General features: G+C 33.3%; 2 protein-coding genes and 1 non-coding gene across 4 annotated transcripts; 2 read left to right on the forward strand and 1 right to left on the reverse strand.

Annotated features, from left to right (window-relative positions):
* Positions 1 to 12,424: 12,424 nt before the first annotated feature.
* LOC145279931 (tyrosine--tRNA ligase, mitochondrial-like) lies at positions 12,425 to 104,838 on the reverse strand. 2 transcript variants are annotated; one of them, XR_013868489.1, is made up of 14 exons: positions 104,733 to 104,838; positions 72,059 to 72,175; positions 68,660 to 68,810; positions 63,174 to 63,352; positions 57,132 to 57,233; positions 55,289 to 55,403; positions 47,086 to 47,164; positions 37,619 to 37,728; positions 33,997 to 34,095; positions 28,040 to 28,106; positions 23,672 to 23,860; positions 20,339 to 20,464; positions 12,964 to 13,332; positions 12,425 to 12,809 (listed from the first exon to the last, which is right to left on the reverse strand). XR_013868489.1 is itself a non-coding variant. In XM_080131505.1 (13 exons), exons 1-13 carry the CDS (start codon positions 104,795 to 104,797, stop codon positions 13,295 to 13,297), a joined length of 1,437 nt encoding a protein of 478 aa, XP_079987631.1. In that variant the 5' UTR covers positions 104,798 to 104,838; the 3' UTR covers positions 12,425 to 13,294. The 2 variants fall into 2 exon arrangements, 1 of the variants encoding a protein (XP_079987631.1); XM_080131505.1 differs by having other exon boundaries at positions 12,425 to 13,332.
* LOC145280653 (U6 spliceosomal RNA) lies at positions 20,577 to 20,682 on the forward strand. The gene has a single exon (XR_013868611.1). It is a non-coding gene; the product is annotated as a U6 spliceosomal RNA (small nuclear RNA).
* Positions 104,839 to 118,897: 14,059 nt separating the features above from the next.
* On the forward strand, positions 118,898 to 125,196 carry LOC145279932 (tRNA (adenine(58)-N(1))-methyltransferase non-catalytic subunit TRM6-like). The gene has a single exon (XM_080131506.1). The coding sequence runs from the start codon at positions 119,038 to 119,040 to the stop codon at positions 120,595 to 120,597; it is 1,560 nt and encodes a 519-aa protein (XP_079987632.1). The 5' UTR covers positions 118,898 to 119,037; the 3' UTR covers positions 120,598 to 125,196.
* Positions 125,197 to 144,179: the final 18,983 nt, after the last annotated feature.

Below are 144,179 nucleotides of genomic sequence, written 5' to 3' on the forward strand. Positions count from 1 at the left end.
TGTTGAGATGGCTTGTCCCTTGTTGACTGTGCATTTCCAGGAGGTTCACCCTCCCAGGAATCATCTTCTCACACTTTGAGACGGGAGATAATTCATTGCTAATCGCCTAGGGGTGCCCCTGTAACATAGTCTTTAATTGATATTTAGAGACGCAACACGTTATAGACTTAACAACATAAGAAAGACAGAAAATAAATTCAACTCGTTGTTTCAGGTTTTAACAAAAAGACCTTAATTCCTCCTTCTCCGGACACGCGTGACTTCTCGTTTCGGCCGTAACGTCATCCACGTATCTCTAATATGATCATCAGTCTACACACACGTTCTTCTTTTTTTCCTTTCTTCATTGCCGTGACGTCACCTCCCACATGGCCCGGTCATTTGCATACATCTGCCATACATGCATCCGCGCTCTGTTACACTCCTACTGGGAAATGCCAACGTGGTTACCCAAGCAACCCGAATGCCCTTTCTCTATGGTGATGGTTTCTCAAATCCTACTTTCTGGCCCTTGTGTCACATCGTCTCGGTCGTTGGAGGGAAATAAATAATGGAATCTGTAAAATAGATTTTTTCAGATGGAAAGCGGAATGTCTTACGTCAGGAACAGTTTCTCATACGGATGAGACATCTTGAATACAGATCCTAAGTTTCCCTTATTTGTTTCTATATTGCTCTCATTTGCAACATCTCTTTCTCATAAACCAACTCCCGATTGAACACATTACCACTGGATTGCTTCCCTATGTGGTTGTCTTCAACTTCAATGTCAGCAAATACTTTTATTATCTATTTTTATTATTTTAATCATTTTTACTGCCCTCAATCACTGAAGCCTAAGGGGTTATTGTGATAGAAGCCGTATTTAAGGAGAACCTTAGGGGAGTTGGGTAGCAAGACGTTTGTCCATATTAGACTTGAAAGTATTGGATGTTTATGCAGAGAAGGTGTCATGCTATTTTTTTAAGAGTATTTTCGGTACTTATTAAAATAGAGTTGGCAGATCGATTTTTTAAATCTGTGGTTTTACCAAAAGACAACGGTACTTACTTGTCATGTCGAAAATAGTAATATTACAGAAATTCATCAAGTAGAACAACTGCTTTTGGGTTTTAAGTAAAAAAATAAAAAAGAGTCTATCGCTATGGTCTGAAGCAATAACCATTAACGTGGCGAAAAGGGCGATAAGTATGTCCCCTGTATTCGCAATCTTCAAGATGTTCACATCTAGGGACAATGCAATTTCCACCATTTTTCTGTAAAAATGGCTTTTAAGTATAAATAATTTTCTACTCAATGAATTTTGATAAAAAATTCTGGTTGCGTCACAAGGGGGTCAAAAAAGGGTCAACATGACCAAAAATAGCACTTTCCAGAACTTAGAATCTTTTCCGGCCATTAGATTTTGCTGAAAATTACCCAAAAGCAAGATCACATGAATGTACATCTGAAAACGTAATATTTGACCCAGGGAAAATTCTGGGGCTTAAGCCCCAGCGTGTTTTAGGTGTTAAAAACACACCTTTTCAGGATAATTTTTGATTTTTACCCTAAAATTCAAGGCCTCAGTCGCGGGACTATATAGTTTTTGGCTTGTTATTATACAGGGGAGAACGGTAAAGTTGTTGCCCTAAAGAAAACAACACTACAGCTTTATTTTAAAACTTTTATTGAAAAACATCAATTCAGATGACTTGATTATGTAGTAGAGTTGACATATATTTAATGTAGCCACCTTCAGCCTCAATCATCGCCTCGATAGGGATCCGGAACTGGGAGCATGTCTTTTCTACAAGTGCCGGCAGGAGCTCGGCTAATGGTGGCAATCAGGCTGGCTTTGGTGTCGTGGGAGGTCATGTAGGTGATTTTATCAACGTATGACCAAACAAAGTAGTCCAGCTGGTTCAGGTCAGGAAAGGAGGTGGGACCAGTGAGAAAAGGGTTCATTTCTTCTGAAGCCAAGCCTGGATCTCTTTGGACTTGTGGATCGGCTTGGAGTCCTGCTGCCACATCTTGGGTCTGCCAGTGGCCACCTGATTGCACCAAGGGATCACCACACTCTTCAGCACATCCAGGTACATTTTGGTGCTGATTTTCAAGCCAACTTCAAAGAAGGGAGATGGCATGATGTTGCCCTCGCTTAAAACGACACCAAAGACCATAACCGTGATCAGAAACTTTATTTTCATCACCTTGGGCGCGTCCCTGTTATTTGTGGCGATCCAGCAATTCATTTTGAGGGTGCTGGCAATGGTCCTGTTGTCATAACTTGGATCAGTAAAGAACATGAGTTGTACAGCGGAGCGTCTCAGATCTCGCTCGTTGAACATTGTGTCACTTTTAGACATGATAGAAGGCTCCTATCGCTCTTAGGATTTGTGCACAACTGGCCAACTAGTAGATGGTCTTCAACAAAAAAAGAAAAACAGTTTTCATCAAACAGAAATGGAATCATGTCGTCTTTTCTAGGACAATAATTTTATCATTCCACCGTGTATGTGATTGTTTATTAATTCAATGATAGTTTGGATTTTAATATAACAAATAGTTCTGTTGCAAAAAACTGGTTTATTGACTACTAGATGATGTACCTGGCGTTGCCCGGTATTAAACGTAATGTTAAATTCCTTTTAAAAAAAATGAAGCAAAAAAAACGGAAAGAAACTGAGACGTGCATGCGAGTATTATGTTTTTTTTTTCTAAACAGTTCACTTTTTGTAAGAAAAAAAAAATACTCAGGCTGAGATCGAAACGAAAACTTTAAGACAGTGAGTCAAGTATAATAACCACTAGGCCAGTTTGATATGATCTTTAAAATATGTTTTCAAATCTACTCATTCTTAACATAATATGAATGATTCACGCAAACAGAATCGTGAAACAGACGACAAACAGATAAAAATGTGATTACCCACAAGTACCAATTTTTCCCTTTTGACTCCTCAGCAACCCTTTTTTTTTTTCGGATGAAAACCGATTAAAAAGTTTTCCATGTCTGAATACCCTGTATACCAAATTTCAAGTATGTGGATCAAAAATTCGTTGAGTATTTAGGTTGAGAAGTGTCCTCACAAACACACATTCTCACTTTTATATATGTACTAGCAGTTCAGCCCGGTTTTGTTCGGTCCCTATGCACTGTTCATAACTTGCCCAACGTGTGGATACACTTTATGTAAGATTTCAAACGTTTAAACCAAAATTTGTTTGAGTAATTTCGTAGAGACCGCCGAGGTCAATATTTTAAAACTCTGACCCCAATTTTGACCCCTTAACATTTATTATTTTGGTCTCAAATCAAAATACAAAGTTTTACCCATATCCAAGTTACTTACATCTAAAATTTCAAGTCTTTAGACTCAAAATTGGTGGAGGAATTGTGTAGAATCTGCAAAGGTCAACTCTTTCAACTTTGATCAAATTTTCGCCCCAAAACTGATTGAAATGCTTACTGCATGTCTGAATACCCGTTATGTATAAATTTCAAATGTTTAGACACAAAATTGGCTGAGTAGTTTGCTAGACAATGCAAAGGTCAAATCTTTTGAACTTTGACCTCTTGGCAGCTCAAATTTTCGACCTAAACCGATGAAAAATCTTGCCCTATCTCTGAATACCCTTTGTGTAAAATTTCAAATATTTAGACCAGAAATTGGCTGAGTAATTTGGTAGAGACCGCAGAGGTCAACATTTTTTTAACTTTAACCCCAATTTGACCCCTCAGCATATATTTTTGGGGGTTCAAATCAAATTATAAAGTTTGATCCATGGCCAAGTAATCTACATTTAAAATTTCACGTGTTAAGACCCAATATTGGCGGAGGAGTTTGGTAGAGTTTTCAAAGGTCAAATCGTTGAACTTTGACTCCTTGACAGCCAAATTTCTGGCCGAAAATCGATTAAAAAGATTTTCACAAGTCTCAATACTCCTTATGTCAAATTTCGAGTTCCTAGACCGAAAATTGACAGAGTTATTTGGTAGGGAAATGTACACACACACACACATTTTTACTTTTATAGATAGATTTAGCGTTTGTGTTAAAATGTCTCTCTCTTTAAAGGAACCTACTTGATTTTCAACAATCTATTTCTAAATTGCAAGTAAAAATACAAATTAGTTTCTTCTTTTTTTTTTTTTTTGTCTTTACATTTTAAAGATAAATAACTTTGCATCGAAATTTCCAAAAACGTTAATCTATATATCTATAAAAGTGAACATGTCTGTGTGTCTGTGTGTGTACATTTCCCTACGCAATAACTCTGTCAATTTTTAGTCGACAGACTCGAAATTTGATATACAGGGTACTGAGATTTGGGAAAATCTTTGTGAGCGGTTTTCGGCCAGAAATTTGTCTGTTGAGGGGTCAAAGTTCAACGATTTGACCTTTGAGAACTCTACCAAACTCCTCCAACAATTTTGAGTCTAAACACTTGAAATTTTAGATATAGGTTCCTTGGGCATGGATCTAACTTAATAACTTGATTTGATCCCAAAACAATAACAAGGGGTCATAATAGGGGTCAAAGTTTAAAAAAATTGACCGCTCTTTTTTTTTTTTCTTTTTTTTTTTTTTGGTTCAACATACACCTTCAAACACTCGGGCAACGCCGGGCTGAAATGCTAGTATATCTAAATGAGAAAATTTTGTTTCTTGTTTTCAGCAAAGTTATGAATGAAATACTATTTATTTCAAATTAATGTATCCAGCATTTCACGTAGCGAACATTGGAACACATGGATATACATAAAAAGCTCACAACTTTGCCTTCGGGCTAAGATCACAGTGGTTTATATCATATCATTAAATATAGAGACTTTATAAATGAATTTGAACTTTTTACCATACACACACACAGACACACAAAAAAAAATGCATACACAACATACAGATAACTTTTTATAAATTGTAAATATGTTAATTTTATTCCAAACGCTGGGGAATTATTACTTACATTAGGATCCACAGAGTGAATGAGGTATTATGGTAAATGTTGCCAGTCAAGAGTAAGACTCCAAAGTCTACATCATTTAATTTTTTCACTATAGTCACAAAGACTCTGCACCCATCCCCTCCCTAAATTATTATAGGGCTTTGTGCCTAAGTTTGTTGTTGAATTTTTTTAATCTTTTTTCAATTTTTTTTAATTGTAAACTGTAAAATTTGCCGACAATAAACTATATAAATAAGATCACAGTGTAGTATCGGTTTTGATGTTGCACTTCACCTTTTCAGTCCTTGGTCCGTGGAGAAGAAATTCTCTATGACGGAGATAATTTTTATTTTTATTTCTATCCAGAGTGCCCCTTCTTGAGGAACCGGATTTTCCCCACATTAAAAACATCACATCACCCACCCGCGCTTTTAGTTGGCAGAGGCAAAACCAAATGGAATGCTTCAAAACTCACGTACAAGCTCATCACAGTTTCAAACATCAAAATATTTTCATTTATTCGGTGACCATGTAACATAAAGTGGCCGTCTTCCATTCTCTTTTAGGTCATCTTTCAGGGGTCAGAGTTCACAGACATTGTTTTAGCCGACTTCGATTACTATCATTAATCTGAATATTTTTTTTAATTATTTTACTGCGATTTAAAGTAAAAAAAAAAAAATAAATAAAATAAAAACAAAAAAATGAAAAAACTTTTTCATCTGAATTGACATGTAGCAGAGGAATGTTTGATGTGTACTATACCATTATATATATATAATGGTATATATACCATTATATATATATATATATATATATATATAAAATGGTATATATATACCATTATATATACCATTATATATATATATACCATTATATATATACCATTATATATATATATATATATACCATTATATATATATACCATTATATATATATACCATTATATATATATACCATTATATATATATATAATGGTATATATATATACCATTATATATATATATGTATACCATTATATATATGTATACCATTATATATATATATACCATTATATATATACCATTATATATATACCATTATATATATATATACCATTATATATATACCATTATATATATATATATACACCATTATATATATATATACCATTATATATATACACCATTATATATATATATATATACCATTATATATATATATATATATACACCATTATATATATATATATACCATTATATATATATATATATACACCATTATATATATATATATACCATTATATATATATATATATACACCATTATATATATATATATACCATTATATATATATATATATATACACCATTATATATATATATATATATATATATATATACGAGCAAACAGCTAATAAAACATGTTAAAAAACACTTTGAATAAGAGTTAAAAACATATTTAATCTGAAAAGGAAACACTAGATAAGTGGATAGTCCTTAATTCACGGAGTTTCGAAGAAATACTTTCCTTCTCATCAGAGGGTAGAATTAGCAAAATGCGAGATCGGATTTTGCATGCAAAAGTATTTGATGAAACAACAAGTAAGTCAAAGATCTTACTTGAAAACAAAAAAGTGAAGCAGAGGGAATATGGTGAAGAAAAAGGTGATGACACATGAATGGATAGTCTGGTGGAAGATAAATAATCCAGTGACGGTAAAATCCAAATGTATAACTTCAAGAAAGTTAATTGGATTTTACCGTCATTGGATTATTTATCTTCCACCAGACTATCCATTCATATGTCATCACGTTTTTCTTCACCATATTCCCTCTGCTTCACTTTTTTTGTTTTCAAGTAAGATCTTTGACTTACTTGTTGTTTCATCAAATACTTTTGCATGCAAAATCCGATCTCGCATTTTGCTAATTCTACCCTCTGATGAGAAGGAAAGTATTTCTTCGAAACTCCGCAGATTAAGGACTATCCACTTATCTAGTGTTTCCTTTTCAGATTAAATATGTTTTTAACTCATTTCAAAGTGTTTTTTAACATATTTTATTAACTGTTTGCTCGTATTATAAGCTCTATCTCCTATTTGGTTTTATCAAGCTTTTACATCTGGCTGAGATAACTTTATAAATATTAATTATTTAATATTTACCATCTTGGATCATTTTCGTAAATTTAATTGTAATTTTTATTTTATATATATATATATATATATATTTGGAATCCTTTGAGATAAGGCTTCATAATTTATGTATTATTATTCATCGGACTACTGTTCATCTCTTGAGTGTGATTTTCACAACGTTTCGGTCGATATAACCTCCGACCTTCTTCAGGTGTATCTTATCGAACTTGGGAATGTTTCTGTCGAACTCAGGAATTTGAACGGAATTTCCAGCGGAACCCTTTATTTACATCATGGGAGTAGCTTGCTCTTGTTCCATCAGCCATGACTGGATAGAGGTCCTAAGTAATTCGCAATTCATAATTTATGTATTCGTTTTTTTTGCAGACTGTTATCTTCATCTTCATTGTTGCTGTTTCCCCACATTTTGGCCAACTCATCCTCTGATATTATTTATCCATTTATTTATTGCGGACTATTATTCTCATTTTTATAGTTTTTGTTTCACGACGTTTCTGGCCTTTGTCAAGTGGTTAACCACGACGATACAGGAACAACAAATCTCCTAACTGTATCTTCAATAATTACCGCCTTCCATACTTGTGGTCGTCTCACCATGTCTCTGGCCGGCTTTGGGTAGGATTGAAACCGCTATCTTCAGACAATGCTCACCTGGAACCGTAGAGATTCAATGTCTCTATCCACTATGCCACGAACCCCGAAGGGCGATCAAGGTTGGATTTTTGGTCTTTTAAATCCACGTTTACTTGTCATCTGATCTTCCATTGTCGGGTTCGTACCGAATTGTATATTATTTAATTAATTGGAATTCATTATTGAGATGAGTATTATTTTATTTATCCATTTATTTACTGACGAAGGCCAGAGGAATAGTTGGCCGAAACGTCGTGAAACAACAACTAAAAGATGAGGATAAAAGTCCGCAATAAATAAACGGATAAATAATACCAATTACTCATTTCAATTAGAATTCAAATAATCATCCTCTGGTCTTCTTCATAGTGGATAGTGGCATTAAACTGTAGGTTCCAGGTAAGCATTGTTTGAAGATAGCAGTTTTAATCCTACTGAAAGCAGGCCAGAGGATTAGTTGGCCAAAACGTGGTGAGATAACAACAACTATGGAAGGCAGTAATTACTGGGGATGCAGGACTCAGCATTCCTATCCCATTCTGGGTAATCACCCGAAGAAAGCCCGAGGATAAGTTGGCCGAAACGTGGTGAAACAACAACTATGAAGATAAGACTAACAGTCCATAAAAGAATGAAGACTCAATGCCATGATCATAGCGTATTTATCCAGTTTACAACCCAATCTCTGGCAAGCATATTGGCACCTTCTGGCAGCCAGGAGATGTCGATTTGAAAACTGCCAGACAATTCATTCAAAACGCGCACCTTACTCATATTAAGAATGGCTTTCTATTTAAAAAGCCATTCTTAACATGAGGAGGGGGGTCACGTTGACAGAGCATGTTGAAAGTCATTTACGGTTTTAAAAAATTCTATTTGATTTAATCAAGTTAATGCTTTCATTGAAATACTGCCTTCTGACAGTTTATCAGATAATCGTTTCGGCATCCTTCGACAGCAGAATTAACCCCCTTATAATAAAGTTACATCGTGTTACATATAAGTTAATATTATCAATATAACTTTTGTACCATTTAAAAGAAGGGAACAATAAACTAGTAATAATTTTTTTTTAATTTTTTCATCGAACGAAATTAATGAAATTGCGAGACGAAAATCGTGTTTACAAAATTGGCACTTTAAAATAACGTTCCCATGTAGTAGGCATTCCGAACGTGAAAACATTCCCGTGTTTAATAAATCTAGCAAAAGTCAACTAATGGTCAGATTTTCGTGAAATTTTCGCTACTTACCCATTTTAGAATGAAATTACATATAAAATGCAAAATATATGAATGGAAATACTTTTTTAGTACGTGTCCCTCCTCTCATATTTATTTTTTCGAAATTTGAACAAAATATATTTAAATCTATCAAATTTCTATTTATCATGAAACATAATAGTTCAAATAAATAAAAAATATTTAATTTTTTTAAATTTAAATACACATATTGAACAAAAGCTTACCTTGAAGTTGCAATTAAAAAATTGATATAAATTTAATTTTTTTTTTTAATAGCGTTTTTTCTAATTAATATATACTACAATCAGTTGAAATTGCCAAGAAAAAAAAACTTCCTAAAAATTAATTAATTTTTAAAAGATTAAAACGATTAAAATTCCATTATTTCAAAATGTCCTATTACAACGTAGATTTTTAATTAATTGTGTTTAAATTTGTTTTTAAATATTAAGTTTTAATATAAACATGGCTCTTGCCAGCTATTTTATCGCCAGATTAAAACCAATTTGAAAATATTATTGCACAAATATTAAGCATTTTGTAGACCCCCCCCCGCCTCATATTTTTTGTCTCTTTTTATCAAACAAAAGTATGGAAGCCGGTAATTAACACTCGTTCATATTTAATAAAACCGTATTTCATATTTAATATACAAATGTTTATAATATTATTAATGGTTAAACTGTGTAAATCTTAAACCCTAACAAAATTATAACAAAGATTAATTAGTAATTGCAGTTTGAAGATAAACAAAGATTTTTAAAAATCATTAAGTCGCTTCTGCTTTTCCATAGTTCGTATAGTTAACACAAGTCTGACGTCACGAGAACATGCGCTGCATTTTTCACAATCGTTTGGAAGACCCTCACCTTCAAACACTCGCTTGTTGCACTACTCTTTTTCCTTTTTGTTTTTATTTATTTATTTATGTCATCAAAAAATCAGAAGTGATTACAATTCAGTTTAAAATACTTTAATTTAATTGTATAATAGTTAGATATGCAATCGAAGTTATTATTTGGTTACTTTCGAATTTTAATGTTGAGCAACGCTAAAAATTTGGTGATTGTGTAAGGGAAATAACTCAGATATATTCTCAAGAAAATGATTCAATGGGGGATAACTCATGAACTAAGGACAAATATTAGGTTGGTACAAAAATATTTTTTTACTTGAAGTTTAACGTCACAAAAAGACATTATTTTTCCATCAACCTAATAAATAGTTAATTAATGTCCTGCTGATTAGACAGGCTAAAAAAATAGCAACGATTGCATTAATTTATAATTGATTCAAATTAATATTGGAATTTAATTGGGACTTTAAACCTAAACAAATTATTATGCAAGTTGTTTTTTCTTAAATAATATTTATATTAGGTGATGCTGTTTTCTCTTCCCTGCAACCTCTTTCTCACAGAAGAGACGTTGCAAGCTTGTCCCTTTGGCTTATGAACGTATTTCATAAGTGTCTTCTTTCTAAATTTAAATGACGCTTATATCACGGAAAATACAGGGTGGCCACAAAGTCTGGCTACATAATCTAGAGGATGCTTCCACAAAGTCTGGCTACATTATGTAGCCAGATTTATGGACACCCTGTATATATTAGTAATAATAATTAGTAATAATATAGTAATAAATAGTAGCCAGACTTTGTGGAAGCATCCTCTAGATTATGTAGCCAGACTTTGTGGCCACCCTGTTTCTAATGTTAGTTTCACATATTTTTCATTGTGAATAAAAAGTGTTTTTTAAAAAGTTGAACTTTTGACATTGATAAAGACATTGGATCAAAAGTACAGATTCCAAATCTGCAGTTAGTTTGACTTTTAGCTCAATTGTTTAACTGTGTTACCATGACATACAGAATAGATAACTTTCCTTTATATAGTAGCGTCCAAAACTAAGGGACAAATTTTTAAAACCTAATATTTGTTAGAAATAACAACTGTGAAAAGCTGAAATTTTGACAACTGGTAGTCGTTATCATCCATAATAACATACTAAAATTTGAATCATTTACAAAGGATAGAAAAAGAATTATAACAATTGTTTATTTATTTTCAAAATAGGAACGTCCAAAAGTAAGGGACAAAATTGCAAATGATTCAAATTTTAGTATGTTATTATGAATTATAGCGACTACCAGTTGTCAAAATTTCAGTTTTTCACAGTTGTTATTTCTAACAAATATTAGGTTTTAAAGTGTTGTCTCTTAGTTTTAAACGCTATTTTATATATAAATTATGCAAAATTATATAGATCCTCATAATTGGGGAAGTTTTCAACCATTTTAAAGCATGTTTAACACCACAAAATATAAAATAAAAAAAAAAACTTTTCTCAGCTCATAACTTCAGTTGTGTAGTTTCTATTTTCACATACTGTATACCTTAACAATATCTTTGACATTTTCTTTTTTTATCTTTTGAAGTATTTAATAGTATCTAAAATCAGATAAAAAAATTTTTTAAATTCATCTTGTCTAGAATCTTATTTTACTTTTATTTCTCCAGCTTCCGATTAACCGCAATCATATTCAGGAAGAATTATAAACATTTTTTGCTGGCGTTCAATATTCAAGAGTTACGTCCCTTGAACCATATTCAAATTATCCCCCTTGAATTACACTGGTAATAAATGTAAATGACCTCTTCAATTTTCATCTCTTTCTGGATTGTGCTTCATGAAGGGCTTCTACTCTCTTTTTGCCATCTTTTCCTAAAACTAAACTAAATATAGCCTACATTACCCATCTTTACGCCTAGTATCTCTGTTACAAAATTCTGAATGTTTGGTTAATTAGATACAAATATATGAACATATGCACATATTTTAATTTTATATGGAGATAACGAAAACTGCTGCCAGATGCTTTTTTTTATGGTCGATTTGGAAGAGATGATATGCTTGTTGTTCTTTCAATTAACGGTGGAAAACAGAATCCTAAGATTTGATATGATTAATGCGGAAGAATCACAATCAAGCCTTACCAGCAAAATGAGCCTCTCCTTGTAACTAACATTTGTCTCTATATACTTCTGTCATGTCAGTGTGAATTTAAGTAATTTATTTGTTTTCTTCCTCAAATAAGATATATTGCCACTGTAATGTCCAGGGTTACTGTGATAGGAGCCAGATTTATGGAGGAGAGGGGCAGCTTAGATGGAAAGTTGGGTAGCAATACACTGTCAGGGAAACAGAGAATTAAGGGAGAATTCCAAAGGCAAGCAGTCTTAGAAAAGAAGGTATCAAGAGACCTCAACAGTGGAGGAGTGGTTTTTAATTAGGGGTGATTGTGGCTGTTTACACTGAGGGGTCACAAGTGTATAAAGTTTGATAGAGCACATTCCGTAGACGTATTTGTAAAATAAGTCCGGCCATGCATAACAATGTTGGATGGTGTCGTGCATTCAGTAAGTATGATCTTATGAGTAACCCCCACCATAAAAGAAAGAAAATAATTTCTGGTTGTATTTTTAAGAATGTTTTTATGTACAAAAATATACAATTTTGTTGTTTTTATAAATGGTCATTGACAATAAAATATTCAGTTTAGTATCAATGATTTTCTAGTTGCAAAAGAGAGTCACACAAAAAATTAGAAAAAAAAAATGTGGCACGTTGGATCACTCATTGAGCTCGGATTTGATTGTTTTTATAAGCAAAAATTAAATAAATTAAATATTAAAATGACAAAATTCAAAGTTAGTTTCTTTACCTTTCAGCTAAGAGCACCCAACCATATACACAATGACTTGCATATTATTTCTAATTTTTTCGTTTCAAAATCAGGTTGCTGTTAAGATATCCCAGTGTGACATAATGGTGTTCAGGCACAAAATGTGTGTCACATGTACTAGATCATCCAGGGTTGTATCCTGGTCATGGCACAAAAAATAAACTCGATAAACAGTTATTTTATTTACACCCTTTCTTAGAGATTAGACGCAAAGTCATGTGTGAGTTTGATGAACATGCTCCTGTGGAACAAACTGGATTTGAACTTGAACATCTAAGTTTTCAGCCCGTGTTTTTAACCACTAAGCCGCCACCATCATCCCCAAATAATTCAATGAACTGTTATTTATAATGTGGAAGAAACAATCACATGTCATAAACATTCTTATAAACCATTAGATGAGCTTTTTTTTTTTCATCCTTACGAATTGTTTTTCTTAATCAACGTTTCTACATTGAATTCATATCTCTACTAGGTTGACTGATCATGTTGGAACAATCTAGCATATGGATGAACGTCTTATTCAAATGTCTTTAACTCTCTATCAAATTCTGGTTTTCTATTCCACTTCGGACACCACTGTCACATTACAACCAAAGATATTATTTCATCCACTGTACAAGGTAATGGTTCTTTTTCCCTGAAAAAAAAATAATAATATAAATTAAAAAAATCAAATACATTACATAGTATCTGCATTCAAATAAATTAATAATAAATTAATTTCATTCTGCTGAGGGTTTCGCGATTTTGTCATTTTTTTTTAAAACATATATGTATGTATGTATGTATGTTTATTTCCTTATAATATATACCAATCCTTATTTAAGAAGCTCAATGTAATTACAGAGCATATAATGAATGAATGACAAAAGTCTATATTCCAAATTTCATGATGTTGACCATCTTACAATTATGTAAATGTAAATGGCATAATAGAAACATATTATAAGGTATTTACAGCTTCTCTTCCAATTTTCGGATTTTAATCGTGTAAAAACGCACTTTATTTCTCTTGGATGGATTGATTATTGCTATTTCTTCTGATGAGTTAAGGGCAAAATAGATTCACTAGTTGACATAATAATTAAGTGATTGATTTTGTGATACGAAACAGATACTGACAAGAATTGTAAATTATAAGCTCGTTAACCTCATGAACTTTGGAATATAGACTTTTGTCATTCATTCACTATATATATATATATATAACAGAAAAATTTTATTGAAAATCAATTTAAATTCTCAAAAAACATTAAAAACCTGTAATGAAGGTATACAGAATTTTTAATTATTCAATAAGGAGTACAAATAAACTGAAAAAAACTTATTCCACAGAGTTTCAAAAAATGCAATTCTTCTCATCAGAGGAAAGAGGTTTGCAAAATATACAATAAATTTTGCAGATTAGTGCATAAGAAGAAACTACAAACACATACATACAGTGACATGCATAAGTATTGGATACAAGTTATTTTCTGTTATAACTCTAGCTTATGTTTGCCATTTTGCTTGATATTTGCTCAGTAATATCTCGTAAAATTGTTTTAGTTGTACATGGAAAGGAAAATTAATTTTTTTTTCTTTTGTCAAAGTTCAAAATTACCCTCTGTGAACGTATTTGGCACTTTATTCAAAGTTGCAATCAAAACTTTGTATTTTAAAAGACTTTAAATATCCAGATTTTCAATAGTATTGAAATGTTATCTCTGACCAATCAGAGAAACACACAATTGTTTACAAGATGGTTACTGATCATCTAACTTTGTGATATGCATTTTACAATTCAAGGATTATAAATGGTAAAAACTAAAGAATCCTCCAGAGATATGCGAGATAGAATCATTGGATGCCACAAAAGAGGGACATGATTACCGAAAAATTAGCAAAGAAACGAATATAGCAATAAGCAGGATATAGCATCAGAAAATATAAGAAGTAAACCTCCCAAGAAATAGAAAACCAAGAAAAATAAATGAGAATACTTCAAAGTGGATCAGGATAAATGTGCAAAAAAAAAACTTCCATTACTTATACTAAAATCAAAACTGATCTTGAGGGTGCTAGAATTAATGTAAGTAGAGATACCATTAGCTGAGCTCTATATTGTACGAGCTTTCATTCAAGATCACTAAGACTCTGATGAACTACAAGCCCTTGTACACCCTCGACGTAAATACTCCCGTCAAACCTGACAAGCAGCAAAGTACCACCCCTACACAGTAGAAATCTTTAGATGTAAGAAAGCCTTCTACTCTAACAGTTTCTTTCCTAGACGTGCTAGACTTCGGAATTCCCTTCCAGGTTCCTGCTTCCTCAATTGTACTGACATGCAGAAGTCCAAGTGTAATGTGAACAGACATCTTGCTGCTCAACTCCCTACATAGTATCCCTGAAACTTATGTCCCTGATAGTAGCTCCCTAGATCAAAGTGGCACTGTGCTTTGCTTGGGGTTAAAATTTAATTAAAAATAAAAAAAATAAATTACTGAAAGTCAAAACATGTCAAAGACCAATAAAAGTTTGTCAAAAATCAATGAAAAGAAAGATATGCAGTTTTGGAAAATGATAATCTGGTCGGATGAAATGAAACTTGGAACTATTTGGAAGGAACACACCAACAAGTGTTTGGCAAGAAAATGTCACAGCCATCAACAAGCACAATACTATCCCTACAGTTAATTTTGGGAATGGTTCCATTATGATATGAGGATGCTTTTCATCCAAGGTCAAATGGTAGAATGATTGATAGCATTTACAAGGAAATTCTAGAAAAGAATCTTCAGAAATCTGCAACTTTTTTACGACATCAAAATTTTGTGCTTCAACACGACAATGATCCCAAACATACCAAAAAGTTTGAACCATTGCCAGGGATAATAAAAAACAAAATAGAAGTTAAAAAAAAATGTTTATAACACCTTTATATTAAAACGTCTATCTCTCTACCTATCTAAATTGTAGTCTTCATAAATAGAAGGGGGCCTAGTCACTAAAAAATGACATCACATCCTAGGTTGAAGCAAGTCAGACTGTCGATAATGAATGAGAGCTTCTTACAAAGAAACATTAGAAAACTTAAAAACTTGCATTGAAAAAGGAGAATTTGCACGATAAATGAGAATTAGTTGTTTTTGCAAAACAGCATTCTGTTAATAAAGATTTGAATGGATTTTAAAGATTAAAATTTGTGTATTTTTTACTTAAGAAATTGCATTTAAAAACAAGTGAAGCATGCACGGTCCCCCGTGAGTACAAAAGTCCCCAGGGGACGTCAAATCCTGGTGAAAATGAACAAACGGTGCTGTTTAAAGCCTTAACATATGTAAATTGGAGTTCTGCACCATGCAAAAAAAAGAAATGACTAAGTCCATCATTTGCCCTCCACCCATTTAGCCCCAAAAGTCCCTAAGGCCTTAACATATTGAAATTTGAGTTCAACACCATGCAAAACTGCTAAATAGAGATACACAGAAGATTTTGGACAAATATGGTAAAATAGTCCCAAAAATGGAGTGGTTTTATTAGCCCTAAAAGAGCCCCTGGGGTACACCCAAGAGTTAGCGCAAAGCATAGACAAGTAAAATTATATAGAAATCAGTTAGTTACAACTTTTCAGAAAGTTTTATAAAAATACAAGGTATCCATTTTTTTTAATAAGCACAAAAGTGTCAATTTTAATCATTTTAACCTGAAAGGCACCCCCGGAAAATCCGTTCTGTTTCTTTTTTACTCATTATGTTTAATGTTTGTGCAAAATTTCAAAAAATTCCAAGGCATAGTTATTGAAAAAAGTGCAGACAGACAAACGAATGAACAGACAAGGGTGAATTTACAGGTCCACCCTCCTTTTGTCGGGGGACCAATAGAAAATAAAGGAACATAATTTGATTTATATTAAAACTGAACTTTATTCAATATATTAGGTTGGTGCAAAAATAATGTTGTTTTTTATGTGTGTGTGTGTATATATATATCTGATAAAAAAACGACATTATTTTTATGTGTGTGTGTATATATATATATATATATATATTATATATATATATATCTGATAAAAAAAACGACATTATTTTTATGTGTGTGTATATATATATATATATTATATTATATATCTGATAAAAAAACAACATTATTTTTATGTGTGTGTGTGTATATATATATATATATATTATATATCTGATAAAAAAAACATTATTTTTATGCGTGTGTGTATATATATATATATATATATATATATATATATATATCTGATAAAAAAACGACATTATTTTTGCACCAACCTAATAAATTAAAAAGAAAAAACAAGAATTATGTTCAAGGGTTTTTCCAAAAGTAAGTCTGTCTATTTTTTAACTAAAAAAAAAACAAACTAAAACATTAAAGAGCTACAAAATCGGGAGTGGCACCATTTAAGCAGGTGACTTTTTGTGCTCAAGAAATTATCTTTCTACATAATCAACACCATTCTTAATGCACTTTTGCCAGTCTCATTTGATGCCACGGTCATAAAAGTCTGAAGCATACTGATCATTTATATCTCTGTCGGAAATCTTAAATCGATGAACCCATCTCTTAACTGTACTGAAATCAACTTCATCGGCTTTGCAAACGTTCAACAGGTGCTGGTGAATGTTAATCGGTTCAATTTTTTTCTGCATGGATGAATTCAATAATGCAACTCTGCTTCTGATGCAAGACCATGAAATAGGTTGCTTTTTAGATTCTCACAGAGATAAAACTTTCAGGTCATGAATGTATAAGTTCAGTCATCATAATACAATTTATAATACCCTTTGATCCATTCGGACAGATTATAAACTAAACTTTTGGAGTATGTAAAATTACATATGTTTGAAGCATAAGACAATCAGGGCCCGTGGCGCAGTTGATAGAGACGTTGAATCTCTACAGTTCCAGATGAACATTGTCTGAAGATAGCGGTTTCAATCCCACCCAAAGTGTGCCAGAGGTTAATTGGCCAAAATGTGGTGAGACGACAACAACTACGGATGGCAGTGATGGCTGAGAATGCAGTTAGGAGATTCGAAGTTCCTATCCGTCGTGGTTACCACCTGACGAAGGCCAGAGGAATTAGTTGGCCGAAACGTTGTGAATAAACAAACCAATAAAAGATGAAAAACAACAACCAATAAAAATGAGACTAGTAGTTCGAAATAAAAATAAATTAATAAGACAATCAAATACTGCAAAAACTTAATTTGTGAATTTAGGAAATCGAAAATAATTAAATAAATTAAAATCAAACGTTAAATAATTTTAAAAAATGAAAGCAAACAGAATATTTTTGAATGAAAACGAATGATAAATAATTTTTTAAATAAAAATTTCAATTCAAAGAAATTTAAATACAAAATGACTTGTGCAAAAATACATTTTTAAATAAAACTTCTCGAAAAATCTGTTGGATAATTTAGTTAAAAACAGGTTTCTAAATAATAACATTATTTCAGCACAGGCTATATTCTGCATAAATACAAAAAACGAATTAATTAATGGATTTTGTAAGTGTTTTAAAACTTGTTGATACAAAAAATTTTGGGAATAAATATTTAAACAGTTTTAGTTTACAATTTTTTATGGCAATTGTTTATGTTTCTTTATACTTTTGAAGGAGAATAAACATTACTTTATAAAAATATTATTATACAAACAAAAACTTCCTCACTTAATAAATTTGAAACATTCTTTTTATACAAAAAAAGTTTTAATGGAATTTGATAAATGTAAAAGAAAGAAATGAATAAGTTAACATTTTATCGTAAAGTCAGGGTCAAGACTAAATGTTTGCTACGTTTATTGATTCCCGATATTGAAAACTAAAGATATCTTTCAAATATATAAATAATAATGTGAAAAATTTTATTTATTATTAAGAGAACAGATTGGAAAAAATCTCGTGAAAATTAATAGGTTCATAAAATTAATAGATTCATAAACTAAAAAACGAAATTTTAATTTTCAACTTTCTGACCAAAAATTTACTATTTTTTTTAAAGAAAATTACAAGAAAATATACAGTTAAAAAAAAAAAAAATTCAATGTTATGTTTGCTGTATTATCAAGAAAAAGGATTGTAAAGAAATATCTCATCTTAAATTTGAAAACGGGTGCATTTTTAACTTAAACTCAAAATCACATGTGACACAAATATAAACCTTTGCAGTATTTTCTGGGCAAAAATACTCACTTTTAATCTATTTATGACATCCAGTTGCGCATGCGCGCATAAACATAAACCCATAACAACGTAAACAAATAAACACAAATCGCTTCTTTTGCAGATTTTGACTTGTGCACTGAAATATTAACATTATTTTGAAATTATTATTTAACATGGGAAGAGCGGGGGTGTTTTGCAACTATTCTTTATTACAACTATACTGTCGCTATTTTCTTACAACAACTTTAACCCGTTGACAAACATAAGAACAATTGTAGTAAAGCCAAGATTACTACTACTACTACTCTCTACCCGTCCCTTTTCCTTCCTTCTTTTTCTTTACATTTCTAGATACAAAATAGTTGTGTGAGAACGGTGAATTTGTTGACACATTTACTAATCTGTTTCAATATTAGTTTTATTTTATTTTATTTATTTAGGTTTTATTTTTTTGCTTCAGGTTTTATTAATTATTTTTTTTTTAGATTTTAAGTTTCTATAACTTGGTTGAAGGATTCCAATATGGGTTTTTCATTCTTATATTTCTCATCGGTAGGTTCATGTGCATTTTTGCTGTTAAATGACTTTCGTTGGCATTCGATTCGTAGGAAAATCATGTTTAATTTTCAATTTTTGAGCGATTATTCGGAAACATAGGTAACTTTACACGAATAGGAAGGATTTTTTTTTTCATGTTTGAGTAGTCCATCCGTGATTTTTCATTTTAATATACTTTCATAGAAATGTTTCTGTTATGTCAAAAAAAAACTATTTTCTTTACGTCACAAGTGTCATGCTCATACATGAATTCCATAGCTAGCTAACATACTCACCCAACGGGTCACGGGTAGTTTAGTGTAAAATAAATTTTTATCTTTTGAAAAATAAAATACAATCATTTTGGATCAGGTTAATGAATCCTCAGTAATATCTTTAAGAATTGAAACAGAAAATAACCATTAGTTATAATCAGTACTGTAGCTGTTCTTTTCTTTTTTTTTTTTTTTTTTTGTAACATTAGCAGGTCACATGACTTTAATAACATGGCCTTATTTACGAAGGTCACCTCTTAACTTGTCTACCTTTCTCTCTCTCCTTTCCCCATATCCCTCTGCCCCACCCCTTTTTCAACTCTGCCCAATCCATTCCTGGAAACTGCTGAAAAACCATCCCTCTGACAAAACCTGTCCCAGTTGACCTGCAAAGAATGAATAATTTTTCATTTTCAATATAATTCATACACACACACACACAAACAGCTGCTCTTTATATATCATTGCTTAAACAATTATAATCATATATCATTGCTTAAACAATTATAATCGAAAAAATCTTTTCCCAAAACATTTTTTAAGATCTAATTGTTCTTTACTTATTCAAATATAAGCATTAATACCTAAAGAATTTCATCAGAACAAAATGGAAACGAAAGGAAATGAATGACTCAAGGGAGATAGCTCACCAACACGAATTAATGTCAGGTCATTCGGCAGAATGTGCTCTCCTAAAATGAGGACGTATTCAGGCTTAACAACTCGACGATGATTGAAACGTACTCCACCAGCCTTGATTATGCGTTCAGCATCAACTGAGATAAAAATTCAAAGAAAATTAGGGGAAAAAAGACATAAATATTTTGTTTAAATGAAAAAATAATTTTTAGGAAGCATTATCACATTCCATAGCAAAATATCAAAGACTGCATGTACACATGGTACATACTAAAATTGGAACAATATGCAGAATGTTAGCATAGGCTCAGTGCAAGAATGACATACAAGCAATCTTGAAGCAATCCATATTTTTAAGAAACTGCAAAAAATTTCATACTCCCTTCCTCCAAAAAAACACTTAAAGAGATGGCACCAGGCTTAGCTGATCCCACACAAAATAGTCATAAAGAAAGTTGAAAAGACCAAACAGGGAGAGCACTAACCAGACCTCCACTGAAAGGGTGTAGACAATACTGGGATTTTGAGAAGGCTTATTGCCGCCTAAATCCCAGAATAGACTAATGGTTCTTGCGAGCAAGAAATTAATGGAGAGCAGCTGCTGCAATAATGCAAAATCATTAACAATGGTTAACGAAAAAGATGGAGAGTACTGGAAATCTAGGAAGATTCGTTATCACTCAGGCTCTAGGGAATATTATCAATTATTATCAGTGAACAATCACTGATAGTGATGTAAGAACTCAAAGGGAGTAAATAATAATAAAAATTAAATAGAATTATATTGTACGATGGGCATTCCAAAAGTAATGTTTCCTATGTTTTTATTCCGCCCGAATGGATCAGAAGGATAGCAAATTGGGTACTTGTACAGTTTAATCAAGACATTAAAAAATGAAAATATCGAAAAAAGTTTAAACTGTATGTATCGGTTATGGAATGAACTTCTCCGAAAAAAAATTCACTTAATTTCATCAAGTAGTTTTTTTTTTTTTCCAGCGAAAAAACAATTTGTTATGATACCGAGCAAAAGGTTCGATTTTTAGGAAGAAAAGCTAGTATTAAAGATGGGGAGGGAGTGTCGGCGCTTAACATTATCTCCCCATGGCGTTTGTAAACTCCAAACAAAAATTAAGAAAAAAATCCAAGATGTCTGCCTTCAACGTGCTGTCATAAAAACGTGTTTTTCCGCTGTAAAAAAAAAAAAAAACTACTCGATCAAATTAAGTGAAATTTTTTTGGAGATTTTCAGTTCAGAACGGATATGTACAATATAACCCCTTTTCGATATTTTCATTTTTTTAATGCCTTGATTAAACTGTACAAGTACCGCAAATTGCGTCGTTATGATGACTGAACTTATGCATTTATGACTTGAAAGTTTTATCTCTATGTTACAGATGTTGATTGTGAGACTTTAAAAAAAGCAACGCCTGTCATAAACATGCGTTAGAAGCAAAGATGCATCATTGAATGGATCTGTGCAATGTGCCTTGCTAGTTTCATAATAAAGTAAAGTCCATCTGCTTGTCGACTTTGGTCATTGATAATGTTCATCCTACAAAATCAATTTTTGATTCTTGTTTGTTTGTGTGCAATGTTGGTACATGTTCTTAGCAAGAAAAAAATGTAATTTGATTTAATTTGTTTAAAACTTTATTTTATCTGACCAGAATGATTTTTTAAATTATGACCTCTTACGAAAAAATAGATTAGTAGCTCTATATTCATCAAAACGATTACTTCCCTTTCCCTCGCCAACTTTTTACTATTTAATCAAAAGGGAAATAACTCTGTATTCATTAATACAGAGTTGCTTTCCTTAGGATTTTTTTTTTTCACTTTCAAGCACATCATTTTTTTTTTTTTTTTTACATTTCATTCATGTAAATTATGAATGAAAGGAAAAATAATCTCAGGCAACACTGGGTAAGGACAGTTAGTAAATTAAAAACAATATTTCAATAATTTATCAAAGTAACATATAGACGAGAAATACACACACACATATAAAGACACACCATATTTTACCTGATAATTAGTAATTTACAGATGTGAGTGGCCAATTACAAAAGAAAGTGAAATTGAGATGTATTTCTTAACCAGGACAGTCACAGTTCCCACTACCACCACCACATCCACCACCAATTTGCCAACTCTGTATGTGTGGGAGGGGGGGGGTATTCTTTGATAAAAAAGTTTTCTGCCTCACCCTATCCATATTGTGAATCATTTTGAGGTATGAGGCAAACAAAACGTACTAACTTGAGACCAACAGAGAAAGAGAGGAAAAACACAAAAAGAGAAAGAAAGATAAAAGAAAAAAAAAGTAAAACAAACCAAATGATGAAAAAAAGACAAAGCTCTAGAGATTTGGGAAAAATCAGCCTTTCCTTTACCCTGCGTTAGTCCCATGGGGTGTTTTGTCACCCCAATTTTGCTTAAGTGCTTATAATTCCTACTTAGTAACTTATTTCTTTTCCTCCCTCCCAGTACTCTCCTGACTCAGCCAGAGTATAGGACATGTAGTATGGCGCAGTTGTATCTCAGTTTTCCTTGGAGGTAGACATCGCTTTGTTCTCCTAGAATATCCAATCACCCCAACTGACTAACGTAGGTATGATTTTATGATTTATATATTTTTGTATTGTTCCAGTGGGAATGAAAATGTGTAGATATAAGCGCATATTATGTATCATTAGGATACTCTGTAATATTCAAGATGGAATTAATGTGTTTTGGTATTTTCTTTATCATAAGTTTTGATGGGATTATTATTTCATTCATAATTTATTACTCTTTCAGTCTTGTAACCACGAGCTTAGCTAATGTAATGTCTTAATTTTTCCTTAGTTTTACAATTTATTTTATTGTATTTTTTTTATATAAATATCAACAAAATACAAGTGAATCAAACTGTTCAGCAGGGACTGTAGATATATCCTGATCTGACCTAGCAGGGTAACTATATTTTACAAAATAATAAAACTATAAATATTTTTATACTGAGGTGCATAAACAGATATGGATTTAACCATGTTTGGAACACCCAAGTGACTAACACAGGGTTTTAAAAAATATTTTTTTTAGCAATTTGTTTTTTCTAATTTAAAAAAAAAAAAAAAACAGCAGAATTCCACTTTTTCTGATTTAAAAAAAAAAAAAAAAGAAAAAAAAGCGACATTCACACATCCTTGATGCTCAGACGAGTGCACATTTAATTCAGAAATAGCAATATTTTGACCCACTTCACTGCTACTCCAACAACTGCACGGCCTGCACACTAAATATGTTTAATTTAGGATGATGAGCTGGACATTACTAAGGCATCACTATTAACTTACCAGTTCTGCCAAAACATTTTGCTTTCATGCAGGTGTCAAGAATTGTCATTCCAGGCTCCAAGAAAATTTGGGTGGTGGTTGCATTCTGAAACAATTCAGACATTTCTGCCTTGGACAATTCACTGAGGATCGTGGAGTTTCCATTGAACAAAGCCTCTGTCCAACGTTTTGCAATCTTTAGTCCTTCCTCTACAAGAAAAAGAAACAACATTTACGTTTTTTTAATGGAATCATGTGACTGTTGGGTTTTATTATGTGATTAAACGAACTTTACTTAACTAAGATTGCTCAGAAGTTTATTTCCTTTTTTTTTCTTTCACTTTTTCGTTTAACTATGCCAGGTTTTTTTTTTATTTTAGCAAATTTTTTTTTGCTTTATGTTAATTTGTCTGAAATAATAGATTTTTCTCTCCACTTGGCACGATTATAGGCTTGGTCCAAGTGAAGGCTGGTTTTACAGAGATCATTGCCTTTCTTTCGGTTGCTTCCTGGTGACTTTTAATATAAAAGCAAGTTTCATGCAATGTCATCATAGGCCCTCAGCAATTAAAGAAAATAGAGTTGTCAATTTAAAGTTTGCTGCCTCTAAAAATATATATATATATATATATATATATATATATATATATATATATGTAAAATTTAGGGTTGTTATTTTCCAGAGATAATGTAACCAGTGAAGTATAACAAGATTAATACAAGAGAGCTCAATACTGAGGTAGAGCAGGGTATACTTTTAATTTGTTTTTACATAAGCAGTAATGCGTTTCTACACAGTCATGAACATGTTTCAGTCTTCTATTATTTTGTAACTAGAGACCTCTCATTATGAATGTAAGCGTGATTGCCTGAAGAGGTCTCTAGTTACTAAATACTAGAAACATGATCATGACTGAGTAGCAACACATTATTTATGTAAAAAAAACAAATTAAAAGTATATATATATATATATATATATTACGTGCATTTGCACTATTACCAGGAACAAAGCTTCTTTCTTAGAACTGCACGCCTGTGGAACTCCGTTCCGTCTGCCTGCTTCCCACCTGAATACAACTTGGATGTCTTCAAGTCCAATGTTAACAAATTCCTAATGAACCACCCCCTTAAGTACACACTTCATCAAATCTCCACACTAACATAATGTACTTGCAATAACCCTTATCCCTGAGTGGCTTCCGGGCCTTGATAAGTGGTGACCACTGTGTAAAAAAAAAAAAAAAAAAAAAATTCAATGAAGCATCTCTGCTCCTGATGCACATCCATGACAGATGTTGCATTCTTAGTCTCATATCATCAATATTTGCAACAGAAATGAAACTTTCAGATCAAGAATTGTCAAAACCATCTGAGCTGCCATTTCCTCATCTTCCACCCAATTGGAGCAATGCTATAGTACCTTTGGATGTTGTCATTATAGATGAGGTCAGGCCATGTAATTCCAGAAATCCAGCAGAGCATTTTGATTTCCATAACGGCAAATCTGTGCTCTGCTTCCCTCATTGTTGTACTTGGAGCTTTACAAAGCAACAAGTTTCACAGTATTCTGATAAATCTTCAACTTTGGATGGTCGCTGATCTTGCGGTTACAAAGGATATCACATTTCACCCACGTCACATTGATACACGCAGCGACTTTTGTTATATTATGGACTGCCAGGCCAAGTAACCTAGACTATTATTATTATGATTGATCAGAGGTTTTGAATGCTAAAAGTGCAGTAGAGAAATAATACTGATGAAAACAAAATATTTCGATAGGTTTGGAATTTGGGAAAATGGAATGTCAGCTAAAATATGTATCAGGAATTTTAACTTAGTAAAATGGAATTTTAGAAACAAACAGGAATTTTAGTTTTCATAAATAACAAGTAAATATGTGACAAAGATCAGATAACTAATTCTTTTCGTGTTATGTTGTAGATGAAGACATAGTTAGAAAGGAAGAGTTTGATCTATACATGTGGAGTTGTTCAGAGACAAGGGTGGTTAGAGTCAGTTCGAGCCAGAGAAGCAACTAGTCATTTGAGGTCGGCAGTCATGGAAGCATTTGGCTGTGAAGACAGCGGGATGTAATCACCAAAAAAGAAACGGCATACACTCTGAGAACAAAAGAAGTCGCAACCATGAATAAATGTTAAATGCGTGAAATATAATTTGGTTTTCAGAATCTTCAGTGAAGGAAATGGTTTGCATTTTCAGGAGCACGTACAGAACCATACGTCAATGGTTGTGTCTACGAAAAGGTACGTTTATTGGTCCCATAAGGAACTGTTTATAAACTGTTATATGTCCCGCGGAAATTGTATCCATGTATGTAATATATATGTGTTAGCAGTCACACACACAACGAACATAATATACACTAGATAATCACATATATAGACATGTGCATATACTCAACACACAAGAGACGATCACAGGCAAATATAAATATTATGTGGCAAGCTGGCATAATGGTTATCAGACATGACTCACTGCCTTTAGGTTTTAGTTTCAATCTCAGCTCGAGTATTTTTTTTTTCACTTACAAGAAATGAACTGTTTAGAAAAAAACATATGTTGTCACCTTTATTTGGGGCATATTTTTTTGTTATTATTAATTTTATTTATTACACATTAAATATTTTATTCAAGTATTTATTCAAATATTTATTAAATATTTTTTTGTTATCCAAGTCATGAGACTGGATTTGGTTGGTTAGTTGTTTTGTTTTACAGCATATCAATCCTTTTCTACGTTACTTAATGCCAAATCCAGTTATTTTGGAAAAAATATTCATGTTGCATCCAGTTATTTTGTAGAGGTTTTATTCTTCAAGCTTTTTGTATCTTCAATCGCTAGTTTGTAGTGTTTGGTTTGGTTGTTTTGTAGTGGGTTTTATCGTTTTTGTTTCTTGCTCTGCAGAACATGAATGAGTTTTGAAATGGGAGAATAAAGGTTATAGTATTAATGTTTGGTTCATTTTAAGTTAGAAAACCAGTGAGAAAGTCGGGAAGATAGAAAAAGAAAGGGGAAATGGGAAGAAGGAAAAGAAGGAAAAGGTGGGTCGTTGTTTTTAGTTTTGGTTTTGCAGAACATAATTAAGTTTTGTCAGAAAGAAAGTAGAAAAACAAAAAGCATCAGTGTTAAGTGCATTTCATCTCAGGAAGCCAATATCTTCAGACAGCCTAATCTGGTAGCACCAGTCGTGAGACTGGAAGTGAGGCAGATGTCCACAAAGTTCAGAGTGGTCAACATCGTTCAGCCAAAATTCCTGACAATGTTCAGATTTTACAGAAACGACTCGAGGAATCCCCGGAGAATCAACACGCCATCTCTCAGAAGAAACTGGCATTTTGAGAACATCAGTTTTGAGGAACCTCTATTATGGCTCTATTATGGCTTTAATCTCTTAAAAAATTCAGATCTTGCAGAGGCAAACCAATCACAATAAAGCAGAACGAAATGCATTTTGTGAAGATATCAATCAAAGGATTGAAAGTGAACTTGGCTTGTTGAATTTGATTATCTTTATTGCCTCAGCTCAATATCACTTGAGTGAGCGAAATATGCGATTCTGGGCTCAAATTCAGTCCCATGAACATACCGATCACCCTCACCTAGCTAACAGAAAGTGACTGTATGGTGTTAGTTGCCTTGATAGAACATTTTACTCTTGAAGAAAGATCAATAATAAAGTTTCAATTTCAATCATCTCATCATTCAGCTACTGTTTGGTGAAAAAAATTTTTTTTTAATCTTCTCTGTGAAAAATTTAAGATCAAAAGGAAACTTGAACACATTTTTCTGCGCCATATTTAATACTAAAAATAATTTTTAAATATAAAAAAAAATCTTTAAAATTTTTGATTCATCAACATGGCCTCCTTTGGTTGCTTTCACTGCTTCAGATTTTTGGCATCGTTTTTACCAAAAACTGAAGGTGACTGAAAATAGTTCTGCCTCTGCAAGAGTTGCCACAGGTGAGCCACGTTTCTGGGTTGTTTATCTCTGACTTTTTGGTCAAGTTCAGTTCACACTAGTTTATTATCATGCATCATCATCATATTTAGTTTAACGTCCATTTTACTTGCTGACAGACATTGAAGAGCTTTTTAAAAATTGACTTCCAAACTAACCTATCTCTGACCAACTCTTCCTTTCAAATCTATTCCACTTTCTCTCATGATCTCCTTGACCTTGTCTTGTGAATTGCCTCTGCTACCTCAACTGTTCTATATCTATTAACTTAAGAACTCCCATTCATTCTTTTAATTGAATTTAATTCAAGCATTCATCTCATGTAAATAACCGCTAGGGCATTTCTAAGAAATGCATGGTTTAAACTTTACTTAAAAAGTAAAAAAGATCCACAAAAACTCACTCCCATGTACCAAAAGAAGTATTTGTTCAGCAAGAGTTCTCTGCCCATGTCGACTTTCTGGTTGAGCCTGAAATTGAATAAAATAAATTAGAACAGGAGTGGATTTGAATAGCACATACAGCTCTCCTGGGGCAATATTAGCCTAGTATCAACTTCCAGATTTTTGGATAACAAACAACAATTTAAAAATAAAATGAATACTTTTAAAAAATTATTATAAACAAGAGTTTTCCAAGTAGTTAAATTACATATAAACATATCAGCTTTAATTCTGCTTGTACACTTGAGCTGCCTTCAGAATCTTATATAGCCCTTGTTTCAAACAATAAATTCTTAACTTGAATATATTTTTATGTATATTTTTATCCAAAGAATTTAACTTTAATTCTTACATTTTTATTTTGCTCTATTTTTATATATTGAGCTTTATTTTTTTGGTGGGGATTGTCTTTAAAATATTATCTCACTATAATATAATATAGACAATAAATCATTTGATTATCAAATCTGTGATTTAACATATATATATCTTATTTTTTTTTTAACCCAATGTTTTTTAATATCCAAATTCCGGTAATGTTCATCTATAATATAAATCGCACCTGTCTGTTTAAATGTATGTATATATGCCTGCTTAAAACTTTCGACAAAAGCAACGGATTTTCACAAAATCGATTTCGTTTTGAAGCTTGACCCTTTGGACGACAAATATCGAAAAATTGGACAAAAATATTAATTCCTTCACCCTTTACTGGGCACTTTTCTACAGGGAGGGGTCGCTTTTTTTGCCGATATTTTCAAAAGTCATCTTCTCTTTTCGATTGTCTAGCCTTAATTTAAGCCTACATCACTTTCAGTTTGACGATGGGCGCAGCAGCAAAGACGTCACTTTTTTTTTTTTCTTTTTTGCATTCTTTTTCTTTTTCGCGGTACGGGTTCAAGCCTGCATGCCCACTACCACTTTTTTTTATTTGCTTAACACACACCTCCAAACACTCGGGCAACACCGGGCACCCAGGCTAGTATACTAATAAAATCAAAGTCAATATTAATTGATCCAATTAATTAAGCTCCATGATTATCGGTATTAATAATCAAGCATGTGTATAATATTTTTGCAATAATTAAGACAACAAAATATAAAATAAGAACATCATACGGTGTATTTCCTTACGTGTTACAATTGTTTCATAACCATTTGGACAATTTTAAACATTATTTAACGTAAAACAACCACAAAAGAATGTTTCAAAGGAGGAGATATTTTGCTCATTGAAGAATATCAACACACCTTCAGACCGGAAATTTCTGCAGGAATTAATATAGATAATACATTCATTTATTAAAAGCTTAAATCGAAACCGAAATCAAAACTTATGAAAAATTATATGTATATACATATATATATATATATATATATATAATTTGAGTGCCATCAGCTATAATCGGAACCAAAACCAAAACTTATAAAGAATTCTCGGTAAAGTTATTTATTACAAGAAATGGAAGTCCATATCAATCAAATGACAGTCACTCGGAGCTTCAATCTATGGTACCCCCTCGCCAAACTTTCACAAGAAACACTCGTCTAGCTGAAAACACTATCAATAATTCCTCCCACTCTTTATCTGTGTCTAAACCTAAATTCCATGAACAAAGCTTCTTTCTTAGAACTGCACGCCTGTGGAACTGTCTCCCGCTTTCCTGCTTTCCAGCTGATTACAATATGGTTGTCTTCAAGTGCAACATAAACAAGTTCTTGATGAGCCGTTCCACTTGTTAACAAATTTACCGAATTTTCATTACTGACGATTACTATATTGTCCAATTTTCTACTGTACAGGTAAGCATGACACACAATATGAATAACGCGCACGCTATCCTATTAATATATAAATAAAATAATGCAATAATTTCTCACATGTCTTTAACGCATGCACAGATAATGTAGCTGAAGCTTTCTGTTTCATATATTTCAATACTCAACAGGTTGGTTTAAGCTGTGAAACGTTTTCTAAAATAACTTCTACATGTGAAAAAAACAAGGGTGCTAAGTCTGGCCGCCTGCAGAAAATCAAGGGGAATAACTGATGCGTTAATTTTCTTGATAGTAAGAAAGATTAATGTTTGATATTTTATAGTATAACAACTTTTTTGTTTCGTTCATGCCAAATAAAGCCATTTTGGTAAATGATTTTATCATTTTATAATATTCATGAGGATTGCTTTAACTTGTTATTCATGAAATAACTGTGTATACATGAATAATTTGGTTCAATTGTTGAACTCAGGAAAAGAGGAGTTCGTCAATATAGAAAGAGGATGGAGATGATATTACCTTTGACTGTTAATAAACTGAGAGCATTATTGAGAGTTTTAAAGTGATTGACAGAAAAATACTACGAAATTTGTCACTTGGTGAGTTAATTACAAATTACATACTAATTAGAACAATTAAAATTAAAGTTTCCTCAATCACAAAACTGACGAATATTTTAACATACTTTGAGGTGAAAGAAATGCATTAAAGGGAGAAAACTCAGGTCTACTGTAGAAAGTCAGGGGGCATAACTACGAATCAATCTCCATATTTAAAAGTTTTATTTATATTACAAAGTCCTTAATTACTTGCCTCCCCACGAAGGCAGAGTCAAACACAATGTCAGTTTTTAATAGGAGGGTAAATACAGGTCAACAAAAAGAGATACTCTGAAATGGAACGAAAATTAAAATTGACTCAGTTTAGAAGGATTTCTCCTTCTGAGGATTTCTCCTTTTCTGTCCTTAGTCAGATTGACTAAGGACAGAAAAGATGAAGTACAGTATCAAAACAGATACTACACTTTGCTCCTAGCAGTACAAAGACAATTTGATAATACATTAAAGCAGTTACAGTATAACAAGCAAAACTTTAAAAAATAATATAATTTCTCCAAGATTTAAATGTCTTCAGATTTTATGGCTTGTTTTTTTTTTAATTTTATTTTTAATCGGAATCCTATGAGATGAGTAAGTTGTATATTTATTTATTTGCGGACTTATTCTCATCTTTATAGTTGTTTTTTGTACTCCCATTTTCACTCCAAACAAGGCACAGTGCCACTTTGATGTAGGGGGCTATTATCGGGGACATAAGTTGCTGGGATACTATGTAGGGAGTTGAGCATCAAGATGTCTGTTCACATTACACTTGAACTTCTGCATGTCAGTACAGTTGGGAAAGCAGGAACATAGAAGGGAATTCCAAAGTCTAGCAGTTCTGAGGAAGAACCTATTAGAATAGAAGGTTTTCTTACATCTAGGGATCTCTACTATGTAGGGGTGAGATTTTGCTGCTTGTCAGGTTTGTCAAAGGTATTTACGTCGAGGGGGTACAAGGGCTCATAGTTCATCGGAGAAACCACCATTAAAATACTTGTAGAACAGGCAGAGAGGTGCAACATTACTGGAACAGAGACTAAAGCTTAGATGACAGTTCAGGATCTATCAGGTTGGCAACTCTCTTTTGAACCCTGTCCAGGAGTGAGAGACTAGTAGCAGATGCACCAGCCCAAATGTGACAACAATGCTCTTTACATAGGTGAATGGTGGCCTTGTAAAAGTACAGGATAGTTTCAGGCATAAGTAACTTTCTAACGCAATATAGAGCCCACCTTCCTCGCAACAGCCCTGGCAATGCTCTCAATGTATTTATTCCAACTCATGTTCTCTGTGAACGTTAATCCAAGGAGTTTGAAAGAAGTACTTTCAAGTAATGTATCTTTAGCCATAGCTATTCGTGGTTGAGAAGGTTTCTTGTAATTATTGAAGGAAACAAGCTTAGTCTTGGCAGCATTGAATGTGACCATCCATTTTTGTCCCCATTCCACTACAGATTGGAGGTCATCCTCTAGTGTTTCTGCCATTTCCTTAGATACGTGTTCATTTGTTTCCTCTCATGCCTATTATAGAGCGTGGTGTCATCAGTAAATATACCCATCTCAGAGACAATTTTATCAGGGAGGTCATTTATGAATATTACGAATAATAAAAGTTCAAGGATAGACCCCTGAGGTACACCCACATTTATATCATATTATTTAGATGTATAACTGTCGAGGACAACCTGGATTCTTCTGTTATTTAAGAAGTATTTAATTATGTTAAATATTTGTCCAGTGATACTGTATGATCTAATTTTCCTGAGAAGATCATCGTGCCATACCCTGTCAAAAACCTTAGATATATCCAGGGTAACCACTCTACCCTTTCCTGCTTTGTCCAGTGTATGCTATATATGTTCAGAGATTACAGTTAGGATATCTGCTGTAGAACAGGCTTGCCAAAATCCATATTGTTGGTCGGTCAGAAGTTTAGCAGGTGTAAAGTGATGGACTAGAGCTTGGTTAATTATGGACTCAAATATTTTGGCAAAAAGCGGGAGAAGGTTACTAGGACGATAATTTAATGGGTCAGTTCTTTCACCAGAATTTTTGTAAACTGGTACCACAGAAGCAGTTTTCCAGCAGTCAGTAAAGCTAGATTCGTTAAGGCATTTGTTGTAAAGTTTGGAGAGGACTGGAGCAACCTCAGCGGAGCATTTTTTTAATAGCACAGCCGGGATAAGATCATGTCCATATGCTTTTGAGATGTCTAGGTTTTTTTATGATATCATGTACCCGAGAAGGAGTGATCTTCAGATCATCTAGTGTGACGCCTGTCTGCAAAGGAAAATCAGGGAGGGAGTGGTTTGCTGAGTTCAATGTGAAGTTTGAGGCAAACCGACTGGTAAGCATGTTAGTCTTTTCGTTTGCTGTGAAAACAATCTCATGATTGTTGGATAGTGGGGAACTATTCATTGCCCATTATTTACTACACTGTTGTAGATTTTCCAGAAATCATGGTTCCTAATTTCTGTGCTTCAATGCGTTTTCTAGTGGTTTCAGTATATTCTCTCTTAACTGTCACTATTTCTTTCTTACAATTATTTCTAGCTTCTATAAACTTTTGTCTGTTTGTACTGGATTTATGTCGGTTAAATCTGCGGTATGCATGCTGTTTTTGAGCAATGGCAGCTGCACAAGTAGAAGTAAACCATTGGGGAGAGTGGGGTTTGTCTATAAAATTTCCGCGTGGGAACATGTGCTTCAATTGCTGTTTTGAACCAGTCAATGGTCTCATTTGTGCACTGTTCAGTAAGAAAAAAAAAGATATTTCCCCATGGAGCATTTCTGATGTCCAGTCAGCCTTCTTATAATACCTTATCGTTTTAAGCAATGGCTCTTCAGTTTTGGGTCGAGAATTTAGTGATTTCTACCATTATCACAGCATGATCAGCATTTCATGACATTTCAGCGAACTATTGCTCTGGTCTTCATCAGATGGTTAACCATGACAGAATAGAGATTCTGAGTCTCTTAATTGTATCTTCAGTAATTACTGCCTTCCATAGTTGCCATCTTAGCACGTTGGAAAACCAGATAAGAATAAGAAACTTCGATTTATAAGACCAAAAAACATCCAACCTTGATCGGCCTTCCGAGTTCATGGCACAGTGGATAGAAGCATTGAATTTCTATGGTTCCAGATGAGCATTGTCTGAAGATAGCAGTTTCAATCCTACCCAAAGGATTAGTTGGCCAAAAACATGGTAAGACAACAACAACAACCATGGAAGGCAGTAATTACTGAGGATACAGTTAAGAGACTCAGCATTCCTATCCCATCGGCGTTAACCATCTGAAAAAGACCACAGGAATAGTTGGTCGAAACTATTATGAAAATGAGGATAACAGTTCCCAAATAAATAAATAAATTGCTTTTTTGTTTTTTGTTTCTTTTTTCAGTAGAAAACTTAGAATCTTTTGTTGTAAAAACAGAATGTTTTATTCTGTTTTTTTGCTTAAGTTGAAGGAGGAGGAAATTAAAATAACTGCAGTCTAATAAGGAAAAAAATAAACAACTTAATCATTTCTTACCTTCTGCTTGGCCATGGTTTGTACAATTGCCATATTGGGCAGAAATGTGTACAACTTCAGCAAAGATTCAACTTCAGTGTCTGGTATGTTGAGAAAATACTTGAACAAAAATAGAATGTAAGAAAAAATAAATATGAAATTTTTCAAACAAATAAAACAAAACATGATTTTCTTAGCAGAAGATGGAACACATGGAAAAACGGTTTGAAGAAAATGGTCGGCTTGGTTGGTTTTACAGCATTTTTTTTTTTTTTTTTTTTTTTTTACACGGTGGTCACCACTTATCAAGGCCCGGAAGCCACTCAGGGATAAGGGTTATTGCAAGTACAGTACTTTAGTCTGGAGATTTAATGAAGTGTTTACTTAAGAGGGCGGTTCATTAGGAATTTGTTAACGTTGGACTTAAAGACATCCAAGTTGTAGTCAGGTGGGAAGCAGGCAGACGGAACAGAGTTCCACAGGCGTGCAGTTCTAAGAAAGAAGCTTTGTTCATGAAATCTACATTTTGATTTAGGCACAGATAAAGAGTGGGGGAAATTTTTCACAGTGGATTCAGCTAGACGGGTGTTTTTCGTGAAGGATTGGCGAGGGGGGACCAGAGATTGGAGTTCAGACGAGCACCTGCCATGGAAATAACGATAAAACAAGGATATCAACCATTTTGGGGTTATTTCATGCTAAATACGATCATTTTGATAAAAGTTCTTTATATCTTTAAATATTTATTCATAGTGTTTGGTTTGGTTGTTTTGTAGAGGAAAATTGTTTCAGAAATTCAAACAAACCAAATCAAAACTTTAGAAGCGTAAGCATTTATTTTTTGTTTGTCTTTGCAGAATATGATTGGGAAAAGAATGTGTGAAAGGGGCTAGAATAGAACCTACCATTGCCATAGTTAGCTTTTTTTTTTTAAGAAGTAATGAGACAGAGTGATTATTAACTGAAGGATGGGAGTACTGACATGGATCAATGGCATGAACTGTGTTGATTAATTAAACATAAATTATTATTTTTACCTGCAGTTGGAAAAGGGGAACAAGAGTCTGTGATAACACATTAATGCTGAAAACATTATACAATTGTTTTTTTTTTTGGTTTTTTTTACTATTGGGTCATCACTTATCATGACCAAGAGCCACTCAAGAATAAAACTTAATGAGACAGAATGAATATCAGCTGAAAGATGAGGAACACTATGGGAGTACTAACATTGTTGAATGGTATGAAGTGTGTTGATTAATTAAACACAAGTTGCTATTTTACCTGTAGCAGGAAGGAAGGGGGAGTAATACCTTTTCCGATTTTTTTTTTCTTATTTTGTTGAGGATGGGGCATCCTACCGAATTGCAGACATTCACACACAATCTCAGACATTCCAACCAAGAGATTTTTTATTTAAAGATTCTAACCATCTCTTTAAGTACAATACAATGTATATTCATTATCTTTACCATGGTTAAACTGATCAATTATATAAACAGATGATTTTATCTAGAATCATAGAGTATTCAGATTTGCACATTTTAATGACTTGGAGTCACTTATCAGAAATATGAATTTTATCATTTGCGTCTGGATTTCAACTATGAAATTATCAAATGAAGGTTCAATCCACAAGTTCTAGACTTTTCTCTCTTAATTACATTATTTTTTGGTTATAAACTGAGTATGAGACAGCCAAACCAGCTGCCAACATTCATTTGATTTTTATTGATTCTAGCCGAGAGCTTTTTTCAGTATTCTCATTGTCCCTTTAAGTGCAATCGTCTAGATTTTTCTTGCACTTGGTTCACCAGGAATACTAGTTAGATAGGTCTTAAAGTTCTTCTGAATTTAGTTTCATGTCATATCTAAACGATGGGGTGGTTTGTATGTTTTAAAGTATATCAAGCAATTTTTGCATTTATTGCTGAAAACAACATATGATTGGGGTATTTTTTTTACTATTGTTAATGGCAGAATCAAAGAAAATTTGATGCTAAAAGTTTTTCACACGGAAGTATAAAAATTCACAAATTCATTTCAAATTCAATTCAACGTTTTGTCCATTCCTTGTCATATTTGTCAATGCTGAGTGAGGGAGCAGACAAAAACTACCGAACAAAACCCAACTGGACAAAAGAATAAACCCATAAATAAATAAATTAATGATTTAAAAACAACACTTTTTATATTCTATTTTTATTTAATTAGCAATAATTCTTGAGAAAATATTTCTTTAATTTAAACAATTTTTTCAATATATTGTAAATAAACTGGCTTTTTGTAGAGTTTAGCTAGTGAATTGTCGCAAAGTTTCAAGTTTTGTTTTGTTTTATGCAAATAAAAAAAAAATGACATCTTATTGCCCTTTCATTTCATGTTTTATTTATGTTGACATTTTTCATGATTTCTATATGGGCATCAAATTTCACTCGTTCCAGCTAGGATCATCCCTTTTCAGCCACAACCAAAATCTTTTCAATTACTTGCATTTCTGTTGTCATCTTCTTTGCTTTAATTTTTATTACAATCCAAATTGATTTCTGACTAGATACAGAAACATTTTTTCAATGTACCATCTTGGTTCTATTCTAATATGGTAATATTTCACCTATTCCATCTATTATCTTCAGAAGCATTAATTAACATTCTATATCTTATTGGTCCCCCTGACAAAAAGAGGGTGGGCCTGTAAATTCACCCTTGTCCGTTCGTCCGCACTTTTCTCAATAACTACGCCTTGGAATTTTTTGAAATTTTGCACAAACATTAAACATGATATGAGTAAAAAAGTAACAGAACGGATTTTCCGGGAAAACTCTGGTTGCCCCTTAGGGGTGCTTTTCGGGTTAAAATGGCTAAAACTGACACTTTTGTGCTTATTAAAAAAAAATGATGCGTTGGATTTTTATAAAACTTTCTGAAAAGTTGTAAACGGATTTGTATATAATTTTGTTTGTCTATACTTTGCGATAACTCTTGGACGTGCCCCAGGGGCTCTTTTAGGGCTTATATAAAAACACTCCATTTTGGGGACTATTTTACCATATTTGTCCAAAATGTTCTGTGTATGTCTATTTAGCAGTTTTGCATAGTGCTGAACTCAAATTTAAATATGTTAAGAACTTGGAGGCTTTCGGGGCTAAATGGAGGGAGGAGGGGGGGGGTCAAATGATGGACTTAATCATTTCTTTTTTTGCATGGTGCAGAACTCAAATTTACATATGTTAAGGCCTAAAACTGCACCGTTTGTTTCATTTTTACCAGGATTTAACGTCCCCTGGGGACTTTTGGGGTTAAATATGGGGGGGGGGGGGGGGATGCTGAACTTAGTCATTTTTTTTATGTCTCATTCACTATGCATTCACGAGGGACCATGCATGCTTCACTTGTTTTTTATTAAAATCCTATTTGATAATTTCCATATTTTTTATGTACACTAATATTTTCAATTGATAAGCAAGTATATCAATAAGTTTTCCTGATATTTCATATTTTGCATGTATTTTAATATAAATAAGCATGTCAGAATAATAAAAGACAAAAAAAAAAAAAGAAATCACTGATTCAAAAAATTTTTTTTTAATAAATCCATTTTCGGGGCCACATAATGCTCAGCTCATCAGCAAGTTTCACTCACCTGATAAAGTTCAAATGGAGATGTTTTGTCTGCATTAAGCCAGATAGCATTACCAGCGGATTTCCCCAATTTATCACCTGTCGATGATGTGACAAGAGGCGTCGTAAGACCTGAATTGAAAAGAAATTCAAACAAACCAAATCAAAACTTTAGAAGCGTAATCATTTGGTAAATTTTTAAAAATGTTTTGTTTATGACAGAACGACTGTTTTTAGGGGCGAGGTATCTCCTTCCAGAAAAAAAAAATAAATGGAGAAAGTTTTACCCCACATCACCTGCCGGTGAGACATGCTATAATAATAGCCTGTTACGATGAGGGACCAGATTAACGGAGACCGTCACCAGTATTACGAGGGTGAATGTGATAACGTTTTTCAAGTACCTCGACATAAACAAAAACATTAAAAGGAGTCAGAATCAGGATAATGGCGAAAACGAATTTAAAAGTTCATATGATTTTTATTTAACATTAGAAGGAAAAATCAAATCATATTTTGTGTTGTTGTATTTTTATATGCGTGTGCTGATTTAACACGTGGCCGAAAGATTGAATCTTCCACTGTTTAGTGTTCTTGTTGGTTGGTTGGCTGTTTTTGTTTCACGGCATATCAACCCTTTTTAGGTCATTTAATGCTGAAGCCAGTTATTTTGAAGAAAAGTTTTTTAATAAAATTTTTTTTTTTTCAAATCGGTTTCTATTTAACCCATAGTTGAGACCCTAACAGGTACTACCACTCTGGGTCAGAGTGGACCTGGGAGCAATGGCAATTAAGGGGTGGCTCCACACTCCCCAAAGCCCGCAAGTTGGGGCCTCACCATCGGATATAGTTTAAGGTCATATCCAGAACCAAATGTTCTTGTAAAGAGTGTTCTGAAAATAAACGTTAGCATTTTAGAACTATGCATAGTCGCAAGGACTTTATATATTTTTCTCTTAAATAGAGTCTGATAGAATTGGAGTTAAAGAACTGTAGCAAAAAGGAGAAAAGAGAAATCCTTCTTCGACTGAGGCAATTATGTTTTTTTAACAGAGAAACGTTTTTTTCTTTCTTTAAAACCAAAGGAAATAAAAATTTGTTACATTTGTTAGTTCAGTATTGTGATAATTTTGTTCCATAAATGTCTGATGTGACACAAGGTAATTTGGGGGGAAATTAATCCAGTGAGATTTGAGCGTTAATATTAGCTACAGTAAGAAGCAAAAGGGGAAAATATTAATTCTCGTTCGATATGCTACTTCCATGTTGAGAATTTACATGTATGATCCGCGCAATGTTATGTTGGTGGTTTTATGTCGAACGTCGACAGAGTCAGCCGGCGAATTGCTTACTGCATCCTGAACTAAACTGATTTGGGTTTGGCGCGCAGTGTCTTTATACAGGTTTTTGACCGGCTCCAGCGAAGGCTGTCAGGAAAAGATTTTATAAAAGTTGTTTTCTTGGAGCGCCGATTGGACAAAAAATGGACACCCTGTCACATGGTATAGTCTTGAACTACATCCGTGCGAAAAGGTACTGTTTTACTTTTTACTTTGACAGAATTTGCGTAGGTGGATAGGACAAATGTATACATAACTGGAGTGATCTTTATCCATCCATTTCGATGTCTCTGGCGTATCGCTACAAGCACCAATCCAGTTTTGCAAGAATCATCTTTTAAACCAATGTTTCCAAAAGTGGGTGATACCGCCCCACCCCCCATGAAGGCGGTGCTTTGATAACACAAAGGTAAAAACACAAAAAGGGGTGGTTGGGTGGGAGGGGATAACTAAAAAATACACGCACACACACACACATATATATATATAACTACTTCATTTACTCACATAAAATTAATATATGAAAGTATAAATTTATGCATAAACTTTAAGCATTTACTTCAAAAGTGCTCAATACGTAGGTAGAGCTAGTTAGTAAGTTATAAAATATATATGGCAATTAAGCTTAATCGCCATATATATTTTATAACTTTATATATATATATATATATATATATATATATATATATAAAGAGAAAATAAGTAAACAAAAAACTTTGTGTTTAATTTCAAATTTCAAAAATAAGTCACGTGTAAATTATAGATAATTGTAAATACAAAAAAATGGTTAATTAGATTAATTACTTGTTAAAAGCAAATTTTGTGTTTAATATTATTTTCAATCCATATTCCAAAAAATCCTGATTTTTTTTCAATTCCCAACACTAGTGTGTGTGTGTATATATATATATATATATATATATATATAAACAAAAATGAGGAAATTTCAATATACTCTTTTGAGTATCCTATCGAACAATAAATTCATGTAAAATATATTTTTACAGTCTTTAATTTTTTTCTTATATATATGTGCATAATAATAGCACAAAATTTTGTGTTTAGTATTTTTGTTTTCAATTTCAAAAAAGAAAGTTGCATATGTAAATCAAGGGTAATTGTGAAGACAAAAAAAAAATACTTAATTCGATTAATTATTATTTTTGAAAAGCAAATTTTGTGTTTAATATTTTTAATTTGAATTAAAAAAAAAAATGTTTGATGTGATGTCAAGATCAAATAAAATGTTACAAGCCAACAAAGATGAGCTTCTGTTTTATATATCATTGTTTTTAAATACTTATTTTGGTTATAATATTGTTGCTTTCACTTTGAAAAAAAAAAAACTTATGTGTTTATGGGATAGGGGGCGCTAGCACTCTATTTTAGAAACCAAGGGGTGTCAGCCTGAAAAAGTTTGCGAAACCCTTTTTTAAACGAAACGGAATAATGCTAATCTTGCATAACAAGCACCAACAACTTCAGAAGAGGAAGAGAGAAATTGAGAGATGGCAAACAAAAAGAGCCGACCTTTAGATTTTGTCCTTTTATTTATTTTTTTTTTTTTTGTGTTCAACTGGTTTTTATTCAAACAATGTGCCCGAGCTCTTTTCCTGATCTACATTAATGATCTTCCAAATCATATCCTTACATCATTTGTAGACATTTATGCTGACGACACTACCATTTATGGTACCACATCTAAGACAGTAAACGAGCAAGTTCTCTCCAATTCTCTCTCCTCTGATCTTGAGCACGTAGTACAATGGGGAAAGGAGTGGCTGGTTACTTTTAATGCATCTAAAACCAAGCTTCTCTCTTTACATCATCAACATTCTAATCCATATTTGTCATCAATTGAAATGAATGGCTCTCATCTTGAGGAGGCCTCAAGTTTTGACAAGCTTCTGGGCTTGACCATTACTCCTGATCTTAAATGGAACACGTATATCAAATCTGTTGCCAAGGCCGCTGGAAAAATGATGGGATCTTTCTATCGATCCGGTAGATATCTCACTGCTGATGCTATTCTCTATCTATATAAGAGCCAGGTACGTCCAAGGATGGAATACTGTTGCCACATCTAGGCAGGAGCTGCTAGAAAGGACTTGTCCTGCCTTGATAGAGTTCAAAATAGACTTCGTAGCCTCGTAGATGTCCTTTTCTCCTCCTTGCAACCTCTATCTCACAGAAGAGATGTTGCGAGTTTGTCTCTGATGTATCGTTATTTTCATGGAAAGTGTTCAACTGAGCTTCAATCTATGGTCCCCCCTCGCCAAACTTTCACAAGAAACACTCGTCTAGCTGTAAACACTATCAATAATTTCCCCCACTCTTTATCTGTGCCTAAACCTAAACATAGATTCCATGAACAAAGCTTCTTTCTTAGAACTGCACGCCTGTGGAATTGTCTTCCGTTTTCCTGCTTTCTGGCTGACTACAATATGGTTGTCTTCAAGTCTAAAGTAAATAAGTTCTTGATGAGCCGTTCCATATAAGTTATCAAATTTACCAAATTTTCATTACTAATGATTACTATATTGTCCAATTTCTACTGTACACTCTTTAACCCTTATCCTTGAGTGGCCTCTGGGCCTTGATAATGTGGTGATGCCTATGTAAAAAAAAAAAAAAAAGAGCTCTCTCCTCCCCTATCCTCTCTCTCACACTCTTAATGATAACAGTTACAGTTCAAGAAGCAATTGTTATTTCAGTTTACTTGCTTTCCTATGAGAACAGAGTTAGACACAAGATCCATTTTTAATAAAAGCTGGATTGAGACAAAAATAAAAACTGTATCAGTCTAAAAGTGTGAAACAATGAAACTGCACTACTATAACCCTAAGCAGGTTTAACTGGCTTCCTCCGAAGAAGGAAGTTTCATGGGAGTATGAAATTCACAAACAGCCCCCAATTAATTAGGAGAGGTAACTGTTAAGTTTTTTTGCAACTCTTGCATGGAGGTGTCGATGTCTTGCTACACACAGCACTTAGTTATTCCCAAATTGGTCACCCATCTGGCACTGACCAGACTCAACGTTGCTTCTCCACTAACTGAAGATAGAAAAGTTGATGCATAGTATCAGAATAAATATTACACTTTGCACCCAATTAGAAGGTCAGAGAACTCCGTCAGAGTGTGAGAAAAAAATACTAAAGCAAATTTACCACAAGCCAATGCAAAGGAGATAATTAAGATGGCTTTGCGAAATGTCAGGCTAGTTGACCTTCTGATATTAAAACAACGTTTGTCTTTGAAAGGTTAGACAATAAGTAAGACTGAATAGTTATTTGTAAGATCTATATATAGACTAGCCTGGGTACCCGGTGTTTGCAGGTGTGTGTTGAGCAAAAAAAAAAAAAAAGTAGTAATAGGCAGGCAGGCTCGAACCCGTACTACAACGGAGGAAAAGAATGTGAAAAAAAAATGTGACATCTTTGCCGTTGCATCCATCGCCAAACTGCAAGTGGCGAGGGTTAAAATTAAGGCTAGTCAATTAAAAAGAGGTGATGACTTTTGAAAATATCAGCGAAAAAAGCGGCCCCTCCTTGTAGAAAAGTTCCCAGCTGAAGATGAAGGAATTAATGTTTTTAGCCAATTTTTCGATATTTGTCATCCAAAGGGTTGAGCTTCAAAATGATACTAATCTCATGAAAATCCGTCGCCTCTGTCAAAAGTTTTAGGTAGACATACAAACATACATACATACACTTAAACAGACAGATGAGATTTATATTATAGAAGATTTGGATAAGAAGATAGAACATGTACTATGTTATAATCTTCCAGAAGATAATAATTTTCAAATGCAGATCAGAGCCAATATTATAAATATGTATTTCATCAAAGAATGGTTAATAATTTAAGCTAGCATTTGTTGAATCATTTTAGAATAAAAAAGAACAAAAATTAAACTTTTTTTTTTAATACTTTTTTTTTTTTTACTATGTATATCCTTGCTGCTTCATTAGTATGGCTATTATCACCTGATTAATCCTTCTTTGAAATCATCAATTCGTCCTGATGCAAAGAAATGTACTATTTATCTGGTGTTGAAAATTGGGATTTTAGTAAAAACCTTATTCTAAAATAAATTCTCCAAAATTTTACATTCTTAGATTAATGGATAACACTATGCAAAATAGAAATTTTGTATTAATCTCCTAAATTCTATGAAAAATATTTTTGTCAACGACAAATTTTAAGTTAATATTTGCTTGTTGTTAGACAATGCCTATTATTTAACATTTTATTTGTATATTGTTATTATTTTGACAACATTTTAATTGTGGTTATCATTTTAACATAATTATTCATGCTTATTATTTTAACTTTTTAATTGCACATGGCTATTATTTAAACTTTTTTAATTGCATATGACTATTTCAACTTTTTAATTACATATGGCTATTTCAACTTTTAAATTGCATATGGCTATTATTTAAACTTTTTAATTGTATGATTATTATTTCCACTTTTTAATTGCATGATTATTATTTCCACTTTTTAATTGCATATGGCTATTATTTCAACTTTTTAAATGTATATGACTATTTCAACTTTTTAATTGCATATGGCTATTTCAACTTTTTAATTGTATATGACTATTTCAACTTTTTAATTGTATATGACTATTTCAACTTTTTAATTGCATATGGCTATTTCAACTTTTTAATTGTATATGACTATTATTTCAACTTTTTAATTGCATATGACTATTATTTCAACTTTTTAATTGTATATGACTATTATTTATACTTTTTAATTGCATATGACTATTATTTCAACTTTTTAATTGCATATGACTATTATTTCAACTTTTTAATTGCATACGGCTATTATTTAAACTTTTTAATTGCATATGACTATTATTTCAACTTTTTAATTGCATATGACTATTATTTCAACTTTTTAATTGCATATGACTATTATTTCAACTTTTTAATTGCATATGACTATTATTTCAACTTTTTAATTGCATATGACTATTATTTCAACTTTTTAATTGCATATGACTATTATTTCAACTTTTTAATTGCATATGACTATTATTTCAACTTTTTAATTGCATATGGCTATTATTTCAACTTTTTAATTGCATATGGCTATTATTTCAACTTTTTTATTGTATATGACTATTTCAACTTTTTAATTGCATATGGCTATTATTTCAACTTTTTAATTGTATACGACTATTTCAACTTTTTAATTGCATATGGCTATTATTTCTACTTTTTAATTGTATATGACTATTATTTCAACTTTTTAATTGTATATGACTATTATTTCAACTTTTTAATTGCATATGACTATTATTTCAACTTTTTAATTGCATATGACTATTATTTCAACTTTTTAATTGCATATGGCTATTATTTCAACTTTTTAATTGCATATGACTATTATTTCAACTTTTTAATTGCATATGACTATTATTTCAACTTTTTAATTGCATATGACTATTATTTCAACTTTTTAATTGCATATGGCTATTATTTCAACTTTTTAATTGCATATGACTATTATTTCAACTTTTTAATTGCATATGACTATTATTTCAACTTTTTAATTGCATATGACTATTATTTCAACTTTTTAATTGCATATGGCTATTATTTCAACTTTTTTATTGTATATGACTATTTCAACTTTTTAATTGCATATGGCTATTATTTCAACTTTTTAATTGTATACGACTATTTCAACTTTTTAATTGTATATGGCTATTATTTAAACTTTTTAATTGTATATGACTATTATTTCTACTTTTTAATTGTATAAGGCTATTATTTCTACTTTTTAATTGTATATGACTATTATTTCAACTTTTTAATTGTATATGGCTATTATTTAAAATTTTATATTGTATATGGCTATTATTTAAACTTTTTAATTGTATATGGCTATTATTTAAACTTTTTAATTGTATATGACTATTATTTCTACTTTTTAATTGTATATGACTATTATTTAAACTTTTTAATTGTATATGGCTATTATTTAAACTTTTTAATTATGCTATTATTTCAACTTTTTAATTGTATAAGGCTATTATTTAAACTTTTTAATTGTATATTACTATTATTTAAACATTTTAATTGTATACGGCTATTATTTAAACTTTTTAATTGCATAAGGTTAAGCAAACTACAGCTTGTCAAAATGAAAGGACTCAAAGAAAAATTTATGTAATAAATAATTATTTGTTCACTTGTTTATCAATTAAACAATCGTTGACTGACATTTTATGGAAGAGAGTCGATGGATAGAGTTGTGTTGCAGATATTGACGGTATGAGACTAAGAAAGAAATCACTGTCATTAGTAATGGATTTGTTAAGAATTTAAAAAACAATTCAAATGACTTTCTATTTAACAGTTTAAAATGTTTTGAAATACTTTACAAATTTTGGTAGGTCACAAAGTAATTCATTTTTTTTTTTTTCAACTTATTTATGGAGAAACTAAAATACATCTCAGTGGATTTAACTTTGCAACTATTTTTTGAAAGTGTATTTGTGGTGCTTCTACACTATTGGGACGAAATTTCGGAAATCGTAAAACTGAATTTCACATGAAAACAATGGTATCTACATATTCCTTGAATTTTTAAGATGATTATATCCAAAAATTACGAAAATCGATAAGGTAGAAAATTATTTATTAAAGAAAATATAAAATAGAATTTGAAGAAAATGATCGTAAAACACAGGAGAGTTCAAAAGGAAGGTAATTTTTTTGTTTCGATTTAAAAAAAAAAAGACGGCAGCAATTTTTCACCTGCTAACACAATTAAAGTTATTTTTTTTAATAATTCAGCAATATTCAGGTAATTTCGACTGCATAATTTGGAAGCTACCATAGTAATTTATTAGAATTGACAAAAAAATCAGTTGAAATCATTGTTTTTATCTAAAAAACTCCATTTATTGACTACAAAATCTTGTCCCAATAATGTGCAAGCGCTGTATTTTTTTTTTTAATTTAATTTTATGCAATTACATTTTTAATTACAACAAATATTCAAGAAAATAAAAAAAATGATAATTCAATGTGTAATCATCAAAGTTAGAAAAAAACTGCACGCCAGTGGAACTCTCTGCCGCTTGCCTGTTTCCCACCTGACTACAACTTGGACATCTTCAAGTCCAACATAAACAAACTCCTGACAAACTGCCCCCTTAAGTAAGACACTCTATCAAAAAACCCCAATACTAATGATTACTACAATACTATCTCATTGATTACTGTACACGCAATAATCCTTATCTCTGAATGGCCTTCGGGCCTTGATAAGTGGTGACCCCCATGTAAAAAAAAAAAAAAAAAAACGATACAAGAAATACACAGATACATATATACAGACAACATCTACCAACCTAATATTGCTCTGGATTTGTTTTAGCAGCATTTCTATGTTTTATAACTATACAGTTTTCTTGCTAGATTCAGTACTTAAAAAGGAACAATAACTCTTACTAAAAGAATAAAAATTATTCCTCATCTGATTTTTCCTTTTAGGCGTTTATTTAAAATGTCTACATATTACCAAACTGATGAAGGAGAGAATTTTTTTAAATTAACTTGTAGTAAAGTATGTTAATTGCCAGTAATCTGGTACAACAAAAACAATTGAAAATCAGCTAGTACAGATTAAAGTTTGATTTGCTAGCTTAAATGCTATTTAGGTCCAACATAATTTTATATATAAGATAATTTTATTAATTTAGGCTACCTGTATTGACTACTTGCATGGTCAGGGATCTGTTATGTTCAAATTTATCAAGTGTCTAAGCTAATAAAGCAAATAACGAACATTAACGCTTACTAACAGAATAAGATTATTCCTTGTAACCGAGGTGCTTATTTAAGAATGTTATATTAATGAATATGAATATAAGCAAACTGCCAAAGCAGATTAAGCATTATTTTAATGATTTTCTTAGCAAAGTACATTAATTGCCAATAACATGGTAGGTAACATAACAAATAAAAATTGGCTAGTCAGAATCAAATTTTGAACATGGTAACATAATAACAAATAAAAATTGGCTAGTCAGAATCAAAGTTTCATTTTTCAACTTAAATGCTATTTATGTCCATAACAATAATAACTATATATTAAAAACTTTTATTTTTATCTCTTTACCAAAGACTTTAGTTTGGCGGATCCGGCTGATAAGTTCATAGCCTGAGACGATGTTGCCAAGTTGATCATTACCACCAATCTGGAAAGATAGAGAAGGCCAAATGAAGGTATATACTTTGGAAATAGGATTAATCAAATTCTAAAACAAACATTCAGCTTATAAAATTTAAGTCAACATGAAAGTAATGTTTTCAGTATATTTAAGTAAAGTTCTTTACGATATGAAACCTCAAAAAATTTTTTTTAGTTGAAATATAAATAATTACTGAACCTATCTGGTATTGTCTGTGATTTTTAGAATATGACTGACCAAGTTCTAAAATACATTCGATTTATAAAAAATATCATATTAATCAAGTAAATATAAAAATAATATCTCCGGTATATTCAAGTCATCAAGTTCCTTGTAACTTGCTAATTAGGAACCTTCAGATTATAAAAAAATGATTTTAAAAATAAAAATAATTGTACTTCTCCGGCGTTGCCAGGGATTTGTGTAAATTAGTTCAATATGAAAATATTTATAAATTAGTTCAATTATGAAAATATTTATAAATTAGTTCAATTATGAAAATATTTATAAATTAGTTCAATTATGAAAATATTTATAAATTAGTTCAATTATGAAAATATTTATAAATTAGTTCAATTATGAAAATATTTGTAAATTAGTTCAATTATGAAAATATTTGTAAATTAGTTCAATTATGAAAATATTTGTAAATTAGTTCAATTATGAAAATATTTGTAAATTAGTTCAATTATGAAAATATTTGTAAATTAGTTCAATTATGAAAATATTTGTAAATTAGTTCAATTATGAAAATATTTGTAAATTAGTTCAATTATGAAAATATTTGTAAATTAGTTCAATTATGAAAATATTTGTAAATTAGTTCAATTATGAAAATATTTGTAAATTAGTTCAATTATGAAAATATTTATAAATTAGTTCAATTATGAAAATATTTGTAAATTAGTTCAATTATGAAAATATTTATAAATTAGTTCAATTATGAAAATATTTATAAATTAGTTCAATTATGAAAATATTTATAAATTAGTTCAATTATGAAAATATTTGTAAATTAGTTCAATTATGAAAATATTTATAAATTAGTTCAATTATGAAAATATTTATAAATTAGTTCAATTATGAAAATATTTATAAATTATTTCAATTATGAAAATATTTGTAAATTAGTTCAATTATGAAAATATTTATAAATTAGTTCAATTATGAAAATATTTATAAATTAGTTCAATTATGAAAATATTTGTAAATTAGTTCAATTATGAAAATATTTATAAATTAGTTCAATTATGAACATATTTATAAATTAGTTCAATTATGAAAATATTTATAAATTAGTTCAATTATGAAAATATTTGTAAATTAGTTCAATTATGAAAATATTTATAAATTAGTTCAATTATGAAAATATTTGTAAATTAGTTCAATTATGAAAATATTTATAAATTAGTTCAATTATGAAAATATTTATAAATTAGTTCAATTATGAAAATCAAGTGTTTTATAAACAAGTAAGTAGTGAAAATTTGATTGAGTTGCAAAGCTTATCCTATTTTAGAGAGACTCTGACAAAAAAAAAAAATTAAAAACAAATGCTTTTCATTAAAATTTGACCAGTAAAAATGATTTTAACAGTCAAAATTAAACACAAACGTTATTCTAAAACACAATTGCTTGGATTCTGTATGAAAAAAAAATTCTAATATTGATATCTTCAATTTTATTTCTTTCAATGATGCAAGGATTTTTACAATAAAATAATGTTTTGCTATCACATATCCCTATATTTGTCAAAAATCAATTTCCTGTCCCTAATTTTTGCATTATAAATTTTATTTTTGAAAATCGCATTTTCATTTTTCGTATTTTCTTCATTTTTACATTCTTACTTCAGGCCAAAAGTCAATGAGCTCAACACAGGAACTAGACTAAAAGTCCACCCAGACTACAACTTCTTAATTAATGCCATACCAAAGGATCATAAGAACTTTGTTTAAACACTATAATTAATATTTTTAATTTTATACATTTGTCATTCCAAGAGTTTTTCATGCTAAATTTGATATAATTTTAACCGGCAGTTTTGGAGCCTATAAATATTAATAATTATTATTATTATGAAAAAATGTGGCACACTGAGTCATTCATTAAGATTAGGTTAAATATTTTTAATTTCATAAAAATGTATTTGCAAGGCCAGTTTAATATGAATAAAATAAGACAAAATCCAAAATTAGTCTCCTTCTTTACATTATATACCTCTTTTTTTCCTCCTAAGCTATGAGTTCAATAGTATTTCTGGCTGTGTTGGTATCTCCTTTTATTTAGCATAGATTACTCTAGTCTTTTATTCTTTTACTTTTTATAAGTAGATACTTTATAGAATAAAAGTGGGAGAGGGGGAACACAAAGTACAGGGAGACAGAGAATGAAAGTGATAGAGTTAGTAAAATAGATATGAATCGCTGAGTTATTTGCAAATTACAGATAATTAGAAAAACTAAAATGAAAGCATTTTTTGAATATAACTCAATCCCAAAACTGATGAATACTGTATCATGTTTTTGGTGTGATTAAAGTAGGAAAAAAGCCTTAAAGAAACAAACAATGATCAACTTTACTTTAGTATGTAATAGATTATGTGTAGTAGTTGCATCTTTATTTTAGCATTTTTATGCCGTAACAAGTATTCCAAGAGTTCTTCATACTAAATTTTGTGCAATTTTGACCAATACTTTTAGAGGCTCTAAGTGTTTATTATTAGTAGTATATAGTTTACTAGCAGAGCACTCGGCATTGTCCGGTCATAAAATATGCTTAAATATGATATTTTAATTTATGCAGATTTTGTATTTTTTATAGTCAATTCGCTATCAATTATTATATACTAGCAGGACCTGTTAACCGGCGTTGCCCAGTAGTAGCATGAACCCCACTCCACCCCCACCACATAAAAATTTTAAATATGGCTGTTATTTTTGTTTTGGGCCAAACATTAAATTACTAAGGTCTGTACTGCCAAAAATAGCCTAATCAATTGTTTTATTTTTTTAATAAATGTAATGATAATATGTACCTCCAACGTTCACCACAGCTAAACGCCCCCCCCCCGTATGTAACACTATGTAAGTATACTTTAATATTATCATCCTAATTTTTTTACCATTTCAAAGAAGAAGCTTTAAATAAACTGGTACTAATTTTTCCAAATTTTTTACAGCATACAAAAGCAATGTAAATGCGAGACAAAAATCGTGTTTTCAGGTTGAATTCAAGTTTCACGCTAATTTTTTTTTTTTTATATTGACAAAACACCCTTCCCTCCCGAAGGTTAAAATGGTTTTGTAAATAAAAACAGTATTATTTCATCACGGTATCAAAAATACATAAGTACCCAAAATTGTACTTTGTATTGTTCAACCTTTTTGATATAACAAAAAAAAACAAAAACAAAAAATGTACTGATTGTCAAACTTTGGTATTGCTGCAGTTTTAAGTCTGTTTTTTTTTGATGGGCAACACCCATTGAAGCATTGAAGGACGGAAACTGACGGATTATATCGACTGAGCAAAAAGAAAGCGAGCTAACAGATGTTTAAAATAGTAAGAAAAATAAAAGTAAAGGAATGATATTAATAGGAAAAATAAAAGAAGGGGGAGAGTATCATTGTGCCAACATATTATAAACAACCCGAACCTCCCCATGTTAAGAACGGCGTTCTTAATAAACACCCCCCCCCTACCCGGGAAGCTGTTCTTAACACAGGGAGATTGGAGTGTTTATTTCGAAAGTTGTTCTTAACATGGTAAGGTTGGGTGTGTTTATATTACACTGAGGCAGGTCATACGAAAAATACACAAATAACTTTACATACACAAACAAAACAAAACAAAAAAATCAGTCTCACACGTGCAATAATAACGTGATTAATTTCTGCTCATGTAAAGTTAGTAAAACATTTGTAATAGAAAAAACAATTTTATTTCTCAGTCTCTCTCACTCCCACTCTCTGTATTTCTCTATCTGTAACTTTCCCTCCCTTGCTAAAAATTAGAACAGCTTATTTCGCTCTGTCTGTCTCACTCCCACTGTCTGTATGTCTCTATCTGTAACTTTCCCTCCCTCATTAAAAATTAGAACGGCTTATTTCGCTCTATTTGTCTCACTCCCACTGTTTGTATCTCTCTATCTGTAATTCCAAGTGACTGTAAACAGGAGTTGTATCACATAGCTAGTCAAGTTGTGATTCGTCAATCATATATGGTTTTCGAGTGTAATATTTACACAAACTAATAATATTAAGTGCAGTTTCTAAGCAGAACAAATCCGTCAATAATAAATAAAACGTAAGACTATTGTGTACTGAAAATAGCGGCGTGTTTAATAGTTGATAACTGTTTGTTTATTTGGTAGAATAACCAAATGCTGGGATTGTAGAATGAATACTCTCATTCAATCAGCTGCGTCAGATATTTCAAAAGGAGAAATCATTTTTTGTGTCAGGTGTAAGGGGGTAAGAATATGCACATGTGTTAGAAATCTGTACTCAGTTAATGATGGTTAACACCCAGGAGAAGAAACAAAGAGTATAAAAGAACTCTGTGTAGAGTGGTGTCATGAGAGTAAACGGTAACGTGAGGGGGAAATTTTAACTACTTCCTCTTTAGTTTAGGATGATGGTGATCATGCCACTCCTCAGACTAAATGTAATTTTTTCATATAACGAAATAATGTGTATGTAATTGCAGTCCATAGTTATATAACATAATGTGTATGTAATTGCAGTCCATAGTTATATAACATAATGTGTATGTAATTGCAGTCCATAGTTATATAACATAATGTGTATGTAATTGCAGTCCATAGTTATATAACATAATCGCTAATGACATCTTTTTTTATTTTTTTTTATTACATTTTCACCCCAAACAAGGCACATTGCCACTGGTGTAGGGGGCTACTATCAGGGGCAACAACTACTGGGGTACTATGTATGGATTTGGGCAGCAAGATGTCGATTCACGTTACACTTGAACTTCTGCACGTCAGTACTGTTGGGGAAGCAGGGACCTGGAATGGAATTCCAGAGTCTAGCGGTTCTGGGGAAGAAACTATTGGAGTAAAAAGATCTTTTACATCTAGGGATCTCTACAGTGTGGGGGTGGGATTTAGCAGCCTGTCGGGTTTGTCGAGGGTGCTCACGTCGTGGGGGCACAAGTGATTGCAGTTCGTCAGAGCATTCACCACTAAAATACTTGTAGAAAAGGCAGAGGGATGCAACATTTCGTCGATGGGACAGAGGCTGAAGCTTAGATGCCAGTTCAGGGCCTATCAGGTTTGCGACTCTCTTTTGAACCTTGTCAAGGAGCGAGAGACTAGTAGCAGATGCACCAGCCCAGATGTGACAGCAATACTCCATACATGGGCGAATGGTGGCCTTATAGAGGTACAGGATACTTTCGGGTGTTAGTAGTTTTCTAGCACGGTAGAGAGAGCCCACCTTTCTTGCAGTGGCCCTGGCAATGCCTTCAATGTAATTGTTCCAACTCATGTTTCCTGTGAACGTTAGGCCAAGGAGTTTGAAAGATGTACACTCAGATAAAGAGTCGTTGGCCATTGCTATAGGTGGTAGAGAGGGTTTCTTGTAATTATTGAATGAAACTAGTTTAGTCTTGGCAGCATTGAACGCGACTAACCACTTTTGTCCCCATTCCACCACAGATTGGAGGTCTTCTTCTAGTGTTTCTGCCATTTCTTTAGAAATGTGTTCGTCTTCCTGTCGTGCCTGCCATAGAGTGTAGTGTCATCAGCATATATACCCATCTCAGAGGCAATTTTGTCGGGGAGGTCATTTATGAATATCAGGAACAATAGAGGTCCAAGGATAGAACCCTTGGGCACCCCCGCATTTATATCATATTGTTTAGATGTACGACCGTCGAGGACAACCTGGATTTTTTTCTTATCTAAGAAGGATTTAATTATGTTATGTATTCTACCAGTGATACCGTATGATCTAATTTTCCTGAGGAGACCCTCATGCCATACCCTGTCAAAAGCCTTAGATATATCTAGAGCTACCGCTCTGCCCTCCCCCGTTTTGTCCAGTGAATGGCATATACGTTCAGAGATCACAGTTAGGATGTCTGCTGTGGAACGGGCTTGTCTAAATCCATATTGTTTGTCAGTCAGAAGTTTAGCATCTGTAAGATGATGGACTAGAGCATGGTTAATTAAGGTCTCAAATATTTTGGCAAAAAGTGGGAGGAGGCTAATGGGGCGATAATTTGATGGGTCAGTCCTTTCGCCAGAATTCTTGAATACTGGTACAACAGAAGCAGTTTTCCAACAGCCCGGAAAGCAAGCTTCATTAAGGTATTTGTTGTAGAGTTTGGAGAGAACTGGAGCTACTTCGGCTGAGCACTTTTTTAATAGCACAGCTGGGATGAGATCGGGTCCACATGCTTTTGAAGTGTCAAGGTTTTTTATGATAGCATGCACCTGAGCAGGGGTGGTTTTCAGATCGTCTAGCGTGGCATCTGTCCGCATAGGAAAGTCAGGTAGGGGGTGGTTGGAAGGGTCCAGTGTGGAGTTTGAGGCAAACTGACTGGCAAGCATGTTAGCCTTGTTGGTTGCTGAGGAGACAACCTCGTGATTGTTGGTTAGTGGGGGAATTGTTGATTGCCCATTATTTACTACACTGTTGTAGATTTTCCAGAAGTCTTGAGTTCCTAGTTTTTGTGCTTCGATGCGCTTTTTAGTGGTTTCCGTATATTCTCTCTTAGCTGTCGCTATTTCTTTCTTAACATTATTTCTAGCTTCTATATACTTCAGTCTGTTTGAACTGGACTTATGTCGGTTAAACCTACGGTATGCATGCTGCTTTTGAGCAATGGCAGTTGCACAAGTCGACGTAAACCATTGGGGAGAGTGGGGCTTACTATAAAATTTCCGCATGGGAACATGCGCTTCGATTGCAGTTTTGAACCAGTCAGTGGTCTCGTTTGCACATTGTTCAGCAGGGAGAGAAAAAATATTTCTCCATGGGGCATCTCTGATTAGTTCCCTGATGGCTTCCCAGTCAGCCTTTTTATAATATCTCGTTGTTTTGAGCACTGGCTCTTCAGTTTTGGCTCTAGAGTTTAGGGCGATTTCAACCATTATCACTGCATGATCAGCGTTCCCGAGTGGCGAGTGGGCTGTGGGCCTTCGTTATGCAGTCATCGGGAACTGTGGTCAAAAACAGATCTAGAAGTGATGCGTGTTGTTCTTCCTGGTCAGGGAAACAGGTTGAAAACGTAACAATTTGTGATAGGGAGTGAGATATAGTGAAGCTATGAGTTGTGCTGCCTGCTGCATCTGTGTAAGTAGAGAATCCAAGCCAGTTTTTGTGGTGGACATGTGTCACCAGTTGTTGTCAAATTAAGGTAGTTTCGTCTAGAGGGGAAAAATTGCGTCTTTTTTATTATATACAAGATTATATAGTAGTGATTTCAAAAGTAAAAAATATAAGACTTGGGTCCCATCAGCTAGAATCAGAACCAAACCATATAGTGCTCCAACCTTAGTCATTACTGTTTGAGCTATCATCAAATAGATAAGAAATAGTTAAAAATGAACCGACTTTAATGTATAAATATATATATATATACATTTAGTTGAGTTACATCTGCCAAGTTCCAATTTTTTTTTCAATTTTAACCCCTTAGTAACTATTTCTACCAGCTAAAAACTCCTAAACAACAGTTCACAAAAAATGCATTTATTTTACCTGCCTCATGCCACTCTGTGACCTTGCCTCTCGAAGAAGAGGCACTTAAAAAAAAAAATGGAGACTGACAGACATAGTGTGTTTTATAAATTAGATTATATATATATTATATATATATATAGTTTAGTAGTAGTAGTATAATTTTGCTGCCCTATAACATACTTGGCATTCCAAGACTTCATGTAAAATTTGGTATCATTCTGTTCAATAGTTTTGGATCCTAAAATTGTGTAGTAGTAGTAACAGTTTTATAACACACATCTGAAGTGTACTTTAAGCCAAATTTGGTGCAATTCTTTGAAGTAGTTTTGCAGCCTATAAGTGGCAGACACCTGCAAAACAAAAAATGGTCAATTATAATACAGATTAAATAAGTTGATCGTTTCATTAATCTTACCTGGATCAAGCATTTATATTCATCATACAAATGCAACCAGTCGTACGCCTGAAACAGTTGATAAGTAAATTCTGCAAAATTCATTCCTTCGGGACTTTCCAATCGAGTTTTGACACTGAAGATAAAGAAATCATATATTATTGGTTTCATGTTTCACTTTTTAACCTTTATGAGCAGATGCTTTTTAAACTGATATGCTATTACATAGGTCGCACACACGTACACAAGCATTACTCAATTACACACCAGTTATCTGTCCTTGTCGTGAATTCCGATCTGCCCGATAATTGGCGTTCTCTACTTCCTGTTTCATTTTCTTTACCCAACATCCGTTTTCTATCTCTCTCTCTTTGTGGGCAACAAGCCCACCAAAACTACAAATAGCAACTTTTACGCTGTTTCAACCTCCAGTTTTCAACGTTAATATGGAAGAGACCAAGCAACAGTAAGCCAACCGGCACATATTGATTAAGACACCCATGTCACTTCAAAAGCACAGAGTCAAACGGCACATTATCATTTTTTTTTTACTCTCCATGCATGCACACTGAAAAAAAAAAAAAAAAAAAAGAAATAATAAATTGCCATGTGCATCGATATGCATGACTCGTGTTGTCATTTTTGAGATACGAAAGATAAACTGGAACCAATTAATTTTGTCTTCAGGGGTTTCACTGTATATAATACATCAGTTTATTTTATAAATCCTAAGTTTAAGTGATTATTACATCTTAGGCACGGCGCAGCTATTTAATATTTTGTCTAAAAGATGATAGGTTGTGTTGGTAACTAGTGTTACATGATAAGGGCTGTCCCCTTTTCATGTAAGTATAAAAATAGAGAGATTTAGTTAAAATGAAAATGAAATAGCATAGACGAAATTCGAACCTCGTAATTTAGGTTTAGAAATAGATTACGTGTGAGAATTAGAAAATGGAATGTAAAGCAAACGATTGTTTAGAATAGAGATAAAATATTTCAAGAAAAGAATGTGCACTGTCAATTTTGTTATGAAAATTCAATTGAAAGAATGCAGCTACAAGATAATTTAATAAACATGTTTTTAACATATTGGAAATATAGGTTACTGAGTATAGGTTAAAATTCCTTTTGTAAAAAAAGGAAAAGTTTTGGACACGCATGTCCAGAACACGTGAAAGAAGGCACATGTTTTAACATGTGTATGACGTCATGGAAAATAGAAAGTTCTAGAGATAGTTAGAAAAACTTTAGAGTTAAGAAAGGAGAAACTGGGAGAAAGTCAGAGAGAGTCTGAGGTCGACAGACGACAGTCCAACTTGGAATTCGAACGTCTAGAAGCAAGACGGTCACTTTGAAACTTAATATGTGAAGCTTTGAATTCTTGATGAGAAAACCACGGCCGGTCGTGAGAAGAAATAAAACCATCATGTGTTTTTGTAGGCGTCGTCTTTGTGTTGTGATTCCAGCAAAAGGTAAAGTGAATTGTTATTATATGTCTATATGTCTGTGTTATAAAATGTCTTGACATCTACATCTCATGTCTACACAATGTCTGAACAGTGAACACTATCTCCTCACTCTAAGAGCTTCTCATATCAACACTTCTAAGTAAAGAACATTTAATATAAATATGAATCATCATAACAGAAACAACGACATTCGTTATAAACGAACAATCTCTCTCACAACATCCCTCTTAATAAATATCTCTCTTACAACAAACTCTCACTAAGACTAATAAGACTCAAAGACTCTCTCTCTGAATAAGACCCCTATATAACACTAGGAAACTCATCACACAATCCAGGGGTATAATAAAGGTAAAATTCTAGAAATAGAATGGAAAAAGAAATTCTTCAACCTGTGTTTGGCTAACATGTTACCCATGCGGAAATGGCGGCCATAGTCTGACAGGAAATTCACAACATTCATCCCTTCATACCATTTTGCATTATTCAGAATCCTGAAACGAAAAAAGAAGAAATAAGTTGATCATGTTAGTTCTATTTGACAGTCTTCTAAAGGTTGAAGGTTCAATCCTTACCACAGGAGATAATAACTAAGAATAACAAAGTAACTGCATGGTCACGGTCGCTAGAACACAAATAATGTAAAGTAAGGGATAGCTAAAGGGTTTGGATCAAGATTTTGTAAAAGGTTCTCAAATTCGATTGCCAAGTTTGATTGAAAAAAAAATGCAACTGAAGACGGTTGAATATTACACCATCCAAAATATTGTAAAAATAATAAAGACCAGAAAAGTTGTCGAAATCATCCAAATTTAATATAAGTTATCAATCATTATCTCAGCCAATAGAGTTTTGGTCATTTCTGAACTATTTTTCCCATTTTGGCTATGGTATGTTGCTAGTCCTGTGCAGTTCTAGGAGGTCCACCCTACCAGGCTTGAGAAAGGGTTAGTTTATTGTTAATTGCCTCAGGCACTCCTACTGCTGTATGACAGGAGAGCTACTGAGGCTTTTTTTTCTTTACAAGCTCAAGGCACTGGCTATTCAATCCCAATCTCTGACCTTCATATCACATTATTCCTACTGTGGTATGTATATAAATAACTATCAATCATCATCCCAAAAAAACCCAAACAAGTTTATACACATAAATGAATATAGTGGTTTATACTCACGCAATCAGTCTCTGCAAATCCAGGAACAAATAATAATTTCTAAATAATCCAGTCGGAAAAAAAAAAATATATATATATATATATATATATACTAGCAGAAGTACGCGTCATTGACTGGGTTCAAAAACAGCCTACAGAAAATGGACTGTGATTGATGAAAGTATGATAGGTTATGAAAAGGAGGGGGTTGTAAAGAGATAGGTTTTGATACTCAAAAATTTTATCCTAAGCAAAATATGATAAAAGTAAAGATAATTTTCGCAAAAATATATTTTTTTATATCAACTTTGTTTCCATTCGTAGCCAAGAGTGACCAACAAAATGATGCTTCCTTACAAAGAGAAAATGTTATATATATAATAATATAAATATACAAGAAATAAATGTTACCCATAGTCAATAAAAGTTACCTTTATGGTAGAAAAGTTCATTGGTTTGTATTTTTAAGTAGTTTGCAAAAAAAAATTTTTTTTTAATTCACGAACCGGTTTTAAAAAAAATCAAAATGGCAGTGACTTTGAAATGGAGAGCCCCATTTTCAATTTGTAGGAGGGGCACCTGAGCATTCTGTGTTAACAATTTAAGAGAGTTCCGTCAACGTAAGGAATATTTATAAGCATATTTTAATGTTTTCTGTTATTTTGTGCTTGAGGAATATTCGATATGGTGAAGAAAAAGGTGATTTCACGTGAATGGTTCCTTGGATTTTACTTGTGCGAATGGAAATTTAATTAACTTTCTTGGATTTACATTTTTGGATTTTACCGTCATTGGATACTTTACCTTTCACCAAACTATCCATTCACGTGAAATCACCTTTTTCTTCACCATATTCCCTTTGCTTCACTTTTTGTTATCAAGTAAATTCTTTGATTTACTTGCAGTTTCATCAAATACTTTTGTATGCAAAATCCGATCCCGCATTTTTCTAATTCCTACCCTCTGATGAGAAGGAAAGTATTTCTTCGAAACTCCGCAGATTAAGGACTATTCACTTATTAAGTGTTTCCTTTTCAGATTAAATATGTTTTCAACTCTTTTTTTTTTTTTTTTTTACATAGGCGTCACCACTTATCAAGGCCGATAGGCCACTCAAGGATAAGAGTTAAAGAGTGTAGAGTAGTCAAAAGGACAATATAGTAATCGATAGTAATGGAAGTTCAGTAAATTTGTTAACTTAAGTGGAATGGCTCATCAGAAACTTGTTCACGTTGGACTTGAAGACAACCATATTATAGACAGCTGGACAGCAGGAAAACGGAAGACAATTCCACAGGCGTGCAGTTCTAAGAAAGAAGCTTTGATCATGGAATCTATGTTTAGGTTTAGGCACAGATAAAGAGTGTGGAAAATTATTGATAATGTTTTCAGCTAGTCTAGTGTTCCTTGTGAAAGTTTGGTGAGGGGGACCATAGATTGAAGCTCAGTTGAACACTTTCCATGAAAATAACGATAAAGCAGAGACAAACTCGCAACATCTCTTCTGTGAGATAGAGGTTGCAGCGAAGAGAAAAGGACATCTCCCACCAGGCCACGAAGTCTATTTTGAACCCTATCAAGGCAGGACAAGTCTTTTCTAGCAGCTCCTGCCCATATGTGGCAACAGTATTCCATCCTTGGACATATCTGGCTTTAATATAGATAGAGAATTGCATCAGCAGTGAGATATCTACTGGATCGATAGAAGGATCCCATCATTTTTCCAGCGGCCTTGGCAACAGATTCGATGTATGTATTCCATTTTAAGCCTGTCAAAACTTGAGGCCTCCCCAAGACGAGAGCCATTCATTTTAATTGATGCCAGATGGGGATCAGAACGTTGATGATGTAAAGATAGAAGCTTGGTTTTAGATGCATTAAAAGCCCATTGTACAACGTGATCAAGATCAGAGGAGAGAGAATCGGAGAGAACTTGGTCGTTTACTGTCTTAGATGTGCTACCATAGATGGTAGTGTCGTCAGCAAAAATGTCTACGAATGATGTAAGGATGTGATTTGGAAAATCATTAATGTAGATCAGGAATAGAGTTGGGCCCAGGATGGACCCCTGAGGGACTCCAGCATTTATACTGTGAGCTTCTGATTTTTGCCCATCAACTACTACTCTTATGAACCTATCAGAGAGAAATGATTTAATAATTGAGAAGACATTTCCAGCTATACCATAGCTGGAGATCTTGTAAAGTAAACCTTTATGCCATACCCTATCAAAGGCCTTAGATATGTCAAGAGCAATTGCCCTAGAAAGGTTGCCTCCATCGAGAGATTCGCTAATCCTATGAGATATAATTGTAAGCACATCTGCTGTAGATCTAGCAGAACGGAAACCATATTGAGTGTCACTAAGAAGGTTATTTTTGTTTAGATGGTTGATTACTTCTCTATTTAACACAGATTCCAGTAACTTACTCATGACGCACAGGAGACTTATTGGCCTGTACTGAGAGGGAGATGAGCGATCACATGAATTCTTAAATACAGGGCATACTGATGAGATTTTTCAGGGTGATGGGAAGCTATTCTCCTTAAGACAACGTTTAAACAGTTTTGTAAGTATGGGCGTTAGTTCTGGTTGAAGTTTTTTGAGTACTATAATTGGGATGCCGTAGGGCCAGTTGCTTTACTGGAATCAAGGTTTTTGATTAGCTTGGCAACATCACATACAGATATTTGTATATCACACAGTGTTTTCTGATACAGGAGGAAATATTGGGGGTTGGCGGCCTTGGTCGCAAAGGGTAGAATTGGCTGAAAAGTTCTTGGCAAAGAGTTTGGCTTTGTCTGATGCTGACGAGATTAACTCAGGTCCATTGATGATAGTTGGGATAGAGCACACGTTTCTGTTCAGGATTCTGTTTGCAATTTGCCAAAACTGGTGGGAACCAAGCCGCTGCTCAGCTACTTTGGACTTGACGAACTGAGCATACAACTCTCTTGCGTTCTTTATTACTTTCTTACAATGGTTGCTGGCAGTCCTAAAAGCAGCTTTAGTTTCCATACATCTATTACGTTGGAAGCAGTGGAAAAAGTGATTTCTGTGCGCGATAGCAGCAGCACATTCAGGAGAAAACCATGGCTGGCTGTTAGGTTTTTGCTGGAACTTTTTCGAGGGTATGAAATTGTCTATACCTACAATTAACCATTCTGTCAGGTCTGATACTATAGACGACACATCCTTTTTAAATATGGAACGCAGAGGAAGATCCGATATAAATGTACGGAAACTATCCCAGTCAGCCATAGTGTATCGATATACTGTACGATTGAGAGGTACGTCTGAGGACTTATTACATTTCATTTTTATCTTAATTGATACAACTCAGTGGTCGGAAGATCCAAGAGGAGACAGAACGGAAACTGAACATAGTTCAGGGCAAGTTTTTTTCAACGTATTCTATTAGCTATTTGCTCTTATTATAAGCTCTATCTCCTATTTGGTTTTATCGAGCTTTTATATCTGGTTGAGAGTACTTTATAAATATTAATTCTTTAATATTTATAATATACTTTAGTTTTACCATCTTGGATCATTTTGGTAAATTTAATTGTAATTTTTATTATATATATATATACATATATATATATATATATATATATATATATATATATATATATATATATATATATATAGGTAAATAGGGAGTAATAAAAAAAAAGAGTTAAAGGTGCTGCATACTAAATACTAAACTTCTTTACTTAGATTTTATTATATTACAAAAATGAAAAATAACACCTGAAGAAGGTCGTAGGTTGCAGCAACCGAAACGCTGTGCTAATAACACCCAAGATGATAATAATAGCCCGATTAATCAACATAACACAAACAGTTCAAGGAGACGTTAGACGCACCATAATCTTAGCCCTCATTTTTTTTTTCTTACTTACCATTCATCTAAAAAATTCAGAATTGCAAAGAAATCTATATTCTTGATTTTCTATAATTTGATTTAAAAATTGGGGAGTGGATTGCAATCAAAATCACAAACTCAATGTTTTCAGTCTGATACTTTCCCAACTAAACAATTCAAACATTTATTGAATTGACTTTTAAAATAACACACATCAAAAAACTGTGAATATACATATTTGAAGTTTTAAGGAGTTTCTGTCCCTATAGAGGTTGAGGCACATTGATATCTAGCACATGGTAACAGAGATTTGAGACCATTTTCATTGTCTTTCTCAAAGAATTTTATACATAGAATATAAATTTCATTAAAATAAAATATATTTGAAGTTTAAAGAGGGTTAAGCATTTATAGTTTCTTTAAGACTGCACTTAAAGATTTGGAAACACATCCATTGACTACCCAATTAAATTTTACATAAGAATACACTTTCAAATTTTATGTGGATTCTTTAACTTTTCTTTCTATAAGAAATACACAAACACACACATCTAGAAATTGAGTTTTATCGAGAGATATCTATATCTATCTATCTATCTATATATATATATATATATATATATGTATATATATAATATAAAGCTGAACGTCTATGTGTGTCTGGTCATGAATAGGCTCCTATATGGTTGACTATTGTAGAAAACTGATTACATATAATGATAGAAGATGTATCGAGACACAGGAATGGGTATGTTTGATCTGGCATAATGATGATTCATTAAAATTGTGGGGTCTGCGTATGCGCCTGGTCCACAAAGTATGGAAATAAAAAATTAAAAAAAAAAACGTTTACAAGTGTTTTTGATATAGATGTACATAAGAATACTTTGATAAGTATGTTTTAACTTAAATATGGATGGTATAATAAAATTGTGGGGTCTGCGTTCGCGCCTGGCCTCCATAGAATGGAAATAGGCACAAACTTTAATAAAGACTTTTCATATCTATCTGCGTAAGTATACTTTGATAATTATGTTTCAGTTTGAAAAAATATGGTATAATAAAATTATGGGGTGTTCGTTCGCACCTGACCTCTATAGAATGGAAATATGTCACAAAGTTTAACAAGATTTTTTGATATAGATCCACAGAATATTGTGATAAGTGTTTCAGTGTGAACAGGTATGGTATAATAAATTTTGGGGTTTATCTATTTTATTTTTACTTTCAGCATATTTTGCTTTGGTTTTGATACCCCCAAATTCGAAGCTATCTCTTTACAACCCTTCCTTTTCATAACCTATCATACTTTCATAAATCAGAGTCCATTTTCTGTCGGCTGTTTTTGAACCCAGTCAACGACAGGTACTTTTGCTAGTATATATATTTCCTTTTATAACAATTGACTCACCTAAATTCTGGCAGTTTTTTATTTTTGTTTTCCCACAAAAACTGGAAATGGTTTGAGAAGATTCTTTCTAAGCTTTGATGTATACTGTGGCTGTTTTGTTCAATTTGGTCTTTGGTCATTTGTTCACGGTCAGTTGTGCGACCGCTTGGATCACCAACTTTACATGTTGCTCCTCCAATCTGAAAGAAAATTTAAAAGCAAATCAATTTCCATACAAACCAAGATATTAATATTATACGAGATTAATAATCTAATATATAAAAAGTGATATGTCTGTTTGTCTCCATGTTTTCAAAATCTATCTCCTCCAAAACAAAAAGTTGCAGATGATTGGATTTTTTACAGACTGTTCTTTTATAGGTCTCAATAGTTTTTTAAGGGGTCAAAAATGGGTAAAAATTGAAAAAAATCGTTATACATTTTGTACATTCATTTTAGTTTATTGTTAATTTTTAATCATTTCATATGCGTGTCACACTAGTACAGTGGTAACATCGTCAACTTTGAATGCTACAGTTTCGGTTTCGATTCTAGCTGATGGCACCAAATTTTTTTTTTTTTTTTTAGTGTACTCTATAATAATATATACAAAATCTAGACAAATTAAAATATCATATTTAAGTGGATTTTAAGCACATACAGCACCTGGTATTCCTAAATGGTCACTCATTGTAATACTGACCAGGCTCAATGTTGCTTAACTTCAGAGATCTAACACGAACCAGTGTGTCAGTATGCTTATGCCACACAACATATTATATCCTGTTCTCATCAGCCACTAATTAGGGGTTCTAACACCATTTTAGTAACTGACAGTACTGCCACCCTAGGCACTACAAGCAGCTTTGACAATAGGAGAGGATATTATTTGTTTTCATCTTCTATTTTCTGTTGATAAAGCATTCATTTTTTATAGAGTTTCATGGTGATAGTCTCATTTGTATGATGTCACTTTTATTCGAAACCATTCACAATATTTCATAATATTTAATTTCTTTGATTGAAATATCTTTAATCAGATCTGGGTGGAAAACTATTGAGTTACAAACTAAATCTGATGGTTGTATTTAGCAACAAGCCAGTCATTCTTAATAACAATTAAGTGGTTGATTGTTTAATGAAATCACAGCATCTGACCTAGTTTGATAACATTTGACATGGCCAATTTAATTATTCACCAAGTCTTCGGTTCCAATAAATTTTGAGTTTCCTGTCAGCAACCTTGTAACTCTCATTTCCTTTATTCCTCACATTTCATGAGCAATGTTTTTGACAAATAGGAAAGAATTGCTGAGTATATTTTTAGGGTCAAAGGTGTTTTTTATTTAACTCCTTATATCAAGTGGTTTCCTGCCTTGTCTGGAGTAATTTCCATAAAAAAAAAAACAATTCACCTCTCACTCATGTGCCTTGTTACTGTTTTCCTTTTGAGGGATAGTTAACTGCATTATGAGAGCCAAACAACACCATAATGTCGGGGCATTAATTCGTTTGAAAGATGTGAACTAGAAAGTAGAAAAATGTGGAATTGTAATTTTTAAAATAAGCAAATAGACAAAAAAAAAATTATAATCCAATTTTTTTGTTTGTTTGCTTATTTTAAAAATTAGAATTTTAAAAAACTTGCTTTATTTTGCAGCCGACAGCTGTGCACGAAGCTTTTGAAAACTCAGGGTAACTAAACTTTAAGATAACAAAAAAGTAAAATAAAATAGTCTTTTGTAATGCATATAAATTTTGTAATGCATATAAATTTTGTAATGTATATAAATTTTGTAATGCATATAAATTTTGTAATGCATATAAATTTTGTAATGCATATAAATTTTGTAATGCATATAAATTTTGTAATGTATATAAATTTTGTAATATATATAAATTTTGTAATGTATATAAATTTTGTAATGTATATAAATTTTGTAATGCATATAAATTTTGTAATGCATATAAATTTTGTAATGCATATAAATTTTGTAATGTATATAAATTTTGTAATGCATATAAATTTTGTAATGCATATAAATTTCGTAATGCATATAAATTTTGTAATGTATATAAATACTTGTTTCTATTTACTTAGATTCCTTTTTATAAAGATTTCCTATTATGTTTTTTTTTTTTTTTACACATTGGTCACCACTTATCAAGGCTTGGAAGCCACTCAGGGATAAGGATTATTGCAAGTACATTACGTTAGTGTGGAGATTTGATGAAGTGTTTACTTAAGGGGGCAGTTCATTAGGAATTTGTTAACGTTGGACTTGAAGACATCCAAGTTGTAGTCAGGTGGGAAGCAGGCAAACGGAACAGTTCCACAGGTGCGCAGTTCTAAGAAACAAGCTTTGTTCATGGAATCCACATTTTGATTTAGGCACAGATAAAGAGTGGGGGAAATTTTTCACAGTGGATTCAGCTAGACAGGTGTTTTTCGTGAAAGATTGGCGAGGGGGAACCAGAGATTGGAGTTCAGACGAGCACCTGCCATGGAAATAACGATAAAACAAGGACAGGCTCGCAACGGCTCTTCTGTGGAAGAGAGGTTGCAAGGTAGAGAAAAGGGCATCCCCCACTAAGCCACAAAGTCTATTTTGTACTCTGTCAAGGCAGGATAGGCTGTTTTTAGCAGCTCCTGCCCAGATATGGCAGCAGTATTCCATCCTTGGACGCACTTGGCTTTTATATAGATAGAGAATTGCATCAGTAGTGAGATATCTTCTGGAGCGGTAGAAGGATCCCACCATCTTTCCAGCGACCCTGGCAACAGACTTGATGTACGTGTTCCATTTCAGATCAAGAGTAAAGGTCAAGCCCAGAAGCTTGTCAAAACACGGGGCCTCTCCCAGATGAGAGCCATCCATCCCAATTGATGCCAGATGGGGATCAGAGCGTTGATGATGTAAGGATAGGAGTTTGGTTTTAGATGCATTAAAGGTAACCAGCCACGTCTTCCCCCCCTGAACCACGCGCTCAAGATCAGAGAAGAGAGAATCAGAGAGAACTTTGTCATTTACAGCCTTTGACATGTTGCCGTAGATGGTCGTGTCATCAGCATAGATGTCAACGAATGATTTAAGTATGTGTTTAGGGAGGTCATTGATGTAGATCAGGAAGAGAGTTGGGCCCAGGATTGACCCTTGAGGGACTCCAGCATTAATACTGCTGGCCTCTGATTTTTGTCCATCGACCACTACTCTTATGAGCCTATCGGAGAGAAATGATTTAATGATTGAGAAAACATTTCCAGTTATACCATAGCTGGAAATCTTGTGAAGTAGACCCTCATGCCATACCTTGTCGAAGGCTTTTGATATGTCAAGAGCAATTGCCCTAGAAAGGAAACCTTTGTCAAGAGATTCACTAATCCTGTGAGATATAACCGTCAGCACATCTGCGGTAGATCTTGCAGAGCGGAAACCATATTGTGTGTCACTAAGAAGGTTGTTTTTGCTGAGGTGGTTGACTATTTCTCTATTTAATATGGATTCCAGCAACTTACTCATAACACACAGGAGACTTATTGGTCTATACTGAGAGGGAGATGATTTATCACCTGAATTCTTAAATACAGGGCAAACTGATGAGGTCTTCCAGGGAGTCGGAAAGCACTTCTCCTTAAGGCAGCACTTAAACCGTTTTGTAAGTATGGGAGCAAGTTCTGGTTGAAGCTTTTTTAACGCTATAATTGGGATGCCGCCAGGGCCAGTTGCTTTACTGGAATCAAGGTTCTTGATTAGCTTGGTGACCTCATGCACAGATATTTGTATGCTCCCTAGCGTGTTCTTTGTCATAGGAGGAAATATGGGGAGTTGATGGCCTTCGTCGCATAGGGTAGAATTAGCTGCAAAGTTCTTTGCAAATAGTTTGGCCTTGTCTGGTGCTGACGAGATGACCTCTGGTCCATTGATAATGGTTGGGATAGAACGCACACTTCTGTTCAGGATCCTATTTGTTATTTGCCAAAATTGGTGGGAACCAAGCCGCTGATCAGCTACCTTGGATTTAACAGACTGGGCATATAGCTCTCTTGCATTTTTTATTACTCTTTTACAGTGGTTGCTGGCAGTCCTGAAAGCAGCTTTAGTCTCAGTGCATCTATTACGTTGGTAGCTATGGAAAAAGTGATTTCTGTGTGCGATAGCAGCAGCAGCACATTCTGGGGAAAACCATGGCTGGCTGTAAGGTTTTTGTTGGAATTTTTTAGATGGTAAGAATTGGTCTATGCCTACAATTAACCATCCGGTCAGATCTGATACTATAGAGGACACTTCCTTTTTAAACATGGAGTGCAGAGGTAAATCAGATATGAATCTACGGAAGCTATCTCAGTCAGCCATAGAGTATCGGTATACAGTACGGTGGAGGGGTACGTCTGGGGACTTATTACATTTCGTTTTTATCTCAACTGATACAACGGAGTGGTCGGAGGATCCTAGAGGAGAATGAACAGAACATGAGCATAGCTCAGGGGAAGTTGAGAGAAAAAGGTCTAGGAGGCTTGCATATTGACCGGGTGTATTGGGCACACGGGTGGGTTCGCGAACAATCTGAATGAGGTCATAAGCAATGGCAAAATCATGACAAAACCTCCCCTCATCGTCTGTCTTATGTAGATTTGTTATTGCGTTAAAAAAATTCAAATTTTAAAGAAAAATATAACTTGTCTAAGCATTATTGTATTTTTTCATTTTTTATTTTTTAGATAATATTAAAAAAAAAAAAAAAAAAAAAGAAATGAGTTTATTTTTTGTAAAGATCTTTTTAGGTATGAACCTACAATATTTTCCAATGACAAACCCATGAGACCACCCGAATCAAAGTTGCTTAAATAATGATTCATCAGCAGCAGTCGCAAATGTACATTAATTTAGTCATACATATTTAGTAAAACCCTGGAATAAACTTGTTTTGAAATATCCTTGTTAACAAAATGATGCATTTCCATTGTTTTCTTTCTGTTCTTCTCCTTTCCCTTGCATGTTGCTGATCATCTATGGCAGATCTCAGAAGAATATGCAAGCCGAACATCTATGCAGATCTTAGAAGAACATGCAGGCCAAACAATTATGGCAGATCTCAGAAGAATATACAGGCTAACACTATGGCGAATCTAAGAACATGCAGGCCAACCAACTATGGTGGTTCACAGAAGAATCTCAAGATATCTGCAGAGAATAGCAACAGAATAATTACCAAGCTAACTATTATAGTCTCAACTGCATGAAAGCTGAAGAAATCAGATCTGGTCTACACTAAAATTCATACGTAATATAACGATACAGTGAAAAGAAACTTGAAGTGGAAGAACATCAATTGTTATTATCATGTAAAAGACAAAACTAATTAGATTTGTTTAACCGTGGCCTGGTGACATTTGTGAAGCACTCATCGCTATTTCAAGGTCGATTTATAATGATGATCATGGAAGCAGCATATCATGCCCACCATGCGTATGGGTTTACTTGAGAAAAAAATCCCTAAATACTTACCACAGCAATGGGATGATGTCCCACCCTTTGGCAATGAAGAAGGACCATAATAGCCAATAAATTACCAACATGGAGGCTACTGGCTGTCGGATCAAAACCACAATAGATGCTTTGTGGGCCACTCAAAAGTTTATGAACAAGATCTGAAGAGCTACAAAAGAAAAATTGAGAAATTGAGCATAAAAAAAAGACTAAAAATTTATTGTCTGCAAGATTCAGGTGCGTAAAAAAAAAAAAAAAAATGGAATAATATTCTGGAGATACTTTACATAGAGACTTGACTCTCCTTCAAAAAAATCTATAAACCAGCGGTAAAGGGGTTGTCCAGATCAGAATAAGTTTGCCTTACATAAACAAAAGTATTATAGCTCCATTCAACAGCATGAGCTTCAAACAGGCACACAGCTATTACATATTTTGGTACTTGTTTAGTTTAAACAAGACATTAAAGAATAAAAATATTGAAAACAAAGTTATATTGTACGTACCCGTTATGGAATTAAGTTCTCTGAAAAAACATTTCAATTAATTTGATCAAGAAGTTTTTTTTTTTTTTTTTTTTTTTTACAGCAGAAAAACAATTTGTTATGACAGTGAGCAAAAGGTAGCCATGTTTGGATTTTTAGACCACAAGGAAAGTAGAGAAGTTAATATTTAACATTGGAAGGGAGGTGTCGGCGCTTTGGACTGAGTTATCTCCCCATTGTGTGCCCCCCCCCTTCCTTACTTCCTTCCTTGTCTAAAAATTCAAACATAGCTACCTTTTACTCAGTGTCATAACAAATTGTTTTTCTGCTGTAAAAGTCAACTACTTGATCAAATTAAGTTAAATTTTTTTCGGAGAACTTAATTCCCTAACAGGTACATACAATATAACTTTTTTTCAACATTTTTATTTTTTTAATGTCTCGATTAAACTAAATAAGTATTTATATTTTTCTCACATACATATGCAAAAAAAAAAAAAAAAAAAAAAACACACACACATTTTTTAAACCTTCTCATGTACACATACAAGTGAACAGATGAATTATGCATATTTTCTTGAATAGATGATATTTAATTCAGTTTGTTTCCCTTTCTTCAGAAAACAATTCTGCATATTGTTTATATATCGTGTGTCATTTTTATGCCCGACTTGAGATTTTATATTTTCATCTGAAACTCAGGTGATGGATAGCTAGAAGTTATTTTAGGTTTTTAATATGTTTTTGTTTGCAAATTTGTTTTTAAAAGTACACACAAAAAAAATTAGTTGTAAAAAAGACAACAGTTTGTTTTTTTTATATTCTTCAATAAAGAATAGAAGTTATTCCCTGTGACGATTTTAAGTTTGTTTTTTTTGCGATCGCAATTGAAAAATGTTTGCATATTTCTATTTTCCAGTTGCCTGGCAGGACTAAATAAATTTTTTGAATAAACTCTAACAAGGCATGATATCATAATACCAATTACATGGTGCAACAATAAAACATGAAAATAAGCTAGTCAAAATCAAATTTTAATATGCAAGGATGTGAGGAACCAATAGCAAAAATATCGGAAATAAGATCAATTTCCCAACGCTACCCACTACCTAATTCCCAACCTTCTTCTTACTACATCCATGCATGAAATTTAATGTAAAATGATCCCCCATTTCTGTGCCACCTTTGATTTTTAGAGCAATTAACAAATTTATTTTTTTTCAAAAGGAAATAAATAAATTCTGTGCATTTTTTTTTTGGGGGGGGGGCTAAAAAATGATTTTAAAAATTACTTATTCGTTTGAATGATAGTTCCCCCTTTCTAAAAAACACTTTTTTTTTTTTTAAATTCTAATACTAAACTTAAGAACAAATGGTAAACTTAATTTCTAACCCCTCCGAAAAAAAACTTCCTTAACTATTACTAATCCTAAGGGCAGGAGCAACACCCCCCCCCTCCTCCCAAAATAAAAACAAAGACACTGTAAAATCACACGTAATAACCTAACAAAATAAATTCTCCTTCCTTAAAAAAAAAAAAAATGCACACAATTTATCTCCAATAGAAAAAAAAAGTTGATTTTAATCTTCCAGAGATGTGATATTGTTTTACATCGAATTAATGTAAAAATCTGATCTTCCATTCTAAATTCTAAAATTGTTTTTATATTCCTTCCACTAAGTTTTTTTTTAGAGTGTTCTTATATAATCGCATAAAAAGAGTAAAAATCTCATGGAGGGGAGGGGGGCTTTAATAAAGGATGTTTAATACGTTTTATTCATACTGAAAATATCAACTTTTTGAATATTGACATATTTAAACTTCACTTTTGCTTAAATTTGTAAAATTCCATCAAAATTAGTTTCCTTATGTAAAAAGAATGTTCAAAACTTTTTTTTGTATTATTATAAAAATTAATAGAATTTGAAACATTAAAAATCTGTTTAGTCAAAAAAATAAAGAAAAAAACAGCCATTAGCAAGAGAAAAATTATGTGAGTGAAGGAGAAAAGAAGTTGTCTTTAATTAAATAACTGTTTTACCTTTCCTTAGCAGCATCAGCATTGTGAATCGTTTGAAGTGACGCAAGAAGCAAAGAGAGAAAAAAGTAGCAACAGAGAAAAAAGCGTAAACCAAAAAAGAAAGAGAAATAAAATCGAGCCAAATCATGAAAAAATAAGGGCATAAAACTTTAGCAATTCAGCATAAATCAGTCTTACAGGATTTAAAAAAAAAAAAATTAAAAAAAAGGAGATTTAAGCAGATACTGCACAGTTACTCCAGAATTCTCCACTATGAAAAAGCAAAAATAAAAGAAAAATCTGTATGATGTACATACCCGTGATGGAAAAAATATATTGTATACCAAAAATCGTATACATTGATTAAGTTTTATTTTTAGAAAAAAAAAAATCATTTTATGCGAATTTGAGTTTTACTAATGTCTCCTTTCCTATGTTAGGAATAGCTTATAGTTTAGTGATATAAAGTTTGATTGACTTATTTAAGAATAAAACTACTTGATTAATTTATGTGATTTTCTTTCCACAATGGATATGTATGTACATCATACAGACTTTTATTTATTTCTTTAGTTTCTTTTCATGGAATTATGGACAAACACCCAAACTGCTTTTTGGGAATCCAATAAAAAGGCAGAAATCTCCTAATAAGCAGAGAACTCTTATCCCTGAATATGGCGGCTGAAAAGCATTAAAAAATGAAGAAAAAAAAAAACAAAGAAAAAAAATTAAGAAAAATAAGGAGGAAGAAATGAAGAAAAAATGAAAAGAAAAAAATTTAAAAAATGAGAAAAAAAATGAAGAAATGAAGAAAAAAATGAGAAAAAAACTAAAGAAAAAAGTGAAGAAAAAAGAAATGAAGAACAAAAATGAAGATAGTCTGCTTAAAAAAATATTTTGTTCAAATTTACCTTTCTGATGGGAAAACTGTTTGCAAGAGGCCTCTTTCGTGCAGCTTTAAAATATCTTTGTTGATAACTTTGCAAAAATGCTGAATTCTTTGAGAAGCGATTCCAACATTTGTCAACCTTAAGAGAAACAAGAAAAAAATACTTTCAATAGATTTAAAATTTTCTTCTTTTTTTTTTTTTCTTTTTACTTGCATTTACCCAAAACAAAGTACATAGCCACATTGGACATAAGGAACTACTGTAATTACAAGTCAGATTTATAGAGCACATTCAATGTGGGGAGTTGAACAGCAAAAAAAAAAAAATCTTAATCAAAAATAAAATTTATTTTACGAAAAATAAATTTGGAATATAATCTAAACTATTTATACAATAAAAAAAAAAAAAAAAAAAAAAAAACGACTTCAAAAGCTTTGGTCTGATATTTTCCTTTATTAACATTTTACCTGACTTGAATGTATTTTATTCAGATTGCATGAAATTAAAATATGGAGAGAGTGGCAGTCAATCAAACAATGCAATATCTCCATGTTTTACAAAGAACGGCTTCAAAAAGGATGTGAGGGGATCTGATTCTGGCATCAAGGGATTTTAATCTACCTTCAGAGATTTTCATTTCAACACCAAGTCACGGTCTTCACATCATTTCAACAGAAGAAAGACAGCATTTTCTGTCTGAGTTCATCCTCTCCAGAACAGCTTTCCAAAAGAGGTTGTGATGATAACTACCATATCCAGGTTTAAATTCGCCTTGGACAAACATTCAAACAGTATGAAGATGCAATATCTTCTAACTGCCTTTTACATGCCTTGTTGCACTTTGCTATTTTTTTTTTTACATGGCTTGTTGCACTTTGCTATTTTTTTTTTTTACATGGCTTCTTGCACTTTGCTATTTTTTTTATATGGCTTCTTGCACGTTGCTATTTTTTTTTACATGGCTTCTTGCACTTTGCTATGTTTTTTTACATGGCTTCTTGCACTTTGCTATGTTTTTTTACATGGCTTCTTGCACGTTGCTATTTTTTTTTACATGGCTTCTTGCACGTTGCTATTTTTTTTACATGGCTTCTTGCACTTTGCTATGTTTTTTTACATGGCTTCTTACACTTTGCTATGTTTTTTTACATGGCTTCTTGCACTTTGCTATGTTTTTTATATGGCTTCTTGCACTTTGCTATGTTTTTTACATGGCTTCTTGCACTTTGCTATTTTTTTGCATGGCTTCTTGCACTTTGCTATTTTTTTTTTACACGGCTTCTTGCACATTGCTATTTTTTTTTTACATGGCTTCTTGCACTTTGCTATTTTTTTTTACATGGCTTGTTCCACTTTGCTATTTTTTTTACATGGCTTCTTGATCTTTGCTATTTTTTTTTACATGGGTTCTTGCACTTTGCTATTTTTTTTTTACATGGCTTCTTGCACTTTGCTATATTGTTGTTTTTTTTTACACGGCTTCTTGCACTTTGCTATTTTTTTTACATGGCTTCTTGCACTTTGCTATTTTTTTTTAAATGGCTTGTTCCACTTTGCTATTTTTTTATATGGCTTCTTGCACTTTGCTATTTTTTTTTTACATGGCTTCTTGCACTTTGCTCTTTTTTTTTACATGGCTTCTTGCACTTTGCTATTTTTTTTTTTACATGGCTTCTTGCACTTTGCTATTTTGTTTTTTTTTTACACGGCTTCTTGCACTTTGCTATTTTTTTTTTACATGGCCTGTTCCACTTTGCTATTTTTTTTACATGGCTTCTTGCACTTTGCTATTTTTTTTTTTTACACGGCTTCTTGCACTTTGCTATTTTTTTTACATGGCTTTTTGCACTTTGTTATTTTTTTTACATGGCTTGTTCCACTTTGCTATATTTTTACATGGCTTCTTGCACTTTGCTATTTTTTTATATGGCTTCTTGCACTTTGCTATTTTTTTTTACATGGCTTCTTGCACTTTGCTATTTTGTTTTTTTTTTACACGGCTTCTTGCACTTTGCTATTTTTTTTTACATGGCTTGTTCCACTTTGCTATTTTTTTTACATGGCTTCTTGCACTTTGCTATTTTTTTTTTTACATTGCTTCTTGCACTTTGCTATGTTTTTTTACATGGCTTCTTGCACTTTGCGATTTTTTTTTTTTTTTACATGGCTTCTTGCACTTTGCTATTTTTTTTTTTTTTTACACGGCTTCTTGCACTTTGCTATTTTTTTTACATGGCTTCTTGCACTTTGCTATTTTTTTACATGGCTTCTTGCACTTTGCTATTTTTTTACATGGCTTCTTGCACTTTGCTATTTTTTTACATGGCTTCTTGCACTTTGCTATTTTTTTTACATGGCTTCTTGCACTTTGCTATTTTTTTTACATGGCTTCTTGCACTTTGCTATTTTTTTTTTTACATGGCTTCTTGCACTTTGCTATTTTGTTTTTTTTTACACGGCTTTTTGCACTTTGCTATTTTTTTTACATGGCTTCTTGCACTTTGTTAGTTTGTTTTTTTTTACATGGCTTCTTGCACTTTGCTATTTTTTTTTACATGGCTTCTTGCACTTTGCTATTTTTTTATATGGGTTCTTGCACTTTGCTATTTTTTTTTACATGGCTTCTTGCACTTTGCTATTTTTTTTTTTTTACATGGCTTTTTGCACTTTGCTATTTTTTTTTTTACACGGCTTCTTGCACTTTGTTATTTTTTTTACATGGCTTGTTCCACTTTGCTATATTTTTACATGGCTTCTTGCACTTTGCTATTTTTTTATATGGCTTCTTGCACTTTGTTATTTTTTTTTTTACATGGCTTCTTGCACTTTGCTATTTTGTTGTTTTTTTTACACGGCTTCTTGCACTTTGCTATTTTTTTTTACATGGCTTGTTCCACTTTGCTATTTTTTTTACATGGCTTCTTGCACTTTGCTATTTTTTATATGGCTTCTTGCACTTTGCTATTTTTTTTTACATGGCTTCTTGCACTTTGCTATTTTTTTTTTACATGGCTTCTTGCACTTTGCTATTTTTTTTTTTTTACACGGCTTCTTGCACTTTGCTATTTTTTTACATGGCTTCTTGCACTTTGCTATTTATTTTACATGGCTTGTTCCACTTTGCTATCTTTTTTATATGGCTTCTTGCACTTTGCTATTTTTTTATATGGCTTCTTGCACTTTGTTATTTTTTTTACATGGCTTGTTCCACTTTGCTATATTTTTACATGGCTTCTTGCACTTTGCTATTTTTTTATATGGCTTCTTGCACTTTGTTATTTTTTTTTTTACATGGCTTCTTGCACTTTGCTATTTTGTTTTTTTTTTTTACACGGCTTCTTGCACTTTGCTATTTTTTTTTACATGGCTTGTTCCACTTTGCTATTTTTTTTACATGGCTTCTTGCACTTTGCTATTTTTTATATGGCTTCTTGCACTTTGCTATTTTTTTTTACATGGCTTCTTGCACTTTGCTATTTTTTTTTTACATGGCTTCTTGCACTTTGCTATTTTTTTTTTTTACACGGCTTCTTGCACTTTGCTCTTTTTTTACATGGCTTCTTGCACTTTGCTATTTATTTTACATGGCTTGTTCCACTTTGCTATCTTTTTTATATGGCTTCTTGCACTTTGCTATTTTTTTATATGGCTTCTTGCACTTTACTATTTTTTTTTTTTACATGGCTTCTTGCACTTTGCTATTTTGTTTTTTTTTTACACGGCTTCTTGCACTTTGCTATTTTTTTTTACATGGCTTGTTCCACTTTGCTATTTTTTTTTACATGGCTTCTTGCACTTTGCTATTTTTTTTTTACATTGCTTCTTGCACTTTGCTATGTTTTTTTACATGGCTTCTTGCACTTTGCTATTTTTTTTTTTTACATGGGTTCTTGCACTTTGCTATTTTGTTTTTTTTTTACACGGCTTCTTGCACTTTGCTATTTTTTTTTACATGGCTTGTTCCACTTTGCTATTTTTTTACATGGCTTCTTGCACTTTGCTATTTTTTTATATTGCTTCTTGCACTTTGTTATTTTTTTTTACATGGCTTCTTACACTTTGCTATGTTTTTTTACATGGCTTCTTGCACTTTCCTATTTTGTTTTATTTTTTTTACACGGCTTCTTGCACTTTGCTATTTTTATTACATGGCTTCTTGCACTTTGCTATTTTTTTTTTTACATGGCTTGTTCAACTTTGCTATTTTTTTACATGGCTTCTTGCACTTTGCTATTTCTTTATATGGCTTCTTGCACTTTGCTATTTTTTTTTACATGGCTTCTTGCACTTTGCTATTTTTTTTTTACATGGCTTCTTGCACTTTGCTATTTTGTTTTTTTTTACACGGCTTTTTGCACTTTGCCATGTTTTTTTACATGGCTTCTTGCACTTTGTTAGTTTGTTTTTCTTTACATGGCTTCTTGCACTTTGCTATTTTTTTTTTTTACATGGCTTCTTGCACTTTGCTATTTTTTTTTTTACATGGCTTCTTGCACTTTGCTATTTTTTTTAACATGGCTTGTTCCACTTTGCTATTTTTTTTACATGGCTTCTTGCACTTTGCTATTTTTTTACATGGCTTCTTGCACTTTGCTATTTTTTTACATGGCTTCTTGCACTTTGCTATTTTTTTTTACATGGCTTCTTGCACTTTGCTATTTTTTTTTATATGGCTTCTTGCACTTTGCTATTTTTTTTTACATGGCTTCTTGCACTTTGCTATTTTTTTTTTACATGGCTTCTTGCACTTTGCTATTTTTTTTTATATGGCTTCTTGCACTTTGCTATTTTTTTTTCATGGCTTCTTGCGCTTTGCTATTTTTTTTTATATGGCTTCTTGCACTTTGCTATGTTTTTTTACATGGCTTCTTGCACTTTGCTATTTTTTTACATGGCTTCTTGCACTTTGCTATTTTTTTTACATGGCTTCTTGCACTTTGCTATTTTTGTTACATGGCTTCTTGCACTTTGCTATTTTTTTTTATATGGCTTCTTGCACTTTGCTATTTTTTTTTACATGGCTTCTTGCACTTTGCTATTTTTTTTTTACATGGCTTCTTGCACTTTGCTATTTTTTTTTATATGGCTTCTTGCACTTTGCTATTTTTTTTTCATGGCTTCTTGCGCTTTGCTATTTTTTTTTATATGGCTTCTTGCACTTTGCTATTTTTTTTTACATGGCTTCTTGCACTTTGCTATTTTTTTTACATGGCTTCTAGCACTTTGCTATTTTGTTTTTTTTACATGGCTTCTTGCACTTTGCTATTTTTTTTTACATGGCTTCTTGCACTTTGCTATTTTTTTTTTACATGGCTTCTTACACTTTGCTATGTTGTTTTACATGGCTTCTTACACTTTGCTATGTTGTTTTACATGGCTTCTTGCAATTTGCTATGTTTTTTACATAGCTTCTTGCACTTTGCTATTTTTTTTCACATGGCTTCTTACACTTTGCTATGTTTTTTTACATGGCTTCTTGCACTTTGCTATTTTTTTTCACATGGCTTCTTACACTTTGCTATGTTTTTTTACATGGCTTCTTGCACTTTGCTATTTTGTTTTTTTTTTTACACGGCTTCTTGCACTTTGCTATTTTTTTTACATGGCTTGTTCCACTTTGCTATTTTTTTTACATGGCTTCTTGCACTTTGCTATTTTTTTTTTACATTGCTTCTTGCACTTTGCTATGTTTTTTTACATGGCTTCTTGCACTTTGCTATTTTTTTTTTTTTTACATGGCTTCTTGCACTTTGCTATTTTGTTTTTTTTTTTTACACGGCTTCTTGCACTTTGCTATTTTTTTTACATGGCTTCTTGCACTTTGCTATTTTTTTTACATGGCTTCTTGCACTTTGCTATTTTTTATATGGCTTCTTGCACTTTGCTATTTTTTTTTTACATGGCTTCTTGCACTTTGCTATTTTTTTTTACATGGCTTCTTGCACTTTGCTATTATTTTTTTTTTTTACACGGCTTCTTGCACTTTGCTATTTTTTTACATGGCTTCTTGCACTTTGCTATTTATTTTACATGGCTTGTTCGACTTTGCTATCTTTTTTATATGGCTTCTTGCACTTTGCTATTTTTTTATATGGCTTCTTGCACTTTGCTATTTTTTTTTTTTACATGGCTTCTTGCACTTTGCTATTTTTTTTTTTTACATGGCTTCTTGCACTTTGCTATTTTGTTTTTTTTTTACACGGCTTCTTGCACTTTGCTATTTTTTTTTACATGGCTTGTTCCACTTTGCTATTTTTTTTTACATGGCTTCTTGAACTTTGCTATTTTTTTTTACATTGCTTCTTGCACTTTGCTATGTTTTTTTACATGGCTTCTTGCACTTTGCTATTTTTTTTTTTTACATGGCTTCTTGCACTTTGCTATTTTGTTTTTTTTTTTACATGGCTTCTTGCACTTTGCTATTTTTTTATATGGCTTCTTGCACTTTGTTATTTTTTTTTACATGGCTTCTTACACTTTGCTATGTTTTTTTACATGGCTTCTTGCACTTTGCTATTTTGTTTTATTTTTTTTACACGGCTTCTTGCACTTTGCTATTTTTATTACATGGCTTCTTGCACTTTGCTATTTTTTTTTTACATGGCTTGTTCCACTTTGCTATTTTTTTACATGGCTTCTTGCACTTTGCTATTTCTTTATATGGCTTCTTGCACTTTGCTATTTTTTTTTACATGGCTTCTTGCACTTTGCTATTTTTTTTTTTACATGGCTTCTTGCACTTTGCTATTTTGTTTTTTTTACACGGCTTTTTGCACTTTGCTATTTTTTTTACATGGCTTCTTGCACTTTGTTATTTTGTTTTTTTTTACATGGGTTCTTGCACTTTGCTATTTTTTTTTTACATGGCTTCTTGCACTTTGCTATTTTTTTTTTTACATGGCTTCTTGCACTTTGCTATTTTTTTTAACATGGCTTGTTCCACTTTGCTATTTTTTTTACATGGCTTCTTGCACTTTGCTATTTTTTTACATGGCTTCTTGAACTTTGCTATTTTTTTTACATGGCTTCTTGCACTTTGCTATTTTTTTTTACATGGCTTCTTGCACTTTGCTATTTTTTTTTATATGGCTTCTTGCACTTTGCTATTTTTTTTTACATGGCTTCTTGCACTTTGCTATTTTTTTTTTACATGGCTTCTTGCACTTTGCTATTTTTTTTTATATGGCTTCTTGCACTTTGCTATTTTTTTTTACATGGCTTCTTGCGCTTTGCTATTTTTTTTTATATGGCTTCTTGCACTTTGCTATTTTTTTTTACATTGCTTATGGCACTTTGCTATTTTTTTTACATGGCTTCTAGCACTTTGCTATTTTTTTTTTTACATGGCTTCTTGCACTTTGCTATTTTTTTTTACATGGCTTCTTGCACTTTGCTATTTTTTTTTTTACATGGCTTCTTACACTTTGCTATGTTGTTTTACATGGCTTCTTACACTTTGCTATGTTTTTTTACATGGCTTCTTGCAATTTGCTATGTTTTTTACATGGCTTCTTGCACTTTGCTATTTTTTTCACATGGCTTCTTACACTTTGCTATGTTTTTTTACATGGCTTCTTGCACTTTGCTATTTTTTTTCACATGGCTTCTTACACTTTGCTATGTTTTTTTACATGGCTTCTTGCACTTTGCTATTTTGTTTTTTTTTTACACGGCTTCTTGCACTTTGCTATTTTTTTTTACATGGCTTGTTCCACTTTGCTATTTTTTTTTACATGGCTTCTTGCACTTTGCTATTTTTTTTTTACATTGCTTCTTGCACTTTGCTATGTTTTTTTACATGGCTTCTTGCACTTTGCTATGTTTTTTTACATGGCTTCTTGCACTTTGCTATTTTTTTTTTTTTTTACATGGCTTCTTGCACTTTGCTATTTTGTTTTTTGTTTTACACGGCTTCTTGCACTTTGCTATTTTTTTTACATGGCTTCTTGCACTTTGCTATTTTTTATATGGCTTCTTGCACTTTGCTATTTTTTTTACATTGCTTCTTGCACTTTGCTATTTTTTTTTTACATGGCTTCTTGCACTTTGCTATTATTTTTTTTTTTTACACGGCTTCTTGCACTTTGCTATTTTTTTACATGGCTTCTTGCACTTTGCTATTTATTTTACATGGCTTATTCCACTTTGCTATCTTTTTTATATGGCTTCTTGCACTTTGCTATTTTTTTACATGGCTTCTTGCACTTTGCTATTTTTTTTTTACATTGCTTCTTGCACTTTGCCATGTTTTTTTACATGGCTTCTTGCACTTTGCTATTTTTTTTTTTACATGGCTTCTTGCACTTTGCTATTTTTTTTTTTTTTTTTACACGGCTTCTTGCACTTTGCTATTTTTTTTTTACATGGCTTGTTCCACTTTGCTATTTTTTTACATGGCTTCTTGCACTTTGCTATTTTGTTTTATTTTTTTTACACGGCTTCTTGCACTTTGCTATTTTTATTACATGGCTTCTTGCACTTTGCTATTTTTTTTTTACATGGCTTCTTGCACTTTGCTATTTTTTTTTTTACATGGCTTCTTGCACTTTGCTATTTTTTTTTTTACATGGCTTGTTCCACTTTGCTATTTTTTTTACATGGCTTCTTGAACTTTGATATTTTTTTTACATGGCTTCTTGAATTTTGCTATTTTTTTTACATGGCTTCTTGCACTTTGCTATTTTTTTTTACATGGCTTCTTGCACTTTGCTATTTTTTTTTATATGGCTTCTTGCACTTTGCTATTTTTTTTTACATGGCTTCTTGCACTTTGCTATTTTTTTTTTACATGGCTTCTTGCACTTTGCTATTTTTTTTTATATGGCTTCTTGCACTTTGCTATTTTTTTTTACATGGCTTCTTGCGCTTTGCTATTTTTTTTTATATGGCTTCTTGCACTTTGCTATTTTTTTTACATGGCTTCTTGCACTTTGCTATGTTTTTTTACATGGCTTCTAGCACTTTGCTATTTTTTTCTTTACATGGCTTCTTGCACTTTGCTATTTTTTTTTACATGGCTTGCACTTTGCTATTTTTTTTTTTACATGGCTTCTTACACTTTGCTATGTTGTTTTACATGGCTTCTTACACTTTGCTATGTTGTTTTACATGGCTTCTTGCAATTTGCTATGTTTTTTACATGGCTTCTTGCACTTTGCTATTTTTTTTCACATGGCTTCTTACACTTTGCTATGTTTTTTTACATGGCTTCTTGCACTTTGCTATTTTTTTTCACATGGCTTCTTACACTTTGCTATGTTTTTTTACATGGCTTCTTGCACTTTGCTATTTTGTTTTTTTTTTACACGGCTTCTTGCACTTTGCTATTTTTTTTTACATGGTTTGTTCCACTTTGCTATTTTTTTTACATGGCTTCTTGCACTTTGCTATTTTTTTTTTTACATTGCTTCTTGCACTTTGCTATGTTTTTTTACATGGCTTCTTGCACTTTGCTATGTTTTTTTACATGGCTTCTTGCACTTTGCTATTTTTTTTTTTACATGGCTTCTTGCACTTTGCTATTTTGTTTTTTGTTTTACATGGCTTCTTGCACTTTGCTATTTTTTTTACATGGCTTCTTGCACTTTGCTATTTTTTTACATGGCTTCTTGCACTTTGCTATTTTTTTTTTACATGGCTTGTTCCACTTTGCTATTTTTTTACATGGCTTCTTGCACTTTGCTATTTTTTTATATGGCTTCTTGCACTTTGCTATTTTTTTTTACATGGCTTCTTGCACTTTGCTATTTTTTTTTTTACATGGCTTCTTGCACTTTGCTATTTTGTTTTTTTTTACACGGCTTTTTGCACTTTGCTATTTTTTTTACATGGCTTCTTGCACTTTGTTAGTTTTTTTTTTTTACATGGGTTCTTGCACTTTGCTATTTTTTTTTTACATGGCTTCTTGCACTTTGCTATTTTTTTATATGGGTTCTTGCACTTTGCTATTTTTTTTTACATGGCTTCTTGCACTTTGCTATTTTTTTTTTTTACACGGCTTCTTGCACTTTGCTATTTTTTTTTTTACACGGCTTCTTGCACTTTGCTATTTCTTTTACATGGCTTCTTGCACTTTGCTATTTTTTTTACATGGCTTGTTCCACTTTGCTATATTTTTACATGGCTTCTTGCACTTTGCTATTTTTTTATATGGCTTCTTGCACTTTGTTATTTTTTTTTTTACATGGCTTCTTGCACTTTGCTATTTTGTTTTTTTTTTTTACACGGCTTCTTGCACTTTGCTATTTTTTTTTACATGGCTTGTTCCACTTTGCTATTTTTTTTACATGGCTTCTTGCACTTTGCTATTTTTTATATGGCTTCTTGCACTTTGCTATTTTTTTTTACATGGCTTCTTGCACTTTGCTATTTTTTTTTTACATGGCTTCTTGCACTTTGCTATTATTTTTTTTTTTTACACGGCTTCTTGCACTTTGCTATTTTTTTACATGGCTTCTTGCACTTTGCTATTTATTTTACATGGCTTGTTCCACTTTGCTATCTTTTTTATATGGCTTCTTGCACTTTGCTATTTTTTTATATGGCTTCTTGCACTTTGCTATTTTTTTTTTTTTACATGGCTTCTTGCACTTTGCTATTTTGTTTTTTTTTTACACGGCTTCTTGCACTTTGCTATTTGTTTTTACATGGCTTGTTCCACTTTGCTATTTTTTTTTACATGGCTTCTTGCACTTTGCTATTTTTTTTTACATTGCTTCTTGCACTTTGCTATTTTTTTTTACATGGCTTCTTGCACTTTGCTATTTTTTTTTTTTACATGGCTTCTTGCACTTTGCTATTTTGTTTTTTTTTTTACACGGCTTCTTGCACTTTGCTTTTTTTTTTTTACATGGCTTGTTCCACTTTGCTATTTTTTTACATGGCTTCTTGCACTTTGCTATTTTTTTATATGGCTTCTTGCACTTTGTTATTTTTTTTTACATGGCTTCTTACACTTTGCTATGTTTTTTTACATGGCTTCTTGCACTTTGCTATTTTGTTTTATTTTTTTTACACGGCTTCTTGCACTTTGCTATTTTTATTACATGGCTTCTTGCACTTTTCTATTTTTTTTTTACATGGCTTGTTCCACTTTGCTATTTTTTTACATGGCTTCTTGCACTTTGCTATTTCTTTATATGGCTTCTTGCACTTTGCTATTTTTTTTTTACATGGCTTCTTGCACTTTGCTATTTTTTTTTTTTACATGGCTTCTTGCACTTTGCTATTTTGTTTTTTTTTACACGGCTTTTTGCACTTTGCTATTTTTTTTACATGGCTTCTTGCACTTTGTTATTTTGTTTTTTTTACATGGGTTCTTGCACTTTGCTATTTTTTTTTTTACATGGCTTCTTGCACTTTGCTATTTTTTTACATGGCTTCTTGAACTTTGCTATTTTTTTTTTTTACATGGCTTCTTGCACTTTGCTATTTTTTTTTTACATGGCTTCTTGCACTTTGCTATTTTTTTTTTTTTACACGGCTTCTTGCACTTTGCTATTTTTTTACATGGCTTCTTGCACTTTGCTATTTATTTTACATGGCTTGTTCCACTTTGCTATCTTTTTTATATGGCTTCTTGCACTTTGCTATTTTTTTATATGGCTTCTTGCACTTTGTTATTTTTTTTACATGGCTTGTTCCACTTTGCTATATTTTTACATGGCTTCTTGCACTTTGCTATTTTTTTATATGGCTTCTTGCACTTTGTTATTTTTTTTTTTACATGGCTTCTTGCACTTTGCTATTTTGTTTTTTTTTTTTACACGGCTTCTTGCACTTTGCTATTTTTTTTTACATGGCTTGTTCCACTTTGCTATTTTTTTTACATGGCTTCTTGCACTTTGCTATTTTTTATATGGCTTCTTGCACTTTGCTATTTTTTTTTACATGGCTTCTTGCACTTTGCTATTTTTTTTTTACATGGCTTCTTGCACTTTGCTATTTTTTTTTTTTACACGGCTTCTTGCACTTTGCTCTTTTTTTACATGGCTTCTTGCACTTTGCTATTTATTTTACATGGCTTGTTCCACTTTGCTATCTTTTTTATATGGCTTCTTGCACTTTGCTATTTTTTTATATGGCTTCTTGCACTTTACTATTTTTTTTTTTTACATGGCTTCTTGCACTTTGCTATTTTGTTTTTTTTTTACACGGCTTCTTGCACTTTGCTATTTTTTTTTACATGGCTTGTTCCACTTTGCTATTTTTTTTTACATGGCTTCTTGCACTTTGCTATTTTTTTTTTACATTGCTTCTTGCACTTTGCTATGTTTTTTTACATGGCTTCTTGCACTTTGCTATTTTTTTTTTTTTACATGGGTTCTTGCACTTTGCTATTTTGTTTTTTTTTTTACACGGCTTCTTGCACTTTGCTATTTTTTTTTACATGGCTTGTTCCACTTTGCTATTTTTTTACATGGCTTCTTGCACTTTGCTATTTTTTTATATTGCTTCTTGCACTTTGTTATTTTTTTTTACATGGCTTCTTACACTTTGCTATGTTTTTTTACATGGCTTCTTGCACTTTCCTATTTTGTTTTATTTTTTTTACACGGCTTCTTGCACTTTGCTATTTTTATTACATGGCTTCTTGCACTTTGCTATTTTTTTTTTTACATGGCTTGTTCAACTTTGCTATTTTTTTACATGGCTTCTTGCACTTTGCTATTTCTTTATATGGCTTCTTGCACTTTGCTATTTTTTTTTACATGGCTTCTTGCACTTTGCTATTTTTTTTTTACATGGCTTCTTGCACTTTGCTATTTTGTTTTTTTTTACACGGCTTTTTGCACTTTGCCATGTTTTTTTACATGGCTTCTTGCACTTTGTTAGTTTGTTTTTCTTTACATGGCTTCTTGCACTTTGCTATTTTTTTTTTTACATGGCTTCTTGCACTTTGCTATTTTTTTTTTTACATGGCTTCTTGCACTTTGCTATTTTTTTTAACATGGCTTGTTCCACTTTGCTATTTTTTTTACATGGCTTCTTGCACTTTGCTATTTTTTTACATGGCTTCTTGCACTTTGCTATTTTTTTACATGGCTTCTTGCACTTTGCTATTTTTTTTTACATGGCTTCTTGCACTTTGCTATTTTTTTTTATATGGCTTCTTGCACTTTGCTATTTTTTTTTTACATGGCTTCTTGCACTTTGCTATTTTTTTTTTACATGGCTTCTTGCACTTTGCTATTTTTTTTTATATGGCTTCTTGCACTTTGCTATTTTTTTTTCATGGCTTCTTGCGCTTTGCTATTTTTTTTTATATGGCTTCTTGCACTTTGCTATGTTTTTTTACATGGCTTCTTGCACTTTGCTATTTTTTTACATGGCTTCTTGCACTTTGCTATTTTTTTTACATGGCTTCTTGCACTTTGCTATTTTTGTTACATGGCTTCTTGCACTTTGCTATTTTTTTTTATATGGCTTCTTGCACTTTGCTATTTTTTTTTACATGGCTTCTTGCACTTTGCTATTTTTTTTTTACATGGCTTCTTGCACTTTGCTATTTTTTTTTATATGGCTTCTTGCACTTTGCTATTTTTTTTTCATGGCTTCTTGCGCTTTGCTATTTTTTTTTATATGGCTTCTTGCACTTTGCTATTTTTTTTTACATGGCTTCTTGCACTTTGCTATTTTTTTTACATGGCTTCTAGCACTTTGCTATTTTGTTTTTTTTACATGGCTTCTTGCACTTTGCTATTTTTTTTTACATGGCTTCTTGCACTTTGCTATTTTTTTTTTACATGGCTTCTTACACTTTGCTATGTTGTTTTACATGGCTTCTTACACTTTGCTATGTTGTTTTACATGGCTTCTTGCAATTTGCTATGTTTTTTACATAGCTTCTTGCACTTTGCTATTTTTTTTCACATGGCTTCTTACACTTTGCTATGTTTTTTTACATGGCTTCTTGCACTTTGCTATTTTTTTTCACATGGCTTCTTACACTTTGCTATGTTTTTTTACATGGCTTCTTGCACTTTGCTATTTTGTTTTTTTTTTTACACGGCTTCTTGCACTTTGCTATTTTTTTTACATGGCTTGTTCCACTTTGCTATTTTTTTTACATGGCTTCTTGCACTTTGCTATTTTTTTTTTACATTGCTTCTTGCACTTTGCTATGTTTTTTTACATGGCTTCTTGCACTTTGCTATTTTTTTTTTTTTTACATGGCTTCTTGCACTTTGCTATTTTGTTTTTTTTTTTTACACGGCTTCTTGCACTTTGCTATTTTTTTTACATGGCTTCTTGCACTTTGCTATTTTTTTTACATGGCTTCTTGCACTTTGCTATTTTTTATATGGCTTCTTGCACTTTGCTATTTTTTTTTTACATGGCTTCTTGCACTTTGCTATTTTTTTTTACATGGCTTCTTGCACTTTGCTATTATTTTTTTTTTTTACACGGCTTCTTGCACTTTGCTATTTTTTTACATGGCTTCTTGCACTTTGCTATTTATTTTACATGGCTTGTTCGACTTTGCTATCTTTTTTATATGGCTTCTTGCACTTTGCTATTTTTTTATATGGCTTCTTGCACTTTGCTATTTTTTTTTTTTACATGGCTTCTTGCACTTTGCTATTTTTTTTTTTTACATGGCTTCTTGCACTTTGCTATTTTGTTTTTTTTTTACACGGCTTCTTGCACTTTGCTATTTTTTTTTACATGGCTTGTTCCACTTTGCTATTTTTTTTTACATGGCTTCTTGAACTTTGCTATTTTTTTTTACATTGCTTCTTGCACTTTGCTATGTTTTTTTACATGGCTTCTTGCACTTTGCTATTTTTTTTTTTTACATGGCTTCTTGCACTTTGCTATTTTGTTTTTTTTTTTACATGGCTTCTTGCACTTTGCTATTTTTTTATATGGCTTCTTGCACTTTGTTATTTTTTTTTACATGGCTTCTTACACTTTGCTATGTTTTTTTACATGGCTTCTTGCACTTTGCTATTTTGTTTTATTTTTTTTACACGGCTTCTTGCACTTTGCTATTTTTATTACATGGCTTCTTGCACTTTGCTATTTTTTTTTTACATGGCTTGTTCCACTTTGCTATTTTTTTACATGGCTTCTTGCACTTTGCTATTTCTTTATATGGCTTCTTGCACTTTGCTATTTTTTTTTACATGGCTTCTTGCACTTTGCTATTTTTTTTTTTACATGGCTTCTTGCACTTTGCTATTTTGTTTTTTTTACACGGCTTTTTGCACTTTGCTATTTTTTTTACATGGCTTCTTGCACTTTGTTATTTTGTTTTTTTTTACATGGGTTCTTGCACTTTGCTATTTTTTTTTTACATGGCTTCTTGCACTTTGCTATTTTTTTTTTTACATGGCTTCTTGCACTTTGCTATTTTTTTTAACATGGCTTGTTCCACTTTGCTATTTTTTTTACATGGCTTCTTGCACTTTGCTATTTTTTTACATGGCTTCTTGAACTTTGCTATTTTTTTTACATGGCTTCTTGCACTTTGCTATTTTTTTTTACATGGCTTCTTGCACTTTGCTATTTTTTTTTATATGGCTTCTTGCACTTTGCTATTTTTTTTTACATGGCTTCTTGCACTTTGCTATTTTTTTTTTACATGGCTTCTTGCACTTTGCTATTTTTTTTTATATGGCTTCTTGCACTTTGCTATTTTTTTTTACATGGCTTCTTGCGCTTTGCTATTTTTTTTTATATGGCTTCTTGCACTTTGCTATTTTTTTTTACATTGCTTATGGCACTTTGCTATTTTTTTTACATGGCTTCTAGCACTTTGCTATTTTTTTTTTTACATGGCTTCTTGCACTTTGCTATTTTTTTTTACATGGCTTCTTGCACTTTGCTATTTTTTTTTTTACATGGCTTCTTACACTTTGCTATGTTGTTTTACATGGCTTCTTACACTTTGCTATGTTTTTTTACATGGCTTCTTGCAATTTGCTATGTTTTTTACATGGCTTCTTGCACTTTGCTATTTTTTTCACATGGCTTCTTACACTTTGCTATGTTTTTTTACATGGCTTCTTGCACTTTGCTATTTTTTTTCACATGGCTTCTTACACTTTGCTATGTTTTTTTACATGGCTTCTTGCACTTTGCTATTTTGTTTTTTTTTTACACGGCTTCTTGCACTTTGCTATTTTTTTTTACATGGCTTGTTCCACTTTGCTATTTTTTTTTACATGGCTTCTTGCACTTTGCTATTTTTTTTTTACATTGCTTCTTGCACTTTGCTATGTTTTTTTACATGGCTTCTTGCACTTTGCTATGTTTTTTTACATGGCTTCTTGCACTTTGCTATTTTTTTTTTTTTTTACATGGCTTCTTGCACTTTGCTATTTTGTTTTTTGTTTTACACGGCTTCTTGCACTTTGCTATTTTTTTTACATGGCTTCTTGCACTTTGCTATTTTTTATATGGCTTCTTGCACTTTGCTATTTTTTTATCATTGCTTCTTGCACTTTGCTATTTTTTTTTTACATGGCTTCTTGCACTTTGCTATTATTTTTTTTTTTTACACGGCTTCTTGCACTTTGCTATTTTTTTACATGGCTTCTTGCACTTTGCTATTTATTTTACATGGCTTATTCCACTTTGCTATCTTTTTTATATGGCTTCTTGCACTTTGCTATTTTTTTATATGGCTTCTTGCACTTTGCTATTTTTTTTTTTACATGGCTTCTTGCACTTTGCTATTTTTTTTTACATGGCTTGTTCCACTTTGCTATTTTTTTTTACATGGCTTCTTGCACTTTGCTATTTTTTTTTTACATTGCTTCTTGCACTTTGCCATGTTTTTTTACATGGCTTCTTGCACTTTGCTATTTTTTTTTTTACATGGCTTCTTGCACTTTGCTATTTTTTTTTTTTTTTTTACACGGCTTCTTGCACTTTGCTATTTTTTTTTTACATGGCTTGTTCCACTTTGCTATTTTTTTACATGGCTTCTTGCACTTTGCTATTTTGTTTTATTTTTTTTACACGGCTTCTTGCACTTTGCTATTTTTATTACATGGCTTCTTGCACTTTGCTATTTTTTTTTTACATGGCTTCTTGCACTTTGCTATTTTTTTTTTTACATGGCTTCTTGCACTTTGCTATTTTTTTTTTTACATGGCTTGTTCCACTTTGCTATTTTTTTTACATGGCTTCTTGAACTTTGATATTTTTTTTACATGGCTTCTTGAATTTTGCTATTTTTTTTACATGGCTTCTTGCACTTTGCTATTTTTTTTTACATGGCTTCTTGCACTTTGCTATTTTTTTTTATATGGCTTCTTGCACTTTGCTATTTTTTTTTTACATGGCTTCTTGCACTTTGCTATTTTTTTTTTACATGGCTTCTTGCACTTTGCTATTTTTTTTTATATGGCTTCTTGCACTTTGCTATTTTTTTTTACATGGCTTCTTGCGCTTTGCTATTTTTTTTTATATGGCTTCTTGCACTTTGCTATTTTTTTTACATGGCTTCTTGCACTTTGCTATGTTTTTTTACATGGCTTCTAGCACTTTGCTATTTTTTTCTTTACATGGCTTCTTGCACTTTGCTATTTTTTTTTACATGGCTTGCACTTTGCTATTTTTTTTTTTACATGGCTTCTTACACTTTGCTATGTTGTTTTACATGGCTTCTTACACTTTGCTATGTTGTTTTACATGGCTTCTTGCAATTTGCTATGTTTTTTACATGGCTTCTTGCACTTTGCTATTTTTTTTCACATGGCTTCTTACACTTTGCTATGTTTTTTTACATGGCTTCTTGCACTTTGCTATTTTTTTTCACATGGCTTCTTACACTTTGCTATGTTTTTTTACATGGCTTCTTGCACTTTGCTATTTTGTTTTTTTTTTACACGGCTTCTTGCACTTTGCTATTTTTTTTTACATGGTTTGTTCCACTTTGCTATTTTTTTTACATGGCTTCTTGCACTTTGCTATTTTTTTTTTTACATTGCTTCTTGCACTTTGCTATGTTTTTTTACATGGCTTCTTGCACTTTGCTATGTTTTTTTACATGGCTTCTTGCACTTTGCTATTTTTTTTTTTACATGGCTTCTTGCACTTTGCTATTTTGTTTTTTGTTTTACATGGCTTCTTGCACTTTGCTATTTTTTTTACATGGCTTCTTGCACTTTGCTATTTTTTTACATGGCTTCTTGCACTTTGCTATTTTTTTTTTACATGGCTTGTTCCACTTTGCTATTTTTTTACATGGCTTCTTGCACTTTGCTATTTTTTTATATGGCTTCTTGCACTTTGCTATTTTTTTTTACATGGCTTCTTGCACTTTGCTATTTTTTTTTTTACATGGCTTCTTGCACTTTGCTATTTTGTTTTTTTTTACACGGCTTTTTGCACTTTGCTATTTTTTTTACATGGCTTCTTGCACTTTGTTAGTTTTTTTTTTTTACATGGGTTCTTGCACTTTGCTATTTTTTTTTTACATGGCTTCTTGCACTTTGCTATTTTTTTATATGGGTTCTTGCACTTTGCTATTTTTTTTTACATGGCTTCTTGCACTTTGCTATTTTTTTTTTTTACACGGCTTCTTGCACTTTGCTATTTTTTTTTTTACACGGCTTCTTGCACTTTGCTATTTCTTTTACATGGCTTCTTGCACTTTGCTATTTTTTTTACATGGCTTGTTCCACTTTGCTATATTTTTACATGGCTTCTTGCACTTTGCTATTTTTTTATATGGCTTCTTGCACTTTGTTATTTTTTTTTTTACATGGCTTCTTGCACTTTGCTATTTTGTTTTTTTTTTTTTACACGGCTTCTTGCACTTTGCTATTTTTTTTTACATGGCTTGTTCCACTTTGCTATTTTTTTTACATGGCTTCTTGCACTTTGCTATTTTTTATATGGCTTCTTGCACTTTGCTATTTTTTTTTACATGGCTTCTTGCACTTTGCTATTTTTTTTTTACATGGCTTCTTGCACTTTGCTATTATTTTTTTTTTTTACACGGCTTCTTGCACTTTGCTATTTTTTTACATGGCTTCTTGCACTTTGCTATTTATTTTACATGGCTTGTTCCACTTTGCTATCTTTTTTATATGGCTTCTTGCACTTTGCTATTTTTTTATATGGCTTCTTGCACTTTGCTATTTTTTTTTTTTTACATGGCTTCTTGCACTTTGCTATTTTGTTTTTTTTTTACACGGCTTCTTGCACTTTGCTATTTGTTTTTACATGGCTTGTTCCACTTTGCTATTTTTTTTTACATGGCTTCTTGCACTTTGCTATTTTTTTTTACATTGCTTCTTGCACTTTGCTATTTTTTTTTACATGGCTTCTTGCACTTTGCTATTTTTTTTTTTTACATGGCTTCTTGCACTTTGCTATTTTGTTTTTTTTTTTACACGGCTTCTTGCACTTTGCTTTTTTTTTTTTACATGGCTTGTTCCACTTTGCTATTTTTTTACATGGCTTCTTGCACTTTGCTATTTTTTTATATGGCTTCTTGCACTTTGTTATTTTTTTTTACATGGCTTCTTACACTTTGCTATGTTTTTTTACATGGCTTCTTGCACTTTGCTATTTTGTTTTATTTTTTTTACACGGCTTCTTGCACTTTGCTATTTTTATTACATGGCTTCTTGCACTTTTCTATTTTTTTTTTACATGGCTTGTTCCACTTTGCTATTTTTTTACATGGCTTCTTGCACTTTGCTATTTCTTTATATGGCTTCTTGCACTTTGCTATTTTTTTTTTACATGGCTTCTTGCACTTTGCTATTTTTTTTTTTTACATGGCTTCTTGCACTTTGCTATTTTGTTTTTTTTTACACGGCTTTTTGCACTTTGCTATTTTTTTTACATGGCTTCTTGCACTTTGTTATTTTGTTTTTTTTACATGGGTTCTTGCACTTTGCTATTTTTTTTTTTACATGGCTTCTTGCACTTTGCTATTTTTTTACATGGCTTCTTGAACTTTGCTATTTTTTTTACATGGCTTCTTGCACTTTGCTATGTTTTTTTACATGGCTTCTTGCACTTTGCTATTTTTTTTTTATATGGCTTCTTGCACTTTGCTATTTTTTTTACATGGCTTCTTGCACTTTGCTATTTTTTTTTTACATGGCTTCTTGCACTTTGCTATTTTTTTTTATATGGCTTCTTGCACTTTGCTATTTTTTTTTACATGGCTTCTTGCGCTTTGCTATTTTTTTTTATATGGCTTCTTGCACTTTGCTATTTTTTTTACATGGCTTCTAGCACTTTGCTATTTTGTTTTTTTTACATGGCTTCTTGCACTTTGCTATTTTTTTTTACATGGCTTCTTGCACTTTGCTATTTTTTTTTTTACATGGCTTCTTACACTTTGCTATGTTGTTTTACATGGCTTCTTACACTTTGCTATGTTGTTTTACATGGCTTCTGGCAATTTGCTATGTTTTTTACATGGCTTCTTGCACTTTGCTATTTTTTTTCACATGGCTTCTTACACTTTGCTATGTTTTTTTACATGGCTTCTTGCACTTTGCTATTTTTTTTCACATGGCTTCTTACACTTTGCTATGTTTTTTTACATGGCTTCTTGCACTTTGCTATTTTTTTTTTACATGGCTTCTTACACTTGGCTATGTTGTTTTACATGGCTTCTTACACTTTGCTATGTTGTTTTACATGGCTTCTTACACTTTGCTATGTTGTTTTACATGGCTTCTTGCAATTTGCTATGTTTTTTACATGGCTTCTTGCACTTTGCTATTTTTTTTCACATGGCTTCTTACACTTTGCTATGTTTTTTTACATGGCTTCTTGCACTTTGCTATTTTTTTTCACATGGCTTCTTACACTTTGCTATGTTTTTTTACATGGCTTCTTGCACTTTGCTATTTTTTTTACATGGCTTCTTACACTTTGCTATGTTTTTTTATATGGCTTCTTGCACTTTGCTATTTTTTTACATGGCTTCTTGCACTTTGCTATTTTTTTATATGGCTTCTTGCACTTTGCTATTTTTTTATATGGCTTCTTGCACTTTGCTATTTTTTTTTACATGGCTTCTTGCACTTTGCTATTTTTTTTTTTACATGGCTTCTTGCACTTTGCTATTTTTTTACATGGCTTCTTGCACTTTGCTATGTTTTTTTACAGTGAGGATACTAAAAAGAGCTCTCGGTTGGTTTCAATAAAAAGCAGGGGAATGTTGGAAGCTGGTTTAGCTACACCATACCCAGCATTACAATGTTCAAAGAAAGAAAATTAAAAAAAAAAAAAATAATGGAGATCTAAACAGAGCTGAAAGATAGAAACAGACTAAATACTAAGGTCTCATGTATGATATGAAAAGAAACTGGAATCTTAGGGAGATATTAATCATACCAATTATTATAGGTGACACAGGACTTAAGGGAACAGGGAGGATACTAAAAAGAGCTCTCGGTTGGGTTACATAAAAGCAGGGGAATGTTGGCAGCTGGTTTGGCTGCCCCATACCCAGCATTATCATCTTAAAAGAAAGAAAATAATAATGTTATTAATTAGAAAGCAAGTCTTAACATGGAGAAGGGAGAGTTTTTTGCAACTATTCTGTACTTTCACCTAACAATTTAAGAAAAAAAAGATATCGTAAAACTTCAATTTAACTTAAAGATACCTTTAAAAAAAAATAGCACAGTAACATAAGTACATAAGCACTAAAATAAGTAATCAATAGGGCTATGACAACTGCATATTCTTTTCATTATTTTGACTCTCGAGTATATATCCAACACAGTTAGACACAGTTAATCAACCGAGAACCACATCACTCTATATAAAAGCATATAAGATATCAACGGATACACACTCAAGAGTCAAAACAATAAAAAGAATATGCTGTTGTCATAGCCCTAGTAATCAAATAGTGTTCAAGAAAATCTGGAAAAATTTTAATGTTTTATTTTAAATAGTTTTTATTTTTTGTTGTTTTTCTTTTTTAAAAAAATAAGCATTCAAATAGATATTTTTTTATTTTTATTTATTTTTTGGGGGGCGGGGGATATAATCAAATGTTTTTCTGGTGCTCATGCAGAATGCAGACCGTGCTATGTTTTTTTTTTTTTACATTTTCATCCCAAACAAGGCACAGTGCCACTTTGATGCAAGCGGCTACTACCTGGGATATAATCTGTAGGGGTACTATGTAGGGAGTTGAGCAGCAAAATGTCTGTTTACATTACATTTGAACTTCTGCATGTCAGTACAGTCAAGGAAGCAGGAAACTGGAAGGGAATTCCAAAGCAGTCCTAGGGAAGAAACTATTAGAGTAGAAGGATTTCTTACATCTAAGAATTTCTACTGTGTAGGGGTGGGATTTTGCTGCTTGCCGGGTTTGTGGGGGGTATTTATGCCGAGGAGATAATCGGACTTGTAGTTCATTGGGGCACCCACCATTAAAATACTTTTAAAACAGGCGGAGGGATGCAACATTTCGTCGATGGGACAACGGTTGAAGCTTAGCTGATAGTGTGGGGTTTATTAAGTTGGTGACTCTTTTGAGCCCTGTCTAAGAGGGAAAGGCTAATAGCAGATGCATAAGCCCATATGGCAATAATACTCCATACGTGGGCAAATGATGGCATTGTAGAGGTACAGGATACTTTCAGGAGTAAGTAGCTTTCTAGCACGGTAGAGAGAGCCCACCTTCTTGGCAATGCCCTCAATGTACCTGTTCCAACTCATGTTTCCTGTGAACATTAAGCCAAGGAGTTTGAACAAAGTAATTTCAGATAATGTATCATTAGCCATAGCTATTAGTAGTTGAGAAGGTTTCTTGCAATTATTAAAGGAAAGAAGCTTAGTCTTGGCAGCATTGAATGTCACCATCCATTTTTGTCTCCATTCCACTTCAGACTAGGTCTTCATCTAAGGTTTCCGCCCACAAGTTAAATTTATTTTTTACGGCATCTTTTACTTATTAAATTGTTAGCTTATAGTACAGATTAGTAAAAAAAAAAAAAAAAAAAAAAAAAAATCATCATGCTAAGAATGAGTTTCTAAATAATTGTTTTTGTACAGGATTCATCCGAGGTTGGTTGAACCGTTTTTTTTCCAGTTGGAAATAAATTGCTGCTTTTTACTTTTTGTTGGTTAGGAGTGTGTTGGAAATTACTAAGAAAGACTTACCTGCAGTTCTTGGGAAAAGAAGGAATATTTACCCACAACTCACTATCTGTAATATAGTACGTTTTTATGTACCGCCCACTTTCATTGGTTGCATGAGTACACCTGAGAGCGGGTCGGGGAAGGTTTGTTTTTGGCGCCAGTTTCTGTTATTGTTTGGATTGTGTATTCCTTCCCCCAATGAATTGGTCACTAAATTTTGTTACTATTAAGAGACAATTGGAGGCAATCTATTTCCTGGTTACCTTTAATGCATCCAAAACCAAACTCCTATCCTTACATCATTAACACTCTGATCCCCATCTGGCATCAATTGTGATGGATGGCTCTCGTCTGGGTGAGGCCTCGTGTTTTGACAAGCTTCTAGGTTTGACCTTTACTCCTGATCTGAAATGGAACACGTACATCAAGTTTTTTGCCAAGGTCGCTGGAAAGATGGTGGGATCCTTCTACCGCTCCAGAAGATATTTCACTACTGATGCAATTCTCTATCTATATAAAAGCCAAGTACGTCCAAGGATGGAATACTGTTGCCATATCTGGGCAGGAGCTGCTAAAAACAGCCTATCCTGCCTTGACAGAGTACAAAATAGACTTCGTGGCTTAGTGGGGGATGCCCTTTTCTCTACCCTGCAACCTCTCTCACACAGAAGAGACGTTGTGAGCCTATCCTTGTTTTATCGTTATTTCCATGGCAGGTGCTCGTCTGAACTCCAATCTCTGGTCCCCCCTCGCCAATCTTTCACGAAAAACACCCGTCTAGCTGAATCCACTGTCAAAAGTTTTCCCCACTCTATATCTGTGCCTAAATCAAAATGTGGATTCTATGAACAAGGCTTCTTTCTTAGAACTGCACGCCTGTGGAACTCTGTTCCGTCTGCCTGCTTCCCACCGGACTACAACTTGGATGTCTTCAAGTCCAACGTTAACAAATTCCTAATGAACTGCCCCCTTAAGTAAACACTTCATCAAATTTCCACACTAACGTAATGTACTTGCAATAACCCTTATCTCTGAGTGGCTTCTGGGCCTTGATAAGTAGTGATCACTGTGTAAAAAAAAAAAAAAAAATCTATTTCCTGCAATGAAGGGTGCAACATGGCAATTGTTACAACCCCTACCTTGATTGATCACTAACAAGAGAACTCTGGTCTTTGAGTGGAAATTTTCCACATTTTGCAACATTGATAGAAATTTGAATATTTTGAAAACTTTAGGTGTCTTCAAATAGTGTGCAACTATTTTCTTATTTCATATTCCTGCTCGAAACTGGAGCGAACGCACACGTCAAAAATGTACAGCTCGTACTTTTAAATTTCTTCTCCAGGACTTACCTCCTCTATAACAACAAAATGAAGAAAAAAAAAACTACGGACTGACTAACTACCCTGATGAAGCTAGTTTTAGCGAAATATTGGACACCAACAAAAAGACATAAAAATGATTTTATCATTTTCCTGACACCTAAAGTTTTCAAAATATTCAAATTTTTCTGTTTTGTTAAATCAAATGTAATCATTTCGTTGGAGTAACTTATGTCTCAAAATCTATAAGACAGTGATATTTGTTGCAGTGCACTTCTAAAAAATGAATAAGTAAAAAATTTTGAAATTCTTCTAACGTTTAAGTAACATTAGATAATAATTTAATTAGACCTTATATTTGGTCGTAGATTGCTAGCATATCTTAATTGCATTTTTTTTTCCGAATTTAAGATCCCACGAGGATTGTATACATCTTATAAAAAAAAAAAGGTTTCCGGCTATATCCTGGATATAAGAATTTGAATGGAACCCACCTTATGGGGATATTGGATTGGACCTTCTGAGTAAATTAAATGATCTCAAGCTGTCTTAATGAAAATGCATAGCGACATGGAAAATTCATAATTCCGTTTGGCGAGAGCCAACATTTTTTAAAAAAGATTTGAATGAGGTAAAATTGCCTCCCTTTAATTATATAGTAAAATCACTTCCTCAGTCCAACAGTTATTTGATTGATTCGATGTTAAATCTGACACTCTCTTATGAGGACGGTTTGAAATCTTTCTTTTCCGAGTCCGTGGTCGAGCGTGGGGTTGAGACCCTGCTCAGTCTCGATTCATTAGGTATTGAAGAAGATGCTAAGTTGTCGGCTGTGGACATGAAAAAAATAGAAGAGTTCAAAAACTCTATCGTATAGGAGGGGGGGAAATATCACGTAGACTTACCGTGGCATGACAGGATCTCACTGGTAAACAGTAACTTTGTGCCTTCCTTAAAGGTAATGGACAGAGTGACAGAGTCCTTAGAAAGGAATGGAATGTATAATGAGTACTTCCAAGTGTTTGAGGATTATGAGGAATGTGGAATAGTGGAGCAGTTTTTCGTCCCACCTGGGAAGTATGACGATTATATTTGGGTTCCACATAGACCTGTTATTAAGGAGGGAACTGGAGTGACGACAAAAATTTGTCCCGTATTCAACTGCTTCCTAAAACGTCGAGAGGGGATGTCAATTAATGACGCTGCCTACATGGGCGTGAACTTATCTGCTAATTTATTGGATTTATTGCTGGGATTCAGGAAAAATAAATATGTCCTTCTTGGTGATATAAGAAAGGCCTTTTTACAAATTCACCTTAAGTCGGAAGAGGATAAAAACAGATTTTGTTTTTTCCTGAAAAAAGGTGACAAATTGTGTAAAACAATTATATTTGGGTTCAACGCTAGCCCCTTCCTTCTGAACTTCATTTTGAAATTCCATGCGGAAAAATATGCAAAGGATGCAGCATCGCATGGTATTTCCAACAATTTTTATGTGGATAATCTTGTCACTACCAGTTGTGACGGAGAGTTCCTACTTGCTATTTATAATAATGTTCGTAGCAGACTCTCAGAGGCAGGATTCGATTTACGATCCTGCAATTCCAACTGTTCTGAGATACAAGAAAAAAATGTTGGAGGATGAAACTATTTCTTCTTCCTTCCTTTGGGAAGGTATTGGGTTACTTATATGATCCTGTTTGGGACACGTTCATACTTTCTTCCACTTAAGTGGACCCCGAGGTCAATACCAAACGGGGAATTCTTTCGCAAATATCAGGAGTGTATGAACCTTTGTTTATGCTACTCCCCGTCACAATACAGGGGAAGATCATTGTCAGTTCGATCTGGAAAAGCAAGTTATCGTGGGATGAGCGGATATACAAAGAACTCATTAAGCTGTGGCAAACCCATGCCAAGGACTTAAACGACTTGGGGAAGTTTGAATTTTCCAGGCGTATATTGTCAGAAAATCGGTCTGCCGAATTTATCTGTTTCTGTGATGTGTCGAAAAACGTGTACGGATTCACCCTGTATGCGAAACAGGGAGCGAATTGTTCTCTGTTGTTCGCAAAGGCCAGAGTGGCCCCAATTAAGGGGAAGTCACTTCCCACATTGGAACTATTGACCATGTATTTGGCTCTTAAGGTTTTGGGTGCTCTGGGGCCCCTTAATATTGATAATTTTTTCCTGATGTCTGATTCCCAAGTTGCCCTCTCGTGGATCCTCAACAGTAAAGGATCCAAGAAAAATATCTTCATTGAAAACAGGATTCAGAAGATATTAATATTAAATTTGGCGTTCTACCGAAATTAAAATATGTTTCTTCGTTGGAAAATCCGGCAGATCTTCTAACTAGAGGTATCAATACTTCTAAATTTTCCCAGTTATTAAATTTCTGGATGTATGGCCTGGAATGGCTAAATAGAGATAGTATCGATTGGCCAATCTCATCTTACCTTGTCTAAACGAAACTACTAAAAGAATTGTATCATGTTTGTACTCTCAGGAGACACGTCCTTCTGAAAATACCTTCCCGTTGAATATTACAAGGTATTCCAGCTTATCTAAGGCAATCAGCATCTTGGAAAAGGTGTTGAAATTTTATGATTTGTTGCGTCACCGTAGTACTGACAATTTTAATAGGGCCAAATTATTGCTATTTGCTAATATGCAAATAGAGGCTTTCCCTCTGGAATTAGGTTACTTGAAAGAACCATCCGGGAAAGTGCCTCCCCCTAGGGTTACTGCCTTAGGGTTATTCCTTGATAAAGATGGGTTAATTAGAACTAGAGGTAGGATACAGAATTCTGATATTCTGCTCTTTGAGGTCAAGTTTCCCCTTTTGTTGGGAAAATATCATTATTTATCAAAATTGGCAATTAAGGAAGCTCATCTTAACTGTTGCCACATGGGGGTTAATTCAACGCTCAGTAAGTTAAGGTTGACTGGAGTTTGGATCCCTCAGGGGAGACAAGCCGTAAAAGCCTTCATGCATACTTGCATGGTATGTAAAAAAATAAATGCTCTGCCTTGTAAGGCACCTGCAGGGTCGATATTACCTGCTCATAGGGTGAACTTTATTCGCTCATTCAAACGAATCGGTGTGGATTTCACCAGTCAATTTTCTATTAAGGATGGAGGGGTAGAAGTTAAAATGTACATATTACTCTTTACATGCATGAGTTTACGTGCAATTCACTTAGAATTATTGCCGGATATGAGCACCCGCTCGTTTATGCTGGCCTTTGTAAGGTTTACCAACTTATTTCCTACACATGTATATTCCGATAACATAAAATCTTGAATATTGTTATCGAACGTGGTTGAATCAGACGAGTTGAAGGAACAATTTAAATCCATACAAATCCTCCATCGAACAATTTCTCTTTACTCTGCCTGGCAGGGGGGGGGAGCCTGGGAGAGACTTATTAAAACAGTCAAACAATGTTTGAGGAAACTGTTTGGCAGAAGAAAGTTGGATTATTTTGAATTTCTGACTGCACTTTCTGATGTGCAAAAGGCAATAAATGACAGACCCCTCACTTATATTGCTTCTGCCGACAAAGACTTTAGTATTTTAACTCCAAATCATTTTCTTCAAACGGGATATCAACCTCGTTTGCTTATTAATAATTATGATGCTAAATTATGTTATGACCCCCCCAAATAGGACTGCCTAATTACATTCCCCCGAAATGAGGAATAAATTTGTTAAAAAATTCAATCGTATCTGGCATAATGATTACTTCTTGTCATTAAGAGAAGTTGATGCCAAAATCGGGAGCAATTGTGCCCCCAAGTTATCTGTTGGAGAGATAGTACTTATTAAGACTCCCAACAAAACCAGACAATTCTGGAGTCTTGGTAAAATAATCAAATTAATTACTGGAAATGACAATAATGTTCGTTCCGCGGTTGTTCTTAAAGATGGGTACGAACAGGCCCATTCCTTAAAAAACCTTGTGCCCTTGGAAATTAAGGGTAATGATGATATTGTATCAACTGAGTTTATAGAAGAAGGAGGTCCCTTTTTCTGTCCAACCTGTTCTGTTCCGAATGATGGAACATCACCAATGGTGTGCTGCGATTTTTGTGACACCTGGTACCATTTTAGCTGCGTAGGAGTTGATCATCAAGATACCTTAGGGGAGTGGTTTTGTTCTAATTGTAAGGATGAGGCTCCTCAGGTCGGTCTATATAGTGGAAATTAGCTAATGTCTGGATGCATGAAAAGTTGAAGTTTATACTGAAGATTGACAACAGACAATGGCACACATTAATATTAAAAAATTTTATTGAATTAAAGTGGTAATTGTGAAAAAGTAATGATTATCCATTACTTTTTTCTCTCCTCCTTGGCAGTATAATATGAAGAAGTTAACCGAATTAAAAATTGAATCTCAATTTGAATTTTCAAAAATAATCATATCAGGTTAATAAATTTAACTGGAAAAAAAAATATTATAATTATAAAATTGTCAAAGTTAAGACTTATGCTTATTCGATTAACTTGTTATTTGTTGCTTATCCAACCATTTTATTAATTAACTTATATTGGGAAAAAAAAGTAATGATTATCCATTACTTTTCCTCTTCTCCTTAGCAGTGTGTGAGAAATTCCATAACCAACAGCATTTTGTTTGCCCGCCTAACATGATTTGCTAGACGGTCTTTGATTGGTTCAATTTGAATGCAGTGGGTGGACGAAGGACATTTCTCTAAATACAGAGACAACATAATTGCTGAACTTATTTTACCCAATGAGGATATTCTACAGTGTTCGGCTTGATATATTTGATTATGGGAAATTATTCCTATTTCTCCCAAAGACCACGAGGTCCCAAAATATGCCGTATTGGGTGACAACATTCCCGCTGTGTTCACCATGTACAACATGGATCCTTCTAAAAGGAAACCTAAACTAACATTCCCACAGAAGAATCAAACTAAGGGCTCCATGCGTATGGATAGCAAATTCAGCCACTGTTTTTGCAAAGGACTTACCGTGACCAAAGAACTTTCATTCAGTATTAACCGTGCTCATTTTACGTTAAATTATTGTAGAAAAGTGATCCCCACTTTTTTTAAAACCAACACTTCTTCATATTTTGGAAACTACTCGTTTGCCGTGATTTTAAACGTTATTTTCGTTTTCAGCGCCTCCGAAAAAGTGTTTTTTTTAAAAGAATTTTCGAAGGTAGTGTGATTCTTTATATTTACTGTTGAAATTACCTGAATATTACTGAATTATTAAAAAACTTTGGTGAAAGTACACTGGGGGACCACCCGAATATTTACCTTTAAGAAGTCGTTTTTTTAATATCCAACTATTTACAACTCCAGTCGGGTCTGCTGCTTTAAAAAAAAACAAAAAACATTTAATAGTGTCACGGACTAGAATTATGAGTAAAACTGACACATGCATTAGCTCATGGTTACGAGTATAGTAATGTCCGCCCGCCATTTTTTTTTTTTTTTCTTGCCTGTCGTCTGGTGAAGTGGGTGCACATGCACAGAAATTGTCAGTGATTGTAGCAGACGATTTCTTTTTCTTCAGTTTCAGCATTTACTGCAAACAAAAAACCATGCGAAATTAAATTCTAAAAAAAAAATTTCTTACTCTTTTCTGTGCAAAAAAAGTTTTATTTTTTATTTCATACATTTATCTCTTTATACATTTATTTCTTTCCATTATTTTTTGTTTGTTTTTTATTTCTGTAAAAAGTTATTTTAACATTTTCTTCAAGTGCCAAAAAAAGATGAATACCAATACTGTGGATTCCTGCTACGGTTGTAGCAACAAATATTTCGACACAGTAAAGGCATTTCACAAAGACACGAGCAGGCAATTTTTGCGAAAACATGGTGTTTTGCTGACAAGCGTTACCTGTCCGCAATGCAAAAATGAGTGTTTGTTTCGAAAAGGTAAACAAATCTGGAGGTGTGCACGCACTACACAAAAGTGAGAAAATCCAAAAAAAGAAAATATTGCGGTTTCACTGTCGCCAAACCACAGGAACATTCATTGCTCGGATGCCAGCGTGGAAAGTAATAATGTTCGTCAATCATTTTTTAAGCACTATGGTGAATCATCGGATAGTACGCAAAAATCTGGACATTTCGCACCAGTCACCACTCCTCAGTTGATTGGCGGCCCTTCTGTTCCGAGGTCTGTGAGGACTGGCTTAACAACCAGGAACCCATTGGAGGCGACGGGATAGCTGTCGAAATCGATGAAACCCTTATCGTGCACCGAAAGTATAATAGAGGAAGGATAGCTAGTCAGATATGGCTTTTTGGCGGAAGTGAAAGAATTTCAAAAAAAAGTTTCGTCGTCGCGTTGACTGGCCCAGATGAAAAACGGGACGCCAAAACTCTGATTCCGTTGGTGCACAAATTTATCCTTCCGGGCTCAATAATTTTCAGTAATTGTTGGAAGGCACTACACCATAAACCACTCAGAAAATTTTGTGGACCCTCAGGATCCCAGCATCCACACACAAAATGTAGAACGAATGTGGCTAGATGTAAAACAGTGGATTAAGCGGCCTGGTATTCGAGCAGAATTCATGCAGCAATACCTAGCCAGCTATTTATTTATAAGGAGTGAGACAGACAAGACAAAACTTTTGCATAATTCTTTTTTACAGGCTGCTGCATTGTACAAACACAAGTCGGAACTTGGAGAGATTTTTTGTTAAAAAAAAAAAAAAAAAACTTCCTTCCCTGAAATAAAAACAATAAACCTACATTCGAAAAAAAAAAAAAATAATAATAAAAATATATTAACCTCAACTGTTTCATCCTTGTTAAGAACAAAACATTTTCTTTCTGTATCAAAAAAAAAAAAAAACGAAAGAAGAAAAAGGGGGGGGAGTATTAACCCAAACCCTTTCTTGGAAAAATAAATAAATAAAAGTCTACAAAAAAAAAAAATGTTCGCTTGTCTTTTTTTTTTTTTTTTTTCTTTTTTTTTAGTGGGGGGGGGGAGCATGCGCAGTGTTACCGGCTGTCTTGCATGGCAAGAAACATGGTGGCCATTAAACTATTACCCGAAAGCATTGTTTTTTTTTCCGTGTTATTATTGTACATAATTCTAGTCCGCGACACTTCTTAAAGGTAAATATTCGGGTGGTCCCCCAGTGCACTTTCACCAAAACTTTAATCGTGTAAGCAGGTGAAAAATTGCCGCTATCTTGTTTAAATTGAAACGGAAAATTACCTCCCTTTTCAACTCTCCCGAGTCTTACATAAGCAAATACGATCGTTTTCTTTAATAAATATTTTTTTACCTTATCAATTTTCTTTATATGTTTTTTTAAAGAAAGTTGGGGTTTGTATTACTGTACACATAGATTCGAAAAAGTTGTCAAAAAACAAATATATAACAAATAAATGTTATCAAAGGCAAGATAAGTTACTTTTCTACCAAACTGGATATATTTTTCGTGTTTTTATTTAATGTAACATGTTTATTCAGCTCGAAAAACATACAGTGTTTACCGATGTATTCGAAAATTCAAGATGGCGTCTGATTCTCTCTTTAACACGGTAAGTTTGGGATAAGGTGTTATAAATAAAAAATTATACAAAATACTATTAAAAACCCGCCGAATATATGTCAACCTATGTCACGGTAACATATATTGAGCGAGTTTTTAACAGTATTTTATCCGGTTTTGTATTTATAACACCTTTTCCCAAACTTACCGTGTTAAAGAGAGAATCAGACGCCATCTTGAATTTTACAATACATAATTACATCGGTAAACACTGTATCTTTTTCGAGCTGAATAAACATGTTACATTGAATAAAAACACGAAAAATATATCCAGTTTGGTAGAAAAGTAACTTATCTTGCCTTTGATAACATTTATTTGTTATATATTTGTTTTTTGACAACTTTTTTCGAATCTATGTGTACAGTAATAAAAACCCCATTGTTTTTATATTGTTGGCATAGTAACATAACGGTGAATAGGAAGTTTGGTTCCTTTTATGCGATAGAAGGTTCGAGATTATTTTTCCATCTATACTCCAGTCTTGCCGCTTTTTTAATATAGGGGAAATTCTGGAAAAGCACCATGATGTCTTTACGATTGAAATTGACCTTCTCTCAACCTTAGAAAATGAAAGGAAAATTCTTCTGAGAAGATTCATATTTCTAGCGATTAATTTTTTTTTAAAATGCTTACATTAATCGAGAGTACTGTAAATTGCAGTTGTGCGTGCATATTCGTAAACACTGTCAATAATAAATAAAACGTGTACAAAAAGCACGTACCGTCGTTGGATGATCAAACAGTTATTAAGAGTAGATAACGCATGTTTCCACAAGGAGGTCGCCATGTTTGCTTTCGTAAACACCGGTTATTCGGTGTTAACCGACATTTGTTCCTTAAAAAAAAAAAAACTTTTATTATTCATTATTTTACAAAGGAATAATAAAAAAAAGGTGCTCACTTATTGATCTGCGCTATTTTTTAAATCGTATTTCCAAGTTTAATTAAAGTTTTATGATACGTTTTTTTTTATTCAAGTGTAAGAATAGGTATAAAACACCCTCCCCTCCCCATGCTAAGAATGGCTTTTTAAATAATAACGTTATTATTTCAGCACGGATCATTAAGTATGAGTACCTAAAAAATAACAGGGTTGGTCGCGATTTGAGTTCCCTGCCGAACACCATAAAAAAAAACACTGACTTCTCACTACGCATGAACAAAGAAGGACATGTTTTAGTTGCCATAGCGCGGATCATAAGTGCACTCACTAGAGAGAGCACCCATTTTTTTATTAATAAATGTTTAGTAATTATTTTTCTTTTAATATTCATAAACAGTAAAAACGTCGTCATTTAAAAAAAAACAGAAAAAAATTAAAAAAAGAATATTATTTTTTAAGTATTGTTAAATGCAATTTACTGCATAAACATTTACCATCGACTACCTACCTCGCCCTACTGAAGGGATCGTGAAAAATGAGTTGGTTCGGTCGAGTTAGGGATTTGCGAAAACAATGCTTGTTTTCGCGACCCAGACATCGGCAGATGTTTACTTCAAGCAAAAAAGTCGGCGAACAGGGGCTGTAAATCTTACATGATCAAAAGATCAAAATGTAGTATCTGTTCTTGCTGCACTTAAATTTCTAGTTCTCTTTCAGTAGAGGTGAAATCCTTTACGACTGAGACAATTTTTATTTTTGTTCTTTTTCTCCACGTTAAAAAATGACCCTGGTGCCTAACTCTGTCCCGTGACGGAGCATTGTAAGTAGGAACTCTTTCACAGCTGGACGGAACATTAAAAGGCTTCACGCCATTGCGCATGTTACAATTAAAAAATAACTTCTTTTTTTTAAGTTCTTTTCTATGTTCGGACTGCATTTGATGGAATTTTTGTGGAGAAAAAAAAAAAGAGAAAGGGGAATTTGGTACTTCTACGCTTTATCGCCGAAATCGGAGACACCATTTTATTTCACGCATCTGAAGTTTAAATGCAAGGGAGAAATCATTATTTTAAACTATGGCCGAAGCATGAAATAAATAACAAAAAAAAATAATTAAACTGGAGAACGATTGCTTCCGGAAAGAATAAATGGATCAAGTAAAGATTAGATACCCCGTAGCAGACGACAAAAATAGGCGAACAATTCAAGGGGCACCGGTTGTTCGACCTTGACATTGTCGTTAGTTGTTTGTAAACTTGTAAACAGGTCAAATAGCAGACATATTCGAATGTTCACGAGCAAGATTTTTTAAAAATATATTTACAAAACTTTTAAAGATTTAAAAGAAAGTATATATTTACAAAACATTTTCTTTAATATTAAATATTTGTAATATTTGTTTAAAAATAAAATTCTTGCGGCTGGAGATTTTGAAATACACTTCCTTCCTGGCATAACCAATCAGAAGCTAGCTCTCAGTCATGTGACTGAGCTTATTAAAGGTTAACACACTCTCTCTCTCTCTCTCTCTCTCTCTCTCTCTCTCTCTCTCTCTCTCTCTCTCTCTCTTTTTCCCGGCTCTGGCTGGCAGGGCACACTTCTGTTGGAGCGTGGGTTTGCCCGGGTCCTTTGGCCCTGGGCTAGCATGAATACAAACAAGCCAACATGCGGTACCCATACACATACTCTCTTTTTACCACAGGATTCTCTAATCTTTTGCCCCCCTCCATACATGGACTCACACCCCTACTACTCACTTCTGGGAGATAAATAATACATCATGGCTATACACCTCTACTACATGCATGAACATAGCCGAACAATATTCTCTTTCGACAGGCCTGTATAATCATCAATGTCGCTACACAGAAACTCTTTTAACGACTAACCCTTTTTATTATTGTTACCAACGAAGATGATTAATAAAGCCGTTTGGTCCTGGATATAACCTAAAACTATATCCGATGGTGAGGCCCCACCTTGCTGGCTTTGGGGAGTGTGGAGCCACCCTTTAATTTGCATTGCTCCCAGGTCCACTCTGACCCGGAGCGGTAGTACCTGTTAGTGTCCCAACTATGGGTTAAATAGAATCTGACGTAAAAAAAAAATATACTCCATTAAAAATCGTTCCTCAAAATAACTAGATTCGGCATTAAATAACCTGAAAAAGGTTGATATGCCGTAAAACAAAAACAACCAACCAACCAACCAATAAAGCTGTTTATTAAATGTTAGAATGAGACTTCTTTTCTTGTCTTCATTATAACAAGTTGGTACTTATCAACCAAAAAAAAAAAGCAATGAGATATGGAGAGGTCTGGTTTTCAATAGTCTTCATCGAACTAACCAGCAACTTTCATTGATTCTACCATAATTGTAAAACTGAACCATCACCAAAGCATTCCATCTACCCAACACATTACAACTAATTACTAGGGATGGGACGATTCCAATATTTTTTTCCAATTCCAGTACAATTAGCGATTCCATATTAAATTCCTGATTCCGATACAATTACCGATTTCGATTCCAATTCTTTATAAATCTCAAAATATTTCATTATAAAGTTGTTATGTTTTCATGATTACCGTAAAAACACGTGTTAAATGTGCAGATCTTTTCTCAAATGTAAAACTACAAATGTGGGGCACAATCTATTGATTTGAGTTTTACTAAAATTTTAAAATCAATAGATATTCATTACTTTAGTATTACTATCAGTGGTAGAATATTTTTCTTTAGAGAAAATCAAATAAAAAAGCTACTTAAAAGAATCGTTTTTGGCAACGGAAAATAGCCACAAATTTTTTCAATTCCGATACCGATTCCGATACCTCAAAAAGTTCTGATTTTTTCAATTCCCCAATTCTGATTTCGGTTAATCGTCCCAATACTACTAATTACCCAATAATAACTTAAAATAAAACCCCATGATTGAGAATTTTGTTTTACCATACAAATGTATGTAAGGGGTGTGCAAATAATTATAGGCACACTATATTAAAAAATTGGGTCCCTTAAACCTGATTCAAATTATCTCCCCTGAATTATACAGGTAACAGTGGCATCATCATCATCATGCAGTCCGTTAATCTTGATGATGACTAGTCGGAGCCTCAGTGCTTTATCCCTCAGTGTTGGCGTAGTCTCACTCCATCACCACAGTTCCAAATTTGCTTGTGCAGTTTAGGTGCAGTATCTGTTGCGCATCAGATAGATACCCTCTGAACCTCCAATGCTCATGTCCTGTGGAGCGAACCCGCAATGACTGGCAGTAGTTCCCATCTCTTAGCCTTTTGCTGTGATAAGGCCCACAAGGCAGTGGTGCTTGATTTTGGGGTTGGTTTCCCTAGCTTTTGTCCAACCAAGGACACCCACAAGACTGTGGGGTAGGGCTTGGTAGTGTGCCAGGGCATGTCCACACATCGGTGGGTCATAACACACTACCTCTGGGGTCCCCTACTACTCTGAGATCTCCTACAAGTTTAGCCTGGGGCCGCAAGGAACCCAGTTACCATGTGTGGCCAACGTGGAGGCACTGTAGGAGTCTTGATGATGATGATGATGATGATGGTGGTGGTGGTGGTGGTGGTGGTGGTGGTGGTGGTGATGATGAGGCTATGTACTGGCAGGGAAGAATTATGTCATAGACCTTATTCGATACAGCATGAAACTGACGTCAACCCAATTACTGTACCAACCCAATTTGTTAATTTGTCCCCGTTTTGTGTTTTCGTTTTCACCCACAAATTAAATCTAGTTAATCTACCCAGTATTTAAAAATACTAAGGATCGGTCTTCTGTATCTAACTACAAACCAATCAGTCCCCTATGTCATGGCTAAGTTGTTTGAATCTGTGATAATTCAAGAATTTATCAATAACCTCAAAAAATGAAATATACAATGACAAGCAATATGGAATTCATCCAGCAAGATCAATGGCTGGTGTGTTGACTGTAGACTAATCACATATAGGATTTGTAAATTTAGTGAAGGAGGTCGTTTCTAGTACAATAGATCTTGACATATCAAAGGCCTTTGATAGGATCTGGCACAAAAAGTTGCTTCACAAAATTGCTAGCTATGGAATATCTGGCAATGTCTTTCAAACTGTTACGTGTCTGTCCAGCTATATGAATGAGTAGAAAATTAAAAGAAAAGAACTAATAAAACTCACCTGTCTGTTTAAATGTATGTATGTATGTATGTATGTATGTATGTATGTATGGCTAAAACTTTCGATAGAGGCGACGGGTTTTCATGAGATCGGTTACGTTTTGAAGCTTGATCCTTTGGACGACAAATATCGAAAAAATTGGCTAAAAACATTCATTCCTTCACCCTCAACTGGGCAATTTTCTACAAGGAGGGTCGTTGTTTATTTATTTATTTATTTAATTTTTTTTTTTGTGTCATCATTTTTGCAAGTCATCATATCGGTTTGAATGACTTTACTAATTTTAACATTCCAAACTTCTGATCACGTCATGGAGTAGTGCTAAGATATCAGGTTTTCTTTCACTTTCTTTTCCACCTTCGCGTCGTGGGTTTGAGCCTGTCTGCCTACTACCACTTTTCTTTTCTCAACACACACCTCCAAACACCCGGGCAACTCCAGGCACTCAGGTTAGTTTTAACATTAAACGAAACATACAAATAGTATTAACAACTAAATACACTTGTAGTAGTACAGCTACTAGCTTTGAAAGTGATTATAAGGTCTATAGCGTTGATGATAAAAGGGAGATAATAACTACTAACTTCAAATCAAATGTTTTATGTATGGCTAAATCTAATAACAAGAATACTAAAATAGTTATTTGGTCGGTGAGAAAATATATAGAAATCTTTGTCTTTACCAGAATTCCAGTTTCTTCAAAAGATGCAGTTTTTGGCTTTTAAGGAGTTTCCTTTAGCTGGATTTTCATCCTAGAAACATTACCAGAGTTCTTAACAGCAAGTTAACAACTTAACAACTCACACAACTGTTAGTGCAGTGTCGTTATATAGGTTTCTGCATAGAATTTTCTCGAATATTCTATATTGTTCCAAAAACGTTCTAAATAGAATATTTTAGTATGCTATTCATTTTTATAAGGAAAATGCCCTCTCATAGCACATACCATCAAATCATAGCACATACCATCAAATGATAACACATACCATCTATAAAAGTAATTGATGATGAGCAGAATATGAAGCACATAATATGACTACTGATGCATAGCAAAGATCTATTTGAGGACTCTCTTCCTGATCATCATTGATCTTCCACATTACATAAGTACAGATTACTTTTTAGCGCGTCGCAATGACCCGGGGTTCATTGGGTACCTGAATAATAAAAGAAATATTAGGGTGTGTTATTCACGCGTAGTGAAGATACACATAGTAACACTGCGTGCATCACAACAAAATGAATAATAATCCTCTATGCACCCCCCCCCAAGTCTTTGATACTGCAAGTGGCGAAGACTGGATCGAGAAAAAAGTACACGAACATCACTGGTACAAATTTACAGTCACTGTCCAGTGTGTGAGACTATCACGGCTGTCACGCATGTGAACCTACATTTGAATGTATCTTGAAGTCAATTTGGCTCTTAATCAGAAAAGCAGCTGCCAAAACTGAAAAATTGGAACCAGGCAAGCATAAGTCAAACAAATATGCCTTCATACGTTCATCTGTGTTCATCAGTTCTGATATGTATTTGTAGCGAACATCATTAGAGAGCCAAACGTTCTGGTTTCAACTCCAGCCAATGGCACCTAAGTCACATTCCCCCTAAAAATTTGAAATCACCACTCAAGTTTAAGTTTGTCTTGAAAAGTTACATGATCAGGTCCTGCCGTCGAGGATGCAGGGGGTGAAGTTCTTGGTGACCAGCCTTGTTGTGGGCGAGTAATCTGGCTAAGAAACAAGGAAGTTTCTTAGGGGTTCCCTTCTCCGATGTAGTGCCCCATTCCGTGGGGATATCCGATGATGTCACTGGAGAGCAAGGGGAGAGGTGATCCTCATTATGTGTGAGTGGATCTTGAGGTTGTCATATGCTGTGGGGATGAGCCAGCCGAAATTGGCTTGTCTTGTAGAACTGACGTGGGTTTATGTTGGGAAACAAGGCTAGCCGGGTTTGTGTGGGGCAGTGAGAGAGGGCCAGTAGACGAGATTATTGGACTCCTTTCCACATGTTACATGATCCAAGATCATTTGTTACTGTCTATGCAGATGACACAACTGTCTATGGCAGCACTTCAAAGAGCATTGGTGATTAAGATCTGACTGATTCTCTCTTACCTTCTGATCTGGAGTACATAATGTAATGGGGATAAAAAAAATAGCTTGTTATTTTTAACATTTCTAGATGCAAGAGTCTCTCTTTTCATTACCAACGCTCAGATCCTTGTTTTGCTCCAACTGAAATGAACATGCTGTGTTTTGATAAGTTCCTTGGACGTTCACTCCCAATCTAAAATGGAAGGCTTATATCCAATCTGTTGTTAAAATTACTTGAAAAACAGTTGAACCATACTACCTGACTCTTGGTGCAATCATCTAATTTATAAAACTTTCTACGTTTGTCTGTCTGTCTCCATATTTTTAAAGTGCAACAAATGTTTCACTTTCCCATATTTTATTGTCATCGAAATCAGTAAAATCGCTCATTTCTTCATCTACTCTGCAGTTACTTGTCCACAATACATTGTAGTGTACACTGCACTGTAGAGAACCTACTGTTGATTTTTAAGAAATAATTTTTTATATATTGACTTGAATTAGAGTTTGAAATGTAAATATTAATATACCATGGTTCAATTATACTCTAAACAGAAACGGTCATTTTCATCGCGTCCCTGCCATATCAAGGCGCCAACTGTTGATTTTATATGCTGGGCCTTTCTGCTTGTGCAGTAATAAAACTTCTCAAATGCATTTGTGATGTTAGGCTGTATAAGGCGTTAACGTTAGTCAAAATTGCCTGTTCCTTCTTTCATCAGATTTTTTGTGATTATTGATTCTTATCGAAGATATTCTGATACAAAACCTATCTAAGAATACGACCAGATACATAAAGTACATTTGTATAAAATTTTATAAAAATTGGCCCTACTGTTTTAGAACTTATAGGGAGCTCACACACACACACACACAAAGTTCCTTTTATATAATAGAAGAAATTCTCATCTAGATATATCTATAAAAGTGAACGTGTCTGTGTGTCTGTGTACATTTTCCTACGCAATAACTCTGTCAATTTTAAGTCTACAAAATCGAAATTTGGTATACAGGGTACTGAGATTTGGGAAAATCTTTGTGGTCGGTTTTTGGACAGAAATTTGGCTGTTAAGGGGTCAAAGTTCAACGATTTGACTTTTGAGAACTCTACCAAACTCCTCCGCCATTTTTTAGTCTTGTGGGGGTCGCCTGGCCTTTTTTTGGGAACTGACTTCCTCCACAAATAATAAAAATAAAAATAAGAAATCTTATGTGCAACACAAACGGAGGTTTATTTCCGGAATAGAAATAACAAACAATAACAAGCAAAACATAGTTCTCAATATTTCAGAGTTCCCTTTTTTTTTTAGTTCATATGAAAGATGGAGAGTCTCTTTTTTTGTGTTCTTTGAATGTTCAAATATGTAACAGAGACAATATTAATGTTCGTCTGTTAAAAGAGAGTATTAATGCGCGGAGCAGTGGAAATGAAATAATTGATGTTTGCACGCGTGGCAAGTCCTAATAAGAAAGCGTTGAATGAGTCGGAAGAGTTTAAAGAGACGAAAGAATGCTCGAAAGACTAAGAGACTGAAGAGATAGATTTTATGTTTGTGCATGTTTATATATGATTTGATCGGCTCCAAACGAGCTCTAAAAAATCAGTTTTAAAATATGTCCTAGGAGGAATTCCATTGGACGGAAGACATCACATGGGGTGCTTTCAACTACGTCCGCACCTTTGGTATATAAAGGTTACGCCGGAATTTGCGTGGGTGTCATTTTTCATTTTTTTAACGCGCCGAAACAATCAATTACACTGTGCGCCTAAATTGTATTTAACGATTTTAAATTTGAATATTAAACTGTGCCAACTGGCACAAATACTCCCCCCAGATTGGAAAAAAAAAAAAAAGTTTTTTTCAATATGTAATGTATTACTTGAAATGTTTCGGCCAGTGGACTTTCCTACCCGTATTTGTCATGGGTTTGGTGTCCTCGTCATTTTCTGCTGGACTCCCATGTTCTAAGGGAATTTGTTCTGGTGGGGAAATTGTCTGAGGGTATTCCTCAATGTATGCTGGTTTAATTCGGTCGATCGCGATGTTGTCTTTCCTGTCTTTCCGTTGGACAGTAAAATATTTTTCACTTCTGTCCAAAACTTGGTATGGTCCAGTGTAATTTGGACAAAATGGCTTTTTGACCGTATCATTCCTGATAAACACAAATTTGCATGTGTGAAGGTCGTTCGGTATATATGTTTGTTTGTCAGCCCTCCTGGTGGGGGTAAATTTGAGAGAAGACATTTTGTTCTTTAATTCCGTCACAAATGTAGCCATGGGTGAAATATCTGTGTATGCATTAAAATACTGTCCAGGTAGTGTGACTACAGATCCAAAAACTAGCTCCACTGGTGTGCTTTGTAAGTCTTCTTTTATTGTGTTTCGGATCATTAATAGGATTAATGGTAAATTATCTGACCAGTCCGCGTTGTTAAGACTCGTAGCCAAAGAAGTTTTTAGCTGTCTGTGAAAGCGTTCGACGAGGCCATTTGAGCAAGGGTGATAAGCAGTAGTCTTTATGTGGATTGTTCCCAACAATTGGTTGAACTCTGCGAAGAGTTTTGATTGAAATTGCGAACCTCTGTTCGTTGTGAGTATTGACGGTACTCCAAAAATTGCTATCCAGTCTTTTAGTATTGTTCCAGCTACTGTCGCCGCCGATGTGTCTTTCACAGGTATGGCTGTTGGCCATCTGCTGAACCTATCGACTATGGTGAGAAGGTGGGTGTGTCCTTTTGAGGGCGGTAATGGCCCCACCAAGTCAACATGGATATTGGTGAACCTGGCATCAGGCGCACTGAAAGTGCCCAGCGGTGACTTCGTGTGCCTGTGTATTTTATTTTTCTGACAGGATACACACGTCTTGGTCCAATTTCGAATATCTGCATTCATATTCGGCCAAACAAAGCGGTCTGTTATTATTTTTACGGTGGCTCGTTTGCCTGGATGTGACATATTGTGAAAATGAAGAAAAACATGTCGTCTGATGCTTGGCGGTATGTATGGACGCGGTTGTTCTTTTGCTGTATCACAATAAAGTGTTGTTACACTAAAAGGTACGGGCATTTCCTTCAGTTGCAAAGACGTTTTCTGTTGTACGTCAGTGAGTGTCTTGTCCGTCTTTTGTTCTTGTGCAATTAATTCCATAGTTAACAAACTGGAATTTAGTGAAGTTATTGCAGCTCATGATAATGCGTCCGCCACGATGTTTTCTTGCCCCTTGACGTATCTGATGTCTGTGGAATATTGGGCAATATAATCAAGGTGTCTGATTTCTCTTGGATCATATTTATCTACATGCGTATGCAGTGCATATGTTAACGGTTTATGGTCAGTGTAAATACAGAAGTTTCTTCCTTCTAACAGATGTCTAAAATGTTTAATTGACAAATAAATTGCTAATAGCTCCCTTGAAAAGGTACTGTACTTTGTCTGTGTCTTGCTCAGTTTGGCTGAGAAAAACGATATAGGGGTCATTGTATCCCCTGTCAGTTGATGTATAACTGCTCCTACAGCTATGTCTGACGCATCTGTTGTAAGTGTAAGCTTCGATTCTTCGCTGTTCTTAATATAATTCAATTTTGTGAAATTGACTAAGGCAGTTTTAGCTTGATGGAAAGCTTTTAAAGCTGATCCTTCCAGTTTTAATTGTTGGTTTTTCGTTTTGTTCTTCAATAATGACGTTAACGGTGCAAGGATTGTGGAACAGTTGGGTAAAAATCGTCTGTAATAATTAATTATACCTATGAAGTGACGAACTTGTCTAACAGACGTAGATTGTGGAAAATCCGTAATGGCGCTTACTTTTTCGGGTAATGGTGATATACCATCCTTATCAATTGAATGTCCAAGGAAGTTTACTTCTTGCTGACTGAAAATACATTTGTCCAAGTTTATTTTTAAACCGTAATGGGACAGTTTTTGAAAAACTTGTTCCAAGTGTTGTTTATGTTCGTCGAGGTTTCTACTCGCAATTAGGACATCGTCCACGTGAGCGAATACGAATGGAAGGTCCCTAAAAACCTCGTCTATTAACCTTTGGAAGGTTTGACAAGCGTTCCTAAGTCCGAATGGCATTCTGACGAATTCGTAAAGTCCAAATGGTGTGGTCAGTGCTGTTTTGTGGATATCTTCATCTGCCACCGGTATTTGGTAATACACTTTTACTAAATCCAGTTTGGAAAATACTGTGGCATTTTGCAGTCCGATTGCAAAATCGTGAATGTGTGGGATAGGGTATCTATCCGGTACAATTTGTGCATTTAATCTCCTGAAATCGCCGCATGGACGCCATGTTGTCGCGTCTGCTTTCTGTACCATGTGTAGAGGAGATGACCACGCACTTTTGGAAGGTCGGATAATTCCCTGTTGCAACATGCGTTGAAATTCGTCTTTTGCGATCTTGTACTTATCCGGCTTCAGACGTCTGGGGGTGGCGTAGACGGGTTGTCTATTCGTTTTAATATAATGCTTTGCATTATGTTTAATATTATCCGTGACTTTGAATGGCTGAGTAAGTTGTGGGTATTTTTGAAACAGCCGACGAATGTACGTCTCTTCAGGTAAGGCAGAACTAATCCCAGTAGACTGGTATCTTGTGGTGATACCTTTAATTACGATTTTTGTTTGGTTATCAGTCAGTGTGCGACTAGTCATGTCTACCGATAGATTAAACCGTGCTAGGAAATCTGCTCCTAATATTGGTGTCGTCACATTGGCTATGGTAAAAATCCACGGAAATGTGCGGCGCAGGCCGAGATTGACGTCTAAATATTTTTCACCGTATGTCGGTATTTGTGTGCCATTAGCTGCTTGGAGGTGGTAAGGCTGTGGAATAGCTTTTTGTTTATGTAGAGGTGGTATCATGCTGATTTCAGCTCCAGTGTCTATTAAGAAGTTATAACCATGATTATTGTCACGAATATAAAATCGACGACCTTTAGTGGAAAATCCAGCGACAGTCGTTGTCTCTACTGGCCGGAATAATCGTTTCCCTGATTCTTGTTTTTAAAAGAACACGGATAAGTGCAACGCTGAGCTTGTGTGCCAAATTTTTTGTGGTAAAAACAGATTTCGTTCACTCATTCCCGTGTGTTGCTTCGACCTCTACTAAGACTTCGTTTTCGGTAGTTCGATCGTTTATTAAATGAGTAACGATGGTTTATTTGCATTAATTCCTGCACTTGTCGATTGAGATTTTCGACCGTCATTTTTAGTCCCGATATATCGTCGTCGCACGTCTGTTTCTGCTGTGCTTGTGCTGAGTTTATTTGCGGTGCCTCAGATTTTAATGGATTCGATCTGCCATATCGGCGAGTTTTTCAATATTTGTCTCTTCCGTTGTGGGTGCTAGAATTTGTACTGTTGTGTCTGGAAGTTTATCCAGCCACAGACTTCTCATTATATTTTCGAACATTTTGTTGTCCCCTAGCAATGTACGCATGTATCGCAAAAGTTGTGACGGAGTGCAATCTCCCAATTCTACTTGGGTGAAAAGATTGCGTAACCTTGTTTCGTTTGAAAAGCCTGTCCGTCGTAAGATGGCCTCCTTAAGTTCATCATATGGGTTGTCTTCTGACACATTCTCCAATAAATCCGCCACCTCTTCGATGACGTCTGCCGGGAGTTTTTCCACCAAGTAACAGTATTTGGTTCGTTGAGACGTTATCCGCTTTGCGTCGAAAAGGGCCTGGATTTGGATAAACCAAGTCTTTATGTTCGTAGGATTAAATGCTGGTATATTTACCGTTAACATTGCCAGAGGTTTTTCAACACAGGAAGGTTCCATGTCTGTTTTCTTCGCTCGAAAGTGATTTCAAAGCCTTTAAACTGTCAACTGACTTTTTCCGAGGACGCGGAGCTTAAAACTGTGGTCGAAAAAAAATTGTCGCTTTTGCCGCTGAGTCATGGTTGTTTAATAGCTTATAAGATTCCGTTGTGCATGTGATTTCTGCGTCGGGTCACCAACTTGTGGGGATCGCCTGGCCTTTTTTTGGGAACTGACTTCCTCCACAAATAATAAAAATAAAAATAAGAAATCTTATGTGCAACACAAACGGAGGTTTATTTCCGGAATAGAAATAACAAACAATAACAAGCAAAACATAGTTCTCAATATTTCAGAGTTCCCTTTTTTTTTAGTTCATATGAAAGATGGAGAGTCTCTTTTTTTGTGTTCTTTGAATGTTCAAATATGTAACAGAGACAATATTAGTGTTCGTCTGTTAAAAGAGAGTATTAATGCGCGGAGCAGTGGAAATGAAATAATTGATGTTTGCACGCGTGGCAAGTCCTAATGAGAAAGCGTTGAATGAGTCGGAAGAGTTTAAAGAGACGAAAGAATGCTCGAAAGACTAAGAGACTAAAGAGATAGATTTTGTGTTTGTGCATGTTTATATATGATTTGATCGGCTCCAAACGAGCTTTAGAAAATCAGTTTTAAAATATGTCCTAGGAGGAATTCCATTGGACGGAAGACATCACATGGGGTGCTTTCAACTACGTCCGCACCTTTGTTATATAAAGGTCACGCCGGAATTTGCGTGGGTGTCATTTTTCATTTTTTTAACGCGCCGAAACAATCAATTACACTGCGCGCCTAAATTGTATTTAACGATTTTAAATTTGAATATTAAACTGTGCCAACTGGCACAGTCTAAACACTTGAAATTTTAGATATAGGTTCCTTGGACATGGATCTAACTTAATAACTTGATTTGAGCCCCAAACAATAAATTTTAAGGGGTCATAATAGGGGTCAAAGTTAAAAAAATTGACCGCTTTTTTTTCTTTTTTTTTTTTTTGCTCAACATACACTTCCAAACACCCGGTCAACGCCGGGCGTAAATGCTAGTATATTACAAGACTGAATGTTTGGGTGTTATTTACATTACATCAAATAATTTTATGAACATAGATGAAATCAACATTACCTTGACAAAATTAATTATAGTTTTATAATCATTTGATTCAATTAATAATTTACTAGACAAACAGTACAGTAATCATTAAATTTGGCGGTCCTTGTTTAGAATTCACCCTATATTAAAAAAATAAGAAGAAGAAAGAAAAATTTGTATATTCCAAAAATCATGTAAATGATCAAGTAGTTCTATTTTGTAAATAAGAAGATCAAATGTTATGGCTAACCGAGTAGCAACTGTCGCGCGGTGCCATTTTGAAAAATGTCAAACGATAAGAGAGATAACTCAACATAATTCAAACTTGCGGGATTTCTGCCGCAATGCTTACGAATTCCCATTAATTGCTTTAAAAGGATTTTATTTATAATAATAAAATTACTTGATCAATTTATGTGGTTTTTGAAATATGATATTTTCTTTCCGTCGTAAGTACGTACAGTCTACAGATTTTTCTTCATTTTTGTTTTTAATATAGGGTGAATTTGGGGCATTACAAGTATCAATTTAACTTTTAAAATTCTATTATTTAATAAATAAAAAAAATATATTTGGTAAAAAATTTAAAACACACACACACACACACAAAGTGACTCTGAGTAAGTACAACGGGTTAGAAATAAAGTAAAACTATTTTTCATTTTATTCTATTTGTAACCAGCTGTACTGTGTTTCTCGGTGATATTTCGCTGTAACCTACTCGACCTTCCTAAGAATAGGGTCGATTTTATCTGAATTCATTTGAGGACCTAACGAAAAATGATCTCTGCAGCCAAGTATCGTCACGGCAAAGGGGAGATCACTCTATTTGATTCAATATTGTCTCCTAATTAGAACGCACATGTTTCCCAGGAAAAATTAACCTCTTGAATATAAGAACGAAAGACAAGGGTGAGTTAATTGACATTTGGTTCGATTCTTTTATTCGGGGTTAAACATTAACCGCGATGACGGATTTAATCAAAGAAGGAGACCACATTATGATGAAACGCGATGGTTGTTACTGGGTGATGCAAGTCCGTGAATCGCGATTCGTTTACGTTGACAAGCACAAGTTTAAACTAGACGGCGTCATCGGTGAATCGTACGGCTCCAAGTTCGAAGTTAAAAACGACACTATTTTCCGGATAGATTCGTCTACGGCCCAGAAGATTGACCTACCGGACGTCGGGAAAGGCGTTGATAACCGAAACATCGTTGGTAAAGACAGCAACCAGCAACTTTCACATGAGGAGATTTTGGCTATGAGAAAAGACGGTCTCACCGGTGACAACATTGTCGGTCGACTCATTGAAAACAGCTCTACTTTCTCGTTAAAAACGAAATACGCCCAGGACAAGTACATAGCCAAAAAGAAACGAAAACACATGCCTGTGTTTACGATATTACGTCCGACCTCGAGGCTCCTGATCGAGATGTACTTCACGAAAAGCCCCGGTAAGATCTTACAGCTTCGTCCGGATACCTTGGCCCAGATCCTTACGCATGCCAACGTCCGCGCTCATAGCAACGTGGCTGTGGTCGACACCTGTCTTGGTTTGGTCCTCGGGTCCGTAATGGAGCGGCTTGGTGGTTTTGGTAATGTCATCCATGTCTACCATGGTCGAACTCCGATGCGACCAGTTGTGTCGTATTACGATTTTGATCCTAGCCATATGGAGACGTTGCATTCTTTCCCAATGGATAAGCTGAACCTGTTGAAAAGAACCGGAAATATTTTGATCGACTTTGACAAAAATGATACGGAAAATGACAGTTGTAATAAGATAGCGAAAATGAGTTTTAATGAATCGCCCAAAGCAGAAACTGTAGTAACTGTTGCAAGTAGTAGCAATGAAAGTTCTGACACAAGGACAGAAATAATAAACACAGACGAGGCGTCATCGACGTCCGATAGCATTAAGGAAAATAATAGCGAGGATCAGACGTCTTCAGCTGTTGACAAGGATAGCAAAGGCAACGAAAAAATACCTACAGTAAAACAATCTCCAGACGTTGTTGACCAACATATGGAATCTACAGACACGACAGTTTCCACAACAACAGACAACGGAAATCAAAAACCATCTCTCCAAAACCAAGAAACACCTGTGGACAAAGAAGAATTGGTAAACGGTGCTGGTAAGAAGCGTTTCCGTGGCACCTTCGAAGACAGGGAAGCAAAGCGTGAGGTCGAGTTAAAGAAACTGGCTGCAGCGCAAGAGATACTGACCAACAAAAAACTTGATTGTATTATCGTAGCCAGTAAGTTCTACCCGACTCCACTGGTTTTGAATCTAGTACGTTATTTGGCCCCATCGCGACAGCTCGTCGTCTATTCTCAGTACAAAGAACCCTTGATGGAATGTTATGCTCAACTCCGAGAATGTGGTGGACTGGTCAATTTCCGCATGATGGAAAGTTGGTATAGGGAATACCAAGTGTTGGCCATGAGGACTCATCCACTGGTCAATATGAGTGGCACAGGAGGTTACATTTTGGTTGCAACTTCTATAACAAAATCATAAATGTGTGTATATGTACGTGTGTGTGTGTGTATATATATATATGTTTATTTATACAGAGATTATTAGCTACTTATATAATCTCTTATTGGAGGTTCCATATCTTCAGGCTAACAGAGGAAATATCAGCCCTCTTGCAGTTTAAGGAAACAAAAATATGAGGAAGAAAATGTTACATCAGTAGTAAGAATGCCACTTGATTGGATAGTGAAATTGACGTCATTTTATAAATAAAATGAAATATTGAAATTGACAATATTAGAAAACAATATTTTTTGGGTTTGTATTACTGTACACATAGATTCGAAAAAGTTGTCAAAAAACAAATATATAACAAATAAATGTTATCAAAGGCGAGATAAGTTACTTTTCTACCTAACTGGATAATTTTTCGTTTTTTTATTCAATGTAACATATTTATTCAGCTCGAAAAACATACAGTGTTTACCGATGTATTGGAAAATTCAAGATGGCGTCTGATTCTCTCTTTAACACGGTAAGTTTGGGAAAAGGTGTTATAAATAATAAACTATACAAAATACTATTAAAAACCCGCCAAATATATGTCAACCTATGTCACGGTAACATATATTGAGCGAGTTTTTAACAGTATTTTATCCGTTTTTTTATTTATAACACCTTCTCCCAAACTTACCGTGTTAAAGAGAGAATCAGACGCCATCTTGAATTTTCCAATACATCGGTAAACACTGTATGTTTTTCGAGCTGAATAAACATGTTACATTAAATAAAAACACGAAAAATATATCCAGTTTGGTAGAAAAGTAACTTATCGTGCCTTTGATAACATTTATTTGTTATATATTTGTTTTTTGACAACTTTTTCGAATCTATGTGTACAGTAATACAAACCCAGATTTATTTTTATTGAATCACTCCAGCATAATTTTATAAATAAGTTGAAAAACATCAAAATAATTAGAAATGATAAAAAGAAAGGATATTGAAATTGACAATAGAAGAAAACCAATTCCAACAAATATAAATTAAACATTTCTTTTGTAGTTCCTAATCAGCTTCACATTTTTCTTTTTCCGTGCGACCACAAACTTTCTATGGATTGCTCTCATCGTGGATCAACGAAGTTAATCCCGCGAATAATTTTATCACATTCATAATACTTTAAAATTAAATTTTTGTTTAAATATTTTTATTATTTATTTATACTAATAATTATTAAATACTTAGTAATTCTTTTACAATACTTTCAATTTTTAGATTCTATCAATATTTAAATGTAATGACTGGAGATCTAATTCATTTTTTTTTTTTTTTTTAAATAAAGTAAAATAGTTCACTATAAATAGGCAATCAAATTGTGTTATTTAAATATGATTTTAACTTTTTAAAAATTCTTTTACAACAATTATTTTTTTATACCAATAATTATTAAATACTTAGTAATTAAGTTATTTTACAATAATTTCAAGCTTTAAATTCTATCAATTTTTTATACTAATGACGCCAATTTCACTATCCAATCAAGTGGCATTCTTACTAACACGACTTGTCCCATTTTTTCCTCATATTTTTGTTTCCTTAAACTGCAGGAGGGCCGCCATTCTTAACATAGGGAGGATGCTTTGTACCTATTCTGTACTTTAACCTTACAATTTGATAAAAACATATATCATAAAACTTTAATTAAACTTGAAAATACTATTTAAAAAAATAGCGCAGATCAATAAGTGCATTAGCACCGGATGATATTTCCTCTGTTAGCCTGAAGGCATGGCATCTCCGATAAGAGCTTGCCACAGAAACATGTATGCATGTATGTAGTTAATAATGTTTATATGAATAAACATATGAGTTTCCATGGATTTACATTTAGGAAACTATACAACCATTTTATATATATATATATATATATATATATATACATATACATAATCTCCTTGGTAAGGTCAGTGGGAAAACATTTAGCACAATGCTTGATATTAGAAATTGAAATTCAAAATAAGAGCATAATGTTTATGTATTGTGTTGCAGAAGAACTATTTTCTGAACTTCTGTAACACAATACATAGAAGAGGAAAAAATAATAAGACTGCTCAAGAGCATATATATTTTATTAATTGGCACTATTTATGATAATCTATCGGTACCATCAGTTTCACAGAAACACTAAAATCTCAACACGCAGAGTTAAAGATACCAAATGTGACTAGTTCATCAGCAGATGTCATGATAGTGTGACCCGCAATGATAATTTTCCGCCCGGTGAGTAAGAAATAATTTAAGTTTTAACTAAAAGGCGAAATTTGTACATATTATTGGAAGACTCGTATTAAAAAGTTTAAGAAGCATAAAAAAATATTATATCAATATAATAAATAAATATTTAGAACTTATCATGTAATAGAATATTTTAGAATTTTTTAAGATATAACAGAAAACTGCATAGTTAAAATAAACCATTAGTTATGCTTGTTTATAGTGGAAATCGAATGAAAAGTTTTACCACAGACTAAATTTCACTTATTTATCTTTGATTAATATCACGTAACTAGTAAACCAGTCACATTTGGTATTTTAAATTAGGGTTTCCCAAAGTAGGACTGTGAATGAGGCTGTGAGGCTCCGGAAGCCCTTTCTAAACAAGGACCAAATGCTTTATATGGAAAAATCAAATGGCTGCAAAAGAGATCTGATACATAACTACAGGTGTAAAGAGTTTAAGGATGGTTCATGAAAAAGAAGAAAAAAAATGTAAAAAAAAAAAATGCAATAATTTTTGATTAAACAAAAAATGGTTGTAAACATCGTCATTAGTGTTAAAATTTGAAATTAATGTTTTTCATATTATTTTATAAATTTTCTTGTTAGCGCTTTGTAAAAAACCTTTTGCCCTCTTCAAGGGCTCCATGGTGTCCTGAAATTTGGGGAAATCTGTCTTTAACCCTGCGGGTTGTGTTTCAACGAAATCAAAGATACTGATGGGTGATTATATATGTGTATAGTGTCCATTAAAATAAAATATATATATATATATATATATATATATATATATTTAAATGAGTGGGGTCACCAACAAGTATGTTTTTTATAGTTGTTTTCTTATTTGATATTTTCATTTTTCAAATTATTGAAATAATATTTTGAAATAATTTTAACATGTTTCAGACGATCTTGTGTCTTTTAAAGTGTCCTCTTCAGAAAGTTTGTAAATATAGGTGTTTTCACTAAGCCATTCTGATTATAAAAGACTTTCCAAAGGAGATATATATATATATATATATATATATATATAATTATTTTTTAGTTTAAAACAGAAAATATATCCACGGCAACAGTCACAAACACATCATTAAAACAGGAGCAAGAGATAATATTCAATTCGTATGATTATACTTATTTTGTGTAATTTACACTAAATGATTATGGTTGTTTTAATCAACCAAATATTTTGGTTCTGCTTTAGTTATGTGTCTTTGTCTGTATCTTTACTAGCCTGTTGCCATGCTTATTCACTATTTCATATACTAATATTCCGTATACGTATGTATTGTATATGGTTTGGATTAACAGTGAACTGGTTTTAATCTAATAGTCTCTTCAAACAAAACCAGATTTGGATCATTAAATTGAAACCTTGTCAATTTAAGCATTGTTCTACTTTTTATACAATTTACCATAAACAATTTTGGTAATAAAACTAAGTGCATTTTTTTTATTATTATTCTCTCACACACACACACACGCACACACATATTAGGTTGGTGCAAAAGTAATGTCGTTTTTTGACGTTCAACTATATATAAAAGAAAATATTTTTTCGACAACCTAATATATAGGGCCCACTAGGTAATTATATAATTTTATTTCAACATGAACAGATCAGAGATAAATAACTACTGCATATACTTGTGTATAAGTTTATCTTTTTTTCATCTTTTATTTCTGTTTTTCTTTTCGTTTTTTTTTTTTTTCTTTTTCTTTTTTATTTCTCTTCTTGGTGAGAAGATTCGGAGTGAGTAAAAAAGAAAAGAAAAGGGAAAAAAAACAAAAGAAAAAACAAATAAAAAGTGAGAAAAGATCGACTTATACACAAGTATATACAATGTATAATTTTAGGTTTCTGAATTTTGGAGATGAGGATTGATAATTTGGATTCTTTGGACTACTATTCTCATCGTGAACATTATTTTCACAATGTTTCAGCCAATGTAACCGCCAGACTTCTTCAGGTGTATCTTGCAATCAATCTCTGGAATCTGCACAGATATTTCAAACATTTAATCCACAGAAGTAGAATGGTTTCATTCAGTCAGCCAACTAGGTAGAAGTCAGAAGTAATTTGCAATTGTATTCTTAGTATTTACTCGCACTGGGGCTTGAACCTTCAACCTCCAGAAGAATGTCATTTACAAGTGAATTTACCAAGTATTTTATTTGTTATGCCACAGGTACTCGTGGATTATATAATTTTATTTTAACATAGTTTATTCAAAATTACTTATGTCTGATTTGTCTATAATGAAATAAAATTATATAAATTTTAAACAATCCATTGTTAAAAGGACTGACCGAAGAATGAATGGAGAGTTGTAAAAATAAATGTTTTTTTAAAAAAGTAAATGATGTCTTCAGTGTATTCATGCTTCTAACCCCAAACCCTATTTTAAAATTTTAATGTTTTGGTCCCCCGATTTATCGGAGAGGGACTTATGTTTTCAGTGGCGTCTGTTAGTTCGGACGATTGCTAGATAACCGTCTGTTAGTTTTTCCTGAAATTTTGCCGCAAATTGTATTTCATTAAATAGATGTGCACAGTAAAAAAAAATTTTTTTGTGTGAAAATTCCCTTTGTGTTCCCAGAGGCTCAAAAGAGGTAAAAAATGATCCAAAATTATGTTTTGATCCTTAACTTTTGATCCATCCATTAGATTTTTCTGAAACTTGGCCAAAATGTGGAGCCCATTGTCCTTAATATAAATCCAGCATGAGTGACCCCGGCAAAATTCTGGTTCACGTCTCGAGGACTTTTAGTGCTAAAAACGCCCCTTTTTGTGGATCTTTTTTTCATATTTCTCAACAAAAACTTGATACGAGGGTGTGCAATAAGTAATGCCCCTGACCCACTAATCAACTTGAAATGGAGCCTGTTTAATGTCAAGCAGTGATCCGGTTTTTGTATTTGAAAGGACGCACACCACAGGAGACTTTTGATGAAAGGAAAGAAACTTATGGTGATAATACCTCATCATATGACCTTGTAAAATGCTGGCATCATGAATTCAAACATTGCCGGAAGTCTGTGGAAACAGCTCCCAGACCTGGTCGCCCCCCTTCTGCCATTGATGGAGCATCTGTCCGTCAAGTTGAGGCTGCCATTTTGGAAGATCGACGCATTACTATTCGCCAAATAGCCCAAGATGTCAAAATCAGTGCATTAACGAGTTTCGTTTGTATTCTGCGTTCGTTTTACTAGACTAGTCATTTTTTATTCTGAGTTTGTCAATTTAAAAAAATTATTTTTAAGTTTTTCAAATTTTATTTTCAAACAATACTATTTTGTTTTTAACGCTTTTAGCACAATGTACTAAAAGCGTTAAAAAACAACAAAATGTACAAAGTACATTTTTTTAGTGGTCAAAAAAAATATATATATATAACAAATAAAAGGTACTTGTGCACTTAGGCTACCATGCTGAAATAATAACATTATTTAGAAACCCATTCTTAACATGGGGAGGGGAGGAAAGGGTGTTTTGATTATTATTCTGTACTTTCACCTAACAATTAAATAAAAAAAGATATTGTGAAACTGGAATAGCATGGTAACATAAGTGCATAAGCACTCAAATAAATATTACCAAAGGCAAGATAAGTTACTCTTCTTCCTAGTTGGATGTTTTTAGTGTATTTAGTTAATGTAAAATGTTTAGTTTATTTCGAAAATTAGTGTCTAGCATTACACAAGCACAAGAAAAATAGCCACATGGTTTCCACCTTAACATTTTTCTTTAAAATGACTACCTTTTAAGGTTTTCAGGTATGCTGAAAACGAATATCGCATTTAAATTTTCCGCAAATAAGTAGCTTTCCTGATGTCAAGCAATGTCATTTCTATGTTATTGCTGGTGGCCATCTTGGTATGCGCATTTGCACATAGTTTCTTGGGGTATTGTTTGCACACTCCTGCGTACCAAGATGGCCACCAGCAATAACATACCCTAAAACCTATAAAAGTAATCATTTTAAATGTTAAGGTGGAAACAAGGTAAAAATTACCATTTTATTTCTTTGTTTACATAGTTGAATTTTCAGTAAAACAACAGAATAGAAATTACGAAAATTATCATCAACTGGTGAATATATAGTTGTTGCTTATCAGGATTCCTGGTACTGTGAAAGCTACATTGAGGATTCATGTAGAGTATGATTTATGGTTGCATCTCAGAAAATAGGGGTATATTTTGGGCTAAATAGGGAGAATTTACAAAATCGAAATGCACAAGTTTTTATTGATTATGGGAATTTCCATCTTTTACAGAAATCCAAAATCTATATGAAAAATTTTCTTCGAGGTTAATTTATATCTACTCAATTTTTTTCTTTTCTTTGATGGGAGTAGTAAATACCAGCCATGAATGCGCTTTAGCCATTCAATGGCTACACCCCAAATTAAGCTCTCCTTTGGTGGGGAGGCAGGAAAATACCTACTCTCAATAAAGCTATATTTAAATGCCACTATAATACATAGTTCTGTTTATGAATAGACACCCACTGTATGATACCATGTGCTAGTTAAAAAAATATTGAAATTTGTACATCTTAATTTATAATTCATGGCTTATGGTAAAGAGATACATCAGATTTGACTGCATAATCAAAAAGAGCACCCAATTTTACATAAGAGTACCAAGTTTCATGAGAATAGCTTGAAAAATAAATAAATGATGGCAAAATTAACGAATTTCTTGAAATGTTGAAGTCCGTAATTTAGCCCACTTTTTTTAAAGAAAAATGTCCACGGAAAAGTCTAAATTTTGGCACTTAAAATTCTGATAACTTTTGAACTACTGATGGTATTTGCATAATTCAAACGGTTTTAAGCATCTTTTACATAGCTCTTTTCAAGGTGATAAAATAACAATTATCTAAAAAGAAAAAATCAGCTTGTAATGCTAATTTATATGAATCGATTGTAAAAATGTACTGTTATCAAAACCATGCAAATATCCAAAATGCCATGAAAGAAAAAAAAAGGCTTCATACTGATGTTATCAATTTTTATTATGCAAGTTAATAAAATAACAATTATCTAAAAAAAAAAAAAATCAACTTGTAATGCTAAATATACATGTAACTGGAACTGCACTGTTATCCATTAACACTGGGATTTGGTGTCCCCAGGGACTCAAAAGAGGTAAAAAATGCCCCAAAATGGCCAAAAATGACACTTTTTGCCTCATAGCGTTGGATCTATCTATCAGATTTTTCTGAAACTTGGCGAAAATATGAAGGCAACGTTGGCCCTTGACACTTCTCACATTCATTATTTCTTCACTATTTTTTTTGGCATCATCTCACATGCAGCACCAGAGGGGACCCACACAGGCGCGGCTGGTTTTAATTTTCCTTTTCTTGTTTATTTACATCCTGATCCTTTTTATATTGCTGCTACTAATTTATTTTTTGTCCTTTTTTTTTTTTTTTTTTTTTTACTTTTATTTTAGATGATGACTACTTTTGCTATTCCTCTCTTCCCAACACTTCTCGTCTCATTTCGCCCTTCCTCCAGTTGTTTAAAACATTCAATAGCATGACCGGCCCACATGTTACATAAATGTCTTGAAACGACACAAGATTGTAACAATAGGATATGAGAATATGAGGCTCAGTCACTTCAACGTCTTTTTGTCAGAGTTGAAGAGTAAAGGCATACCTGGGTATTTTCTCTCAGGATGACGTCTTCATGCTGGTGGTCTTCTAGCTGGAATCATCTTCGTGTTGAAGTCCCCCTGACTGGGGCCGCTGCAGGCACCGCTTCGACATTTAAGGCAGAACAGACAACGCAACACAATTGCAATATAATATATAAATCTTAACTAGTTAATTATTTTTTTTTTTTTTACCTAAATATATTACAATATATTACGATTACAACAATTAACAATTAATTTTGAATTATAAGCTAACTACCTAGCTATTCCGGACTAGTGCTGAGGGAGAGGGATGCCCCCTCCTACTCTTTTACAGAGAGCAAAAGAAATACACGTGCTCACTTCATGGCTTCCAGCGATCAAAGAGAAAGGGAATCCTGAAATTGTATTGTGGTTCCCCTTTTCAGTGTATCGCTCTGCGCAACCAAATCACCCCCTTCCCTCTTATGGTGGTGTGGAATAATACAACAGCAACAACCAGTAGCACTATTTTGTGCCACATCAGCTTCACTAATAAAACCCATGCAATCCATATCTGTCCAATTTTTGAGCAAGACACAAAGTGTAGTATCTGTTTTTATATTAGTTAGAGGAGTAGTGACTCTCCAAGATTGAGGCAATTTTACTTTCCGATGCCAAAAACGATTTTATCTATTTTTTTTTTTTACACAGGCATCACCACATTATCAAGGCCAAGAGGCCACTCAAGGATAAGGGTTAAAGAGTGTACAGTAGAAATTGGACAATATAGTAATCATTAGTAATGAAAATTCGGTAAATTTGATAACTTATATGGAACGGCTCATCAAGAACTTATTTACGTTAGACTTGAACACAACCATATTGTAGTCAGCCGGAAAGCAGGAAAACGAAAGACAATTCCACAGGCGTGCAGTTCTAAGAAAGAAGCTTTGTTCATGGAATCTACGTTTAGGTTTAGGCACAGATAAAGAGTGGGGGGAATTATTGATAGTGTTTTCAGCTAGACGAGTGTTTCTTGTGAAAGTTTGGCGAGGGGGGACCATAGTCGAACACTTTCCATGAAAATAACGATACATTAGAGACAAACTCGCAACATCTCTTCTGTGAGAAAGAGGTTGCAGGGAAGAGAAAAGGACATCTCCTACGAGGCTACGAAGTCTATTTTGAACTCTATCAAGGCAGGACAAGTCCTTTCTAGCAGCTTCTGCCCAGATGTGGCAACAGTATTCCATCCTTGGATGTACCTGGCTCTTATATAGATAGAGAATTGCATCAGCAGTGAGATATCTACCGGATCGATAGAAAGATCCCACCATTTTTCCAGCAGCCTTAGCAACAGATTTGATGTACGTGTTCCATTTCCTTTAATTATCTTCTTTTTGTTTGTTTGATCGTATGTAAAGCAAAATGTACTGCTGATTGCAATAATAATATAAAAATATTGATTTTAAAAACTACCAGTAAATCTAAAACCTATAGATCATCACCTCCCCTCCCTCCACAAGTGTGTTTTACGTTTGAGAAAATATACACACATTTAGCACATATTTTTTACGGTAATCGGAGAAAAAAATAACAACTCTACAGTTAAATATTTAGAGATTTACAAAGAATCGGAATTGGGAATTTAGTTTGAAATTGGAGAAAAATATTGGAATCGTCCTATCACTAATATGATGGATAATATTTGCATGGCAATTAGTGGTTAGAAAGGCTTCTTTTATAATTGTTAAAAGAAAGGAGCTTTGTCTTAGTAGCATCAAATGTTATCAGTTTATGTTCTCATTCAACTTCAGACGGGAGATCATTTTTTTTTTTTTAAGGAATCGAACATTGCTTTAGATATGTGCACTTTAGTTTTACCCACATCTCAAAGATAGCATGTAATGTCCTCTACAAATATACCCATCTCAGACACAATTGCATCAGGAAGGTCGTTTATGAAGATCAGAAATAATAAAGATATAAAGATCGACCCCTGGAGTACACCCACATTAATATCACTTTTGTTTGAATGTACATCTACTGAGGACAAACTTGATTTTTCTTTTCTTTTTCTTTTTTTTCTTCTTTTTTTTCTTTTTGATTAGCAAGTATCTGATTATATTAAACTAGCAGGCCGCCCGGTGTTCTCCGATCATGAAATACGCTTAAATATAATATTTTGATTTAAAAAAAAAAACAAAAAAAACACTAATTTTCAAGTCTTATAAAATTCTTTGCGGTTAATGTAAAAAAAAAAATTAAATTTACGTGCAGAGTTTGAACCTAGAGACCATGTCATGCAAAAAAAAATAAAAACATGCTATCAACTTACCCACAGTAGAATTTTCATGGCTCGTTGTTCTATCATTGTTGCTAAATGACAACATGGATAAAATGGCTTTATCGATGGTAGATAAATTAAAATAACGGTTTCAATTATCGGTAATTATCAGGGATATTCTGAGACAAAACTTAACTAAAATCACTCACAAACTTATATACTAAAGTTCTGTAAATTTAAAAAAAAAATCTGTTCAGCCGTTTCAGTGTCTATAAGGAATGAACTCACACACACACACACACAAAGTTGCATTTATATAATTGTAGAGATATTCATTCAGTAATGCCATAAAAATGAATTTTTATGAAAAGGCTCCCTTCCATTGCAGACTGGGGCTCATTTTCTAAGGATTCGGCCATTGCTTTGAATTTTGCACATTCTAATATATCTCAACAAAATACAGAAGATCTAGAAGTGTAAGCCATGTGTAGTTTAAGAACAGTTTCCGACGGTTCATTGTTCTACACAAGTCCTGGGAGGTGACTGGTTTGCAGCAAACAGTTCTTGAGTTGGAATCTACAGAGCAAAAGATTCTTCCCGTGCTGACACGAAGAGGAAAACATATGCAAAATTGCTACAGAAAGGTTTAATATTTATGGAGCAATTCTGGTTTCTGATTGGTTAGTAGCAGGACATGTATTAATTCGATTCATCAGTTCCTAGCAGCATCATTTATAAATAGAATCTTCCGACTGTGTGAGATCATACCTCATTATATTAAAAAATATTGTAACAGAAGATATAAGGGGTTATATTTTATAAATAAGGGGGAGACAACTTAATGCAAATTATCGAGATCAAAATCAGCTTGTAATAGATAGAATAGCTAAAAATCGTAAAAAAAAAATGATATTCTATATATAAAAAAAACACTATTTGATTAATTTACGTGAATTTTGGAATATGACATTTTTGTTCCGTGACAGATACGTACATTATAATGACTTTTTGCAAATTTTTTTTTTTTATATATATATAGATTTAATTCTAAATAAGCACCTAATTTTTCTTTTTTTTAAATCATCATTGGACAAGAATTTTTAGATACCAGGCTTGAGAAAGCCAAGAAATGTACAAGTCACCTTTATCTTGACTATGTATCACTCACTCAAAATTAATGTATTCTGTTTTTGTTTTGTTTTTTTGTTGTTCTTTTGAGGGTTTTTTTTGTTGTTTTTTTTTTGTTGTTTTTGTTTGTTTGTTTTTTTACTCCTGAGTGTGAAACAAACCTGAAACTAATGATGAGGCTTCAGTAATCCAACTGGTGTCAAAGTGCTAATACCTATACAGCGCAAATAACGAGGGGTAAGGGTGGTGGGTGTTGGTGGGCTATACAAAATTGCCACCGATGGCATTGTTAATAAAGTTCACGATCCTTTTTACGAGGGACATTCTAAAAGTAATGCCTCCTATTTTTTCATTCTGTCCAAATGGATCAGAGTGGATTGACTGAACTTATGCATTCATGACCTCCAAGTTTCATCTCTCTGTTGCAGATATTGACTGTATGCGACTCTTAAGAAAGCAACCCTGTCAGGGACGTGCGTCAGAAGCAAAGATGTGTTATTGAATTCATCCATGGATAAAAAGTTGAAGTGATTAACATTCACCAATGCTTGTTGAACGTTTACGAAACTGATGCAGTTGATGTCAACACAATTGAGAAATGAGCTTGTTGATTTCAGAGTGGTGACAGAGGTATGGGTGACAAAGTGCATTCTGGACTTTTACAACTGAGGCATCAAAAGAGGCTGGCAAAATACACCAAGAATGGTGGTGACTATGTAGAAAAATAAAATTTGTTTTCAATTTTTATGGTACCATTCTCATCTTTGTAGTTCTTCAACATTTTAGTTTTTGAATTAAAAAAATAGCAAGCCTTATTTTTTTAACGATCCTCATGCAATGCAATCATATTTAGAATAAATAAATAAACTTCATAAAAATATTTGCTTAACTTTAGGCCTTTTCACAATTTTTTGAATGATTCCTTAACTTTTTGGTTATGAGTAAAGTGTAGTATCTGTTCAGATATAATACTTTATCATTTCCTGTCCTCACTCAGTGAAAGAGGTGTCTTTCTAGATTGAAGCAATTTTAAATTTTTGCTACAATCCAGGGTGCCCTTTTTTTAAGAGCTGGATATTAACATTAAAAACCGACCTTGTGCCTAATTCTGCCCTTGTGAGGAGTTAAGTAAATAGGCACAATTGTTTGTTTTAGTATCACCTAATATGCCCTGCCCTCATTATCCATACATTTTATTTGAAGCATTATCATAAACTATTCAATGCATATTAATAAAAAAAATATTTTTAATGCCTGACTTATCCACCAAGATTCAGCCATGACTATCCAAGTCTTTGTTTTATCAGTATTCAATGATATGCTCCAAACGTGCCCCCCCTGCACTGCAAACACACTTGGATACAACTATACCAGACGCATAAAAGAAACTGTAGATATAGTTGAATAGAGTACTGTTGCCACATCTGGGCAGGAGCTGCTAGAAAGACCTTATCCTGCCTTGACAGAGTTCAAAATAGTCTTCGTAGCCTAGTAGAGGATGCCCTTTTCCCTTCGCTGCAATCTCTTTCTCACAGAAGAGACATTGCGAGCCTGTCTCTGCTTTACCGTTATTTTCATAGCAAGTGCTCGTCTGAGCTTCAGTCTATGGTCCCCACCTCACCAAACTTTCACAAGAAATACTCGTCTAGCTGAAAACACTATCAATAATTTCCCCCACTCTTTATCCGTGCCTAAACCTAAATATAGATTCCATGAACAAAGGTTCTTTCCTGGAACTGCACACCTGTGGAACTCTCTTCCGTTTCCCAGCTTTCCAGCTGACTGCAATATGGTCGTCTTCAAGTCCAACGTAAACAAGTTCTTGATGAGCCCCCCCCCCTTAAGTAATCCAATTTACCAAATTTCCACTAACAATTACTATGATATTGTTCCATTGACTACTGTACACTCTTTTAACCCTTATCCTTGAGTGGCCTCTGGGCCTTGATAAGTGATGACTCCAAGGTAAAAAAAAAAAAATTATTTTTAAATCATTTGAGTTTTGATAGTCTGGGGATTGTTCTTATAGACTTTGCATTTGAAATAACCCCCCCACAGATTGAAAATCGCCAGAAGGTGGGGGTGGAGAGCATGATCTAATGGGTATGAAGTTTATCCAAGATCACAACTGTTACTGATGAGACGATCATCAAAAGGCCCCCAGCCTATATCATTGAACAGCGATAGTACAAAACTGTTGAGGATTCATGATTGAAACATGATGAGCAAGACAGTAGAAATTGAACATTGGTTTTACTTTCAGAAACCTTGTGACTTCTGCTTCCCTTATTTGTTGCTTTAGTCCTCACATTCCATGAGTATGTTTCTGTGACAAAGGAAAAAGAATTGCTGTTTTCAAGCTTGAAATCTATCCATCTTACACTTATCGTTGGCTGGTTTTTGATCTTGAAGTGGAAATATTTTTAGCTCCTTACATGAAGTGATTCCATGCCTTGTTTGGAACGATTTCCATTAAAAAAAAAATAGATATAGACTTGAGTTTATTTGTCCCAAACATTGCAAAAAGGTTTGTGAATTTTATTAATAATTGTATGAGTATCATTTTTGTGGTATCAATTTGAAAATTCTGGTGTTACCAGATCAAGCTGTCTGAAAATATTAGTTTCCGGACTTAAAATGCACCAAACATTGATGTTAGTGTCTTTGTTTTTTGTTTTTTTTAATTCCCCCCCCCCTTTGCAAAACTTAATTTTGTCCTGCAAAGCCAGCCAACCTAATGCCATGAATAAATATTTGGAGATATAAAGAACTTGAAGCATAAAAACTTTTACTCAAATTACTAGATTCTGCATTAAATAACTCGAAAAGGGTTGATATGCCATAAAACAAAACAACTGAACCAAATACCATGAATAAATATGTAGGTAAAATCATAACTTACCTGGATAGCGTTTATGTGTCGCGGTTTTAACCAAAAGAAACCACTCACAAAAAAGGTTCCCAATTTAAAACGTAAAAACCACAGCCGACATGAATAATTATCCCGTGGAGTTCTGAATAGTACAATTCCCGCTAGAATAATATTCACAACTTTCCCAACTTCAATTTGATATGAATATAAACCTCAAGCAGATGACTCCCTACAGCACAAAAACAAACACAAATCAAGAACGACAACCAGTGCTGAAAAGCCATGGTATCTACAACTATGTGTGCCGGACGAGTATAGATACAGTGAGTTATTCCAACCAGGGGCAGAATAGCCCGGCTCATCAGGCAGTGAGGATCCCTCTGTCAGTGGCCCAACCCAACTTAGCAGCAGCAGCAGTTATGCCCACGCAGAACGGTTTAGACTACCTCCCTGACAACGGCCGAACCCAGTAGCAGCAGCAGCAACCACTCACTGTCGACGTGCTCGATTCCCAGCTTCTCAAGCCAGCACACGTTTCCCGTAGCCACTAGCGACGACCTACCTCGTAGCGGTGCCAGTTCAAACACCACAACTGGATTCCAACTCTTAGCCTGAGACTTCCTACTACCATTCAGTTCCTTTACGAAAAATAAACCTAAACAGATCTATATTCGTTCACGACGGTACCCACTGCGTTTGTCATCTCTTGTCAAACCAATTGTCGTTTTCGTCTTCTTCTTGTTTGTGTCGTCTTAGTTTAGGGTCGATTGCCGCCAACATTTGGCCCCGTAACATATGTGCTTTGTAGGGTTCAGTCACTTGACAAGAAAAAAAAAAATTTTGATGGCGACTTACAGTTGCTTTTATACTTAACGATCACTCATGAGTAACACAGACTCTCGCCGTCTCTATACAAATGAGACTATACCGGATGCATAAAAGGAACCATACAAAGGACGGGAGGTTGAGTTGAAAGAATGTGTGTTACGAAGATGGACATGTGCAACAGACTGCTTAAGGTGATTAGAAAAACCGTGGGCTGAAAAGATAAAAACAATTTAGTGAAACTGATTTTCAAACTAGAAAATACCATAAATATTTGAAAATATAAAGCACGGGAAGCATAAAAGCTTTTACCAAAAATACTGGATTTCGCATTGTATAATAACCTGAAAAAGTTTGATATGCCATGAAAGAAAACCAAATTTTAGAAATAAGAGCATGCTGCTGAGTTATGATTAAAATATTGCACAATGAAATAATTCACAAAAAATAATTTAAAATTAATATTGATCAGATACTTTTGTAAATTATTTTAAATTAAATGTTAAGATGGCATGTCAAATTACATTAAAACAATTGTTAGAATGCGTAAGATTTAAACAAATATGATGTCTTTTTACACGAAAGTTGCCAGCTACAATTATCTCCCTTGTATCTGTGACAACAACTGTAAATATTAAATTTCTCGAAAGTATTGAGAACCTTATATTTACAAAAATTACAAGATACAATTAAAAACAATTACCCCTCCTTCTTAAAAGAAATTCTCTGACTTAAATATTAAGAAATAATTTAAAATATGTGCCAATAAAGCGAGAGTTGCTCGAATAATAACCCTGAAAGGTGATTTAGAGGTGTACTTCAGGTATTTAAAAAAAAAAAAAAAAAAAAATATGAAAATAATTTCTTGTACTGAAAGTGTAAGTTCCTCATTATTTGCTTCCTCACGAGGGTAAAGTTTGATGCGAGGTCAGTTTTTAATGTGGGGAAATCTAGCTCCCCAAAAAGAGGCACTCTGGATAAAAATAAAGTTTGGCTAACTTTGGAAAGTTTTTTTCATCATCTGACAGGTCAGATAGTAGACTTTGTAATATTTATATCATAAGAAAATAAATGTTTTACAAAAGTGAATACTAAGCCTTCTAATTTGGAAGAGATAGGGATTGTGGTCATCTACTTGTTGTGGCCCAAGGAAAGGGTTATACAAAGAAAACTGAAACAACGGGTTTAGATAAAAAGAATACATTGTACAAGAAAGTAAATACAAGGAGGTTGTTGGTATTTCCTACAGTTAGTCTGTAGTCTTGCGTTAGGCTGCAATATTTTTTCCTCACGAGAATATTAGCTTTGTGATTTATATAATGGTAAGTAAAGTCTATTATGCATAAATGGGTCAGTCTCCAAAACACCTCCCTCCCAGCCTTTTGCTCCTCAAGAGGTACTTAGTACCCCCCCCCCATTTTGTAGTTTTTTAAGTTATCAATTGATTGGATTATCCTTTTTTGTTTTATGGCTTGAGATGAATTTTTATTATTTAATGAAAAAAAGAGAAAAAGTATAAAAAAATAAAGATTCAAAATTTTTTGTGTACATATAAAATCCACTACTCCAAAATAGTTGTATCTCTGCCAATAGTTAAAAAATGTCAGTGGACAATCAGGAAAAAAAAAAAAGCTTTACGTTTTTTGTTTTTTTTAACGTTTTATCCCTATATGAGGTTTCATATGTAGGGATATGTTGTTCAGAATTCTGCTAGAGTTGTTCACACTGATTGTCAGAAGTTGGGGTAATTCTCCGGTCAGGAGGTAAATGCACAAAAAATGAATTCGGTTGACTGCTTTTGAACAAAGTAAAACAACAATTGCATTTTAAGTGAAAATTTTTATCTATTCAAAGAAAGGGAAAATGTTATTTATTCAAGGAAAAGAAAATTTTTATTTATTCAAGAAAAGGAAAAATTTTATTTATTCAAGGAAAAGAAAATTTTTATTTATTCAAGGAAAAGAAAATGTTTATTTATTCAAGGAAAAGAAAATGTTATTTATTCAAGGAAAAGAAAATGTTATTTATTCCAGGAAAAGAAAATGTTTATTTATTCAAGAAAAGGAAAAATTTTATTTATTCAAGGAAAAGAAAATTTTTATTTATTCAAGGAAAAGAAAATTTTTATTTATTCAAGGAAAAGAAAATGTTATTTATTCCAGGAAAGGAAAATTTTTATTTATTCAAAGAAAGGGAAAATTTTATTTATTCAATGAAAGGAAAATTTTATTTATTCAAAGAAAGGAAAAATTTTATTTATTCAAGGAAAAGAAAATTTTATTTATGCACGGAAAGGAAAAAGATGGAAGAGAATGACTCGTAGTTTGTAATGCAGACATGTTCCTCTTTACATGTAAGCTTTAATGGATTACAATGTTGAAATTTCCCTTGTGGTTGCTGGTCCAATTCTCTTCTAAATTCAATAGCAATTAAACTTCATTAGTGATATTTGCTCCCCGAAAATACATGGAGTGACTGATTTGCCTAACAGATAGAATTGCAGCCTACAATATCAACTTTATTTCATTCAAATCTGATCAATTTAAAGTGATCATTTACATTCTCATAGTGTTGGAACGTAAACTCACTAGCACCCCATCAATATCATCTGTCATCTAATATATAAAAGGCACTATGCCTGTCGGTCTGTTTCCATATTCTCAAACTCTATCTTTTCCAAAACTGAAAGTCGCAGAGCAGCGTTAGGGGCCTGAAATGATTGGATTTTTTATTGGACTGTTCTTTTATGGGTTTTTAGCCGGTTAAAATAGTTGGTCAAAAATGGGTAAAAATTGACAAAATCGTTATACATTTTGTAAATTCATCTTAGTTCATTTGAGTGTCACGTTGGTATAGTGGTAACGTCACCAACTTTGAATGCTACAGTTTTGCTTTCAGTTTCGATTCTAGCTGATGGCACCCCAAATAATTTTTTTTATACTTTTGAAATCACGACTCTATAATAATATATACGAAATCTGAACAATTTAAAATGTCATACTTAAGCATATTTAAGCATATTTTAGGACCGTAAGTAATGCCGAGTGCCCCCCCCTCCTTCCCTGCTAGTCAAAGATAAAATCTTGAGATTGTTTGGTCATGTTAAGCGTTCCAGTGCAGAGCTATACAAAATATGTATTGAAGTTATAATACAAGGAAGTTGGTTGAAAGCTAAACAAAAGAAAAAAATGGATAGACAACGTTTTGGAATATGAACATAAATCAAGCGAACAACTTTACCCAAAATTGTAAGGCTTGGATGAGACTCAGCCATTTTGGTGAATATTCTGCAGCTAACGGAGAAAGCATTTAATAATGAAAAATAAAAATAATTGTAAGAGGTTGAAGTAGCATTATTTAATCTGTATATAAAAGAAATTTAGATTCATAGAAGCCTCTCAAACGTGCATGATGAGTTTTATTGTAGACTGAGTGAGTTTGCAGAAATTGAAAATTAATTTATTATTTGTTATGGTACTCAGTATTATTCATAGTTATTTGGGTTTTTTTTTTAATTAATATTTAACCTTAATTATTTATCTTTGTATTATTATTAGGTCGGTGCAAAAATAATGTCGTTTTTATTTATAGTTAAACGTAAAAAAAAAAACGACAGTATTTTTATACCAGCATAATAGTTAGTTTTTATTAATTTTTATTTATTTTTCTGCAGTTATATTAAATAATTGTGTTGGAAAAAGTATGAAGACACAATTTCTATCTAGTTATAGGTGTTGCACTACTGGGACAGATTCTTCAATCAAGAAGATTTATTCGGACGGCAGCTTGTTACGCAAGTAGCTGGAATTTTGTTGTGCAGATGACACTTAGCAAGAATTCCTCTCATTTCTTTTTGTGTTGATTTGCACATGTAGTAATTTCACCAACATTACTGAGATCAATGCTATGCATTGTTTGTTGATGGCAAACATATGATTTACCTTAGGATGGTATAGAATACAAAACAGAATGGGGTTGCATGCTCATATCATGTCGGGGTCAGACAATTCTCTCTCCTCTGATCTTGAGCATGTAGTACAATGGGGAAAGGAGTGGCTGGTTACTTTTAATGCATCTAAAACCAAGCTTCTCTCTTTACATCATCAACATTCTAATCCACATTTGGCATCAATTGAAATGAATGGCTCTCGTCTTCAGGAGGCCTCAAGTTTTGACAAGCTTCTGGGCTTGACCATTACTCCTGATCTTAAATGGAACACGTACATCAAATCTGTTGCCAAGGCCGCTGGAAAAATGGTGGGATCTTTCTATCGATCTGGTAAATATCTCACTGCTGATGCTATTCTCTATCTATATAAGAGCCAGGTACGTCCAAAGATGGAATACTGTTGCCACATCTGGGCAGGAGCTGCTAGAAAGGACTTGGCCTGCCTTGATAGAGTTCAAAATAGACTTCGTAGCCTCGTAGGAGATGTCCTTTTCTCTTCGCTGCAACCTCTATCTCACAGAAGAGATGTTGCGAGTTTATCTCTGATGTATCGTTATTTTCATGGAAAGTGTTCGACTGAGCTTCAATCTATGGTCCCCCCTCGCCAAACTTTCACAAGAAACACTCGTCTAGCTGTAAACACTATCAATAATTCCCCCCACTCTTTATCTGTGCCTAAACCTAAACGTAGATTCCATGAACAAAGCTTCTTTCTTAGAACTGCACGCCTGTGGAATTGTCTTCCGTTTTCCTGCTTTCCGGCTGACTACAATATGGTTGTGTTCAAGTCTAAAGTAAATAAGTTCTTGATGAGCCGTTCCATATAAGTTATCAAATTTACCAAATTTTCATTACTAATGATTACTATATTATCCAATTTCTACTGTACACTCTTTAACCCTTATCCTTGAGTGGCCTCTGGGCCTTGATAATGTGGTGATGCCTGTGTAAAAAAAAAAAAAAGTCTCATTTTAACATTTAATAAACAAACTTTATTTGTCATCTTCGTTAGTAGCGTTAGTAGAAGAGAGAGACAGTTTATTAGGTTGAAGTGTTCTTGTGTGAAGATAGAATTAATATCATGCCGGCTGGTTAAAGGAGAGAATAGTTCAGTTCTGTTTACATGTGTTTATAGCTAGTAGTCGTCGGTACGAAGGAAGCCGGTTAAAGGAGAAAGAAAGGGCTAAGACTTCAGTGTGTTTGCATGTTGTCATGGGTGAGTGTGAGTTATATCACGAGAGCAGTTCTTTAACATGATAAATAAAGTTCATGTGGATACCGCACGTGGAAATAAAGGTGAGTTTGAAGAGAGCCATAGCTAGCTTGTTGTACTCACGTTCTGTTTGGGGCCGAAGCCTCAGGTGAAGTCTGTTCCCAGGCAGGGTCGGGATCAAAGTGGGTTGAGAGTTTCAGATTTCGCATTTTATATACCCTGTCACGTGATATAGAGCTGGCTTGTGATTGGACAAGCCAGGAGGAAATGGATTTCAAATCTCGAATCGTGAGAATTAGCTTCTGCCTGTGATGTAGCAAGTGTCGGCTGCTACAATAGAAACTGGTTATCCTATGAGTTACTAGTTACAAGCTTATTTCTTAAGTTAAATTCAGATTTAAGATCCAAGGTGAGCAGGAAAAAGCGGTTTTCTTTGATGTGGAGTGTGCAAGCTGGCACCAGACGATATTCCCAATGCTGATGATTGCTGTGTGAGTTGTAATTGTTATTTGCCAATGCTGAAGATTTGACCATAGTATGATAACGTAAACAGTAATTTCTCCAACATTTGCTTTTTAGCTGAGATTCATACTGTTTGTATTTCGTTAGCAAGAAAAGCATAACACGATCAGCCGGTCACTGGTGTGTAACCGACCCACATGCTGCGCTAAATGTCTTAGAAACGGTCCCATGATGATGTGAAAATGGGCCAGTCGTTAGCGCTTGAGTATCAATAGGAAAAGCATACCTGAGATGTTGAATGTGGCTGTGTGGCTCCTTCTCCCAAGAAAATGTTTTGAACTTTAGTGGCATTCGGGTTGGAATCTTCCTTTTCCTCAGGGCTGCTTCATTCTTTAATGCACATATTTATGGCAGACACAATAAAACACACAACACAACACAATCGTAATATATATGAAATATAATTAACTATTTATTTTATAAAATGTATACGATATATATATTATAATATTAACATACAATTTACAAACCCTACAATTGATTTTCACTATTACTTCATTAAAACTAATTAACCTACCTTAACTAGCGTTGAGGGGGAGGGGATGCCCCCCCCCCCCACTCATTTACAGAGAGACAGAAATATGCGTGCTCACCTCATGGCAGTCCGGACAGAAAATGAGAGAGAGAGAGCAAAGGAGGAGTATTATGGGATGTATTTCTGTATTCCTCCACCTACGGCCAAATAACGGCCATGCAGGGAGAGGGTGCTAACAACCACCAAAACCAGGACACTAAAATATAGTGCCACAATTTATTATGATGTGAAAGTTTGGAATTTTGTTGGTTGCTGGTGATTGTTGTTGTTGAACGTCATTCATTTCGAACGAAGGATTTTTGTTGAAATTGGTTTTCCCCGATATCTTTCCAATTAAAATTCTTTCTAAAAGGACATTGGGTACTTTATGTGAGGCGCTACATGAAGGTTGTAAACATCCCTAAGTGAAAGTGTTTCTGTGGTAAGAACTAGATTCAAACTTGGCAGACCCAGGTTTTAGTCCATGTCGTTAACTACTTAGTCATTTTTTAATGACTATTATTGCTTTGATAAACCATTCTTTTATTTTGCTTCCGGATATATTTTTGTTTTTATTCACCACCTGGATTTACCACTTGGATTTAATTTTTGAATCTTATATAAAAATATCTTTACTGGATATATATAAACAAATATTTGCCGGATTTCTTATTCAACCAGCGGTGTAACGAAGGAAATATGTTTGCATGTGATTGTTACCTAGTATCTTGGAAGGATTACAAGACGCGATGGATCTCTTTACCTCCTTACTACCAGGAATTTCCATTTCAAGATCTAGCATTCATTTCGGATTTAAAGTACAATATCCTTTTTCTGCCTCAATGTCCATTTCCCTTATTCTATGTGACTAAAATATTTTAAAACTTTAAAAACTTTAATTTTTCTGTTTATTGCTTTTAGAAAGTAAGGTGCAAACTAATAAAAACATTTGAAATATTTTTCCTCTGAGGAGATGAATAAGCATCGAAAACTCATGCGTAAAGGAAATAGATTTAATCAATTGTATTCTTTGTTTTCAAACAATAAAAAATTCTATATTTTAAGATTAACTTTTTCAAATCATAAAATTTAAATATCTAAATTTTGATTCATTTGCTCCATCTTGTATTTTGAGCAATTTTATTTAGTTGGAATTAATAATATTTTGTAAGACCGAAAATCAATAAATTTGCATAGGGGTAGATATATTTCATTTCATTATTCTGAAGTGTGTGTGTGTATATATATATATATATATATATATATATATATATATATATATATATATATATATATATATATATATATATATATATATATATATATATACACACATTAGATATATTTCATTTCATTATTCTGAAGTGTGTATATATATATATATATATATATATATATATATATATATATATATATATATATATATATATATATATATACACACATTAGATATATTTCATTTCATTATTCTGAAGTGTGTATATATATATATATATATATATATATATATATATATATATATATATATATATATATATATATATATATATATATATATATACACACACACTTCAGAATAATGAAATGAAATATATCTACTCCTATGCAAATTTATTGCATATATATATATATATATATATATATATATATATATATATATATATATATATATATATATATATATATATTGGTTTGCACCTTATTTGCTAAACGCAATAAACATAGAAAAATTAAAGTTTTAAAAATATTTTAGATACATAGAATAAGGGAACTGGACATTGGGGCAGAAAAAGGATACTGTACTCATTATTGTATACTCATTAACCCTTATCCCTGAATGGCCTCCAGGCCTTGATAAGTGGTGACTCTTTTATATATATAAAATATATATATATATATATATATATATATATATACATATATTGCAAAAACTTCTGCTTTATAATTGCCCCAGATTGTAAGATTCATTGATAGCCATGTACTTTTCAAAACAGTATTAGTGAGTTTCAGAAACAACCCCTTCCCAATTGTATTTGAGATATTTAAGTAAGATTTAATTAGATGCATATTACCTATGGCATTTCCAAACCAAATCTTTCGAATTTTTTTTTTTTTTTTTCATCTTGAATGAAAAACTTAACCACACAATAAATGAGAAGATCTTCATTTTCCTGATTGGATTGTCACTCGATCCACATGATTCATACAAGTTGACGTATAAGTCTGACGAACTACAAGCCATTGTACCCCCTCGACGTGAATACTCCCAACAAACCCGAAAATCAGCAAAATCTCACCCCTACACATTAGAGATCCCTAGATGTAAGAAAGCCTTCTACTCTAATAGTTTCTTCCCCAGAACTGCTAGACTCTGGAACTCCTTTCCGGGTTCCTGCTTTCCC

The sequence above is a fragment of the Euprymna scolopes genome, chromosome 7 (genome assembly GCF_053919585.1).
Source record: "Euprymna scolopes isolate OS-2025 chromosome 7, ASM5391958v1, whole genome shotgun sequence".
NCBI classification, from domain to species: Eukaryota; Metazoa; Mollusca; class Cephalopoda; order Sepiida; family Sepiolidae; genus Euprymna; species Euprymna scolopes.

Coding starts and splice junctions, on each gene's coding strand:
- LOC145279931 (XM_080131505.1), bottom strand. CDS start 104,797: ATGGCGACCTCCTTGTGGAAACATGCGTTATCTACTCTTAATAACTGT. Junction 72,176..104,732: donor TGTTTGATCATCCAACGACG/GTACGTGCTTTT, acceptor GTTTCTCTTAAG/GTTGACAAATGTTGGAATCG. Junction 55,404..57,131: donor AACATGTTAGCCAAACACAG/GTTGAAGAATTT, acceptor CTTTATCTTCAG/TGTCAAAACTCGATTGGAAA.
- LOC145279932 (XM_080131506.1), top strand. CDS start 119,038: ATGACGGATTTAATCAAAGAAGGAGACCACATTATGATGAAACGCGAT.